Here is a 144179-nt window from a genome sequence, read left to right as displayed (position 1 = left end):
GGGGGCGGCGCAAGCGTAGCTCAACCGCGGCCATCTTGCGACGGTCACTCATAACATTATGTCTATGGTGCATATACTTTGAAATAACCATAGCGTGCTCAATTTTCATCCGATTTTCAAACGGTTTGGTGTTTTGTAAACACCAAAGACGTAGTTATGATATTGCATACTTATAATTATAATCATGTTTTTTTTTTTAATACAATAATATCATAACTACATCTTTGGTGTTTACAAAACACCAAACCGTTTGAAAATCGGATGAAAACTGAGCACGCTATGGTTATTTCAAAGTATATGCACCATAGACATAATGTTATGAATGACCGTCCCAAGATGGCCGCCATGTGGCGACGTCGTACTCCATTGGCCAGCAGCGCGGGTGAGTCATCTAGCCTTTATATATATCTATGGCTGCTACAGTCACGGGTTGACTTGTCTGTTTATATCACTATTAGCTGCAGCAAACGTGTGTAATTTCTTTTGCACTTGGTAGCCTCTGCCTCTGGATATTTTCTTTTCTTTTCTCTCAACTTTAGTGCACCCCCTTTGTGCTTTTTTGTCACCATCTCCATTTTTTTAATGATCAGGACCTTTTCCTTTATCTTATTCTCTCATCACCGATCCAATGTTGTAATCTCTCTCTGCTCTGTGGGCTGGTGCTATGCTAGGATTGGCCAGTTCAGATGACAGACAAAGCAGTGGGCCAATTACATGATATCTCTCTCCTCTGTGGGCCAGTAGTTAGCCAAAGAGGGGGGGGGGGGTAATTATAACACAAATATTAAAAAAGAATAATAGCAGGCCGGCCCACTGTGCATTTGACCAAATGCCCAACGGTCAGTCCGACTCTATATAACTGTATAAAGATGTATTTGACGTACGGTTTTCTGACTGAATTACCCAGTTTTCTATTTTCTTTTCATTCAAACTTTCAGATGATAAACTTACTTTACTATGATTGGAATTCAAACATGAAGTGGTCATGTTTGAATTCCATTCGTAAAACAAAATATAATCTAGGGACAATTTCTGGTAGATTTTCAAATCAATCCACACTTTCAACTGCATTTCCACACAATGATAACTTACCTTTAACAACAACACAAATAAAGGTTCACTGTTGAGAGCTTGTACATCTGCTATTTTTCTTTTCTTTTTTGTGTGTGAAAATGTTTGTAATGACATGCCCAAAATAGGGACGCCAGGTTGAAAGTGGTTAAAGGAGTAGTTCACCCAAACAATTACTTATTTTCTATATAACGGAGACTCAAACAGTCTCCTAAGAGTCTCCTACCGGAGACTCCTCCGGTCATCAAATTATTGGCTCAGGAATGCGACGAAAACAAAACAAAATCTCCATAAATTCAAGGCTTCATGGGGTGATAGAAAATAAGTAATTTTTTGTTACTCCTTTAAGGATTGTGTGTGTTTTACTCTGTCCCATAACCCCAGGGGGCAGAATGTCAGCGTTCCTAGCAAGGAACTGGGAACAAATAAACCAACTGACAACACGGTCTTGTTATATTTGAAACACAGGCAATGTAATGCTGTTTAATTCGATGGGTCAACACAGGGCTGGACAAAACCATTGATTGTTCTGGGCAGACCTCTTAATATTGCTCGGTATACATGTAGAACACAAATTGTCACGCACGGACGGCAAACAGAACAGGCAGCACAGACGAAAGGAAAGAAAGGGAGGAAGACGGTGGTGTCGTAAACACAGTGGAGTCTCCTCTTCCACATCTGCAAGAGGAGAGAGCTGGAGGGGGAGGGGGAGAGAGGGAGGGGAACGAGAGGAGGGAATCCTCTGGAGAGAAGTGTTATTCGTGTTTGTTCCCCACATCTCCGCCCGCATGCAAAAACACTGATCAACCCGCTACATCAAGCTGAGAAGTCAGTAAAACAGCAGTTTGTTACATGGAATCCAGTCCACTCCCTCCTCTCCATTGGACGCCCCCCCCCCCCCCCCCCTTAAATGCACAATGCAATCTAGGACTTAATGCCAGAGACGACCAACATCGTAACGCCTGATTTGTACATAGACATACAACGTTGTCCCATGCCGAAAAAGACCGATCTACAAGCTAGAGCCTGTAGATTTGCTATTTCCAGCGAGCAACACCATCGTAGGAGGGATTATAAATTAGGCATAGTAGAGGAAGGAGCCTCCTCACAGTCATGTCACACTTTGTGTACAAATACTGTAACAACCAAGAACACAAACAAACATATCCTTCACCTGATGACAGATTACCCATCATCCCTTACACGTCATAGACCAACATAACCTTCATTCTGCATGACTAATAAGATGTGACGTACTGTATTGTAACGTCTCTATCATGCAATGCATTTCAACCCGGGATTTTCTCCCCCCCCCCCCTTTTTTTTTCTTCAAAAAGGCCCATTTTTTTATATTCTTGCTGCATTTGTCAAAAGTTGTCAGCACCTTAAGAGGCTCCGCAGTCCAGGTAGTTTGGTTTAAATTGATTGCACAGTGAAATAAGTCCCTCCCGTATCCTTCCACCTCTCAGACGTGGATCTGCTCACTATGTCCTGGAAGTTTGCAGACGCTTTGGCAATGAAAGACAATATTTCTGCCATTACTGTCAACCCACAGTGCAAAAGTAAACAGACTGGCAAATTGCTCCACTCAACTATGACAGTATGTGGTCTGTGTATTGTTCCCACGCTTCACAAAAATATATATTTATATATTATGTGACTGTTACGTCAATCCAATGACTGACCGAAACTCCTCTTAGTCAGTATATATCCAAATCCCATGGAAGACTGAAATACAGGCTTGATTTTAGTTTGGTTCCACTTTCATCTCCTTGCTGAGGACAAAATAAATCAAATCAGAACGTTACTGGGTTTGACTTTCGCAGACGAACATCAGAAGAAGTTATGTTAGGATCCAAATTAATAGCAAATACTCCTGGGTGTGCAACGTTATCATTAACCACGACGATCCCTCTGTTTGACAAGATCGAGAGCCTGAAATCCTTTGAGGACACTTCACTGGAACGGTCCCGACCCAAAGCTTTTATCCCACTGAGAACATTGCTGCTCCATCTGGTCCAGCAGTTTGTCCACTGAGTCCTCCTTGTTCTCCAGCTTCAGGTATCTCCTTGCATAACCCAGCTCGAGCTGAGGCCAGCTACAATATGTCTGCTCCTCCACAGAGCTCAGCTCCAAGGGCTCCGTAGCTTGACCAGGCACATTTACACATACCTGTGAACCAGGGTCTTTCCTCGTGGTGTTGCATCCCACCGTTTGACCCTCCGTACTAGGTCCCCCAGACTCCAGACTTTGGATTCTGTGAGGGTTAGTCCTGTAGCTCAAGCTGTGACAGCGTCTGGGCTGGATGGCAGGGACCTCCCAGTCGTCTCCACCCAGTGTAGACATGGAGCTGGCCGACACCAGGCAGTTGTTGAGCTTGAAGAGATGGGCGGGCCGGGGTTCGAGGCTGGGACTCCCCCCGGGCTCGGCTCCAGAACGGATGTTAAAGTCTGTCTTGCTGGAGTTGCAGGAGTTGGAGTGAGATGAGTGGACAGACTTGGGTGAGACCGACTCCTGGTGGTGCAGCGCCTCCGTTCGTAGGATGGCCTGCTGGTAGGTCCCATCTGACCGCTCCTCCTGGTCTCTGGTCCGAAGCGAGGGCTCCGAACTGGCGCTGGTCATCTGTTGCAGACAGAGGATGTTGAGGTGGGCAGCAGGTAAGCTGCTCACCCACTGGTAGTGTCTGGCCATGGAGTTGGCCACTGCTATTTCAGTGAGGTCTGCACCGGGCACGGCGGCTGACACAGAGCAGATGACGCTGCGCATCTGGGCCAGCAGCATTTGAGTCTCCCTGTCGCGGTTCTCGTACAGAACCGTGTTGGCGCAGATGAGGATGAACAGCCCCACCCCCATTATGACCGGACCCAGGAGCTTCATGCGTTCACTGTGGATGAGGCTGGCTGTGGACAGGAGGCCCTTAGCTCCAATACTCCACCCAGATGCCTGGGAGTCTGACATTCCTCCACCATCTGTGGGTCCTAGTATGGTCGACCGCGTCGTCCTGTAAGGCCAGTATCCCGCCACAGCCAGAGCGGTGCCAACCACCACCACAACGACACCCAGCACTAGAAAGGCACCCGGCATGGATCGGATGCGCAGTCTGCCTTGAATCACCCCGTCCTTCTTCTTTCTGCTACGCAAGCTGAACCGGGACTTCCGTGTGTGGGAGGGCGATTTCTCGGTCTTCATGGTGCCGGTCGGTCTAATGCCTTTGCCCCAGGTCACAGCCTTATCTGAGCACTAGGGGGGCAGGGCAAATGGTAAGAGTTAATGATAAGGACATAACAGCTAAAGATGATTTTATTAAATTCTTGAAATGTATGAATAATTTAGAAATGACATAACAGAATACCATTTGGCTTCTTTGACTCAAACTATCTGCTTCATATTTGTTCTTTTAATTTTGTATTTACCATTTAAACAAATGCTTGCAATGTATACTTTTAATATAAAACACGAAGGAATCCTAGTGGGTTTCTTATAAAACCTTTCTCTATGGGGGTTGTTTTGCAACTATCTGCTTTTTAACTGTCAGTCATTACTGCAAATAGTTAAGCAAGAGCACTATCAAACAAACTGCTCCCAGCTCTTTCATGTCTGTGGAGAGCTTGTAAACCCCAAAATATACAAACAAAAGAAGAGAAGCATACACATTATGCACCATAAAGTCCTCTGTGTTCATTTACCCATATAGGTCCATTTGCACCCAATGTTACATTCAGAATTAAGTTGATACCAACAATTTTACAGTGTGTGCCATTATAGTCTCATGAATTTCAATAGACAAGGTGCAATGAAATGGAAAATAACTGCCTCAAACATTCTGACTGTAATTAGTGAAAAGTCCTGGAAATTAAAATGACTTCATGTCCCTCCTGCTCTTCTCTGTGAAGAGCATCTGACTGATTCTGACAGGAGACATATAACATCTGTTGGATTGTTATTTTTGCTCTGACAAGATCTCTGGAAGGACACATGGCAAAGTCATGTCTCTTTAATAGTTATGTAAATGTTCATGTACAGATGGGATCTGGCTACGTCTTCCACTCATCAAAGCTCTTTTGATATGGTTTTGGTTCTTTGAACCATGAACCACATGAGCAACAGGCCTGAATCATAAATGTACACCCAAACTGCTTTTTGATGTTCATGAGTGCGTATGCATTTTCAGGGTGCACAATTGAGTGAGTGTTGTTGATTTCTATAACCTGTTCAACAAAACACACACACAAAAAAAGCAAAAACAAAATGATGGGTCCATTATATGTGAATGTGTCCAGAGCAGGACTTGTTGCCAGTGGTAAACTCCTGGAAAGCCTGCAAGGTCAATTTAAGGCACTCAACTGCTGAAATGGAATACAGCTTTCAGCATAAAACTATTCACACAACTGTTAGCCAATGTGCCATTCAAACGCCTTTACTTTTGGAAACGCAGTGAGGAATAAACTAACATAACGTCCACTGCAAGAGAAATGACCACATGTGGCCGATTCAGAATGTTCTAAAATAACAAACAATCCTCCAGGAGAGGTTTATGTGGTGAGGATGTGATTTACAACAATCTTGATTTGGATTTTTTTATATCTCCCTGGACTCACAAAGTAAAGCAAAGCTGTCTAAGCAAATGGCTGATCCAAGGTGTTGATAACATAAGTCTCTAAAGGCTTGGTTATGTTGTACTATTTATAAAGAACAATGAATTAACCCATATATAACAAAGTATGTTGGACTGTTCTCTGCGCTAAGCAGAACATTCCCTTCATTCATCATGGTCATTGATATGGTCATCAACGGATGATGTAAACCAGACCATACCTTTCATTAACTTGTTTTTCCACTCGCTTTTAATGGGCCAAGAATGTGGAAGGTAGCCAAAAATACTCGTAGAATAAGCCACAAGTAGTGCGTCAGGATGGAATTAAATAGAGGAGGCTGTTTGGGAACAAAAGGATGCAGTTATATATACTGCCTTCAGCCTTGCAGTGAAGAAACACCCTTTGATACCCTTTGAAAGCTGGAGAACTTAACATGCATTCTCTCTCCGTGTTTTACTCCTATGTGTAAATAAATCAAATATGTTGTATTTTCATGTCAAATGTGCCAGTGCAAACTTACAGTAGTATAATAATGAACATATTTTACTGCTAGGATGCAATATCCGTTTATATATGTGTGTGTATATATATATGTGTGTGTGTGTGTGTGTGTGTGTGTGTGTGTGTGTGTGTGTGTGTGTGTGTGTGTGTGTGTGTATGTATGTGTGTGTGTATGTATGTATGTATGTATGTGTGTATATATATATATATATATATATATATATATATATATATATATATATATATATATATATATATATATATATATATATATATATATATATATATATATATTACACCAGTGGTTCTCAAATCAAGGACCCCCAAATTCGTATTTGCCTATCTGAAAATGTTAAATTCGTGTGGTTTAGAATGTTTCAAAAATATTTACATTTTTTTCACTTTTTCTCCAAGATTTATTTTGAAAATAGCAGATCTACATGCTCACAAGTGTGAGCTTGTAGATCGGCTATTTTCAAATAGCTGATGAATATGGATTTAAATTGCTCATGTGGCCAGGGTTATTTTGGCTACAAAACAGCCAAAATAATGAAGGGAAGGCGTAGCCTATTATGATAAGACAGTTATTATAAGGTAATAAACTGCAGTGATCCTCTGATTCCTCTCCTGTTTGGGGTTTGCCTGCTATATTGTTAACCATCAGCATTCATCACTGCGCAGCTTCACGATGCGACTGCAATAGGCTGTTTGACGTGCTGTTGCTGCATTCCTTTACTTAAGCTTATTATAATGTATATGCGACGGTGTCGCTTGCCGACAGGAACTGATCGAGAAGCTCACAATTCGTCACATGGCGACGCGTTGTGAGCTTGTAGATCAGTTCTTGTCCGCAACAAGCGATAGCATTGGAGTTTATATAGCCTATAGGCATCAAAAGGCAGACAGACTGTCCTGTCCTGTCACAAGTCTCTCGAGTGCCACAGTTGATGACATTTTCGAAACAACCTGTAGAAAGACCGTTGAGATCAAAGAACTGTAGATTGGTTGATGAAATAACATGGCATTAAAACAAATAATAATACATAAAATATTAATCGAAGTTATTTTTCACTTTACTGTCTTGGGAAAAGGCATTTGGATGATGTCCTTGCGTAGGATTACATTATGTCAAATAATATTGTAAGGCCATATTCTAGAAATTAAAAAATCAGTAATTATCTTTATTGAAACATTACGCACAATTTACGAATTGGCCACTTGAAAACTTGCCTGTATTTGCGGTATCCTTTTGCAGCATGTTCCTAGTCTCTGCACACATAATAATCCAAATGATTAGAGGGGGGGGCTTTGATCTTGACTGAAACAATTCTGTCAAGTTTCTGCAGTAAAAAATGCGATATATTGTGTTCCTCTGTCCATTTCGTCTTCAATTTCCAGTGCAAACGTCTGAATGAGACCACCTATCCCTCTCAGCAATGAGAAGATGATGTTCCAAACACAGCCAAAACCCATTGCATTGCTCCATACAACTAACAGAACACTGAACACCACTCCAGCTCGAGTCTTGACTACTGTTGTCAAGTTAGCGCGAATAAAAATAAGACTTCCGGTGTGAAACGCGCTATATCTTTCAAAATAAAATATATTATCATTTGGAAGCATAGACATAGAAACCTAGATACCTCATTGGCCGCTGCAGTTCATTGGAGCGCCCTGTATCGCGGCCGCCATATTCGGGAAGGCAACCGAGCCTTCTAATGCATTTATGTCCATTGAAGCAGACTATTAAAATCATCACAACTCCCTGAATTTTCAACCGATTTTCAAGCGGTTAAGTTTGTAACAAATGCCAGACATGGAGTTATGGATCCAGTAGCCATGTGGTTACATGATTAGATAAAAGTATTTAGGTGTGTGTGAAAATATGCATTTTTAGATGTAACTTACATCTAAAATGCATATTTTCCATACCAAAATACGTTTATCTAATCCAATAAATGAACAACAATTAATTCCTTTATTTATTTTATTTTTTGGACCAAAACATGTTTTTCTTTTTTCTCGTTTTTAGAAAAACAGCAAATAGGCTAAATGAAATGGTTTGAGACACTGACAGTCTCAGTAAAATCCGATTTATTTCACAAATCCGAGTGTGGAGTTTGACAAGTTCCAACTAACTAGCAAGTTGCTACGCGGCTGCCTCAGTGCCTCTTATGAGCGCCTTCCCAAAAATGGTGTCCGAGATACAGACGCCCCAGAGTCGGAGGAGGCGTCTACCTTTTTATGTTTGGAAGGGCTTCAGAGAAGCTCAAAGGACCAAAGATGAAATCATATTGTATAGCCTATAATTGCTTACTCAAACACAAATGCTACATTACGTCTACAAAGGCCAATCAATTTAAAAGAAAACCTTAAAACCTATACTTATTAGCCTACTGATTAGTCCTTTTATTGTGCCTGCCGCTGCCAGTATAAAGTGTCTGTCTCCACAAATTGTATAATAGAAGCAGACCACTTTAGGAGTGACTCCCCTCACTCTGCAAAGCTGGTTGGATCTCATTAAGACATGGGCAACAATCCCAAACAAAATAGCCCAGCATTAATTAACACAAGGAAATGATTGAACTGGCAAAGAACGTTTGATCAATGTGAGTTAATGAAGACAGAAGACACTGGGATTTCAATGTTTCTATGGAAGCTAAGGAAAAGCAATTATAGCCTGCTTAAGACAAATCTTAATGAATACTTTAGTCCCTGTTCAGTTTAGAGTAGACATTGGGTGGTCTGAAGTTTTCACTCACCAGACAATGTCTTCGTTCAATATCTCATATGACTATGACTATAGTAATTAATTCACCTATCAACACCAAGTGTAATCAGTGCTTTATAGGCTAGCCTATGCCATCACTCACGTTCAATTAAGAAGCTATCGATATAAATCCTGTGCTATGCGTGCAATAATATGTATTTATTACAAAGGTGACAAGCTTTATACTTTGAAGACTAGCCTAAAATAAAGCAGTCAAAATAATAATAATCTCCTAATCGAATCCTGGTGATTTGTCAGCTTAGGCTACTGTTGCTTTAGTTGAAACTCGGAATAGCACCTCCAACATTCATTATAGGCAGCAGCAGTGGTGTACGTAGCCTACATTAACTCAAGTACTGAGCTTGCAGATCGGCTATTTTCAAAATATTTGTATACATTTTATACTTTTTGAAAACTTTTGAAATGGGACATTCTGCATAATGAGTAGGCTACTTTCTACTTTTGGTACTTAAAGTACATTTTAATACCAATATTTTTGTACTTTACTAAAGTAGCCTACATTTTTTATTCCAGACTTTAACTTGTAACAGAGTATTTCTACATTGCAGTATTGATACTTTTACTTAAGTAAAAACTCTGAGTATACCTCTTGCACCACTGATTATAGGCTACTGTGGTCAAAGAAAGGGTCAAGGACTATGGCCATGATTGATGGCATTAGGCCTAATCCCTAATGGATGGAAAAGGTTAATTAACGTAACTGGTCACCACGAAGGTTTACACATGCCAACACAATTATTTGGCTTACAATTAAAACATAATAATAATTACAAATCATTAGGCACGCTACACACAAAAGTCATTAAACCATACAAATCGGATAAATATTATAATACGGATCGTGGTAATCAAAGCTATATCTAACTGGGAATGTGATGATGGTGGACATACAAAACAATAAACGGATAAACGTACTCCGTTTTAACAGCTAGAATATGATGATAATAATTCTTTCATTTCTTTGAACATGGTGGATATAAAAATTTACGGCCGAGTTCGGGAGGACCTTTATACTTCTTATTCACACAGTTCCTGGCAATCAGTGTTGCCAGGTGTTGCGAGAGAAACAAGCAACCAGTTCTATGAAAACAAGCCCAAAAGAAGTCCCTTGCCCTTCAAACATAGCCGATAGCGTTGTAAGCTTGTAGATCTGCTATTTTCAAGTGAACATTTTTGAATATTTTTGAAACAACACAAATCTTGTATGGGGGTCCAGCTGGCATAAATGTTTTCAGATGGGAGGTCCGCAGACAAATATATATTGATTTGGGGGTCCTTGACTTGAAAATGAAACACTGGTTTAAACAACATTAGGAAGCCAGCCCAAATAAGCAACTACACTTTAACAAGCCCGAAAAAATGCAACCCGCCTCTACCTATATTTACACACAAATTTACAGAAAAACAAGCCCAAAGTCGCTTATAATAAGTGGACATGGCAACACTGCTCGCAATGCAGTACCATGGTTTTGTTGTGTACGCTTGCCATCTACTGGTCGTAACGTGGAACTGCTAAACGTGAGTCAAGTGCGACAGTGCGTAGTACTCAAATTTTCTACTTAAGTAAAAGCATCAGACCAACCATTCTGTTCTCACCAGGAGAATCCTGTTATTTGACCCCATCTCCTGGACGTCTCCTGTTCTTCCATTTCTCCTGTTCTTATCCTGTTATCCTGTGTTCTTATCCTCTCTCTCTCTCTCTCTCTCTCTCTCTCTCTCTCTCTCTCTCTCTCTCTCTCTCTCTCTCTCTCTTTTATTCTGGGATTCTGGCACACACACCCCAAAAAAACTCTCTTTCTGAGAGAATGGGAATGTTACTCTTTTACTGTCGCTTTATGTCAGGATAAACTCCAGTCCGTTACTCTTTTACTGTCGCTTTATGTCAGGATAAACTCCAGTCCAGTGCAATTTTAAAGAGATAAGTAATTAGGCTAGTAGTGGTTATAACTTATTATTAAATATGGCTCTTGTATTGCTACTTTTAACTTTTGGATGGATAATGGATCCTCCTATGTAAGTAAAGGCTGATAAAAGTGCCAAACTCCCAAAATCCACCAGAATCCTAGAAATTACATCCCCTGGGGAAAAAAATCTCCCTCGGAGGTTGGTGTGTGTGTGTGTGTGTGTGTGTGTGTGTGTGTGTGTGTGTGTGTGTGTGTGTGTGTGTGTGTGTGTGTGTGTGTGTGTGTGTGTGTGTGTGTGTGTGTGTGTGTGTGTGTGTGTGTGTGTGCGCGCGCGCGCGTGCGTGCGTGCGTGTGTGTGAAATAGACTCCAGGTGTGGGTTTGAGCAGCTCTCCAGTGTACAAATTGTAACCAAATCTACCCTTACCGGTCTAACTCTGGTTACAATTTGTACACTCTCAGAGTTAAACTGGTAAGGGTCAATTTGGTTACATTTGGGGGGGTAACTATAATTTTCGCAATTCAAGGCAATTGCAAAGTGTGGTTGCGTCGACGCCGGTCGCGGGTCGCGGCTGCCGGGACACGAGGAGTACGTCGGGAGGAATACCGTCGGAGGCTGCGCCAATTACATTGTCACGTCACTTCTGAGATCACTTGCGTTTCATTTTGAGAGGATTGATCCCCCCCAAAATAATGTTTTTGCATCATCAAACGGTTACATTTCGCGCATTTGTGGCGCCCCCTATGGATCAAAATGGAAAAGCTTTTGGGGATTCGTTTAGTAAACCACCCTTGACATGTGATTCAAATTTGGGATTGACCGGACGTTTCGTTCGTGATTTTTGGCATTTCTTGTCAAACGGGCCCCTCCCGATAATTTTGGAAGCCATTTACGGACGAACGGTATGGATTATCAAAATTCCGCTTGGAGATGTTCATGCATGGGTCCAGAGATCATGTGTACCGATTTTGTGAAATTTGGACAAGGTATGTGGGAGGAGGAGCTAAAAGTGTGTTTTGAAGAAAATTCAAAATGGCGGAAAATCTATCCTGAAGAAAATGGGCGTGGCCTATATGGAGATTTGCGACATGACCCAAGAAATCTAGGGGAAAAGTGATTTTTATTCTACGACCTACGGTTCAAGAGTTGTAGGCCAAAACGTAAAGTGGGCTGTTATAGCGCTACCATGAGGCCGACTGGTGTAATTATTTTTAAAATAATTTTGGACTAAATCATAAACCACACCTCCAAGTCTTGTAACTGTAGCCCTTACGGTTTATGAGAAAGAAATACTTGAATGGGAGTTTTTTCATTTTCCCATTAAAGTGGATGGGGAAATTTAATGCACTAATAAATCAATATCAATTAAACTATGTAACCAATCTCTTAGCAAAATGGATGCACATGATTCCCGGTGAAGCCGGTCATTTTGACATATGGCACAAAATTGGGAAAAATAAACTGTGGGAGGAGTAGCGTGCCAAAATAAGTTTATCTAGAATAATAAAGTGTATAGAGTACTATAGTCTGGTTGCCCTGTTAGGGCAACCACACTAACTAAAGTTTTCAAATACTTATGTGGAGTCAAAGTACATTTTTTGCCTTTGAGGTGTAGTGGAATAGAAGTAAAATTATAGAAAATTGGAAATACTCCAGTAAAGTACAAAATCCAAAAAGTTTACTTAGGTACAGTACTGGAGTAAATGTACTTAGTTTTACTTTCCACCACTGGATAACACCCATTCAGAGTCTCCACCGCAGACTAAAGATATGTATTTTTATTCATTTAAGTAAAGAGACATTAGTGACTTCTAAACCTAACCAGGTATTACAGCTGGTATGTTGGGTGGGCTTATAATGTTTTCAAATATAACCCTCAAGAATGGAATCAAGTCATTTTGAGGCAGAAACTGGTGGCAGGTGGACAAATGAGTTATAGTGGCTTCTTTAAAGATATCAGGTAAATTGCACTGGGTGGGCTATAATCTATGAACTATAACCCTCAGGAATTAAATAATTAAAACAATACAATTCATGGTCATTGGTCCTTTAAAGTTATTTCAATGGGTACATTGAGTGGGCTGTAATCTTTACATTTTACATATATTTTAACGCTAACCCTATTTTAAAATATAACTTTCTTTAGGCCTCCAAAATGAAAGTAATTGAAGGCAGGGGGAAACAAACAAAACAACTTTGTCACCAGTTAGAAGCTGTATGGTTGTTGCTGAGTTTGTCCACTTGAGGGCGACAAAGACCAAAAAATAAAAATAGATGCCTCTCCATGCTGTGTGTGGAGGGGGCGGGGCGGCCATATGGTGGTCAATTATAAATGATTGAACTGCTGTTGTGTAATTTTATTTAATAAAAAACATTATCGTATGTCTTTTTTTCATTTTCCTTTTTTTTTAAATAAATGAAAAAAACACGGCCCCCTCACCTATTAGGATATACCATGTTTGATTGATTGAATACTTTATTTAGAAAGACATGGAAACAGTACATGGAAGTACAAATCACAATACAAGGTCCTCTAAACTGGATCGCTCATAAAAGCACTTGGCTTATTTAAAATGAGATCCCCGTGCACTCAAAACATGATGACATTTAAGAAGACATAAAATATACACTACTATGCAGAACGTCATACAATCAGCTTACAGGTTAGTATACTGGTATTGTGTTGAACATGATCAGTGGAGCTACCTCTGGTGTTATGATCGTGGACACACATACTGTTTAGACACTGTTTACACATTTTGACCAAAATACTATAAATACTTTTTGTTCCTAGAAAGAGGCAAAAGCACAATAAATATGTGTGTTTTGAAATGTAGTGGAGTGAAGTAAGAGACACTCACAAAATGTACTTCATTGCTGTAAGTCATCATTGAAAATAAATGTATAAATGACAAACAGACAAATAAAACTCCTGTCCTGTGCAGTTTAATGGGAATAAATAGTACCATTACAACACCCTTCTATTAATTATTATTATTATTTGATCCTGAGGGGTAAATTCACTTTTCAGCTTCACCCAGCTGATTGCTGCTCACAGTTAGGGGTTCAGTGTCTATTATACAGGGGTGATGCAACTTTGATGATGGAGAGTGCCACTATATTTCCACACTCACTCCAGAGGGCCGCAAGCATACTGTCGGGCAAAAACCTCTTGTCTCCATAATTTACATTTTTTTCGTAAATGAATGCCCCACTTCGTCATTCTATGTCACACAAAAGTAGCAAAAATTGCCGATCTACAAGCTCAAAGCGCGCCGCAGTCCAACACGCTTTGAGCTTGTAGATCTGCTATTTTTTATTGGAATCCTGAAATGTAAAATCTGTATTTCATTTCAAATGCATTTAGTTTCTTTATGAACTTCAATACAAATACATTGGACATAAAAAAGACAATATCATTTTAATAATAGTCATTAAGCTACTAATATAGACTGAAGTAATTAAAGTGGGTCATCTTTGCATGTTTGGAATTGTAACAACTGAAATCAATAATATATCAGTATTCCGGCCGCATTAAGTGAATGAGGGGATCGCATGCACTATATGGCCCCCAGGTTGGCAATTGTCAATGTTCCTAACCCATTGACATGGTGAGACATTGTCGTGGCCAGGAATCAAACCCGGGACTTTCTACTTGGTAGGGGGGCTCTCTAGCCATTCAGCTATGGTAGCCCTTTTAATCATCCCAGTGGATCTCAACTATTTACATGTCACAGACCCCGAAAATGGATACTTGGCAATCTGAAAAGCATTTTGTGACGGGAAGGCCCCACACGGAAGAGTTGTGTTTAAAACCTTCAAAAGCATTCAAAATGTGTCATTAACCCATTAAGACCGGGAATGCATCTGTGTCATTTTAAGATTTCTTTGACTATGACAACAAAAACTACACCCACCTGAACGTTTATGTTACAATTATATTCATCAACTTTTGATGTTGGTGTTGCTGCCCTCTGTGTGTGTGTGTGTGTGTGTGTGTGTGTGTGTGTGTGTGTGTGTGTGTGTGTGTGTGTGTGTGTGTGTGTGTGTGTGTGTGTGTGTGTGTGTGTGTGTGTGTGTGTGCGTGCGTGCGTGCGTGCGTGCGTGTGTGTGTGTGTGTGCGCGCGCGCGCGTGCGTGCGTGCGTGTGTCTGCTGCCCACTGTTCTTCTCTAACTAAACTTGTTTCTTCACACTTGTGATTTATTGAATATTGCTACCCATGGTTAAATATGGGAATGCAGCCAGCCCAGTAGGTGGCACTCACTAACACAGGGGTCCTTGTGGCTTGAACTTGAACTTGAACTTGAACGCTAGAACGCTAGAACGCAAGAACGCAAGAACGCACGAACGCACGAACGCACGAACACACACACACACACACACACACACACACACACACACACACACACACACACACACACACACACACACACACACACACACACACACACACAGGCTCTGATCATCATTAGTGTTGATTGAAAGCAAACTGGGATCCATTCACTCCAGACTGATGTGAGCAGTGCTTATTAGATATAAATAGAAGGCAGGTGAGAGATGCCAGGGGTGGATCACTTCAATGGAACCTGTCCCCTCTGCTGCAGGTAAATACAAACTGTTTGAATGATATGACAATTTTTGCCTGAATATTTAACATTATTGTTAAATAAAACATTATATGAATTGGGTTTGTAGCCTAAACTCTGTGTGTGTGTGTGTGTGTGTGTGTGTGTGTGTGTGTGTGTGTGTGTGTGTGTGTGTGTGTGTGTGTGTGTGTGTGTGTGTGTGTGTGTGTGTGTGTGTGTGTGTGTGTGTGTGTGTGTGTGTGTGTGTGTGTGTGTGTGTGTGTGTGTGTGTGTGTGTGTGTGTGTGTGTGTGTGTGTGTGTGTGTGTGTGTGTGTGTGTGTGTGTGTGTGTGAATATTTACAACGCAAATCTTGTACGTTGGTCCCTGGCACATGTTTTCAGATGGGGTCTGTGGCCAAATATAATTGAATTTGTGGGTCCTTGACATGTAAATGTTTGAGAACCACTAGCTGTCTTTAGTTGTGAATTTCTGATCTTGTACGTTGGTCCCTGGCACATGTTTTCAGATGGGGTCTGTGGCCAAATATAATTGAATTTGTGGGTCCTTGACATGTAAATGTTTGAGAACCACTAGCTGTCTTTAGTTGTGAATTTCTGATGTCTGAAAGACCATAAGCATGGTAGTGAAGGCTTCCAAAATGTGACCCTGTAGCCCTACACCTGTGGTTCTCAAACTTTAGGCCTACACCTGTGGTTCTCAAACGTTTTCATGTGAAGGACTCCCAAAATGATATGTATTTGGCCCCCTCATATATTTGGTTCCAGGGACCCCCAGAAGCAAAGCTTTGAGTTAAGCTGTGAGCTTGTAGATCTGCTATTTTTGAAGAGCCAAAGTATAAAAGGTTAAAGTGGTTAAAATGATATTGATGCTGTATTATGCCATTTTGCTGGGGACCCCCTGAAACCCCTTGGGGGTCCCTGGACCCTATCAGCGAAACAATGGCCTACACAACTGAACTGTTTTGTCTTTCTTTCCAGAATCTGAAGTTGACCAGAAGAAGACATCTTGAGGACATGCAGGTGGCTGGAGTGACAGGAAGATGCAGATGGAAACGGATGATCCGCTGTGACGATCTAGGTTTCTATATCTATGGCTGTTGCTGCAGCGTGTGCAGTGAAGATGGCAGAAAGGTAGGAACTATGATGCTGTTGCCTCAGCGTGTGCAGTGAAGATGGCAGAAAGGTAGGAACTATGATGCTGTTGCTGCAGCGTGTGCAGTGAAGATGGCAGAAAGGTAGGAACTATTATGCTGCTGTTGCTGCAGCGTGTGTAGTGAAGATGGCTGGAAGGTAGGAACTTTTTTGAATTCTTCGCTGCTGCTGGTTAGGGTTAGGGAGGTCACTTGTGTTGCGCCATTCACGTCATAAAATGCGCCATTCGCAAAAGAAATGCGCCAACGCAAAAAAGGAAAACAATGGCCTACACAACTGAACTGTTTTGTCTTTCTTTCCAGAATCTGAAGTTGACCAGAAGAAGACATCTTGAGGACATGCAGGTGGCTGGAGTGACAGAGGAAGACGCAGATGGAAACGAATGATCCGCTGTGACGATCTAGGTTTCTATATCTATGGCTGTTGCTGCAGCGTGTGCGGTGAAGATGGCAGAAAGGTAGGAACGATGATGCTGTTGCTGCAGCGTGTGCAGTGAAGATGGCAGAAAGGTAGGAACTATGATGCTGTTGCTGCAGCGTGTGCAGTGAAGATGGTTGGAAGGTAGGCACTTTTTAAAAATTCTTTGCTGCTGCTGGTTAGGGTGCTGCTGGTTAGGGTTAGGGAGGTCACTTGCGTTGCGCCATTCGCGTCATAAAATGCGCCATTCGTGTCATAAAAAAAAAAACGCAAAAAAAACAAAGGCGCTGGTCTGGTTCTCCTGGTTTTACTAGGACAGGGTTCGATTCCCTGTGGCGCCCTGCTCATGGTTTGCGTTGCATTTACATTTCCCTAGTTTCTTAGCACTTGATTGTTAGGGGGGGGGGCAGCAGTGTTAAAATGTGTCATAGGAGGGGGGAGGCACAGGTTAAAATTAATACATTACTGCATGCATTTAATTTTTTTTCAAATCTTCAGTTCACCAATCCTCTCCCATCACCTGCAAGAAATGCACTGCACCTTCCATCACCATGTCCTGAGACACTTGTTCAGACCTAAAGTCTACTCTGTGTTCAGAATGTTCAGTTCTTTTACATGCAATGATGGGGTCCTTTCCACGTGCAGTCATTTTATGTTAAGTACACTAGGTTAGAGGGGAGTGCCACCCCCTGTACTTTTGTCCCCATTTGCTTTTGTGACTCGGGACGCATTCATGTTATAAATGAAACTCTGAATTCACCAGTGGTGTAAAATAACTAACTACATTTTTGAGGTACTTCCAATTGTCTAAACCTTTACTTGTACTCCACTACATCTCGGAGGCAAATTATTTGAAAACTTTAGTTACTTTGCAGGTATAAAGTATGTATTACTTTATAAAACATAAAGTAACCACTTTAGCCCTATTTTTATTTGAAAATGGCAGATCTACAAGCTCGCGGCGTGTTGTGAGCTTGTAGATCTGCTATTTTCAAACATTTTAGTACTTTTACTTTTGGTACTTTAAGCACATTTTGATACCAATACTTTTGCACTTTTACTCAAGTAAACTTCTACATTGCAGTATTGATACTTTTACTTTTACTAAAACATTTGAGTACTTTTTCCACCACTGGAATTCACTTTATTGAAATGGATTTATGCCTGATTCAAACTTACTTTATACATAGTAACTAAGTTGACTAAGGCTAAAATTTTACTTTCTACAACATCAATATTTGAGTTTAATGTATTGTATAGTTCAAAGCCATCTGCAACAGTGCAACTGCATTTAAAGTCCCTTTCCCCACACCTTCTCGGAGCAAATGACACTCCGACAAATTACTGGGGTGACATTTGAACCTGTGACTTTCTGCTTACCAGGTACCCACTCTACCCATTCAGCTATGGCTGTCTCTTTAGTCTCAGGTTCAAGTCTTCATCACAAGGACCCCCAAATTGATATGTATATGGCTGTGGATGCCCATGTCAAAAGATGTAGTGCCAAGATCCACCATTAGAAAGATTTATATTTATAACTTGGAGGGAAAAAAAGAATGTTCCAAAGTTGGCAAGATGTTGGTTACACCTTGATACATTGTCAGAACCTGGACTTGAAACCTCCCGCATCATAGGCAGGTGCCATTACTCAGTGAGCCACTGAGCTTTTGTTTGATGCATATGAAAAACCTTCAAATTGAATCCATTTCACTGTATACCATTTGTATATTGTTCCTTACACCAGTAGGGATACTATAATACTAGTCCTGTGTAGTGGAAGAAAGCTGGCATCAAAAATTGATACGTCAGTTCACCAATTCTCTCCCATCACCTGCACAGGGATTAAAGTTCTCAGTCCTGGGGACTGATTTCAGTCTTGAGGATTCCATGTGCCATGCTTAAAAATCAAAAATCACATATTGGGACATGGTCTGAAAATAATTTTCAGTCTTGGGATTCTTTTTTGCTTTAACCCCTGCCTGCAAGAACTGCACTGCACCTTCTATCACCGTGTCCTGAGACACTTGTTCAGACCTAAAGTCTATTCTGTGTTCAGAATGTTCAGTTCTTTTACATGCAATGATGGGTCCTTTCCACGTGCAGTAATTGTATGCTAGTAACACTAGGTTAGAGGGGACTGCCAGCCACCCCCTGTACTTTTGTCCCTGTTGGCTTTTGTGGCTGGGGACGCATTCATGTTATGAATGAAACTCTGAATTCACCAGTAGTGTAAAATAACGAAGTACATTTTTGAGGTACTTCCAATTGTCTAAACTTTTACTTGTACTCCACTACATCTCAGAGGCAAACTACAATTATTTGAAAACTTTAGTTACTTTGCAGGTATAAAGTATTTATTATTAACCACTTTAGCCCTATTTTATACCTAGGCTATTTGAAAATGGCAGATCTACAAGCTCACAGCGCGACGCGTTGTGAGCTTGTAGATCTGCTATTTTCAAACATTTTAGTACCTTTACTTTTTGTACTTTAAGCACATTTTGATACCAATACTTTTGCACGTTTACTAAAGTACACTTCTACATTGCAGTATTGATACTTTTACTTACAGTAAGTAAAACATTTGAGTACTTTTTCCACCACTGGAATTCACTTTATTTAAATGGATTTATGCCTGATTCAAACTTACTTTATACATAGTAACTAAGTTAACTAAGGCTACTAGGTGTAAAAATGTACTTTCTACAACATCAATATGTTTGTGTTTTAATGTACTGTATAATTCAAAGCAATCTGCAACAGTGCAGCTGCCCCCCACCTATTACTGGGGTGGGACTTGAACCTGTGACTTCCTGCTTACCAGGTAGCCACTCTACCCATTCAGCTATGACTATCTCTTTAGTCACAGTGGTTCTCAAACAACTTCATGACAAGGACCTCCAAATTGATATGTATATGGCCGTGGACGCCCATGTCAAAAGATGTGGTGCCAGGACCCCCCATAAGAAAGATTTATATTTATAACTTGGAGGGAAAAAAGAGTGTTCCAAATTTTGCAAGATGTTGGGTATACCTTGATACATGGTCAGAACCTGGACTTAAACTTGCAACCTCCCATATCATAGGCAGGCGCCATTACTCAGTGAGCCACTGAGCACTGTTTAATGCTCATGAAAAACCCTCACTTTGAATCCATTTCACTGTATACCGTTTGTATATCGTTCCTTACACCAGAAGGGATACTTTAATACTAGTCCTGTGTAGTGGAAGAAAGGTGGCATCAAACATTGATAGGTATTGGCCGCAGACCTCCATCTGAAAAGATTGTGCTGGGGTGGCCATAATAAGGATTTTGTTAACGTTAAGGTTATTTGTAGGACTTGAACCCAGGACCCTTTTGGCCATGCGGAAAGAGTCTTTTCACAGTGAGCTATTGTGGTGACTGCTAGAACTACCAATTAGAATAGATTCATCACAAAAAAAGACAGAGGATTGTTTTCCATAAACATTGAAACATCTAAGCTAAACTAAATAATTTTGTATGTATTTCGTTGCAGTAATTAAGGAAGTGAAGAGACAGTGGAAGTTACAGTGGTTCGTTCTTCTTTAATCTGAAGCATGTTTTAAACACCACACTTAAAAGCACTAAAGAAACATGTGGAAATGTGTGGAGGTGCCATAGGCAAGCGAGTTCTGACGTGGATACCTAGGCGACCTTGTAAAAGGCCAAAGCAGGTTCAAGTCCCGCCTAGGCACTGAAGCACATACTCATCGATGTACTCTGTTACCCCCGGTTTACGGGGATGCAGTACAGTGGGGCCGGGGAGCGGTTTAGCTCCCCGGTGTTTCCACACAGTAAAACTAGGTGGTTATGGCAAAAGAAATCACACCTATCTGAACTCTTATGTAACCAAGGTAACAATGACAATTAGGTGAGGTCACTTCCTGAACTGCACTCCTCCCACCTCACTGTTCTCCTCCCACCTCACTGTTCTCCTCCCACCTCACTGTTTGATGTGTGTGCTGCTGCCCTGTTGACTGCTGAGCGCTGACTGCTGACTGCTGAGCGCTGAGCGCTGAGCGCTGAGCGCTGAGCTTTTCTATAACTAAGCTTGTTTATTCACATTCACATTAACATTAACATTACTAGAGCCTGATACACGGAGGCCTTGAAGAATGGGTACAGCGGTTTGTTGAAAACTAAACGGACGGTTATTGTTAAGTCAAGACTCAGAAAGGGAGCCTTGACCTAATGCTGAGAGCCTAGTGCCAATCCTCTTCCTACTGGCCCATGTATAGTCAAAACTACACCCCTGCTCTACACTACATTTCCCAAAATGCACCAGCAAAATGGCCGCTCATTACCTGATGGGAAGCACCTGAAAAGGAGTGGAGGTGCTCAATCATTATACAAACACACTTCAGAGAGAAGGAACTTAAGTTCTACCAAAGAAGTTCAGCCCAAAGATGCCAATGTTTGGTGAACTGTTTTTTTTTTACTTTGTTTTGCAATACTGCTTATGTGTTGAAAATGTGTTCATGTTTAACTGGTTAAGTTAAATTAAGGAACACATTGCAGCATTGTTGAAGGAACACATTGCAGCATTGTTGAAGGAACACATTGCAGCATTGTCCTCTTTTTGTGTTTGGAAAGAAAAGTATGAAATACGAAAGGATAATACAAAGTTAAAAAGGTTAAAATTCTGTTTATGATTTAAAACTACTAAAATGTAGAAAATTCATGAAATTACCATGTTATGGTTTATTTGAGTTAAGACTACTAAAATGTGGAATTCATGAATTTGCCATGTTTAACAAATGCTTAAAATGCTAAGTGAAAAATAGCCGATCTACAAGCTTGTGGGTCTACTATTTTTCCTAAAATGTGTCTTTATTCCATTTAAAGGACTTAAGATGGTTTATTCATTTTAAATGTTTAATTCATTTAAAATGTTTAATTCAAATGATTTACTTTAATAACTTGTTTAAGACATTGATTGGTTAAAGACACTTTTTGTTTGGTCTAAGGGCTTTAATTGTTTTAAGACATTTAATTGTTTTAAAGCATTTATTATTTGAAAACCCTAAGTTGTTTAATAAATACCCTAATTTGTTGTAAAACGGCAATGTTGTTAAACCTTGTTTTCTCTCTGTCTTTTAAGGTTTACAACCTGACTATGATTGACCAATCAATGAAAAGAAGCCAACCAAAATGAAATATAAGAGTTGGAAAAAATAAAGGAGTTGATTGAGTTTAAGACTGAGTTGTGTCCTTGTCTTGGGTTTGGAGCTGAACTGTGAAAGAACTTGACAGTTATTATTATGCTGCAGTGGTCACAGCACTAGCAGCAGCATTAGCTGCATCATCATCATCATCATCATCATCATCATCATCATCATCATCATCCTGCTCCTGCTCCTGCTCCTGCTCCTGCTCCTGCTCCTGCTCCTCCTCTTCCTCTTCCTCTTCCTCTTCGTCTTCCTCCTCCTCCTCCAGGCATGGTGGAGAGATGGAGTAGGGGTCTAAAGGTTGGACTCTCAGCACAGAGGTTCCATGTTCAAATCCCAGTCGTCACATACTTCAGTGTTGTTGTACTTTGAAATTTTCAAGGCCAAAATAGAAAAAAGCAAGTCAAAATCATGAAGAAACCTGTTTGGTATGGCGGAGAGATGGAGTATTGGTCTAAAGTTTGGGCTCTCAGCACAGAGGTTCCATGTTCAAATCCCAGTCGTCACATACTTCAGTGTTGTTGTACTTTGAAATTTTCAAGGCCAAAATAGGAAAAAGCAAGTCAAAACCACAAAGAGACCTGTTTGGTATGGCGGAGAGATGGAGTAGTGGTTTAAAGGTTGGACTCTCAGCACAGAGGTTCCATGTTCAAATCCCAGTTGTCACATATTTCAGTGTTGTTGAAATTGATATTTTCAAGGCCAAAATACAAAAAAAAAAAGTCAAAACCATGAAGAGAAACCTTCTGAGGGCCCAAAGGTGCGTTGGCGCAGTGGTCTAGGTGCTTGATCGGTTGCTTCTGCTACAGACAGTTTGCAGGTTCAAGTCCCATGCCATCAATGTAGTGGAGGACCATCGGGGGGACTGTGTCCCTCCCCTGTTTCCCGATAGTTAAAGGTGGGGGGTTATGTCTGCAAGAACTCTGTCCAGCTATAGTTTTACAGGAAAAAAATTGTTCCCCCAAAAACCTGTTAGGAGTACGTTTCAGGCAATTTAAAGTTGATTGGTAGTACTTTGTAGTGACTTTCTTTTTGGTCCCTAACATTCATCGAGCTCTGGACTTAGTCATTTTTTTTTCGTTTCGGTATTGTGTCACTACCGAAACAAAACAAAAATGGTTCCCCCAAAAACCTGTTAGGAGCACGTTTCAGGCAATTTAAAGTTGATTGGTAGTACTTTGTAGTGCCTTTTTTTTTTTTTGGTCCCTAACATTCATTGAGCTCTGGACTTAATTTTTTTTTCGTTTCGGTATTGTGTCACTACCGAAACGAAAAAAAATGTGTTCCCCCAAAAACCTGTTAGGAGTACGTTTCAGGCAATTTAAAGTTGATTGGTAGTAGTTTGTAGTGACTTTTTTTTTTTTGGTCCCTAACATTCATCGAGCTCTGGACTTAATAATTTTTTTTTCGTTTCGGTATTGTCACTACCGAAACGAAAAAAAAATTGTTCCCCCAAAAACCTGTTAGGAGTACGTTTCAGGCAATTTAAAGTTGATTGGTAGTACTTTGTAGTGACTTTTTTTTTTGTCCCTAACATTCATCGAGCTCTGGAGTTAGTCTTTTTTTTTTCGTTTCGGTATTGTGTCACTACCGAAACGAAAAAAAAATTGTTCCCCCAAAAACCTGTTAGGAGCACGTTTCAGGCAATTTAAAGTTGATTGGTAGTACTTTGTAGTGACTTTTTTTTTTTTGGTCCCTAACATTCATCGAGCTCTGGACTTAATAATTCTTTTTTCGATTCGGTATTGTGTCACTACCGAAACGAGAAAAAAAAATGGTTCCCCCAAAAACCTGTTAGGAGTACGTTTCAGGCAATTTAAAGTTGATTGGTAGTACTTTGTAGTGACTTTTTTTTTGGTCCCTAAAATTCATCGAGCTCTGGACTTAATAATTTTTTGGTAGCACTTTACAATAATGACCTGTTATAAAGCATTTATAAACGTTTATAAGTATTTTGTAGACTATTAACAAATCATTAATGTTCAACTGTTTGTTGACATTTGTAAATGATTATTAAAACCTTTATAACTACAGTTACAAATCATTTGTAAAGTATTAGTAAGTAGTGAACTATTCATGAATAAGCCATTTATATACATCAGTAAAAGATTATTAAATCATTTGTAACGACCCATTCTAAAGCATTTATAAACGTTTATAAGCAGTTTGTAGACTATTAACAAATCATTAACAACCTGTTTATTGACATTTGTAAATGATTACTAAAGCCTTTATAACTACGGTTACAAATCATCTATAAAGGTATTAGTAACTATTCATGAATAAGCCATGTATAATACATCTGTAAATGATTATTAAATCATTTGTAACTGATGTTACATAATATATACAAGCTATTGGTAGCTTGTTCATGTTTAACATATGCTTTGTTAAACATTCCTAAAGTATCTATACATCCTTAGTACATGTTATTATGTGCCCTATAGTAAAGTGAAGACAGTTCATCATTTACAACTGTCTGTTAATGTGTTTGTTCATGTTTAACATGCTTTGTAAAACATTCCTAAAATATCTATAAATCCTTTGTACATGTTATTATGTGCCCTACAGTAAAGTGAAGACAGTTCATTATTTATGACTGTCTGTTAATGTGGACTTTCTCCTTACCTGTTGCAAACTACCTGGCTTTCATGAATGCAGACACCAAACAATTACTAGAATTATCATTCATGTTAAGCAAATGATGCGTAAGACATTCGTAAAGAGTATGTAAACCATTTGCAGACGTTATCATGAGCCTGAGCCTAGTTGCTTCTTTTGGGCTTGTTTTCATAGACCTGTCCGCTTGTTTCTTTTGCAAAATCTGGCAACACACTGATTACCTGCATTACACCTGCAGTAGCCTACTAGGGAGGAAGTGAACAGTGATGCAGTTGCAGACTGGACAGAAATATGTCTAATTCATGTTTTATGTGTTTTAACTGTCTTGTTGCAGGTGATCGAGGTAACATAAAATGGCTAATCTTACACACATGAAGTAGCATTATGACTAGGGGGTATTTTGATGGTGGCTGTTTGTATCCACAATGTTTGTTTTGATGTGTAGGCTAGTAATGTCCTCCATGCTTAGCAGTTTAGCTTAGCAGCTAAAGCTAACTTGCACTGGGAGGTGGTGACTGCAGAGGCTCCAAGCTGCTACTCTGTGATTCTGTTGTGATTAATTTCTTTGTTTAAATGTCAGTGTGTGTGCTGTGGCCAAGAGTTGCTACATTTTATATCTTAATAAATTGTTGTATACTTGTATGCTATATAACGTTACTTTTGCCATTTTTTGATGTCACATGTTTTACTAATCACTGTTAAACATGAAATAATAATGCATAGTCTTCACTTTACAACAAGGCCCATGATAACGTAAGCAAATGGTCAACACACTCTTTACGAATGTCTTACGAATCATATATTAAACATGAAAGATAATTCTAGTAATTGTTTGGCATCTGCATTCATGAAAGCCAGGTAGTTTGCAACAGGTAAGGAGAAAGTCACATTAACAGACAGTTGTAAATGATGAACTGTCTTCACTTTACTATAGGGCACATAATAACATGTACTAAGGATTTATAGATATTTTACTCTACTCAGAGTCATACGTTTACAAAATGTACTAAAGTACAGTGAACGTCTGTGCGGTTTGTCTTCATCACTGAAAATAACGTACATGTAAACTGATATAAAACTGCTGTCATGTGCAGTTGGGGTGAAGAAACACAACCATTTCACTCCTAATAATACTTATTTGATGTGACATCCTGACTTGCTGCTGTAGCTGAGGCTTGAACCTATTACCTACGGCTCACTAGTCAGTGACTCTATCCATTCACCTACAGCTGTTTCCTTGGAATCTGTGGTTCTGAAACGTTTTGTTGTCAACCCCCCAAATTGACATGTATTTGGGCAGTGGACCCCAATGTGAAAGGATGTAGTGTCCGGGCCCCCCATGAAAAAGATTTATATTTATGCTGTAACACATTTTTTTTTAAGTTATTTGTCTTGTTTGTTGTTCAAGTCAAAGCACCAGGAAGGCTGTACTTGTCAGCCATCTGTTAGCTCAATGGGTTGAGACGCAGTATTCATGATCCAGAGGCCATGAGTTCAAATCCCATTGATGTCTTTCCTATGATTCTTTCCTTTGCAGACTGGCTTCCAGAAGATCAGCTGAAAACTACCAGGAAGGCTTTATTTGTCATCCAACTGTTAGCTCAATGGGTTGAGACGCAGTATTCATGATCCAGAGGCCATGAGTTCAAATCCCATTGATGTCTTTCCTTGAGTGGGTTCGATTCCCACTCCGAGTCATGTGTCCCCGGTAACTTGGGGCAACGGATAAATTGACTGATATCCTTCGTGATGCTTCCCTTTGCAGAATAACTTCTAGAAAAACAAATTAAAACCACCAGGAAACCTGTAACTCTCAGCCAACAGCATAGCTCAACTGGTAGATCGTCTGTCCAATGACTTGACTTGACTTATCGTCTGTCCAATGACTTGACTTGACTTATCGTCTGTCCAATGACTTGACTTGACTTGAGTGGGTTCGATTCCCACTCAAGTCAAGTCATTGGACAGACGATCTACCAGTTGAGCTATGCTGTTGGCTGAGAGTTACAGGTTTCCTGGTGGTTTTAACTTGTTTTTCTAGAAGTTATTCTGCAAAGGGAAGCATCACGAAGGATATCAGTCAATTTATCCGTTGCCCCAAGTTACCGGGGACACATGACTCGGAGTGGGAATCGAACCCACTCAAGGAAAGACATCAATGGGATTTGAACTCATGGCCTCTGGATCATGAATACTGCGTCTCAACCCATTGAGCTAACAGATGGCTGACAAGTACAGCCTTCCTGGTAGTTTTCAGTTGATCTTCTGGAAGCCAGTCTGCAAAGGAAAGAATCATAGGAAAGACATCAATGGGATTTGAACTCATGGCCTCTGGATCATGTATACTGCGTCTCAACCCATTGAGCTAACAGTTGGATGACAAATAAAGCCTTCCTGGTAGTTTTCAGCTGATCTTCTGGAAGCCAGTCTGCAAAGGAAAGAATCATAGGAAAGACATCAATGGGATTTGAACTCATGGCCTCTGGACTGCGTCTCAACCCATTGAGCTAACAGATGGCTGACAAGTACAGCCTTCCTGGTGCTTTGACTTGAACAACAAACAAGACAAATAACTTTAAAAAAATGTGTTACAGCATAAATATAAATCTTTTTCAAGGGGGGCCCGGACACTACATCTTTTCACATTGGGGTCCACTGCCCAAATACATGTCAATTTGGGGGGTTGACAACAAAACGTTTCAGAACCACAGATTCCAAGGAAACAGCTGTAGGTGAATGGATAGAGTCACTGACTAGTGAGCCGCAGGTAACAGGTTCAAGCCTCAGCTACAGCAACAAGTCAGGATGTCACATCAAATAGGTATTATTAGGAGTGAAATGGTTGTGTTTCTTCACCCCAACTGCACATGACAGCAGTTTTATATCAGTTTACATGTACGTTATTTTCAGTGATGAAGACAAACCGCACAGACGTTCACTGTACTTTAGTACATTTTGTAAACGTATGACTCTGAGTAGAGTAAAATATCTATAAATCCTTAGTACATGTTATTATGTGCCCTATAGTAAAGTGAAGACAGTTCATCATTTACAACTGTCTGTTAATGTGACTTTCTCCTTACCTGTTGCAAACTACCTGGCTTTCATGAATGCAGATGCCAAACAATTACTAGAATTATCTTTCATGTTTAATATATGATTCGTAAGACATTCGTAAAGAGTGTGTTGACCATTTGCTAACGTTATCATGGGCCTTGTTGTAAAGTGAAGACTATGCATTATTATTTCATGTTTAACAGTGATTAGTAAAACATGTGACATCAAAAAATGGCAAAAGTAACGTTATATAGTATACAAGTATACAACAATTTATTAAGATATAAAATGTAGCAACTCTTGGCCACAGTACACACACTGACATTTAAACAAAGAAATTAATCACAACAGAATCACAGAGTAGCAGCTTGGAGCCTCTGCAGTCACCACCTCCCAGTGCAAGTTAGCTTTAGCTGCTAAGCTAAACTGCTAAGCATGGAGGACATTACTAGCCTACACATCAAAACAAACATTGTGGATACAAACAGCCACCATCAAAATACCCCCTAGTCATAATGCTACTTCATGTGTGTAAGATTAGCCATTTTATGTTACCTCGATCACCTGCAACAAGACAGTTAAAACACATAAAACATGAATTAGACATATTTCTGTCCAGTCTGCAACTGCATCACTGTTCACTTCCTCCCTAGTAGGCTACTGCAGGTGTAATGCAGGTAATCAGTGTGTTGCCAGATTTTGGAAAAGAAACAAGCGGACAGGTCTATGAAAACAAGCCCAAAAGAAGCAACTAGGCTCAGGCTCATGATAACGTCTGCAAATGGTTTACATACTCTTTACGAATGTCTTACGCATCATTTGCTTAACATGAATGATAATTCTAGTAATTGTTTGGTGTCTGCATTCATGAAAGCCAGGTAGTTTGCAACAGGTAAGGAGAAAGTCCACATTAACAGACAGTCATAAATGATGAACTGTCTTCACTTTACTGTAGGGCACATAATAACATGTACAAAGGATTTATAGATATTTTAGGAATGTTTTACAAAGCATGTTAAACATGAACAAACACATTAACAGACAGTTGTAAATGATGAACTGTCTTCACTTTACTATAGGGCACATAATAACATGTACTAAGGATGTATAGATACTTTAGGAATGTTTAACAAAGCATATGTTAAACATGAACAAGCTACCAATAGCTTGTATATATTATGTAACATCAGTTACAAATGATTTAATAATCATTTACAGATGTATTATACATGGCTTATTCATGAATAGTTACTAATACCTTTATAGATGATTTGTAACCGTAGTTATAAAGGTTTTAGTAATCATTTACGAATGTCAATAAACAGGTTGTTAATGATTTGTTAATAGTCTACAAACTGCTTATAAACGTTTATAAATGCTTTAGAATGGGTCGTTACAAATGATTTAATAATCTTTTACAGATGTATATAAATGGCTTATTCATGAATAGTTCACTACTTACTAATACTTTACAAATGATTTGTAACTGTAGTTATAAAGGTTTTAATAATCATTTACAAATGTCAACAAACAGTTGAACATTAATGATTTGTTAATAGTCTACAAAATACTTATAAACGTTTATAAATGCTTTATAACGGGTCATTATTGTAAAATGCTACCAAAAAATGACTAAGTGCAGAGCTCGATGAATGTTAGGGACCAAAAAAAAAGTCACTACAAAATACTACCAATCAACTTTAAATTGCCTGAAACGTACTCCTAACAGGTTTTTGGGGGAACCATTTTTTTTTTCCGTTTCGGTAGTGACACAATACCGAAACGAAAAAAAAATTATTAAGTCCAGAGCTCGATGAATGTTAGGGACCAAAAGAAAAGTCACTACAAAGTACTACCAATCAACTTTAAATTGCCTGAAACGTACTCCTAACAGGTTTTTGGGGGAACAATTTTTTTTTCTCGTTTCGGTAGTGACACAATACCGAATCGAAAAAAGAATTATTAAGTCCAGAGCTCGATGAATGTTAGGGACCAAAAAAAAAAAAGTCACTACAAAGTACTACCAATCAACTTTAAATTGCCTGAAACGTACTCCTAACAGGTTTTAGGGGGAACAATTGTTTTTTCGTTTCGGTAGTGACAATACCGAAACGAAAAAAAAATTATTAAGTCCAGAGCTCGATGAATGTTAGGGACCAAAAAAAAAAAAGTCACTACAAACTACTACCAATCAACTTTAAATTGCCTGAAACGTACTCCTAACAGGTTTTTGGGGGAACAATTTTTTTTTCGTTTCGGTAGTGACACAATACCGAAACGAAAAAAAAATTAAGTCCAGAGCTCGATGAATGTTAGGGACCAAAAAAAAAAAGGCACTACAAAGTACTACCAATCAACTTTAAATTGCCTGAAACGTACTCCTAACAGGTTTTTGGGGGAATAATTTTTTTCCTGTAAAACTATAGCTGGACAGAGTTCTTTCAGACATAACCCCCCACCTTTAACTATCGGGAAACAGGGGAGGGACAGTCCCCCCGATGATCCTCCACTACATTGATGGCATGGGACTTGAACCTGCAAACTGTCTGTAGCAGAAGCAACCGATCAAGCACCTAGACCACTGCGCCAACGCGCCAACGCACCTTTGGGCCCTCAGAAGGTTTCTCTTCATGGTTTTGACTTTTTTTTTTGTATTTTGGCCTTAAAAACATCAATTTCAACAACACTGAAATATGTGACAACTGGGATTTGAACATGGAACCTCTGTGCTGAGAGTCCAACCTTTAAACCACTACTCCATCTCTCCGCCATACCAAACAGGTCTCTTTGTGGTTTTGACTTGCTTTTTCCTATTTTGGCCTTGAAAATTTCAAAGTACAACAACACTGAAGTATGTGACGACTGGGATTTGAACATGGAACCTCTGTGCTGAGAGTCCAAACTTTAGACCAGTACTCCATCTCTCCGCCATACCAAACAGGTCTCTTCGTGATTTTGACTTGCTTTTTTCTATTTTGGCCTTGAAAATTTCAAAGTACAACAACACTGAAGTATGTGACGACTGGGATTTGAACATGGAACCTCTGTGCTGAGAGTCCAACCTTTAAACCCCTACTCCATCTCTCCGCCATGCCTGGACGAGGAGGACGAGGACGAGGACGAGGACGACGACGACGACGATGACGATGATGATGATGATGATGATGATGCAGCAGCTAATGCTGCTGCTAGTGCTGTGACCACTGCAGCATAATAATAACTGTCAAGTTCTTTCACAGTTCAGCTCCAAACCCAAGACAAGGACACAACTCAGTCTTAAACTCAATCAACTCCTTTATTTTTTCCAACTCTTATATTTCATTTTGGTTGGCTTCTTTTCATTGATTGGTCAATCATAGTCAGGTTGTAAACCTTAAAAGACAGAGAGAAAACAAGGTTTAACAACATTGCCGTTTTACAACAAATTAGGGTATTAATTAAACAACTTAGGGTTTTCAAATAATAAATGCTTTAAAACAATTAAATGTCTTAAAACAATTAAAGCCCTTAGACCAAACAAAAAGTGTCTTTAACCAATCAATGTCTTAAACAAGTTATTAAAGTAAATCATTTGAATTAAACATTTTAAATGAATTAAACATTTAAAATGAATAAACCATCTTAAGTCCTTTAAATGGAATAAAGACACATTTTAGGAAAAATAGTAGACCCACAAGCTTGTAGATCGGCTATTTTTCACTTAGCATTTTAAGCATTTGTTAAACATGGCAAATTCATGAATTCCACATTTTAGTAGTCTTAACTCAAATAAACCATAACATGGTAATTTCATGAATTTTCTACATTTTAGTAGTTTTAAATCATAAACAGAATTTTAACCTTTTTAACTTTGTATTATCCTTTCGTATTTCATACTTTTCTTTCCAAACACAAAAAGAGGACAATGCTGCAATGTGTTCCTTCCACAATGCTGCAATGTGTTCCTTCAACAATGCTGCAATGTGTTCCTTAATTTAACTTAACCAGTTAAACATGAACACATTTTCAACACATAAGCAGTATTGCAAAACAAAGTAAAAAAAAAACAGTTCACCAACCATTGGCATCTTTGGGCTGAACTTCTTTGGTAGAACTTGGAGTTCCTTCTCTCTGAAGTGTGTTTGTATAATGATTGAGCACCTCCACTCCTTTTCAGGTGCTTCCCATCAGGTAATGAGCGGCCATTTTGCTGGTGCATTTGGGAAATGTAGTGTAGAGCAGGGGTGTAGTTTTGACTATACATGGGCCAGAAGGAAGAGGATTGGCACTAGGCTCTCAGCATTAAGTCAAGGCTCCCTTTCTGAGTCTTGACTTAACAATAACCGTCCGTTTTAGTTTTCAACAAACCGCTGTACCCATTCTTCAAGGCCTCCGTGTAACAGGCTCTAGTAATGTGAATGTGAATAAACAAGCTTAGTTATAGAAAAACTCAGCAGTCAGCAGGGCAGCAGCACACACATCAAACAGTGAGGTGGGAGGAGAACAGTGAGGTGGGAGGAGTGCAGTTCAGGAAGTGACCTCACCTAATTGTCATTGTTACCTTGGTTACATAAAAGTTCAGATAGGTGTGATTTCTTTTGCCATAACCACCTAGTTTTACTGTGTGGAAACACCGGGGAGCTAAACCGCTCCCCGGCCCCACTGTACTGCATCCCCGTAAACCGGGGGTAACAGAGTACATCGATGAGTATGTGCTTCAGTGCCTAGGCGGGACTTGAACCTGCTTTGGCCTTGTTCACAAGGTCGCCTAGGTATCCACGCCAGAACTCGCTTGCCTATGGCACCTCCACACATTTCCACCTGTTTCTTTCGTGGTTTTAACTGTGGTGTTGAAAATATACTTCAGATTAAAGAAGAACCACTGTAACTCCCACTGTCCCTTCACTTCCTTAATTACTGCTACAAAATACATATCAAAATATGCAGTTAAAATGATTTAGTTTTTGTATCCTCTGTCTTTTTTGTGATGAATCTATTACATATATTTGGCTGTTCTAGCAGTCATCACAATAGCTCACTGTGAAAAGATGCTCTCTGCATATCCTAAAGGTCCTGGATTCAAGTCTCACAAATAATTGTTCAACATTTTGAAGACTCTTTCTTGACGTTTTAAACAAATCCTTATTATGGCCACCTCAGCACAATCTTTTCAGATGGAGGTCTGCGGCCAATACGTATCAATTTTAGTAATAGTTTTCACTTTTAATGCCAGATTTCTTCCACTACACAGGACTAGTATAGTATCCCTACTGGTGTAAGGGACAATAACATGGTATACAGTGAAATGGATTCAAACTGAGTTATTTTTGTTACATGTCAAATAAAAGCTCAGTGGCTCACTGAATAATGGTGCCTGCCTGTGAAACGAGACGCTGCAAGTTCAATTCCCTGTTTCTGACAATGTGTCCCCAATATCTTGCCAAATACACATGGGTACATGCTCTTTGGGAGCTTTGAACCCAGAACCTTTGGATTATAAACCCCTGATTTATCATTTGAGCCACACAGACATAGGAGAAGCAATCAGGAATGTAATAGTTACATTCAACTACACCTGTTTTCAGTGCGTGGGGATCTCATTTTAAATAAGCCGTTGTGCTTTTATGAGCGATCCAGTTTAGAGGACCTTGTACTTCCGAATTTCACTTCCATGTACTGTTTCTATGTCTTTCTAAATACAGTACTTCCATCAAATCAAACCTCTAAATAACACATTTCTAGTAGCCCTATGACTCAGGGTTACACACAGACTAACATACACATAGCAATGATTACTCCCCATACCACTTAGATTCTGGCACACTCATTGATTGATTAATTTATTTGACTACTTTATTTAGAAGAACCCACATGAAAGTACAGTTGAAATAATACACGGTCAACAAAAAAAAGCCCAAGAAAGCCATTGGCTTGTTTCAATTGGGGTCCTTTTGTACTCAATTCATAGTGACTCAAACTCCCAGAATCCAACAGCATACTGTATTGTATAAGTACAATATTTGCCTTTGAGATGTAGTGGAGTATAAGTAAAAGTACAGAAAATTGGAAATACTCCAGTAAGGTAAAAAATACCTTGAGTAAATGTATTTAGGTACTTTACACCACTGGATCTGGACCTTACTATTTGCAAGTGTGTATGACTGTATGTGTGTATGAATGCTCAGCTCAGGCAAAGTGGTCTATACATATAAAGCATGTTTTATAATCTAAACAGTAGCCTATATAAATATAAAAATGTTTAAAAAGAAAGCGTATTTTAATACAAAATGAGGCTACCTTGAAGTAACCTGCAAATAATGATCAAATATAACACATTAAATGGTGAAATGATTTAACTTTAATTTCATGCATGACTGAGTCTGGTGCATGTGTCAGAATCATGCATGCGTCAGAATCATGCATGCCCTGCAGGCTGGAACGGCATTTGATCCTGCCCGACTAGCCTATAATGGAAGGAAAAATATGGATCTGTGGTGTCAATTCACACTAGCCCGGTTGCAGCCACTACTGCGTTAAGTTTAATCCTTCATAATAAAAAAAACTCTACAACTTTACAGAAATCAATTTGGTCTGTGTATATCGACAAATGCACCAAAAAATAAATAGGCCTACAAACAATAAAATGTTTATTTCTTAGACTAATTCAAATCATTCTTTAATAGACAGACAGATCAACATTCATTCTAAAGATGCTTTCTGCTTAGTATTTTCTACTTTTAGTTCAATGTCCTACTAAGTATGGTATTACTTCCAGTGTCACAACTGATATGAAAAAAAAAGAAACGGGATAAGTAAACAAAGTAAAATTTTAATAAAATTTTATATTACATAATTGTGGAACAGACGCTGCATTTTCCAAGCATACAAGTGTCATGGACATGTTTCAGTAGGTGATGTAATAATACTGAAGACATTATGCAGCTTTGAGTGGCAAAGCTTTGACATTTGACGACCCAACATAAACCAGTGATTAGCAGGATTAATGATCACAGTATAATAAACAAGACCAGGACTGAATACAATAATATCTACCTTCAACAACTGATATCACAAAACAAACAGTAGAGTTCTCTCTGTGATTCACTAAACATTCCAAGCAAAAGCATATTAGAAAGCTGATTTAGATCCCATTTCAATGTGATTTCTATTACTTTCACAGGGACAAACATTAAATGACAATGGGAAGAAAAAAAATGTAACCAACACCTCAGCTTGTTATTTTTATTTCCCATGTGTTTTTCCATCAACCCAGACAAATCCTTGATTTGTAGACATAGTGTGGTTAGCTAATCTTGCCAAAGATTAGCAGACATTGAGAGGGAACGGCATGTTAGCTGCAGGGGTGCATACAGAGGGTCAAACCCTCACAACATTACACGGCACAAATCATTCTGTACATTTGATAAAGTGTCCCCCCCACCCCAACAGAGTGACTGGTAACCTTGGAGCCGCGGGAAGTGTTGTTCATGAAACATTGTGAAAGAAGGGAGAACCCTGCATTGTTCAAGAACTGTATGGGTCTCCGGTCGCCCTGAAAACAAAACGGACCACTGTCTTGGCACAACCCCTACATACTCACAAGAATAATAGACTGGATGGGTGGAAGCAGTGTGGCGAAAAGGCAGCCGGGCCTCTTTAAACCACTTAAGCCCTATTGCATACTTGATCGTACGGCGGTGTCGCGTGGCAAAAATATCAGATCTACAAGCTCACAACGCAGAGCATTATAAGCTTGTAGATCTGCTATGTTTGAAAAATGATGCCTATAATGACATGCCCTTAATAGGCATGCCAGGTTGAAAGTGGTTAACAGCTAAATTAAACTAAATATGGTGCTGCTTGCATCCATCAAATACCGTCAGACTTTAGACCAGTACAGAGTTCATGCAGAGCCTTGCAGGGCTCGGTTCGGCATCCAGGATGGTACTCCAGTGATTGCAGACATTTTATGCCTCCACTCCCTCCAGCTCCGGGGGTAGAGGAGACTTGGGGTGCTTGCTCTCAAAGTGTTGCTTGAAGGTTTTGGGGTCAGGCATCTGGGACTGCAACATACAACATGAGAAAATACAATCATCAAACAATACATTAACATTACAGCTTGTTTTAGTTCTTAATGATAGCATTTTTAGCGGAAGGAGAATAACACTGACTCAGCTCTCTAGGAAAGGAAGAAATCAAACCCATGTACTGCATAAAATAAAAATGGTTCCAAAACGACCATCATTGAAACATGATGGTTCACCCAAACAATTACTTATTTTCTATGAATTACACACCCAATGAAGCCTTGTTTTTGTCGCATTCCTGAGCCAATAATTTGATTACTGGCGGAGACTCAAAGAGTCTCCTTTGTGTCTCCTACCAGATACATATGCATATTTATTATCATCAAATTATTGGCTTAGAACTGCGACAAAAACAAAAGCATCTCCATGAATTCAATGCTTCATGGGGTGTGTAATTGATTGAAATAAGTCATTTTTGGGTGAACTACTCCTTTAAGACATGCAGAAATTATGTCTTGGTTCCTGTGTAATTGTCATTACAGGATGTGTCAGTATTAGGTGTGAATAGATTTTGATCGAACATGTAGTTGGGCCGACAGCTCTGTCACCACTGACAGTTACTGTATCAGTCCTGGTTAACAGGCTGAAAAACTGATATATATTTTGTGGATTCTATCCATTCTCTGAAGACATATTTGCCAGATTGTATCCATTATTGTCAAAATTACATGAAAGCGTCATACAGGTAATTCAATTGTCATAATATCAATTGTATTCCAAGTTTCTACTCGTTTCCAGGCAGACATTCTCATCCACTTTATGTTATATAATCAAGGTCACATAGTAGGGGACAAACCGGAAGGGACTCTTCCAGTTAAAAATAATTCTTATATTTTCTTAAGCTATGTACAGAGTGTAGGTGGGGAAACTGTGTGGACCGGTTAGAGTAGAAAATAATTGAACTGCAAAGAACCTGTAAGAGCATGTTATGAAAATTAAAAAAGCCTAATGAACCCGTTTCTCTTTCTTGAACACTTTCACGGAAAAAGGCTCATTTGACCCAAATCGTATAAGCTTTGTGACACAATAAATACTAAATAGTACATTTAGTTCTCTAGTGGTGGTCTGATGCTTGATACTTACCCTACAGACAAGACAGGTATACACTAATGCCGCCTTGGCTGCAGTTTTCTGGTCATGCCCCTTGGCCTTCTTCGCATCTGCTGCTTTCTTAGCATTCTTCTGTTGTGACTGAATCTTCTGGTGCCCACGTGCCATGCTAGCTGATAATACAACTGCAAACAATGATATTAAAGTGAACCAATATGAGTTAATGTATACAAGCAATCCAGTTAAAGCCTGTTACCAGAGCTTTCACTTGCTATGATGTTTCACCGTTTTGCCCGAGGTGAAACAGCCTAGTATGTGTATAGAGAATTTGGCTGTGAAGATGTTGTGAGAGCTCCATCAAATTACCAGCAAGAGGTAACTTTTTGTTATCATTAAACCTGATATTGTCATGATGACTATCTAAGAATGTAAACATTAGTCAATACGACTTTTAACACCAGCATGTGTATAATATCTAAATGAGTGGGTGAAGATCTCTGATCGTCTGGCTAAACGAGCCTGCAGTATATTGTGAATTCTTCTATAGTCATGTTTTCAATTCCACTGTCAAGTTCTAGCACTGCATTAATGTGGAACAAACTATTTATTTTGTGATACTGTTAACATCATAAAACAGGCCAATACTGACACTGGGCCGGCGGGCAAGGAGTAGGCAAGTAGCCTACTCCTGCACCTACTCCTGCACAGGCAGTATAACTAGTTTCTGAAGAGGAGGCCTTTAGAGAGCAAGATAAGAATGGCAACACCTGATTGAAGCTGTACAGTTTAGACAAGGTAATGTAAATACAATAAACATTCAATCTCGCTTGAAATGAACCGCTTTTGACTTCGGGCAAGGCTATTCAAGGCGGTGCCATCATTTAGAGAGAGAGAGAGAGAGAGAGGGAGGGAGTTTCGTTTCATGTCATTAAAGGCTCAATCCGGATGTGTTTGAACATGCATTAGTATTTTTATTCACATAACATTATGTAAGCGTTATGATTGGCAGATGGAAGCTGTTGTATGTGGAACTTCCCTACTCCACCATTAATTAAAAATACCAATCTCCACTGCTGTCTTTGTTGGTGATGGGGTTACCCATGTGTTTACATTCTGATTCTGACTGATTTCACGTTTTTTATTGACTGAAATACATATACAGACATACGTGTCCATATCTGTGAAAGGTATAAAACTTAAGGATTCCACATTGATGTGATTCTAGTGGTCACCATCACCATCCACACAGCCCAGATATAGCGGCTCTCTGGACAAGGTCCTAAACTACAGCCCAATTGATACTTCGTCGTACGACGGTGTCGCTCGCCGAAAATAAGCCAATCTACAAGCTCACAACGCCTCGCATCGGCAAGGCGTTGTGAGCTTGAAGATCTGCTGTTTTGGAAATAACACGTGGTTTAATGAAACGCTGCTTTGCGGTATGGATACGATATAAATAGATGGTGGCGCCGTTATTAGCCGGCAGGCTAAAATGCTAACGAGGAGGATATTGGTCCAGTGGCACAGGAATTTAACGTTTTGTTTTGCTTTCAAATTCAACCACGTCGGGTTGACGTTAATTGGGACGTCTACTGGAACTATTCCCCCTGAGAACAGACCATCAAACAAGAGAACGTTAACGAGAATTTAACTCTAGATTCTCGCTATGGCCAGCTGTTAACAACAGGGCTCCATGTTATTTACAGTGTTGCCATGTCCGTTTATAATAAGCGACGTGGGCTTTTTCTGTAAAGTCGCTTGTAAATATTGGTAGTTGCGGGTTGCGTTTTTTTGGGGCGTGTTTCTACAGTGTAGTTGCTTATTTGGGCTTGTTTCCTATGTTGTTTAAACCAGTCACTCAAATATTTTCATGCCAAGGACCCCAAAATGAATATGTATTCGTCCCTAACCCCCATCTGAAAGTGTTTCTGCCAGGGAGCCTCGTACCAGATGTGTTGTAAGAGAATGTTTGAGAAATCTTCTATATTCCACATTAACAACAGATCTATAAGCTGCTCTCGCCTTTACTGGAGTGTATTTGCTACTTTTTGGCTTGGTTTCATAGACCTGGTTGCTTATGTCTCTCGCAAAATCTGGCAACACTGGTTATTTAGCTTTAGCTTGTTAGCTCACCCTGCTAGCTAACCATATGGCAGAGACTTCTTCTTCTATTGGGCTGGCTTCTTCAGCCTGTTAAGATATACACGTCTTACCTATACCATAGCTAGAGGGGGACACATAATAATGAAATCGTGTCGTAAAATAACTAAGAATTATAAGAACATACCTTGTAAAACTACCAGTGTGTCGTTTGCTTGAAGATCTCACACAAAGTGTGGCAGCGGCCGGAAATCCCACTCACACAAGGGAACAGAGAGGTGCGTTCAAGGGCTCAACAGAACCTGGGGAATTTCAGTGGTGGAAAAAGTTCTCACATTTTTTACTTAAGTAAAAGTATCAATTCAATACAATGTAGAAATACTGTTACAAGTAAAAGTACGGAATTCGAAATGTACTTGAGAAAAAGTACAAAGGTATTGGCATCAAAATGTACAGTAAATGTACTTTGTTACTTGTGTAACCTCATTTCAACTCATTGGGTGAGTGCTGTAGCCACTACAACTGATGAATGAATTGATGAATTCAAGTATGTTAATGATTTATGGTAACAGTTTGACAACAAAACCCATATTCATCAAACAACGCCATTGCTTCATTTTAATATTTACAAATCCTAAACATCTTAAAACATCAATAGTAAATTGTGATTGTAACACATGGACACATTATAAAATATATATTTGAATTTACGCCCATAAAATAATGACAACATGATGTATTAATGATGTAATTAACACATAATTAACACATTAACTTATGTGATAATGATAAATATACCAGTTTACGGCTACAAGGATTTTTCAAATGCAGCATTAACTCGCCACCGCCAAAGTGCACACATGACACGGACAATATCGCCCCCACGCGGCGGTGTGCTGGTAATGCATACATACATCTCACATGATACTACAGTGATGGCAGAAAAGTAAATGGAAGAAGAAAGCATAACACCACACAGTTAAAGTCCTTGGTGTATTTTATGTTTATTCAGTTTTGTGAAGTTGCAACCACCTGTAGTAAAACAATGCTTAAGAATAACTACATTTATCAGCAAAAAAGGATAAATAAAAGTAATGAACGATTTTATGACTTTGGGTTCAGGTATGGGTATTGATTTGACGCCTAGCATTTCTCCTGCTGTATAATAATAATAATAATAATAATAATAATAATAATAATAATAATAATAATACTTTTTATTTTTTATTATAATCATTTTTATTATTAATGTTGTTATATATAAATGCTGTTATTTTCAGATGTCTGAAAACAACACTAGGGGGCATTTCTAAAGAGAATGGGACTTGTGAGAGAGAGCAGTAACCCCATGTCACCTGGTTTCCATTCCATTTTTAACCAGTGCCATCCGGTTTAGAGCCCGCCTACTCCAAAACTGTATCTGGTAATATACACACACACACACACACACACACACACACACACACACACACACACACACACACACACACACACACACACACACACACACACACACACACACACACACACACACACACAGAGACAGACAGACAGACAGACAGACAGACAGACAGACAGACAGACAGACAGACAGACAGACAGACAGAGCAGATCTACAAGCTTACAATGCGCCACCTTGCGAGTTGCGACGCGTTTTGAGCTTGTAGACAGGCTATTTTTGGTGTAGACAGTTTACTAAGTCTAGAGCGTTTAAAAAGGCTGAACTAGACTAAAGTGTCTAGTCACAGGTCTCCGCCAGGTCAGGTAGGTTATTGTGGCCAACTGGTGGCACTATATTTGGCCAATGTAAAGAGGCCTAAAGGGAATGTGCATGCAAAGTTTCACAGCAATCGCACGCTGCGTACATGATATGAGGCATTTTGTTCAAAACTGACTAATCCTGCAAACTTTGGAAGCCAATCTTAGTCAATTAGGATGGCATATGAAACATCGGATAGATCCGTCTTGATCACATGACTATAGAGATACTACTGATGTGCGTTATGTTTGGACAAAATCTGTAGAAATAATATTATTATTTTTTGTGCAAAAATCGGCCTCCAAGTGGTGCTATAACAAGCCGATCTGAAAATATTTTATATCGGGCCAACAGTGCCGGAGATTAGCTGCTCGCAGACAGACGGACACACGGACACTCGGCCATGCCTTCGGCCTGGCGGAGCCAAACAAGGCCACCGGCCTTGACAACATCCCCACCAGATTCCTCAGAGACGCAGCGGTCTCCATTGCTCCCTTAGTAGCCCATATTACAAACTTATCCATAAGTCAGTGTCATGTCCCACAAGAATTCAAGTTGGCAAGAGTAATCCCTCTATTTAAAAAAGGAAGCAAACTAGATCCTGGCAACTATAGGCCTGTTTCCATCCTTTGTTCCATCTCAAAGGTTATAGAGCGATCAATCCAAGAACAAATCAACAGCTACCTCAGCGAGCGTAAGCTGTTGTTTGAATTCCAATCGGGCTTCAGAACATCCCACTCCACTGACACATGCCTACTGTACTTGACCGATCACATCAAACGTGAGGTAGACTCGGGCAAATACTGCGGCATGGTCATGCTGGACCTCCAAAAGGCATTTGACACTGTAAACCACGAAATTCTACTTGATAAGCTGAGGGCGATTGGTTTTGATTGCACATCACTAAATTGGATGAGATCTTACTTGGAGGGTAGAGAACAAGTGGTTGACATCAACGGAACCATGTCCTCATCCCTCCCGGTGAGCTGCGGGGTTCCTCAAGGCAGCATTCTAGGGCCGTTACTGTTTCTTCTATACATTAACGACATGAATGCTGCCTGTAACTGCAAACTGTTCCTGTTCGCTGATGACTCGGCACTCCTGATTTCGGGAGAGGACAAGTTGCAAGTCGAGGAAGCTCTCAGCTCTGAACTCTCAAAAATCCGTACCTGGCTTACCGATAACAAACTGTCACTACACCTTGGGAAAACCGAATCCATCCTATTTGGGACCAAACATTCCCTCAGTAAAATGAAGGTAAATGACTTCAAGGTCAAAGTCGATGACACAATCATCACTAGCAAAGAAGAGATTACCTATTTGGGATGTATTCTTGACAAACACCTGTCAGGTGAAAGCATGGCAACAAAGGTATTCAAAGGAGTAAACCAGAGAACCAGATTTATGGGCAGTGTTTCCTCCTTTGTCAACCCTCAGGCACTCAGGACCCTCTCGGGGGCCCTGATTCAGCCCCTTTTTGACTATGCTAGCTCCTCTTGGTACTCCAACACCTCAGTGTCACTGAAGACTAAGCTTCAAACCTCCCAAAACAAACTGATTCGACTACTTCTCGGACTGGGGCCCATGACCCACCTCTCTCCCACTCACTTTGCCAGCCTAGGTTGGCTCAGGGTGGAAGACAGGGTTATACAACTAAAAATGGGACTGGTCTTCAAAATTGTAAATGCAGATCTGCCCGAAATGCCCCCTATACCCGCATATCTGTATAAGTACCTCGAAAAAGTTAGTGTCACCCACAGTCACAAAACTAGAGGGAGCGTAAACAATAATCTGGTAACACCCACCCATAAAACAAACATGGGCAAATTCTCCTTCTATAGCACTGCCACCAAGGAATGGAATAGTCTAACCCCATCCCTCAAAAAATGCAGTTCGCTGGGCTCATTCAAAACAGCCCTAAAAACTCATCTTTCTGGAGGCCTAAAGAGGAGCTAGTACCAGTTTCCCTGTAGACAGACGACCCCCCCCCCTCCCCCTTTTCTTGTACATACTTTTTATTTTATTTTCTAATGTTTTTTTTTTTTTTTTTTTTTGTATATATATTTTTTTGTACATAATGGTATTTCTTTCCCCCTCTGTATTCTTATGTTGATTATTGAACTGTTTGGTTGCTACTATATATGTCTATGAAATTAATTCAAGGACCCCAATGGAAACAAGCCCGCAAGGACTTTTTTGGCCGGACCTTTTAGACAAAAGTATTATAAATGTAACTGTGTTGTTTTACATTCTTTTTGCCTAATAAAAATTTCAATCAATCAATCAAACCGTCTCAGTTCTAGAGGTCCCGACTGCAAGCTGGATAATGTGTGGCCATGTCCACATGAAGCATTGTCTAGCTTGCATAAAGACTCTGAGCATCTCTCAGTGCACCTGGAGGAGCCAATAATCACTTTACACTGGAGGGCAGTTTGTCTTCTTGAGACAGGCTGTGCAGCACCCTGTCACCATCAAAGATGAACGTACCCTACCTTATCCGATCCATGACAAAAATAGCACTATTAGAACATAAACAGGTCTACACAACATTATGTATTATTATCATAACAGTGGAACTTATATAACGTTAAAGAGGGGTCTAAGTGTTGTTTTTTCTTTTGTTAAAATAAGTGAATGAAATAATCGATAATATATAATATATTGCTATAGAGTGTTTGTTCAGTAAGACAGGTCTCCCTGTCTCTCCAGCTCGTTAATAAACATAAAATACATTTTCAGGTCGGGAAAGAGATACCAATTTGATCTAATCAGGAGTCATGCAGGATATACATTGTAAGTGATGAAACAAACAAAACAAAAATTGGAACTGGAACACTAAAATTGAAGCTAATAAATTATCTTTGTGGGCTTCTCTCTCCACATTGGATAAAATTAGTATCTCGACCTGAAAATGTATTTTCTGTTTACTGCTGAAGATATTTGGCAACCCCTGTTAATGAACAAACACTCCATAGCAATGATTACAGCTGGAATATAGAGCTTTAACACAACACTACACAAGTGAAGCCAGGAGGACAGTTGATACTGGAGGCTCATGAAGGTCCTCATAGATGGTCATGTTCTTCATTATGAAAATAGCATATTCTGTTATCAGCACTATCTAAAACAGTGACGACGAATGCTGTTGGGTGTAAACAGTGGAGTTGTCAACCATCACTCCCCATTTGACTACTTTCATCTTGTATGGAAATTAACTCAATGCTCCGTTGCCGGGCCTGTTATCTACTGTAGTGATGCACACACAAGCTAACAAACCAGCCCTGTGAACCTGGAAGGACTGAAAAAGTATATAAGAAATGCAAATGCTGCATTCATTTCTCGATTCACCAGCTCCATCGGTTTACATCGCTGTTTCTCATTTCTCAACCAGTGGTCTACCGACCATGACATAATTACAGGTGGTTCATGGGGAAATATAGATGTACTTTATATACTGTATGTATATTTTACCTTTGTTAAATGTATAAAGAAACTCATATTATTATATTTCATAAGTCCGTCACATTTAAGAAAGAATGTATATTAACTGTTAAGGAACAAATTAAGGAAGAAATATGCTAGTGGTCCAGAGCTAAAAAAGATTATAAAAAAGGTTGAGAACCATTGGTTTAATTGATGAGTTTACATAAGCCACAGTCATCGATAGAGATGGCTGCTGGTAAAACTTGTGTATATTATCAAGCAATTGCTTTATCAGCAATTGGTGTGCTAAAAAGCCACAAAGTAAACAGTTAATTGCCTTTCTTACTACAACGTTGATAAGAGTTCATAACATATCGTGTAACATCCCGTTAATCATTGACTGTTGTTTTTCCTGTTTTATTTTGTGGTTGCCTAATGTTTTATTTTGTAGTACTCGCATATCTGGTCGTTCCTGCCCTCTGTATCTTCCACTCCTTTGATCATCTACACACCTGCTTCTTATTCTGCCCATGCTTTTGCCATCAGCCAACCCCATTTATACAGTATACTCCCCTGTTTTCCTTGATCCCCTGCCAGATACCCTTGTGTCTAGTTCATCCTCCTGTGTTCATCACTTTCCAGCACCTAGCTTTAACTAGTTTAAGTGTCCATTATTTCTGGTCCTTGATGTGTTCTCTGATTTAGGGATTTCTGCCATTTGTTAGGTTGATTTGGAATGCCAGAGAATCCCAGAGTCTTCCTCGCGATTTGTGCTCTGGTCTGCCCTGAATGATTGCAAACATTTACATACAGGAACTTTATACTATAATATATTTATTTTAAACGTATGGTAATTGATATTTTTTGGGTTAAAACCAAAAACGTTTTGTAAAAGGTTAAAGCTCTATATTCTGAGTAATCATTGCTGTAGAGTGTTTGTTCAGTAACAGAGGTCTTCCCTCCAACTCTTTAATAAACAGAAAATACATCTTCAGGTGGGTGATACATTTGGTTCCAGTTCAAAATGTGTCTGCTAATTTATTTGTGTCATCACTTAAAATGTCCCGTGTTTAATCAGTATCCTATGTCAGTTTTCTCTCCTGATTGGATAAATCTGGTATCCTGACCTGAAAATGCATATTCATGTTTGATAAAGTCCTGGAGAGATAGGGAGACTCCTGTTACAGAACAAACACTCTATACTGTCTATAGCAATGAATAGGCCTACTATCAGAATATAAAGCTATTTAACACTTATTTCAAAAATATCACTTACCCTACCTTTAACAACAATATGTAGAAAGCTTGTACAAAATAATTTCACCCAATCTTTATACCTGGTGTAAAATTGTGATGTAACATTCATGAAAGATCGCCCAGTCCCGTTTCATAGCACAACAAAACCGGAGTATGTTTAATTATTGTTATCGTCGAATTGGTATTCCTCTTGTGCCATGTCTCAAAGGTGTCCTGACTTTCATGAGGGAAATCTTATCATTGTGAGAAAAGCTTCCAGCCAGCGGCATGCATTATCTTACCTCCTCCCTGCCTTTCATATCAAAAGAAAAGCAAGACAATCCTTCTAGTCTTTTGTTAAAAGGGGGAAATTTCTCTCAAGAGACAAGTATGTGGTTATGCTTTCAGAAAGCAGGATAAAAACTAGAAGAGACAAAAAATGTCCTTATGACAAAGGCCACACATTAATGCTCAAGTTCCCCTGCCCTGGAGGTTGTTGTGCAGTGACTTGCTAGCTAGGCTAGGCTGGGGTGGGGTTGTCCACCCTTAGGGCCTGCGTGAAAGCAAATCTTCCAGGTGTCAGCTTTTCAATAGTGGTGGAGAATATTATCCGGCTTTCCATTGTGTGTGTGTGAAAAAACAAGGGTTTGCCACAGACAGCCTGAGATTTTCCCATTTGGATCCTTTTCTCTCCTCCCCATGAGGGCTTTCGGACTCACTTTCAGCGGAACCCACCCAGTGTTTATCAAGGACCCTTGTTTTCTTTCTCCATAAATTGTTGTGTGCAGCTTTGCATCAACGTATTACAATTTACAGTGTACAGTAACAGTAACAGTCGAGGTTTAATCACATTTTCTATTTTTTTTAAATAACTTATGAAAGTAGCTTGAACATCTTTTAATTAACCAATTAAGCCTCATACTTTGTTGTATGTCAAATTGCAAAAATAGCCGATTCACAAGCTGCACGCTGCAATGTTACGTGTTGTGAGCCTGTAGATCTGATATTTTCACTATTTAAAAAGACAATGTAAATGTTTAAAACGTTTTTGAAAATATACCTAAAATAGTGACACCAGTGTTAATGTGGTTAGAGATGCATTTCACTAGGTTAGTAAGTCATGGTTTACTCTTGCGAGGAGAGGTAGATTCCAGTCCTGGACTGGATGCTAGAACCTGTCTGGCAGGTGTTGGCTGTAGGACTGCAAACGTTGAGAGGGGAAAGATGGAGAGGCGGAGTTGACCTCATCTCTTTTCTCTAGTCTAAAGACTGTTGAGGGAAGAGGAAGTTACAATTTATGTTCCCTCTTGGTTACTTCCTTTCACACTATTGCCCCCCCCCCCCCCCCCCTCTTTACTATATCCCTATTTTCCGAACCAACAGGTTTGTATTCTCTATACTATACCACCATGACATGCCACAATGTTGCAAGACCAGTTGAGGCGTACATGATCCGTGACAGAGTCAAAACACACACACACACACACGCGCGCGCACGCATACTGGTAGATGTCACCGCATTATGTCACATGGGCCGTGCTTGATGCACTGCCTCATGCACATGGAGACACACACACACATGCATCTCAAGGTGAATTGAAGGTTGGGGTCAAATGGGCTTTAGGTCACCATTAGCCGGTCAGAGACAGAGGCTGATTGTGAGGGTGCTGACAGCCTCTCACAGGACACAGTACTGTAGTGCTGCAAGGGCTGGCTAATATATCAAGTTCTCCAATATGACAGATATAATGAAATGAAACATTCAGTATCAAGATATTGAAAATATTCTTAAATTAAATCAAATTCGACTTTATTTCTGTTTGTTGCAATTCTGTTATTCTATCAATACCTGCTTTTCATTTTTGAACTTTCATTTAATGTACAACAACAACATACCGTAAGCATGGTTGGTACATTTTTGCATTGTGTAATTAAGGAAGTTTAGAAAAAAAACATCAATACGGAAACATATAGAACGTTTGGACCATAAATATTGTGGTTTCACTTCTTGATGAGTGCGTCAGCTCTGACGCTTGGGCCTTTGAACCACTTAAGCCGATATAAATACTTCATCGTATGCCAATAGCGATTTTGACTTGCTATTTATCTTTAAATGGTGTTGATTTCCTGAAATTCTTTGTTTTATCTTTGCATATGACGACATGCCCAAAATAGGGACACCAGGTTGAAAGTGGTTAACAGAAACAATATTGATGTAAAGTCATTGAAATGCTTGATTAAAGAACAACAACATTCTGAATCACGGGATGGCTCACCAAGTAAGAGCGCATACCACATAAATAGCGCTAGGCTATAGTCCTTCCCACAGCTGGCAGCGTTTCCAATCCAACCTGAGGCTCTTACTGCATGTCATCGCCCCTCTCTCCTGTCCTTGCAGTCTCTCTGTTCACTGTCCTAACAAAATGAAGCAGAAATGCCCCAAAAATGTACATTAAACTAAAATAAAAACATTCTGTGTACGATGCAGAGTGACCGGAAAGAGTAGAGACTGAAAGGGGAAGACTCTTGTGCCCTTTGTTATAGCACTTATATAGAGCAGAGTCACAACGTGTTTAACAATCAACAGATAGAATATAAATAAAGTGGCAGAAGAACACACATAATTAGAGACAGGATACAAAAACAGACGTAGTCATATGCCATTCTAAACAGAGTGGTCTTTAGAGGTAATTTAGGTATTTTTTTAATTGTCAACAGCATCCACAGACATTTACTCCAAAGGGAGGGGCTTCCAGAGTTTGGGGGCAACTATTTCAAGTGCTCCATAACCTTTGTTTTTGGTGTAGAGAATCTAGAAGACCAACAACCTTTGGGAGGAGGACCTAACCTAAGCATAGTGGTGGAATTAATCACTAATGCTGGTTCCCGACCATGCACAGCTCTATAACTGATCTGATCACAACAATATTAAAGCCAACATTGAATTTGATGGGAACCAAAAAGCCTGTCTCCTTTAGCTTTGCTGTCTGTGTCCATAATAATAGTAGTAATAATAATACGGCCCTTTTAAAACACCATGAAAATAAATAAATAATTAAATAAAATGACCCACTTCACAGCCATATCCTGCCCCCTGCGCGCACGCGGGCGCACACACACACTCTCTCTCTCTCTCTCTCTCTCTCTCTCTCTCTCTCTCTCTCTCTCTCTCTCTCTCTCTCTCTCTCTCTCTCTCTCTCTCTCTCTCTCTCTCTCTCTCTCTCTCTCTCTCTCTCTCTCTCTCTCTCTCTCTCTCTCTCTCTCTCTCTCTCTCTCTCTCTCTCTCTCTCTCTCTCTCTCTCTCTCTCTCTCTCTCTCTCTCTCTCTCTCTCTCTCTCTCTCTCTCTCTCTCTCTCTCTCTCTCTCTCTCTCTCTCTCTCTCTCACACTTTCTCTAATCTCCCTCACCTTTTGCCACCCACTGTACTGCTGTCCACACCTTCCATGCTGGAGAAATGCTTTGTTTCTCTCACTTTTTCTTGTTCTTTCTCATTTTCTCCCCCCCCCTCCACTCTACTCTCTCTCTCCCCAGCAGTTGGGCTCAGATGCGTGTGTCTGTGCCTGCTAGTGGTCTGCGCTGGTTAGCTGCCAAACAGGTAGACACACCACTGACACCCTATCTCAGGTCAAGTCCAGACAAGCTGCTTCTTCCAGGGGGAAAAAAACGCCCGGAATGTGGGATCCACCGTTTACCTCTCTCACAGTCACACACACACACACACACACACACACACACACACACACACACACACACACACACACACACACACACACACACACACACACACACACACACACACACACACACACACACACACACACACACACACACACACAGGTAAAGGAATTCTGTTTCCACACACACTCCCGGGCCCTGAATTAGCAGTCTTGCCCATGCCTGCCTGTGTGTGTTTCAGCTGTCACCGCTCCACATGGCAGACATTCCAACAGGTACGAGTCATGTAGTAAAATCCTCCATGCTCATTGAACTCTGAGACAAATATACATAAATGTAACCAAATACACAAATATAACCAAATGGACCCTTACAGGTCCACTTGGTTACATTTTTAGTTAGTTGTACATGCTCTAGTTACTAATGGACACATTAACATGTGGCCTTTTACTGTGTAGAGTTTCACTACAGCGTTGGATAAAAGAGACTTTTATAAGAGAAGAACTGAACAATGCTGCATTCTCACCATTATTTCCACAACTGCACTTTTCTATTAATATTCTCTCTATTTCTCCCTCCCTCCCTCCCTCCCTCCCCCTCTCTCTCTCTTTCTTCTCTATGGTGTAGTGACAGTCTGTAGAGAAAAGGACCCCACCTGTATTTATCTAGGAGCTCCATTTACACACACATAGAGCTCAGAGAAGGCCCAGGTGCACTAAAACAAATTAGGCAAGGGAGGATAGCAATCATTAGCGACATACATACACTTCAAATTCGTGTGTGTGTGTGTGTGTGTGTGTGTGTGTGTGTGTGTGTGTGTGTGTGTGTGTGTGTGTGTGTGTGTGTGTGTGTGTGTGTGTGTGTGTGTGTGTGTGTTGTGTGTGTGTGTGTGAGACAACAATGCTATAGAGACACTGGTGGTGGTTCAACTGAATTTTGAGGCATATTGTTATATTTCCATACAAGAGTGCCCCAAGGCATTCATAAGCAAAAGCACGCATCTTGTCATGCAAACGTAGTCACAAAACATCAAACGGTCAAATGACATCCCAATGCATTCTCAACCCCTCTGATAATTATATGTTTTGTTTATTTATGTTTTACGTTCTATGTGTTATGAAGAAAACTGCGTTGTAACTTTAACTTGCAACTTACCTGTTTTATTGTCTCCTCAATAAATCTTTACATCATTGATGATTTAAATTATCAACTATTATCATGGTAACAACTTTGACTGCATTTGCTCTTTTAACCAATTCTTGACCAATTGCAATCTGTGTGCCAAAATAAAAGAGAAATAAAATTAAACTGCATAAGCACGAACGCACGCGCTCACACACACACAAACACACACACACACACACACACACACACACACACACACACACACACACACACACACACACACACACACACACACACACACACACACACACACACACACATAGTTTACTTAAGTGGGGTATTCCCAAATACCCAGTACAATGGCTTCAATGGAGACAATGGTATTGTGCCACTAATGACAGGACTCCTCCCTGACCTCTGTCTGCAATCTGAAACAGAGAGGCACACACACACACACACACACACACACACACACACACACACACACACACACACACACACACACACACACACACACACACACACACACACACACACACACACACACACACACAGGAGAGAGAGAGACACAGACAAGGGTAGTCTGTTAAAAACAATAGCCTACATAGTCTATTACAGCAGAGGTCATTAATGTGAATTAACCATCCCCTGTGTGTGTGTGTGTGTGTGTGTGTGTGTGTGTGTGTGTGTGTGTGTGTGTGTGTGTGTGTGTGTGTGTGTGTGTGTGTGTGTGTGTGTGTGTGTGTGTGTGTGTGTGTGTGTGTGTGTGTGCACGTGCACGCGCGCGCGTGTCTGAGTGCCCGAGGCCTGATGCCTATCAGCGGTTGGTCAGAGTAAGGACATCTGTGAAGCTGTTCAGTCATGCAAGAAAGCCATGGCATTCTCCTGACTGCATCATTCACCATTACAGTTACCTCTAATACCCACAGGTTTCCCGGGATCTTTTTCATATGTCTGAAAAAAGAACAAAAGATTTACATTTACAGTTTAATCCAAAATGTTTGGGTATTATTACACATGCTCTCATATTGTACTCCAATGAAGTGCCTCATTGTGTACCTTGGCTTGTGCATTGGTTTGCCTACAGGGTGGGTCTTACCTGACCGTGCAGCCAATCACCGACGCACGTCCACGGCCAACGGGCCAATCAGCGTCCGGAGTGACTCGCCCTCTCAAACTAAATTCTTTACAGTGAAAGAATTCCAACCCAAAGTTGACCCTTTGCCATTTAACAAAGCCAAGGCAAATATATGCCTCATGACGTGTTGTTTACCCTTCTAATAATTTACTTATGAAACCTTAAACGAGGTAATTAATTCAATTGGTGAGAGGAGGGAGAGGTGAAGTGTGCCTACCTACTACCTGCAACTGTGAGGTGGAGGGGTGAGAGAGAGAGAAAGAGAGAGAGAGCAGTGGTGTAAAGTAACGAAGTACATGTACTCAAGTACAATTTTGAAGTACTTTTTTACTGGAATATTTCCAATTTTCTGTACTTTTACTTCTACTCCACTACATCTTAGAGGCAAATATTGTACTTTTACTCCACTACAATTATTTGAAAACTTTAGTAGCCTAACTAGTTACTTTGCAGATATGAATTATTATATCATAAAACTTACATTAACCACCTTAGCCCTATTTTATACATGGGTGGTTTGAAAATAGCCGATCTACATACAATCTGACAATGCATGGCATCACGAGTCGTGATACATTGTGAGCTTGTAGATCTGCTATTTTCAAACATTTTAGTACTTGATGCTGATATTTTTGGACTTTTACTCAAGAAACATTTTTTGAACACAGGCCTTTTACTTATATTGTGGTGGTATTGCTACTTTTGCTTAAGTAAAATATCTGAGTACTTCTTCCAACACTGAGAGAGAGAGAGAAGAGAGAGAGAGAGAGAGAGAGAGAGAGAGAGAGAGAGAGAGAGAGAGAGAGAGAGAGAGAGAGAGAGAGAGAGAGAGAGAGTGCTGTGTGTGTGTGTGTGTGTGTGTGTGTGTGTGTGTGTGTGTGTGTGTGTGTGTGTGTGTGTGTGTGTGTGTGTGTGTGTGTGTGTGTGTGTGTGTGTGTGTGTGTGTGTGTGTGTGTGTGTGTGTGTGTGTGTGTGTGTGTGTGTGTGTGTGTGTGTGTGTGTGTGTGAGTGAGCGCGCGCGCGTGTGCGTGTGTGTGTGTGTGTGTGGTGGGGGAGAAAAAAAAGAAAAAGAAGCGGGGCAGGAAAAAAAGTCGACTTACCTGTAGACCAACTTTGGCAACTCACTCACTGTTACCTGTTACCTTTACCTGCTCCGACTTGAAAGTCCAGTTTCACCAGGAAGAATCTGTAGAGGAAGCAAAAATATGTCACAGGAGACATCAGACAAGTAAGTGATCAAGCCAGCGGAAAGGATCTTTGATGAACTGAACTTGCGTGGAATACTAACTTTTCAAGTCTTTTTTTTTCCCGTGTAAAAATAACTGTTTAAGGTTGCCTATTTTGATCTTGTAATTTGTCCATAAGAAGCTAAGAACTGTTGATGATTCACGCTTGTTTGGAGGATTTTGACATGTTCAGTAATTGTATTAAGACTGGTTTAATAGTTAGCGCTGTGGATTCATTCCGTCTGAGCAGAATTCGCCATTTTTGACTGATGGAATTGGCTAGTTTATAAAGTAGCCCACAGATTGGATGTCTTTATAGATATTATTCCGTTTTAGAACGTAAATTAGGTTTTTATTCCCACTTCCACGGCATGCCATTTCTCCCTTTAGACATGATTTACCTACTTGACTTGTTGTAAATGCATTGTTTGGATAGTTTAGTGGCCTATTCTGTTCAAACGCTGTGCCAGTGAACGACTAAGTTTGGTTTATTGAAACCAGGCTTATGTTTTAATTAATTTGGGACTATACGGTTTTCACAGGAAGGCCTAACGTTATCATTGGCATGTTTATTTTCACTGTCTAATAGGATTATTTCTCAGAACAAGCATTGTCTGCTTTGGTTTATCATCTTCAGTAGGCTATTACAGGCTACTGCTGGATTGAAGTTGTATAATCTGAGAGCAGAAAATTACTTTTTGATGACAACTGTAATTACTCTCAATTGTCAGACGTGTCAAACCTTATTACCCCAAAATAACCCCATGATCTCTCATATTATAGTGACAATAATGATAATATTGATGATATAATGATGATAATACTAATAAAAATAAGATTACTAACAATAATAATATGACTTAGCACATCACACCATAATGGTGAAATGACAGTTATGTTATTGATTATAAACCACCCAGTCTGATCATATTAAAAGTAAAATCTATATTGTGACACATGTATGATGTTGACTCAGTGCCCAGAGGAGCACAACAGGTGCACATCCACTCCCTATACCACTATTATGGTAAACAATGGCAATATTTAGTTAAATCCCAAGGACTGATGTTTTGTTCAAACAAATATATTCTGTGTGACTTCATCTGTGGTATGTATGTGCATGTCTGTCATATCCATACCCACTTCCCTGATGTGTAATTGCATGTATATTGTCATGGCTTACCAGTTGGTCCAAATCTTCATGTTGACCCATCTTGGATTTGAAGTCAGACTTTTGGGAGTGGACACATGTACATTGCTGGTGGGGCTGAGAGGGGAGGGGGTGGATGTGTGCAGGAGAGAGCTTGCCATAATAGCGAATAGAAACTAGTTCAAATGGGATGCCATGCCTCCATATTGAACAGTTCACTTGTGATATTCTAATGGTGTAGTGATAGGGCCGTCACACAATCTTGACGTTTTAGTTGACAAATAATTGTCATACAAGTAATTCTGTTTAATAATTTAATTGTGTTTCCAAAGCACTTTACTCACATTCACACATGCACTGATGGCAGTCCTTCATTTCTGTGAAACTATGAAAATATGGCAATACAGATGTAATGATTTTTTTTTTAAATTACATCAACATGATATCACAGATTAGAATCATGACAAAAACCTTCTCTCATCTCTGGATAGGGGAGACATAAAAAAAAAAAAATTTGACAAAATATTTACACATTGAGATTTTTTCATCAATAATTCCTGTATAATTACATTATAATTAAAGTAGATGATTGTAACACAATCGTTAAATCGTTAATCGCGATTATTTGAGACAATTAATCGTCAAGTTAAATGTCATAATCGTGACAGCCCTAGTATTCATAAAACTGTAGGCTAGTACATTGGTTTAAGGTTGATTTAGGCAACAGGTGAAGGGAAGCTGAGTGGGGCATATTAATCTTGTACACCGTAACAGTTGATTTGAAAGACCAAACAGAATTTGTATGGAATATGAACTTGTTTGTGTGTGTGTGTGTGTGTGTGTGTGTGTGTGTGTGTGCGTGTGACAAGCAACTTTGCCTTTCTGCTCTCTCTAGGCTCACTTAAGTCCAGATCATAGGCCAGTTTAACACACACTGTTGTCACAACAACACTTAGTTTGAACACACAGCCCCAAAGAAAAGGCCTGACTGTGTCAACTCCTAGCAAAGAAATACACACACACACACACACACACACACACACACACACACACACACACACACACACACACACACACACACACACACACACACACACACACACACACACACACACACACACACACACACACACACACACACACACACACACACACAGGCATGAATATGCACAACCATGCACACTGCACATATTTTAGTTGCCTTGGCCATGGCAGATGAATCTCTCTTGTTGAGTTGGTGTTTATCATGAATGTATCATAATGTTTGTTTAGTTAGTTTCCATTTAGCACAGATGAATTTCTTCTTTTATTCTTCTTCTGAATATGCTATAAGTAGTCAGCAAAAGTATTTATTTGTGTCAGGGGTGCGTGTGTGCATATGTGTGTACATGTATATGTTCATGTGTGTATTTATGTGTAAGCGTGCATCTATGTTTCAGTAGACGTCTGGTGGTGGTGGTTCCAAATGAAAACTCATACCCTGCAGTGCGGCGAGCCGCGTACACCAGTGAGGATGAGGCCTGGAGGTCGTACCTGGAGAACCCACTGACCGCTGCCACCAAGGCCATGATGAGCATCAACGGTGACGAGGACAGTGCCAACGCCCTGGGCTTGCTCTATGAGTACTATAAGGTCAGGAGAGGAAATAATGCTCCCCTGTCAATTCATTTATTCATGTTTTCAATTTGTGACATTAACTTTGTTGATCGATGCGTTTTGGCTGCGTGAAATACTGACTGAGAAAATGCAATTGTTTGGTCCCATTAACATGGTGCTTTGCTGTCTGATCCCTAGGCATGTCACAATTATTACATTATCGCCTGATCACAATTATTTGAGACAATTATTATCGGTCATAAATTCATCTGTTAGATGAAGTTTTCATACATTTTCAAACAAAAAAATAACAACGCATCGCATATCATTATATCTATATCAGTATTGTATATCAATATTGTTTTATGAGACTTGTCTGGTGTTTTGGATATAGGTATAAGAGTAGTTCTTTTTACTTAAGTGATGTAATTTATTCAACTTGCCTGATTGTTCTAGCTGTTCTATTATTTGCATTTACCCAGTTAGTTATTATATAGGCATAACTGAAAACATATTTGTTAGAAATCTTATTGTGTAAATATTTGGTGATCATCATCCCCACAATTTGTATATTGAGGTAACCGCATGTGGTTCAAAAATATTGTGGTATTAGGTTTTGTGTGTCTCTATATACAATATTAACGGACACCTGACAACCAATCAGGAACAGGTATTTTCCCTATAAATCAGTTGATCTCAACCTTTACTGAGCTCTGGACCACTACCACATTTCAAACAATTATCACCCCACCCCACCTCCCCACAACAATTTATACATAATTTTGTATAAGAAGGCATAGCACAGTAATTTCTATATGTTTTTGTTTTACATGAATGATCTGAAAACTGGAATTGTAATGCTGCGATGCATTGTAGATCTATTCTATTTTTGGTGTGCGACACCATGCACAACGAAGTTCTGTATATTAAACCCTTAACAGTCAAGATTTGATTTCAAGCTTTTTTCCCCACAGTATGGCTATTAGTTCAAACATTATCAGAAATCTGATGGACTTGCACCATCCCATGCACCACCTGTAATTATGCCATGGACCACACACTGGTTGAGAAACAGTGGAATAAATAAGAATAAGTTACTCTGTGTCATCACTGTTACCATGGTAGACAGCTATTCCCACAGGTCACAGGAAATGACACTTGGATTGTGTTACGTTTTGGTATGATGTATTCTATTGTTATAGTTGCAGTGTGTTGTGCCCTTTTCACTTTCGGTTGATGTCATTTCATGTTTCTAACATAACATTTCTGCATTACTTCATTTCAGGTTCCTAAAGAAAAGAGATTGTTACCGGTTGCCAAAGTGGTTGAAATTACAGAGGAGACGGAAAAAAGGTTGGTATGTTCAAAGGCTGACGTGCAATATCAACAGTAACAGATGGGATTCAAGGATATATTTGATTCTAACCAATGTGCTTGTGTATGGCCATGGGCTGAAACAGAGTGCATGACATCAATATATGAGAACGCATTATCATCTGTTTAGCATCATCAGATTAATATCAGATTAAGAGCGGGAATTAGGATCTATGATGCTGGGAGAATGTACAAGTGCATTATGTGTTGCATTATGGGTAACAAATCCGGACGGGCGGACAGTCCATCCGTCAGACAGATAGACGGTCAGACCAAATCTTCCCCTATGGGGAAATTCTATGTAGTAGCACAGCAGCAAGCACTGTATTGTAGTCCACAACCGAACATTGCAAAGAACTGCCCAAAGGTTTTAAGATGTTGGGGAACATAATAAGATGTTGCAGTACACAAGACAGCAACATGAGAAGTGCTGGTGTGGTGTACAAGCAAGTACTGTTCCAATTCAAGCACTGTTTTTGAGAATATGAAGATAACATCAGCTGGATTGGATTCTTTGGAATTATTGGCACAGTGTCATGCCACCTGAGCCATACAGAGTTACAAAAGAGGCTGGTAATAATCTATGTCATACGGTATAACTATGTTCGGATGAAAACCTGATATCTCAAAAGTGGCAGCCTCTCAGGAATAAAAAAAAAGAATCATATTCTCTTTTATGGTGTTAATGCATTTGTGAATTCATATAATGGTTTAATAACCACATCTACTGGTTTGTTCACCGTGTGCTTAAAAGACAGTATAAACGTTATCCACTTGTAACCAGGCATCCCTATTTTGGGCATGTCAAAAGAATAGGACTATTTGTAGTACAAGGAATTATATAGGGCTTAAGTGGTTAATTCAGAGCAACATTAAACATTCAAAACACCAGAAACCGTAGAAACTGTTGCTTTCTTGTCACATACTGTACTGTATGTCATATTTAGTCTTATAACTTTTGTCTTTGCATAGATCTCCACTGGCAACGAACCCCAGCAGCCAAAGTGATATAAGTGAGACGGTGGACAATCGTGTCCAGGTCCTCAAGTCCGTCCCCGTCAACCTGTCACTCAACACGGAGCAAGCGGAAGCCAAACGCGAGACGTTCAGCTCAGCGGGGCCCGCCGGATCAGGGGGAGACGGAGGGCCGGCGGCCGTGGCCGTGGTGAAAGCGGAGGTGTACGCACCTGTGTTCATGGGGGGCGGGCTTCACTACAGGGTAGAAGCGGAGGAGCCGGCACGGGTGGTCTACGAGCCGGGTCCATATGAGGTGACCACCGTCAGTCATACTGGCTACGTGGAGGAGGACCAGCAAAGTCCGCCTGACAGCCCCTATGAAGAGGAGAGCGATGGGGTGAGAAAGGCCATAGGTCACTGTGGTGTGACCCTGAAGTGTTTGCTTCAGTGATCGTAGTCTAACACCTATGACAAGCCAAAAAATAAACAAGACAGGGTCTAATAGCGTGGTTTCTTGTGGAACTCAGACGTATTTATGACATATGTCTCCATTATTTGGGCAAGGGTTCAACTCTATCTGACCGCCATTCACTAATTTAAAGTTGAGTATTAAAAAATATGTGAAAACACACAGACACACATTTGTAGATGGCTCGCCTCCTACAGAGCCATCTACATGTAGGGTTTAGTTTTGGTTTGCTAGCAATCTACAAATTAGTCCAGAGAGGACTAATCATGTCATTCCTAAAATTCTGGTGTGTGGCATTGTTGACTCGGACTAAATTAATTTCTTACCTGTTAATCATTTCCTCTTCCTTCACAGCGGAAGTATCATACACCTTCCTCTCTGGCCACGGATGGCTTCTTATTCCACCAGGAAGGACTGTAAGTGAAACTTCTGATTTATATGTTGTCCGTCTGAAAATAGCCGATCTACAAGCTAACAATGCTAGCTTGCAGATCAGTTATTTTACAGAATTAAGAATTACACCCAAAGCCTATAACCAGGCCAAATTAATTCTACATAGTTTAGTTTAGTTTTTCTTAATTCTAAACTGTGTCTAATTACAGAGAAAATAAATGCATTGCAACTGCGTAAGGAAATAAAATTCCATTCCAAATATCTGTCGGGTGGAAACCTTACTTTCTTACTTTTCAGGATTTAAATGCAAAAATATCAAAAGTAGCAGATCTGCAAGCTCAAAATGCGTTGCTGCGCTCCACATTTCGAGCTTGTGGATCTGCTACTTTTGATAATTTTGTGTGATGCTGTAGAGTGATCAAGTAAAGCATTAATTAACGAAAAACCACAAACACATTTTGAATATCTTATATTAACTTGTGTTTGTGTGTGGGTTCACGTGCATGTTGTACGAGTACTATGTGTTTGTGTCTTTAACTTCAGCATATCTTTGTGCATGTGTGTGTGTGTGTGTGTGTGTGTGTGTGTGTGTGTGTGTGTGTGTGTGTGTGTGTGTGTGTGTGTGTGTGTGTGTGTGTGTGTGTAAACAGTGACAGTTTCCAGTATACACTTGATGCCACTCGCTCGCTGCGTCAGAAGCAGGGTGAGGGACCAATGACCTACCTAAACAAAGGTCAGTTTTACGCTGTGACACTCAACGAGCTGAGCGCCAACAAACGCCTGCGTCACCCCATCAGCAAAGTTCGGGTGAGTGTGGAAGGAGTGCTCTATTTTATGTCAATATAATTGTATCTTAAATGTTATGTAAATCACTTTGTAACTTTTTAAATAATAATAATAATAATTATAATGTATATGATCTGTGACCTAACTGAAGCAGGGTCTTGTGGGTTTGGATCTCTAGTCAGGCAGGATTAAAGTTTATATTGTCAGGGGTGTTTATGAGTACTAAACTTAACTAAACATTTAAGTTTAAAGCTTGTCAATTGGATGCCGCATTTTACATAGGCTGGCAGAGCTTCACCAGCTCACAAGACAGTGACACAGAACGCATTGCTACGCGTTATGCCTGGCAGTGGTTCATGCTTGCTTTATACTTTGTTGTATGACGATATTGCGTGCCGAAAATAGCTGATCTACAAGCTATTTTTGGTGTGCGACATTGTCCTATGACGACCTATAAATCAGGCTTCACACATGTGCTCTTCATAGCGAAACGATAGATCCAGGTTAAAAGCTCTCTGGTCTTTGGTTTATTGGCCCATGGTCACATTTAAAGTGTCTTGATTTGCTCTTTCCTTGACCAGAGTGTGATCATGGTGGTGTTCAGTGAAGATAAGAACCGAGATGAACAGCTGAAGTACTGGAAGTACTGGCACTCGCGACAGCACACAGCCAAACAGAGGGTTCTAGACATCGGTAAGAGTACCACTGCACCTTTTCTTGTTGGGAATACATAAATACCTCACATGATGTACTGCTCCTTCCTTTTATTAACAAGACGGGGTCTAATAATGGCTTGCATGTGGATCTCAGACTTCATGTTCAAGGTTCAAGGTTTATATTTTGACATGGTGTTTTATTTAAAACATATTATATTATAAAACTTTGTGAAAAATATTGTGTGGAGGTATTTACTTGGCCTACTGGGAGCCTGCACGAAACAATTGGCACTGAACAGTCCAGTGGTTTGCAAGATTAGCCTGGACAGACAGACAGACAACTAGACCCATTTGTAGACATCTTGCGTCATACACAGCCATGCCGTAAAATGCTTCCTATACTCTACACTACAGCAGGGCTGGGCAATATATCAATATTTATTGTTTATCTTCTATCATTGTAATCGTGTCCTTTTCTTTTCTTCAATACTGAATTAAAACTACAAAGCAATTACTAACAAATACTTTGCTGTACTGTACTGTACTGTACTGTATCTTTTATGTTGTTCTGTATCTACTACTCTACTCTCAGGCCCAGACCATGGCATTGAGTAATCATTGAAGCAAAGCAGGAGAGCCCAAAGACAACATAAATAAATCTGTAGTTTGCCAATTAAACAGTGATGAGCTGAGCTTATAACATGGCATGACTAAACTATGCATTCACCCAAATTATTCTTAATCTACATTCAGCAAACAGCAGCGCCCATCATCCTCAGGGCAGACAGGAGATTGGTTTCCTTTACGCACGCACGCACGCACGCACGCACGCACGCACGCACGCACGCACGCACGCACGCACGCACGCACGCACGCACGCACGCACGCACGTACGCACGCACGCACGTACGCACGTACGCACGCAAACACACACGCAAGACGCAGATAATAACACAGTGTTGTTTGCACACACAACATAAATCCCTTAATCTCATTGACACTGCCTTCGAGATTGTGTAAAATATCTCCAAATCTTTAAATTGATGTTTTGAAGTGTTACACTTTAGTGCTACTGGTGCAAGAAAACCTCCAGGTTTGCATTTTTTTCATGCTTTTTTTTGTTGTTGCTTAAACTACAAACCATCCCCTTTTGACCTCGAACGTTAAACGAGTTTAACTTTTACTGAACTAGGAGAACCACAAAACTGTACTGCACTTTGCAGAAGTAAAGTATTACCTGTTAATCAATTTAATCAATATGTAGCTCTTTTGTAAATCTCAGTTTCTTTATCACGTAACAACAGTGTGTGATTACTCTCTGAAGCGTCTCCCTCAGGTGTAGGTTTTCCATTCCACAGAGTCAAATATTCTACATCACGTTTGTGTTTCAAAGCTTGGGGTCCTTTGTTTTCCAACGTTTTCAGTCGTTGTAATTTAACCCATTCAATCCGAACGCATACTGTGTCATTTTAGATTTTTAGCTATAACCATTATTTTATACTTTGGGCTATTCAAAGCAGATCTACAAGCTCATAGCGCGGCACTGAGTGCCACGCTACAGACTTGTAGATCTGCTAGATCTACAAGTCTTTGAATATGTAAACATTTTTAAGTTATCATTTTTGCTATAATATCAGTGGTTCTCAAACCTTTTTCATGTCAAGGACCACACAAAATGATATATTTGTTCGCGGACCCCCCCATCTCAAAATATTTTGTTCCAGGGAACCCCAGAAGCAAAGATCTGAGTTAAAAATGTATATATATTATTCAAAAATGTTCACGATTATTATTACCAAAATAGCAGATCTACAAGCTCATAGCGCGGTACTCGGTGCCGCGCTATGAGCTTGTATATCTGCTATTTTTCAATAGCCAAAGAAAACCCGGATTGAATGGGTTCATTTGAATGGAGCCGTTCCTCTGCCTCGCTGAGTGAGTGTGTAGGGAGTTTGTACACGACAAGCTGGGGCCTGCTCACCAGGCAGCGCCTCGGTGGTATGTGGGAGACTTGGGGTGGATGGTTAGACGCACACAGACACACACAGACACATATACACACACACGGCTTGTCGGGACAGAGAAAGGAATGCTCGCCACACCGTTCCTTGGTTGGTCATGGTCTGTTTGATGTAATTCTGACCCATACAGTACGATTTTTATATCGTTGCTGTCAGGTGGAAACCTTGTATGTCCTCTAAATTATTTATTCACACGGTTCAATGTGTATAAAACCAACAGAAAGACTTAACCACTTTCTCTTTCAAACATTTTCACAATGCGTCACAATGTGACACACTTGTACACTTGTAGCGGGGCATTAACTTACAAAAAGAAAAAAAGAAAAATGGAGATACAAGTTTTCTGCTCGACAACAACGATATGCATCTCCATCGTGTATCTTGCATCTGCACCACGCCACTCCTTGTGTTTCTCATGAAGGAGAAAATACACAATAGAGTGTGTATTTAAGTGGAATATTCCAGGGATATATCAGTTGCTGTATCTTGGGTTATCTTGGGTTATCTTGGTCAGTTCGGCTTCCAAGATTTGTGTGCGCGCATGTGTGGGCCTGCATGCGTGTGATACAGGCCGCATTTGGTAACAAATGTTGGACCTGAAACCAGTTGATTGGGGTCGGCATGTCAAATTGGGGACAAAATTGGTTTTCTCTATTAGATTTTACTGACGTTTCATAAGGCTATAGGATTTGTGGGTGTGTGTGTGTCTGTCCAAATTCCCTCTCTCCCCCATGCCAGAGTAGCCAGTACCTGGATGCAGTCTGTAACCTGACACTGCCCAGAAAGGGATTTGAATAGCAGTAGAGGGTGGGGGTGATGGCCTGGGGCCATGTCACAGAATGGGATCATTTGAATGGCCTTATTTAACGGGGAAACAAACTAACAGACATGCATGTGGCTGCTGCGTCTGACAAAACCAGGAACTATCTGGGTGGGAATGGCGGTTGGATTGATGGGGGATGTTGTTGAGGGTGAAATGCTCTTAACCACTGCCAGCCAAATATTTTGGAGGCAACATTTACTTGTGTGTGATTAAGATACACCGATTAAATGTTGTTAAAAATGCTAAAAAGATTTACTTTCATTGAAAAAAATATTTTAAGCCTTAGAATATTGCTATGCAACCTTTTAACCCTGCACTAAACAAGGAAGCAACTCTGTGTCTCATCGTCATTAAATCTACATATTGTTCCGGACGTTACCTTTCAGAAAAGGAAAAAAGGAACCTTTTGTGTTCCATTGGATACAAAGTAGTTAATATTTAGTCACAGGCTCTTGTCACTTAGTGTTAATACCACAGACACACTTAACCACTTTCACTTTCTCTTTAAAAAGTTTCAAAAATAGAAAGCTTGCGACACGTTGTGAGCTTGTTAGATCGGCTATTTTTGCTACTTTTGTGTGGTGTGACAAAGAAGGGCATTCATTTACAAAAGAAAATAGAACGTTGAAATATGGAGATACAAGGTGTCTGCCCGACAGTAACGATATGAATATTCTGTTAGATGAACATCTCTAGACAAATGTGTTTAAACTTACAAGAAGCTTCATGACCTGGTGGTATGGCTGCTCGATTATTTTGGTCGACATTGAGATTTCCATTTTCTTGGCTCAAGCTGGAGCTGCACGATTATGGCTACAATTATAATCATAATTAAATATTAAGTTAACTGTGGCAGTTAATATAATGTCTGAGCATGTTTATTTTAATGATCAATCAATCAACACTGCATAGTCCCAAGCTGGGAAAGGGCCCTTGAGAGTCTAAAGGAGCCTGCATACTGTAGTTCAGTCGGTAGAGCTATTATAGGTTGAAATGTCTCATTTGTCTTAAAACATTCTTTAGTATATAATTTTCTATTTTTCAGTGCATTGGCCTAGGAGTTGCAAAATAAATTGCCTTGCCTTTAATTTACCCGTATTCTTCCCCCTTAACAATTAATTTATTTGTATGTGAGAACATTCTCAAAATGCACCTGAAATCCCATCACATTACAATTATGTACCTGGTTCCATTCTCTGTGTACGATGTAGGTCAACAATAGCCGGTGTCTGAGCTCACCTATCTGCCTTTTAATATGGCTGCACTCGCAGTCAGATCGACTGCGAGTTTCCTCCTGTTGCCTTTGAAGCTCACAGGTCTGTTTATCCAAGTAGATAAGGTCTGATCTAATAAAACTGAAGTGTGCCATTTGATTGCTTATCAGGCTGGACGATAGCTACCTGCTCCAGCAAAGAGTTGTGCCATTTGACTCTGCCTTGTCATTTATCTGTTTCTGGGGTTTTCTTATGCCATGCCTCTTAGGGGCCAGGCCGTCTTGGAGAGGTCTGTCTGTGTCTGTTCGTGGCTAGTCTTGCAAACCACTACACCGATATACATTTAGTGTGCATACTGCCAGTAGGCCAATGAAGTCAATCCCCGAATATCTTTTGTTGTGAGCTTGTAGATTGGATATTTTCAAATAGGAAATGTATTTAGGGTTAAAGTGATCAAACAGATTTTGATGCTATATTAACAAATGTTGCCTGGGACCCCTGGCACACCCTGGGGGTTCCTGACCCCACTTTGAGAATCAGTCACCAACATGACGTCAGAGATCCACATGAACGCCCTGCCGTGTTATTTTAAAAAAAGGAGTTATTTCAAAAGCAGTATTAACAGTATAATGCATTTGACAGATGTGTGTGTTTTCTTAAACTGCACCTGCTTATTGTATTGTGTGTGTGTGTGTGTGTGTGTGTGTGTGTGTGTGTGTGTGTGTGTGTGTGTGTGTGTGTGTGTGTGTGTGTGTGTGTGTTACAGCTGATTACAAAGAGAGCTTCAACACCATCAGCAACATTGAGGAGATTGCTTACAACGCCATCTCCTTCACATGGGATGTCAATGAAGAGGCTAAGGTAACGACACATTTTAAATTAGCTAATATTCCCGCACACCATACCTCTGTGTTTAATTGCATGTGATGGCATGTGCGTGCTGAGCTGGAACTATCAATCGGAAAGGGTCATTTGACATCTGAAAGAGCCCGGATAGCTCAGTCGGTAGAGCATCAGACTTTTAATCTGAGGGTCCAGGGTTCAAGTCCCTGTTCGGGCGATAGTGTTTTCTTTCATGGACACAGCTGAAGCTGAGTGGGTAGAAAGGCCATCTTAGAATTGGAAGGTCACTGGTTTGCCCTGGCTCACCCAGTCTGTGGCTTAGTGACGTGTACCTTCGACACTTACTCCCGGAATCCTAAATCCGCAACTGCTCCCCAACCTACAATGTACCATATCTACATTAATGTTTATTAATGGCATCCACTGCTCCTAATAGTTAGGATGAGTAAATGCAGAGGACAAATTCTACATGCAGTATGCAAATCTACTGTAGCAAATACCCCAACAACTAAAGAGGAAAAACATGCCCTTCTAGCGGCACCTAGAGGCCGTGCTGCTTCTTACACTGACTGACAACCATCCTTAGAGCACCCCACTAGTGAGGTCAAAAACTTTACGTGCTTTTTTCTGATTGTGTCATGAGCCAAACCAAGACACTACATGCTTGTTACAGTTTAACATGCACCTGTTGTTCCAGACTCAAGATTACACACAGCATCACTCCTGGCTTGACACTCACAGCAATAATTCTAGACATTGTTCAATTTGACCTCACCTCAATTTTGATATCTTAATGTAATGCACCACCAGGAGCTTACCAAGTTCTCTTTTGACTTGCATTACTTTTATTATGGGAGTCCCATATTACAATGTGAATGAGTCACTTGAAGAAGAAAAAGAAGACACAACTTTTATATGTCTGGTATATGTCGTTTAGCAGTTATGTCCATTACACAGAGCTGACAGTCAGTCTTTTGAAACCACTGATGTACTTTTACACTGTTTGTGCTTCATGTCCGCTGTGAAGCACACTCCTTTGTGGCCACTCCTTAAACGGAGCCCCTGTCGCTGTTTAGTCTCTATAGAGGCCCCCCAGGGGCCAACACAAACCAATCCTCATCCACACCCTCTGTTGTTTGTTTTGCCCTCATTTCTGTGTGTGTGTGTGTGTGTGTGTGTGTGTGTGTGTGTGTGTGTGTGTGTGTGTGTGTGTGTGTGTGTGTGTGTGTGTTCCTTATTTGACTCTTTCATTTGTATTAGTGTCCTGGAGACAAAGAGGCTGCTGGAGAAAACCCAAGCACAGTTCTCCAGGCTAATATTGACTCTACCCCCCCCCCCTCTCTCTCTCTCTCTCTCTATGTATTGGGTCATAAAGCCAGCCTATTCTAGATGGCCCATTGAGCGTGAATACACCTGTTGTTCTCTATGGATTTATTTTAGATGGTGATATAGCTGCAGGCGTATCACAGAGGTTGTGCATTCTTTTGTGGTACACACTGCTCCTGCAATTATGTCTGAAAAGCCAAGCTAATGTTGTTTCATCAGCCACCATGACCTTTAAAGCTCCTGTTTATTTATAATTGGTTTTCTAATTTGTATTAAGGGACAACAGAAGTGCAGCTGGCATTGTATGTTAAAATGAAGTTATTGTTTTTTGTTGTCAGGTAATACTGGGAATGTAAACAGTGACGGCCCAACTTATTCACTTACAATGCATGGGGTTTCCCAGGCAAGTGCACTTAGCTTGGTCCAAGTACATAATGATAAGCTCGGTCTTTGTGTTAAGCACTGTACTGACATGTTCTTTATGAAGGGGTCTGTTATGCTGGTGAGTGGGCAGGGGCAGATTTAATTACTTTGAGGCCCTTTTGAGAAAAAGGCTGTGTGAGGCCCAAATCTATGGCCCTCCACAACCACACTTAACACCATGAAAGATACCATGCAGAACTACAGGTCCCTGCCTCCTTAAGTGCATAAGTAAAGGAAAATGGTATTCCAAAGTGTTTTGGTGCTGTTTATATCCGATCCATCTTCACAATGAGGTCAAATAGTGATGGGGAAAACTTTAAAGGGTCTACACCATGAATTTTAACTTTTTCTTCATTTTTGTGTGTTTTTGGTCTCCCCCACCTCTCTTCTGTTCCAACAAATACCCGACTTCGAGCATGCAGGCTTTCATAGGCTATCTGTGGTTTTCATGTAAATTGGTCTGAAAACAGTCCGTCAGATTTGTTCCCCCACCCTACGTCACGTCTGGGAACAATTCATCCCGTTTTTCAGTTCTAACCAAAAAAAAAAAATCAAAAAAAAAAAAAATTATAATAAAAAATATATAATTTTAATTTTTATTTTTTTTTTAATTTTTTCTTATTTTTTTTTTTTACTTTTTCCACACAGAACCAGGACATGACATGCATACAAACTGGCTCACTAGCGCCCCGTGCCAAACAGGACAATGTGGTATTGCAGGTGAAAGTGCTTTATAAGCCAGAGAGAAGTTAGTTGGAATGAGTATATCTGAGGCTTGATTTAGGCTCAAACCTTTTGAAAAACGTTTGAGGGACATAAACAATATGATATCAAATATTATTATTATTTTTTAAATTCATGGTGTAGCTCCTTTAAATTGAACAGAAAGTGGTTTTCTTGTGTGTTCTCCACTTGACTGAAGATGCACAGGTTGTTTGTTAAAGACACCTCAACTTAAAGGTGTGTTTTGAAATCCAATGTCCCAGAGGAAAGTTTGAGAACCTATTGGAGAACAGGAAGAAGTTGTACCCATTTGATTGAAAGGAAAGGCTAACGCTATGTGTTTACTCTCATTTCAAGAGTACTTTTTGAATTCCAGTGTCATAGGACGGTGGTTCTCAAACCTTTTCATGTCAAGGAAACCCAAATTAATTTGTATTTGGTCGCGGACCCCCAACTGCAAACATTTTGTCTCAGTGACCCCCATACAAGATTTGTGTTGTTAAAATGTTTGAGAAAAATATTCACATTTTTTTCAACACTTTTTGAAAATACTAGATGTACAAGCTCACAACATGTTGTTTAAAATGTTTATGACGCTTATTTCATGATGTAGCGATAAACAGTCTACTGTTGTACATGAACAGCAAATAGCGGGTGAAGTATCTTTCGTGGCTAATAGGGCCCCAAATCCACGGTTTGGTTCACACCTCGATTCTTTACGTACCTCAGTTCATACCTCAGTTTTTTTTTTCTAATTCACCCACCATTGGTCCTGCATACATTAGTTAACCATTTACTGGTTAGTATTTGAGACCTTTTTGATGAGAGTTGATCATTGTTAATGACCGTGAACATTCAGCTTTCTCACCCGACAAGTAGGGGATTGCCTGGGTATCACCCTTTTCTTTTTTTGTATCTTTATATGTGGTCAAGAAGTTGTTTTGATCAAATGGCTTTCATAATTTTGTTTTTGTTGATTGATAATTTGGTTGGGTTGGACTGGAATGTACTGATTATTAGTAGCAAAAGTAGCAGATCTACAAGCTCAAAACACGTTGCTTCGCGTCATGTTTCGAGCTTGTGGATCTGCTACTTTTAATGCTTTTGTGTGACACTGTAGTATGATCAAGTAAAAAATCAAAGAAATCAAGAAAAACAAGTTAGAATATGGAGATAAGAGGTTTCTGCCTGACGGCAACGATATATAGCTAAAATCTAAAATGACACAGACTCTTTCCCGGTTTTAATGGATTAAAGGGCTCAGAGTATTTAAGTTTCAGGCACCTCAACTGTGGAACCATCTCCCAGTTTTGGTCTCTATGTTTAAGACATTAAAAAACCTTTCTTTATGACAAAGACTATTTGTTAAGCTTTCACTCTCCATCTCAATTCTACAAGGTTAAGTATTTCGTTCTCCCCTGCATCTGCCATGTGGCATAAGAGCTATGTCAGTGGCTTGGAAAAACAAAGGTTGGGGGTTCAAGACCACCATTTGGCAGATTTTCACTCCCCATCTAAATTGTTCAAGGTTAAGAATTGCGTTCTCACTGGCATCTTCCACGCTTCTGCGGCACGATAGCTATGTCAGTGTTTTGTAAATCAAAGGCTTCCATTTGGCAGATTTTCACTCCCCATCTAAATTGTACAAGGTTAAGTATTTAATTCTCACTTGCATCTTTCCTGCCAACGTGGCTCAAGAAATAAGGTCAGGGATTTATAAACTGAGGGTTCTAGTTTTGAAACTATTTTAGCTATGTATTTCCATGTGTTATTAATGTTTGTCTGTTTTACACCAAGGAACACTTTGGAAATAAGTCTTTTAATAAAGATGAGTGCTATCCTCACGATTTTGCCTGTTTGAATCCTAATAAGATCTGTTAATCAATTACTAGGGTGCAGAAAGGCATGGTTAGCTTATTGAACAGTATTGTGAGCTTAAATCCCACATGCATCATGTTAAAATAACAGATTTATTTTACCACATGCTTGTTGGAGCTCATTTGAAATCATCAAGGAAAGTATTCTGTACTTGCAGTCACTGTTCCTTTGAAAAAGAAAGCCAGTTTCCCAACAAGATGAGTGGTGGGCTGGAGAACCCAGTACCCCTGTCGGTAGCAGGGTCCTGAAGCACACTATCCAAAACACCACATAACTATTAAACGTCCTATACTAACTATACTACTAGCTATACTACTAGCTACTAACTATAAATATCCATGTCATTACAGTTCTCAGTATACTCAGAAACTTGTTGAAAGTCTCACACTCTCAGATTATTAATTTGAATTCATTCACTTAAACATCACTGTTTTCACCTGTTTCTCACTCAAGTTTGTACCTGGCTTTCATTGAAGAGCATGACAAAAGACAATTGACAAAATAAAAAACACAGTGGTGCAGTGTAAACAGTGTATAGTGAGTAGGATACCCTTGGATGAGGTTTTCCCCTCTGCTACAGCAAATGTTTTTTTTTGTATGGCTGACGTTAATGATCAACCAACTACTGCCAATTGCAATGTCATGGATTGTGTAATAAGAATACATTAATATTCCACAACAAAGCCAGAGGGTGAAATCGGTTCAGAAATAGACACCAGGGTCTACATTTCTCAATGGGCGAGTATGGAGCCCACCTCCTTATATTATATTAGCATACTACCAAACATTTTGGTTAAAAGAACAATGTGTTCATTAAAAGTTCCATATTGCAGCCTGAAACTAACTGTCAGGATGTATCAGTGTCGAATGGATACTGTGATGTGTTGCGACTTATTGTAAATAGGTGTATAGTAAACATCTTCCCAACCCTTTCCCTTGTTGCCTCCCCCTCTCTCTGCCGGTCAGATCTTCATTACAGTAAACTGTCTGAGTACAGACTTCTCGTCTCAGAAGGGAGTGAAGGGTCTTCCTCTGATGATTCAGATTGACACCTACAGCTACAACAACCGCAGCAACAAGCCACTCCACAGGGCCTACTCACAGATCAAGGTCTTCTGTGACAAGGTGAGCACAATGCTGGAAATTAACCAACCAGAATTAATTGTATACGTTGAGTGACACGTAAAAGAAACGTGCAAATAGCCGATCTACAAGCTCACAACGCACTGCAAGCTTGTAGATCAGCTATTTATTTATTTTTATCCAGAACATTTAAAAAAAAAAAATACATTATCCAAAATAGGGACGCCGGGTTGAAGTAATGTATTAGGATAAGGATAAGGATAATTCCTTTTAACAGGTCGTTCATGAAAGTCCTTGCGGTCTTGTTTCCAATGAGAACCTGTGAGCAATTAGGGGTTAAGAGTCTTGCTCAGGGACAAATTTCATTTCATCGACACATATGCTGATCTGGCCTGGAATCGAACCTGGGGCAATCAGGGCCTCTGGCTCCCTAGGCGGGCTCCCTAACCATTCAGCTATGGCCGGTATTAGTCCCCTCGGTTCTGAGAACTATTTATTTACACATCATATCTTATATGATGTGTATGTTTATCATACACATCAATGTAAATGTGCCAGCGTTAGATAATGAGCTTATTTTCAATGAGCTCTGTGTTGCCTGTAAGCAGCTAATTTACAAAATGTTAGTAGCTGTAAAAAAATAAGAAAAATAAACAATTGGTAGAAGTGAGTGGGTTAACATTTATAAAACATTGTGCATTCAGTCTACTAAATGGGATGGTAAAAGACTCTGTGTAAACATTAAATACTACAGCTACAGCTGAGGTCTTGAATCTTTTCCTGGCAGTCTTTCCCCCTCTAGTGGTTTTACCTGTGCAATGTACCCCAAACACACACACACACACACACACACACACACACATGCTTGTTCTCTTGTTTCTTCATGTACCGATGTGCTCACTGTTAAGTTTAGGGCTGCAACCATCGATTATTTTCTTAGCAATGACGTTTTATTACAATAACTTTTTTGATTTGTACAATAATTGAAAAGCATTTTTGGTTGTCTTTTTTATATTCATGAATCAACACAACTTTTTAAAAATAATCTGAAATACTTCAAGTCAGTATAATGTCAGTATCATGGTCAGTATCATTTCAGTATCATGGTTAGTATCATGGTTAGTATCAGTACCATGTCAGTATCATGGTTAGTATCATGGTCAGTATCATGTCAGTATCATGGTTATTATCATGTCAGTATCATGGTCAGTATCATGTCAGTATCATGGTTAGTGTCATGGTCAGTATCATGGTTAATATCATGGTTAGTAGTATCAGGCCAGTATTATGGTCAGTCTCATGTCAGTATCATACCATGTATTGTAACTGACTACATGTATTAGTCTGATTAACCACTTAAGCACTGTTTTATAGATAATAAAACGGTATAGCACAAACATAGGGAAATATTCTATTAAATTCGTTTTTATAATCAATTACATTGATTAGATCAACTGTTGCACTCCTACGTTGTTTTATTTAAAAGCTGGGTCTTCATGGCTTTGTCAATACAATTTATTTATAAACTGACTTATTTCACTTTGTGTCCTTCTCAGGGAGCAGAGAGGAAGATTCGAGACGAGGAAAGGAAACAATTCCGTAAGAAGACGAAAGGTTGGCGCAAAGTGCATGTGTGAGATTTAGACTGAGGATCTTACTCAGTGATTACACTTTTGTACACTTTCGGTACAAATGGGATTCTACTGTAAACTCTCTTGTCTGTGTCTTATAGGGAAGGACGGCAGTGTGGCTGTGATAACAGCTCCCAAGAAGCCGGACACGACCTACTTTAAGACCATGAGCGACCTGGAGGCACAGCCAGTTCTGTTCATCCCTGACGTCCATTTTGGCAACCTGCAGAGGGCGGGACAGGTAGGACCACACAACCTGTTGTGCTGACCCTTAACCAATTATAACCGGGAAAGCATCCGTGTCATTTTAGATAGCTAAAAAGCTTTATTTTATACTTTGGCTATTCAAAAATAGCAGATTTACAAGCTCATAGTGTGTCACTTTGTGCCACACTATGAGCTAGTACTTACTCTTACTCTGCTATTTTTTTTAAATCGTGGCAATTTGTGCAAATCTTTCAATATATACTTTTAAAGCGAACATTTTTAACTCCAATCTTTGCCTCTGGGAGTCTATGGAACAAAATATTTGAGATGGGGGGTTGGCGGCCAAATACATATAATTTTGGGGGTCCTTGACATGAAACAGTTTTTCCAACATTATCTTAATATACAGTAATTGGCCCGGCCCCTCACCATTTCTGTCTACTCGCTCTGTGTCGGAGTCGAGCTTTGGACAGAAACCTGCTTCTGCCTACAAATGACATAGGGATTCCAAGCTAATGGAAACTACAGCCTCTCTCTTCCTGGAAAGTTAGCGCTCTTAAATAGAAGCCATTGTTGCATTAATTAAAAGACATTTTGAAATCATGTTTGAAATGACCAACAATGATGCCATTGGTAGGCAATGCGTGTAAAGCAGGGGTTTTCAACAGGTGGTCTGTGGACCACTGGTGGTCCGTGAAGGTATTGCATGTATTTATTTTTTATTTTCTTCCACGAAATAGTGCACTAAATGACCTGGTGACACGTCAATGTTGTTGGTTACTGGGAAGTCGGAGGTCAAGAAATTTCACAGAAAAGGGAATTAGAATCTCAAGAAGGGGAAGTGCACCAGATTGCCGATTAAGTCATCATTATTAGTGAAAGGATATAAAACTGCATCACCTTCTGTTTTCTACCTTACCTATTTTATTGTGTTTGTGCTTCTGTCATTTTAAATGTGAGATTTGAGTTGAGTTGAAATGTGACCATATAATCGCATGTGCCTGCTCACTCATAGGCCTACATAAGATACAAATCAATATATCAGTTAACATGAGTTTAATGGAAGGATGGATAAAGTAAGAGAATGGAACCTTTTTTTTGTTGCTCTGGACCACTAGCATATTTCTGTTAAATAATGCCTGGGCTTGATATAATTTGTTGCACGTAGTTTCGTGCAACAAATTAAATCAAGCCCTTAACATTCATTATTTCATTTCAAGCTTTTTACATTTTTTCTACACCTATTAATTCAAATATTTCTTACATTTGATGGACCTTTATTTTGATGGATATTATTTTAACATATTTTAATACATTTAACAAAAGGTATTTTATTGATGTATTTACATTTTAAAACATTTTCCCATGGATCACCTGCAGGCCTAATTATGCCATGGACCACTAGTAGTCCGTGGACTATTGGTTGAGAAACAGTGGGATGCATAGACATGGGATGCTTAGCAAGTGTTACCAAAGCACTACAATTAGCCTATATCCCTACCCAACACAACAGTGGTCCCCAGGTTGATTCTTAGTCAGGGTGGTGGTCCCTGGTTCACAATCAGTTGAAAGCCCCTGGTGTAGAGAAATGGTACTGTCCTATAGTGAGTGTTGGTGACGATCCATATTATGGAGATGACTTGAAAACAGGTGAAATGTTCCTTTAGGTGCAAAGATGAAACCAAATGTACCCGTACACTCTGAGTTACTGTACCTGCAGTCAGTCCACATTTCATTTGTACTAATTGTTTGATTGCTAATTTTAAATAGTTTCTTCAAGTTCCCTGCTAGTTTAAATTCCAGCTTTAAAAAAAGAAGCTAAAGCCACAATTATGTTTTCCTATTTAGAATTGTGGTACAAACAAACAGTAATATACAATATAGTAATGCTTACCGTACTATAATGTATGTTTCAGGTGTTTGCCTTCAACACAGAAGAGATCGAGCGAGAAGGGTGAGTGTACCTTACCTGCAAATAAGCAAATGAACAGAATAAACAAAAAAAGCATTTACATCAATTCATGCAAATATGATACATGAAGTATGGAAATTAATGGAAACAGACACATCATCCTCATCACGAGAGTGGAATGCAAATAAAGCATTATGGTGTGTGTGTGTGTGTGTGTGTGTGTGTGTGTGTGTGTGTGTGTGTGTGTGTGTGTGTGTGTGTGTGTGTGTGTGTGTGTGTGTGTGTGTGTGTGTGTGTGTTCTCTCAGGAGTGTGCTGGTTAAAAGAATGTTCCGGCCGGCGGATGAAGATCATTGCCCCTCCCCTCATAAACAAATCAAAGAGGAGACCCATAAGAGAGGTAGCTTCACAATTGCAAAACACACGCACGCATGTGCGTGTGCATGCACGCACACACGCGCACACACACTCTCCAGCAAATGAGTGCCAAATCAGTCACATCCCACCAGGTTTGGACTATGAATGTCAAGTTCTGCTACAGCAGAGAGCCATGTTGTTATCTGCAGCAACCGGTTCTCTGTTAATTTGAACCTAGACTTCCTATTCTGCGGGGCGAACATTCTATGGAAATAGCTCTACACAAAAAGATATTTGGTGTAGAGTGAAAAGGAGCGGGCCTAGTATAGACCCCTGAGGGACTCTGGTCAACAAAGTATACAGTATAGGGTTTAAGACGTTAGGAAAGAACAGGGGAGACACAGGGGATTATTTAGATGATGTATGATGTAAAAAGCGTCAGGGGTGTGTCCACACCAGTTTTGCTAGTTAGACAGCGCGTTACCTGGTCGTAAAGCCCGGCGCACAGCTCTAAGGGGTTGTATTAAGCCTCTGAATTAGTTATGGGTGTGAGTCTTATATGTGATATCTTGACATATCAACTTAATATGCTCGTGCTGCTTTTCAGTGAGGTTATTTTAAACAATTCCAGGAGGCTATGGATTCACAAACATTCTTACATGAAGAGAGGTATTTGAACATATTTCTCTGAAATAAACGCATAAACTCTTTTTCTCTACCTTTCTCTCCTCACCACTCAAGAAGAATCAAGTGCTTGAAAAATAACTTTATCTGCCGTTTCAGCACAAAAGCGATTTACGTTTTTTGTGGTATATGATAGGCTACCATATCACTTGTCACTTAAAATAAACCAAAGTAGTGAAAATAGCCGATCTACAAGCTCACAACACGTTGCATATCACAACGCATTGTGAGCTTGTAGATCTGCTATTTTCACAACTTCTTATAAGTTTCATTTTTCTAATTTATGGAACAAATGGCAACAAATGTCATTTGTTAATTTATCCATGACCTTTTTTTGAAAAATGTTTTAATTTGTTTTACTTCCTTATTTATTTTAGGCAGTGATCTATTCTAGTCAAGGGGGGCGCCACGCATAATAATGTCAACTGCATTGGTTGGAAGATAGCGATGACAATTGCTATCCCGCTGCCCGTTAGCACCGCCTTGTGCCAAGCGGAAGATAGGTCCCTCAGAAACATCAAATTAGAACTGAATATTCTGAAGGGTAAAAAATTAAGCAAATGTTTTTATTCTTCTGGGAAATTGTTGCTCATTCAAATGTAAATAACAAATTAGTTGAAAAGGTGGAAATATATCAACCACAAAAACAATACTAACTACATGTAGGCTACATTTAACAAAACTTAAAACTCCCATAAAATGGGGCAGGCAAAACAAGGACTCAATATACAGATGGCATTCAGCCTAAGTACAGCACATAACACACTAACACTAAATGGATCAAAATACAGAAAGGCTTGTAACCAACACACAACGTAACTCACTTGACAATAAATGATGACCTGACAATGAACAGAACAAACAGGGGAATATATATAGACACAGGGTTAACTGGACACAGGTGAACACAAGACAAATCAGCACAGGGATTGGCTGGGGCACAACAGGACACAGGTGGAGAACAATTACAATACATACTGGTGAGACAAGACAGGAAGCGATAACAAGGCAGACAGGAAACAATACTACAAAGTAAAGGTACAACATCAGGGCAAAAGGCAACAGAGTAACAACCAATACAAATATACAAATAGAACGTGAAGTATGCAGAAACATACATTATGCACTTTAGGCCTAACCGGCCTAAAGTGTCCACGACCATAAAAGGGCATTGAAGGTCTAAATAATAAAGTCGGCCTAACCGGCCGAAAGTGTCCATGACCAAATAAGGGCATTCAAGCTCTAAATAATAAAGTCAAAGTCCACGGCCTGAGGAGCGGACCGTGACAATGCTCTTATCCATAAATGACTTTCAAAAAAAGAAAGAGCTAATGTCAGACAAGTTGTAACACATATTCATTCATGCACAACTGGGGAATGCTAATCAAAGGAATGTGAGCCAGACAGAAAAGGTCAATGTTTTTTCTATCCAGGCATAGGCCTCTCTTCAGTTTTGACCTAATATTGGCATAAACATGGCACTGAATGTTCTTTCTTTCTCTCTCTCTCACCCCCCCCCCCCCCCCCCTCTCTCTCTCTTCCTCTGTCCAGTGCTGCTGTACGTGAGGAAAGAGACAGACGAAGTGTTTGATGCCCTGATGCTCAAGTCTCCCACACTCAGAGGCCTGATTGACGCAGTGAGTAGTCAGCACAAGTATTTCTGTGTGTCAGGGGGTGAATTCAAGTCCACAAGTGAACCAGTGTACTACAGTATCCATATACTATGGGGATGCTTAAGCAACGTTGAGCTTGCTAAAAACGTTCGTCTAGCTTGTGACAAATAAAGCCTTCTTCATTGTATTCTCAAACCAATTTCACTTGTTTCTCACAGATATCAGAGAAATACGGCGTCCCCACAGAGAGAATAGCCAAAGTGTACAAGAAGAGTAAAAAAGGGTAAGTGAAGAATAGTTTGTTTTTCCCCTCAGAATTTCTTTTTGGTGCACAGCAACATTCTGTGGGTTAATATAACACCTGAGAGTGTCCATTTTTACACTCAAAAGTGCAGCATTTTGCCTTTGTTTTCACAACATAAGATGTTCAGGACATCATATATCTTATAGTTCTCATCTTATTTTATTCAGGCAAACGAGAAGGTTGTGTAAAGGGCTATAATGATAACTATAGATAGCATTTTAAGAATTGTTCTACAGTAACTGAATACATCACAACTATAACTACAACGACAGTGTCAGAAGATATTGTTGGCATCACTTTAGAGCCATTTCATGAATGATGGAAACACTGTTGTTATAGTTCTATAGTTATCATATAGTCATCATTCTTGATTGGATGTTGTGTGACTATGGTTAATGACTTTGGTACTGACTATGGTGCTGACTATGGTACTGACTATGGTGCTGACTATGGTTAATGACTTTGGTACTGACTATGGTGCTGACTATGGTACTGACTATGGTGCTGACTATGGTTAATGACTTTGGTACTGACTATGGTGCTGACTATGGTACTGCTGACTATGGTACTGACTATGGTGCTGACTATGTTTATGGCCAGTATCATGGCAGTATCATGGCAGTATCATGGTCAGAACATGTCAGATTATTACAATGTAACACTTTTCTCAACAATATAAGCCGTTATTGCATTATGGATTGTTATTACATTATGAGCGGCTACGTAAGGTTCTTAATGTAACACATTATTAAATTATTACATTATGCAAAAATCCATTTATTACATTATTAGCTTATTATTACATTATTAGCTTTTTTTTCATTTAGATGATTACATTATGAACCGTTATTACATTAGGAGCCGTTATTACATTATGGTCAACTAAGTATAGGGTTTAAGTGATTTGTTTAAAAAAAATATTGCATAATATAAAGTTTAAGTTTATCATTATCATCATTATGTCACCGGTCTTACTCACCATCTCTGTCGTCATGTCAGGATCCTGGTGAACATGGATGACAACATCATTGAGCACTACTCCAACGAAGACACGTTTATCCTCAACATCGAGAGCTATGCAGACGCCTACAAGGCCACTCTTACAGAGATCTGACTGCTCATTGGCTGACCGTAAAGGACAGTTTTGCCATTTTTCAACCTACCCTGTTAAGATCCGTTCGAATGGACACATACTTCCAAAGGGAACTACCTGTATGTCTGGTCTGCTTGTTCCGTTTCACTTTTGGACTGTGTGCAAGTTCCAAGGCTTGTCGGCTCCATCTAAGTATGGAAATGGCGGTTTCCTTGCAAAGATTTGGTTGTATTTTAATAATCTTTGCTTCTACAAATCAAGCCAGGTGACATTCTAAATTGAAATAACCTCCACAAGAGAAGACTGTGAAATCTGGCTGATATCAAGGAGACTGCTAACGATTGGCCGATGAGCTGAGTGACATTTATCCTGGCGTTCCTGTGTGGCTCCTACTGTAACAAAGCTATGGATATGTTCTAAAAAAAACTGTTACAATATTGGCATGCTCTGTCCAGCATCTTATGTTATTATTACTGAATATTGGACTGTAGCAGAGAGAAATTATAAGACATAGGAAGGGGAAATTGCAATTGCAGAGTTGGATCAACAGTCAAACCCTCATGAACTAATCCTAAATACTCACATACTGTATGCCTTCTGTTCTGTGCCTTTTTTCAATTTAGTTGATCATGTGTCATTTAATGAGACAAAGAGCATGCAGATTTCCATTGCAACCAAACACTGCTCAGCTAATTTCACAAATTATGTTGGTTGGTGTAATAATTAGTTAAATGAAAATCAGCTGGTGTAGTATTGGGTTGGAATGGAAACCTACATGCTCCCTGTTCTCCATGGTATTGTACGTGATTTGGCACAACTGTTCTATATTATATAGCAAAACAATGGAGAACAGATTCATTGTATTTCCACCTACGGTACCAGGCATTTATATTTGTATTGTATAAAGTAATTGTCTTTTTCTTTTTTTTTTCTTTTTGTACAGATTTTTTTGTGTTTGCCAAATAAGTCATAATTAGCTTTATTAAATGCTATGTGATGTACATAATAGTCACATTTTGACTTAGTTTGAATATATTAAGTGGTCCTTATTTTCAATAACTTAGCAGCTATAGCTGCATTACAAAAAAGGATAATCAAGTTTTCCATTTTGTTTTTATTTGATAACAAAAATGGACATTCCTACACTGAACACAAGTTGCAAGTAACAATACAAAATCTACAAAATGGTACAGTTTTGTTCGACAGATAATTGTACAGTATAATTGGATACAATACTGTGTTTTTTATTTATTTGTCTATATTTGGCACTTGACCACAAAATGCTACTGAATGAAATATGGGACTGAAGTACTTTCATCGTCGAGTTGAAATGGCGGAGGAGACTCGAGAAGTTTTGGGAATAAAGATGCACTTTTCCTTCCCAGTTACAGTATATTCCTTTTTAGAATTTTGTTGAGTTCCTGCATTTGCATTCAGGTGTGAAGCATACCCAATGTACCCACATTTTGTCAACGTTTTTTAAACATACACAGTAGCCCTTCTACAAGCTCACAGCACGTTGCAATGCAACGCCTTTGAGCTTGAACCTGTAGATTTAGCTTTTTTTTTTAAACTATCCAATAGCGAGGCTGTCTACATATTATGGTATTTGGGGTTCCTTGGCATGGAAAAGTTTGGGAACCCTTGTACTAGAGAATGTACTCTCTCCAAGTTAAATTAACTAGTTCAGTAGTCTCTTGAAATCTTTATTAAAAATAAATAAATGCTGACTACTTTCTGAATGTAGGGATTTATTTTTTTTCCACTCAAGTGGTGTTCTAAATCCCTTTAGATTTCTTATCTGTAATCCTGTCATCATCCTACTAAGAGTAGCAACCAGGCGATGATGCAAACACAAACGTTATCTGTAACATCAGCGCTCACTCACACACTGGGAAAGAAAAGTGCACATGATGTTGTCGACATCAGCTTAAACTTTCAAGTGACATTTGCTCTAGAGCTTAAAGATCTGTTGATAGTTCTTTTTCTTTGCATTTTGACAACGCATACACCATTGCCACGAGCAGACACAGAAGCACTTGTGCAATGTAGTATAAATATTAGAGCCCAAGCGATGCCAGATTTGTGGTCTTAGACCACCGATTACCGTTGTTTTGACCGATATGTGCAAAACAACGGTGCAAAATCTAATCAATTTGAAAAACGTATACAATCTCACAATGCGCCTTGCCTCAGGTTGTGAGCTTGTAGAGCTGCTCTTAAAAATAAATAAAAAAGTAAACGTCTAAAATCTTTTGAACATTTTCACCTCTGATGATAACCAAAATAGGGACACCAGGTTGAAGGTGGTTATAAATCGGGACACATCAGCTGCATAATTGCCTAAAGGTCAAATCATGGGCGATGTCGGTCTGGCTCTAATAAATATACCTGCTACCATTTCCTGCCGATATGCTGTCAGCGAATGTTATACATGATCTATCTGGGTGTAGCTCGTGGTGCAATTGCAATAACTGAAGCTATTTTCTTACAGCCAAATGTAAAGTTACTACTAAATTATGTACACTATTATGTAGCAATGAATGTTCAAAGCTTTATGCATAGCAAAATATGTGGTCCCTCCCTCCCCAGCCCCATGCCCTTACAATTTCTACCATAAATATGAATGAATATACTGTACAATTTCATCTCTTCATCAAGAAAATAAAATCACATTTGAATAATTTAAATGTCAAAACCTTAAAAGTGAATTTCTTTCATCGTGGCAAATTCCCACACTAACCCGAGTTATAAGAATATAATGTACTGAATATATTATTCCCTTTCATCCATCTCTTTTTGATTATACATTCCTTGAAGAAAGACGATTACACCTCCTGTGTCTTTATAAGTCGTTTGTCAACTTCATGTACTGTATATTTGCCAGAAGGTTTGCATTTGTGCCAGTTTATATTCTTATAGAGACCATGTTCAACCATGTTCAAACATTCAACTTGCCATTAAATGTCATTTGCAATAAACAGGTGGTGTAATCCATGTCCAGGATGTTCCCCCTTTTGAGGTTCAAATATGAGTCGATTCTGATTTGTTGTCACATTATGTTTTAAACACATTTTGAAACGGGAAAAACAAGATCGTCTAGGTGTTAAAAACTACATTTCCCATACATTCGTTGTACATATCCATACTGTAAGTCATGAACATTTGTAGTCCCACGCTGGTACAGTGCACTGCATCCAGTGTTCACATGGAGTCAGAGAGTAGAACAACAATGAAGCTCAGTCAATACTTTCTAATGACCTGCAGACCGTCATATACAACTTGAGAGCAATGTTTTAAAAAATACAAACAAAATAAAAACAAATGCCACAGATAAAAGGTAATAAAATAACAGAGAACTTGGATTGGGCTCAAACGCTGAGGATGTTTTAAATACCTCATGTCTCTGTTGGACCATCTAAACTACAATTCACAACAACCACACATATGACAGCATGGATTCTGTGTTCAAAACTAAAACAAAGTCTTTGATGGTATCAGGGTCCTCATCTATCACAGATGTTGTGGGACCCGTCTTGTTGGAACTTGAGCGTTTCACCGAGCGAGGGAGAGGGAGGCATGCGCATGTATGAGGGTGTCTGTGAAAGATTGAATATTCTATGTTCCATAAAGCACGGGACAGCATTAAACTGTGTACAGACATTACCTTTCTTTACCATGTTGTATTATCACCTTTGGTATTTGTAGCACGTACAATAACTTGTTGCATGTACGTTGCACTTGTTGCTGTGTGTGCGTGTGTGTAGTCCCTTACATGTGCCTCACTCTGCACAAAATGTCTTCGTCAGCTCAAGGCCAAAGTGATGTGATGTCAGGAATCACTGTTGGGTCAAGTGATTTTTGGAAATGTGTTGAATTAAATCAAACCACAGTGGGAAAGGTTCATTTGGTGTCTACTGTGCACTGCTGGGGTCACACTGAAGCAGCCGCACGATGGATGGGTCACTCTTAGCTCCCTCCACAAACTCCTCTAGGGACAGTTTACCTGAGAGGGAGAGAGATAGAAAGACAAGATTATTTATCATATTATCGACTAAAATCAAGATAATCAGACATCTTTCTGGGAAAACTGTACAGTATAGCAAAGTTCAATATTGCAAGAATAGTTTATTTCAATTGTTATCATGATTATTGTTATTATTATTATCCTTCTTTCTCCTCACCCTGGCCCTCATTTATCAGCGTAAAAAACGGCTTATATTTTTCCATTTTGCCGTACAACAACGTCAAAGTCACATTTATCAACGAATGCTATACAGCCAATCCTAGCGTACATCAGGTCGGAGCTTTGATAAATCTCACGTCTGAAAAAGAGCGCCATTTAAATAACACGCCCTTAAATATTCTCGAAACACCCCGATTTTACGACATGAAGAACCAGAATACGACCAAACAAAGCATGGGAAAAAGACACACACACACACACACACACACACACACACACGCCCAACTGTGTCTTTCATGTAATCCGTTACGGTACAATCTTTGTCACGTAGGCTTGTAGCCTACCGAGCAGTGCGCGTTCGAGTTACACTAAAATAAAGCAGTCATGTAGGCTATTCCGCATGAGACTCGGGCGGGCTGCAGTGATCCCGTGCCGCCACGTTAATAAGAGATTGGAGCGTCGGGTTTATATCCTTAAAAGCGCTCGTATATTTTGAAAATAGCAGATCTACAAGCTCACAACGCGTCGCAATACGATGCTTGTGAGCTTGTAGATCTGCTATTTTCAATCCAGCCAGATCTGCAATCTTATCTGAATGACTGTTAAAAGCAGTTTGTTTAAATTACTTTATAAAATGTTATATTTTCAGAGGGATTATTTATTAGTGTATATATACATTTTGGATTTGGATTATGTGTCCAGATGCCTGTCAGACAGTTAGACAATGCTGCTCCGCAGGTCTAGAATGGAATAAACGGGCGCAGCCAACGTCAACACAGACGTAAGATCTCAGCGTACAGTAGGCTGAAACCAACGTCAGGATATATTGATAAATGGCGAAAGTTGCGGTGATCTCGCCGTGCGCCCATTATTTGGTCTGCACCGCGTTGATAAATGAGGGCCCCTGTGTCTCCTAATGTGAAGAAATAAAAGTAGTTGTTTTTTGGTGTTTAAACTGAAAACTTGAATAAAGTTTAAATAAAAATAACAATAAAAAAAGAATAATCTTTATCCACTTAATGAATGAAAAACAAAAAGCCAGGGTTTAAGTGGGGAAGTCTTACCATCTCGGTTTGTGTCCATCTGCCTGAAGATCTTGTCTGTGCGTTTCTCAGGTGTGGATTCATCCTCAGGCATCTTCATTACTGATGACACCATCTTGTAGATGGCCTGAAGACAGGTAAAAAGAAACACACATTTGCATTTAGTGGATTGACTAAAGCAAACACTTCGTCATGTCAATTACCCCCATGTATTTGGTCACGGACACGCCATATGAAAAGATTGTGTGTCAGGGAACCCCATAAAAGAATTCTGTTAAAATGTTTAAAATTGATTACCCTATCTATCCTGGCTGCGACCTTTACCACCTACGATCAACCAATGGCATAAGAGGATATAGAAAATGTATACTATGGAAAAGATTACTGCTAAGCTCCAGATGAAGTACGAGGTGTTTCTAAAAGATTGGGCCCCGTAATAGGGTACTTTAATCTCCCTATATGAAAGCACGTGTCTGTGTTTTTGAGTAAGTGTATGTGCCATTATAGTTTTGTGTTATACTTAGGTATATTTCGTCTCCATGTGAATTTCCTGATATTTAATCTGAATTAATCTGTTGCTTAGTATGTCTGCCGAATTGTCCTGTTTGTTTTTCTTTTCTATTTGTTTTTCTGTTTTGTTTTTTCTTGCGTGCTTTTATTTTAGTTTATTTGCTGGAAGAAAAAAAATGTATACACTGTGAAATTTCTCTGCAGAAAAGCAAATAAACGTCTTTGTTCAAAAAAATGTTTAAAAAGTATTCCAAATGTTTTCAAGTAAAAACTTTTGTATATAGGGTTATAGTGGTTGATTTTAATGCTATATTAACTCATTACGCTGGAAACCCCTGTAACCTGTACATGTGAAGATGTAAGAAAGTACATTAGGGCAGTGGTTTTACAACATTTTGTGCCCATGGCACACCAATGGGCAAGTCAAAATCTCAAGGCACACCTGAAAAGAGCAAATCTTTTAAAATTGTGGAGAAAAAAATAAATATATGAATACATTTTAAATGTTTGCCTGTTCGCCTGTGTAAAGGCACGCCAGGTTAAAAGTGGTTCAAAAATATATTTTTCGGGTATAGAATTTGCCTCCGTATTAGGAAATTTGTTTTTTTCATTGATTGAATACTTTATTAGTCAAAAATGCATAGCATAGAGGTGTCACAAAATACCAAGGCACACCTGGACTTCTTTCACACTAGTGTTTCTCGGCATACCATTTGGGATCCATTGTGTTAGGCCACCTCACTGTTCTGTGTATAAGGTACGAAGACGAAATGGGTGGTGTTTTCGAGAGATGGTTAAATTGCCGAATGGACACCTGCCAGGCAGCTGTCTGTGTAGAGCACACAGCGGAAAAACGGTACAGGCCTGTGAAGTCCAAGGTCCACACACTTTTCTGCCTTGAACCACTCCCTGCTTCTCTTCAATACTTCTCCTCAAATGTACAGGTATGTGTGATTGCACAAACATCTTATCCCCGTCACACACACACACACACACACACACACACACACACACACACACACACACACACACACACACACACACACACACACACACACACACACACACACACACACACACACACACACACACACACACACACACACACACACACACACACACACACACACACACACACACACACACACACAAAGATTAAAGGAGCTGCAAGTGATTTGTTTGTTTGTTTTTAAAATAAGTGTTAAATAGCTCTATATTCCCATAGCAATCATTGCTATAGGCTAGACTAGTGTTTGTTCGTGGTCTCCTCGTCTGTCCAGCTCTTTTGCAAACAGTAAATACATTTTAAGGTCAGTATACCAATTGCATCAAACCAGAAGAGAACCCATACAGGATACAGGACAAACAATTGAAACTGGAGGTGATGAAACAAACAAATAAATAGGTAAACAAAGTTGGAACTGGAACACAAGCTGATAAATTATCTTTGTGGGGTTCCCTCAGGAGGAAATGTGTAACCCACGTGAAAATGTATTTTGTGTTCTGGAGAGATGGGGAGACCCCTGTTACTATACAAACATTATAGCAAAGATTATTATTGGAAAATAGAGTATATAGTATTTAACATTATAACAATAATCTTTTTTGTTTTAACCAAAAATATAACTTCCAGCACATTTTATTAATTTACATGCCAATATTAAGTGGCTAGAGAGAAGCAGAATGCCTTTTTACGATGTCCAGGGCTTAACGTTGTGCTGAATACGAGTTTCTCCATCTTAAAGCAACACTAGAGCTGTTAAGTACACAAGGGAAAACGCTTCCTAGAATTGCATAGTTGCTCGTTGTCGTGCTGAGTCAAAGGAAGATCCGAGGATGTGAGGAGGAGTTGTTCTACAAATACACCATGGATAAGTGCAGTGCAGACGACCCGAGAGAAAAACTGCTATTTTCTCTCAAATTACACAGTGGACGTTTTTCTGCTGTGGGAACTGAAATGGGGCAGAACAGATGGACATATATTCCATTTATACAGTATATATCTGTGTAGAAGCTGATAGCTGCGTAGATGAGCAAAACATTGCAAAAGATTCATCAGCCACATGGTAAGGTACGAAGACAGGTAGGCAGAAAGACACACAGACAGACAAAATTAGGAAAAAATAATCGAAAAAAGAGAAAAAAATAAAAAATGAAATAAGAAAAATTTACAAAAAACTAAGAAAAAGAAAGACAGACAAAGACAGAAACAAACAAACAAACAGACAAGAATGAAAGGACAAAAAAAGACTGAAGGAAAAACAAACGAACAAACAAAGGAAGTTGATGTCAGGACATTGACATAACCCCTACACACACACAAACACACACACACGCACATACCGTTACAATCTCTAGCATCTCAGCTTTGCTGATGTATCCATTTCCGTCCAGGTCGTACATGCTAAAGGCCCACTTCAGCTTCTGGTCCAGGCGTCCGCGGGACGTCACACTCAGAGCAATGATGAACTCCCTGAAGTCGATGGTTCCGTCCCCGTTGGCGTCAAACGTGCGGAAGACATGCTCAGCAAACTTGGAGGCGTCGCCGTAGGGGAAGAAGTTGCCATAGATCTTCTTGAACTCGTCCATGGACAGTGCGCCGCTGGGACAGTCCCGCAGGAAGCCCTTGTACCACTCGGTGATCTCATGCTCGGTAAAGTCGGTGTTGTCCACCAGATCCTGCATGATCTCAGGACGGAGCTTGCTGTTCTGTTTGCCCATTGTGACTGATGCTGCAGCTGCTGTGCGTGTTGATGAGAGGTTGATGGAGCCTTACACTGTGACAGAGTGGAAGGAGAGAGAGAGAGAGAGAGAGAGAGAGAGAGAGAGAGAGAGAGAGAGAGAGAGAGAGAGAGAGAGAGAGAGAGAGAGAGAGAGAGGTCATTAGGAAGCATTTAAATGAACTTGAGTATGGAAGATAAGGTGAGGGAGGAGGAGGAGAGAGGGATGGAGAGATGGCAAGGCACAGAAAGAGACAAGAGAAAAACATTATGTGTCAATAAAGCCACTCTCACTCACTGTAATAAACAGAGCAGCGACCAGAGGCAGAGCAACAACCTCAATATACGGTTTGATACACACGCACCGTTTCTGAATCAGGATGAGTCACACCACATACACACACGCATGCACAAGACCACCAGACGGCAGACACTACAAGCTGCACAACCACACCCCGTTTGAAACACTTCTGATAACTCAAATGTCTAAACTGCTACAGGGCATGCAGCTCAGTCACGTGTGCACCCTGCTGTGACTGTATATTGTATGTGTGTGTATGTATTTGCAGATGCCACTTCCACTTCCTGTAATAAACTCGCATAAGCACAGTCAGAACCACTGCATTTGTTTGTTGACCTAGTTTGTGTTTACATTTTGATTATGCATTCGGCATGATCTCCCACTTGTAAACAGCACCAAAGAGAAAAAGAAAATACATAATTTCTTCCAACTAATTCTCAAGAGTCAAATAAATTCAACATTTATACACAATATTTATACACACACTGGCTCAATCTATGGGTCAGCCAGAAAATGGAACTAGTCCTAATCCTCCCATATGTCGATGTTGTGCAATGTAAAAGATAATCACTCCTCTGAAATGATTAATGAATGGCTTGGGAGAAAAAGCAAAATAAAAGCATAAATGGAGTTTATAAACCCTAACCTTAATGTTCTCAGCGCTTCTCCATGCGGGACAGCTGGCTACTAGCTGCTAAACAGCTCATAAGGCCGAAGACAGATTATTTAAGATAATATACACTTTTATTTATCCCCATGGGGAAACACAGGATACAGTAGGTATATAGGTAAGAATAGAGAGGTATGAATATGCTGCATTCAGCAGTATCTGGATAATATGTTCATGTACATGTACATCAGTACATCTATTGCCAGTGGATATATGAATGGATATACAGTTCAGACTATCAATTATGAATATGAGACCGATATATGCACAGTGTCAACAGGCCTTCAGCAGTATATACAGTATCAACATAATGAGTATGTACAACTGTACAGTCTATCAACAATGAATTTAATGAGTGAATATAAATAAACCTTACAACAGTTATCCTAAGTACTGCAAGGCAGGCATCTGTCACGGTTCTGTAGTGTACATCGCAGTAGTCCATGTGCAAGTGTGCCTGAGTCAAGCAGGAGTCATTAATCCCAGAGAACGGAACAGACAGTGCAGGTCTTAAGTTCTCATGTGGCAGTTAGGCTTGGTTGTGGAGCCTGACGGCTACTGGCACAAACCCCAACCCTAACCCTGTGGCTCAATGTGCTTCTCATCCCCGCTTGCACATAGATAGAGGGATGAGAGGAGTAGAGCCTGTTCTAAGCTTAGCAGGGGATAATGACAGATAGCATCAGCAATGTCGGGTCAGGCTGCTGCAAAGTACATGACAGACAGATCACTCCAAAATGGAACATCTGATCTGTCACCTGTCTATTTGCAGCCATGTTGGTGACTTTTCTTACAGTAGGTTTAGATTTCAAACCATAATAATTAGGCCTATACACGTTTCTTAAATTGATAGCTTGAAAGAAAAAACACAGAAAATCCATCATTTTAGAAATATGACTTTGGATTGCTGCAGGAGAACTACCCAAAGCACTATTCTGTAACATTTTGTAGATTGTGATCCATTCATTTCTTAAATGTTTTATCCCACGATTTTGTAAACCCATTTTTTGTTCACACCCAGTGCCAATTGTCTATGTAATCCTGGGCACTACACTCCCTCTGCCAACCTAGGGAGGCCAGGGCCGAGCTCATGCCTCCTTCAATGCATGAGAGCCAACTGAGCTTCTTATCACCTGACAGGGGAGAGTTTCCATGGTTGGACGTAGTGCGTGGATGGAACACGTTATTCCCTCCATCAGCTGCCCCGGCTGGCCAGGGGGAGGCAGTATAGTGACCAGGATTACTGCCTGTTTTTGTGAGGGTTTACCTAGGGGACACGGGAAGAACATGCAAACTCTACACAGAAAGGCCCTTTCGCCAACCCCACCTAGGGTATGGGCACTGATGACACGGAGGAGAGAACACGCCCCCAGCGCCCACAGCGTCCCCTGCGGGAATCGAACCCAGGACCTTCTAGACATTTTGCGCATGGAGCAGTGTTATTTATGTTCCTTCTGCTGTGTGAGATAATGAGTGTAAAAAGTTTGCCATGAGACATGCGTATCATGTCTACCTATCTCTCAGTCAAACTCACATGATGAGCCCCCCAACCACCACCATACCACGCACACTACAAACTGCTATAATAATTAACTCTAAGTAACCAATGGGTTCTGGCAAAGTGACACTGACAACAGATTCTAATGATCTCCCTGCAGTTATCTAAGGCTACTTCTGCAAGCTAGTGTGATGGACGCTGCAGATTAGTAGATTAAACACCTGTTTACAGTCTTAGAACAATGTGCATCAGAAGCTGCACGGCAGGGCTTTAACCTGGCCAGGGGTGGCTGAAGCACAAGCTAAATAGAGGTCTACCTTTGCATGAAAAAGAGGCAGTAGTCAAAGCCAGCGATGAGCCACGGACTAGATACAAGCAGGGGATGGTAGATGCAAACTTGGTTGTCACTAACTATGAGATGAGTGTGAAATGATCACGAAAAATTAATTGTCATGTATTCATACATACCGCACACGCGCACACACACACACACACACACACACACACACACACACACACACACACACACACACACACACACACACACACACACACACACACACACACACACACACACACACACACACACACACACACACACACACACACACACACACACACACACACACCCCTCCTTAAATGTTAATACAATTCCTGGTGTATTTTAAATCATATGTGTTCCACAATCCTTCAGCACCAGGTTTAACTTCCTGGTCCCTTGGCAAACGCCCCAAGATAAGTGATTTTCTGGTATTCAACTTCAGCTGGGATTCAATGGATCAAAATAAATGTTGCTTAGCAGTTCTGGGGACAATCTGGGAAGTTTTCAGGGTGGACTCATAGCCCGGACCTCAAACCACTACCTTTGACCTTGATGGCTGACTCTAAAATCCAACTAATCCATTTTGCATCCATTTTATTTAATTCATAAACTCTGTCTGATGAGTGGATCCATTTTATTTCATTCATAAACTCTGTCTGATGGCACACAAAAAACACAGTAGGACTGACTGCAGTGTTGTCTGCACTGTGGATTTTTACTGCCTGGCCAATTGCATTACAGTTGAGGCTGTGTGTTACCATGGTGACAAGTCATACTGGAAAAAATAAGTCACTCCCGTTTATGGTAGCAAATGGGAAAAGACGTTAAATTAAAAACAAAAACATCCTATCTATTATTGTCACTTTTAATTAAAGGTTATTTACCAAAATATGACTTTACACACAGAATTTCAATTTGGGTAATAGATGGTCGTCATCAATAAAATAAGTAACTCTAGTACATCTGGCACTGTCTGTTCTTTTGGATTACTATTGACTCGAGTTTTGAGTCGGGTGAACTGCACATAGACTACGTTCATCTTCTCCGAAAGGGACACGTGGACCAACACAACCCCAGCTTCACCCCCAGTGTACAACCATAACACACCTTGCACCTCTTTGGTTTTATTTTAAAAGAACAAGTGATGGGAGGGACGAGAGATCAAAGTGCACCTGAACATCTCTAGGACAATGCAGCCTAAGGACTCAGCTATTTCTGGGACCTGAAGGATCTGAGACCACAGCCAACTACAATTAACCTTTAAGGCTCTTATGCCTGAGGATACTAGAAAGCCAATGATGACGGCACTGTTGCATAAACAGTGGTACGGCCGGCAGGAGGCAAGCCACGTGGTCAAACCCAGGCCAGAACTCCTAATGCCACTGGTCATGGCCTTATGGTCAGGACTGGAGAGAGAGCAAAGAAGACGGCTCTAGTTGAACTTTCTGATCATGTCTGAGAAGGTCAAAGGCTGTGATAGAGAAAGTCTTTGACCTCAACCTGTAGGCGTATTAGCCAGACAGGAACAGACAGTCCCTCTCACAATACACATGTTCATCATAGAAAGCCTGTCTGACAGAGGACACGGTCACCCTGGAAATATATGTTCTATATATTTTGGACTCTCAAAATATATTTTCCTTACATATTTGTTGCCCAAAATAGCCTACAGCTTATTTTCTGCATATATTGATAAAATGTGCTTTTCTTTTTCTTTTATTTTTATGTGACTGTGCATGAATGTAACTTCTCCTTTATTTTCAAGCTCACATCAGACATGCAGTTATGCAGTAAGTGTCAAGCAGCGATAACTCAGACACAATTAGTCATATGTTGAATACAGCCACTTAAGGTGACTAATTAAAAAAACACTGCTTTTATTTTCCATACACTGTTAAGTGTGTTCAATAGCAGTTTCATTAAAACCCTGCATCAGTTGCACCAGAGCCATAATCAGGAAGCTTTTATCGATGTTTTTATGCTGTAGACAGAGAATACCAGTCTAATCAAGAAACTTTCATATTTGCTAGCCATATTAATAACCTGACAGTACTGTGGATTAATTCTGGATCAATCAGGATGTTGAGACAAAAGTGACATAACAATAGGGCTGGGGAATATGTCGATATTATATCGATATCGTAATGAGAGATCATCTGGGATTTTGTATTCTAATAGTGATATGGCAAAAGTATTGTCTGTTCCTAGTTTCAACAATTGATAACAAATGCCAGAAATAGGCCCCAAATAGCAGATCTACAAGATCAAAATGTGTTACATACGTTGTGAGCTTGCTAGTATTTTGTGTTACCATTTTTGGAATTTTTCGCCCAGCTCTACAACAATAACATTGTTGTATTAATGGATTATTGTGACTTAAACCATGGTGAACAATGGAAAGTTATTCCAATCTGTGCATTGATATAATTTAGCAGAACTCAGTACTCAGGCTGTATGGACACAACCAGTCCACTGAGCATGAACTTAAAATGACCCAACAGAGACAATATTTATGGTGCTCATCATTATGCCGTAACGCAATAGGGACTGCAAATTAATCATTCTTGGCAGACCAAATTGAAGGGATTCCTCCCAGGTCATCTAGAGGCACACTTACATAACAGGCAGAAGTCTCCATTTATAACCTGTAGGTAGGCTAAAGCTTAGATCAAGAGCCCCTCAAATAATCCAAGAGCCAAGAGGCAAGAATAAAGAACGCAAACAAGAGAAGAAAAAGCAGACGACATTAAAGGACAGAGCCAAAGTGAAGGAGGACAGAGGCCCGATTGTGGACAGAAAGTTTCCGTTTGACACCCATGAATGACACATTCATGATGAAATATGATCCACCTCTGACCAGGTTGCAGGGATGAGGTCATTCAGTCACCACCTGATAGACAAGCAATTACTAGACTTTCAAGTTCTGCAACCTGATATCAATGGACATAGAGTGGAATAACCACTTTCCATTGGTCACTGTGGTTCAATCAATAATGCATTGATATGACAACGTTATTGTTATGCAACTTTAACTTCACATAAATGCTTGAGTGTCCCATCTGGCCCCAGCTTGACAATACACTGGTGTGGAAGTGATTTTTCATTCACACACTCTCTGTCACACACAGAGTTCAACTCTCAATGTTCAGTTTCACTTTCCTTCACATCTCTGTTTATCCTAGAGCCTGACCGATATATTGGTTTGGACGATATATTGGCTCTGTGGAAAACCACAATGATGACATGACAGAGGCATTATTTTTACTTTATAAGATCTGTATCTGCAATTATGCAGCGGATTTTAACCTATTTTTAAATAACTTATCTACCAGCTTGTGATGTGCCACGTTGTTGTGAGATTGTAGACAGTTCAGTTTACTGTATGTGTGTCTACCTACCTACTTATAAGAAATCAGTCAAAAAACATACATTTTCTGTGGACTAGGACTCTCCAAAATCAGGACTGGACCCAGAAATCTGGCATAGGTCGGGCTCTAGTTTGTACAATCCTTGTACTGTGAGCTGACGGTAATCAACAACATAAGTTGTGAAGTGTGTTCAACAGAATTATTTATAAAAGCACAATGAGGCCTGAAAGTGAATGTTCCCAAAAATACATCATCTTTGTTGTGCACTCTGTTTGAGGTAACAATAGCTTTCCTGTTTACATTTAAATTCTCTGTGGAGGCAAACATTTAAATTATCTGTGGAGGCAGATTTCACTAACTATTTTGTGGGCAGAAGATGGAATAGTAAAGAGACTTTATACCAGAAAGGGAAGCAAACATTGGCACTAATGCAATGTTTCCACAAGAAACTCTCACATCCCATATATCAATGCGTCTTCTTACCACTTTTAGACTGGTAATCGGGCAACAACATTTTGTAAAGTTATTCCTCAAATGTAATAATTTGTCAGAATTACTACAATCCCTGTTTTCACAGACACAAAATGGTTCACCGGACGAAACTCCTGTAGCCACTACCAGACAGAATATTTCATATAATATTTCTCTAATTGCCTGATTTGTCCCTAAACGTGTTTGCTAGATTTTGATGCATTTGTGAAACCTACTGTTACACATTCCAATCCAAACCATTGGCAAATACTCCGGTGCCGTGACGTTAACTTCTATAGAGCAAGGAGGACTCACATTGCAAGTATCACGATTCACGACTAAGGCTGCTCGCTGAAGCATTTCTTACTGTCACTGTGAATATGTGACTGTAACGCTATCTCATCTGTCATTTTGTAAGGTCAGAGCTTGGCTGCTGCCTGGGCAACAACCTGCCCCCACCACCACCCACCCACACACACACCCCCACACACACACACACACCCCCCCACACACACACACACACACACACACACACACACACACACACACACACACACACACACACACACACACACACACACACACACACACACACACACACACACACACACACACACACACACCTGACATCTTCACCCTAACATTTTATTATGTTTCTAGTAAACCAGCATTCTGGACAGTAAAGCAATAACTATAAGCCCCTGGATTCACTGTAGTGCTCTACCCAGGCCGGTGTTATATTCACATTGTACTCTTGATAAGCACCAACATCTGTGCGTGTGTGTGTGTCTGCAGCATCTATACAGTAAACAAGTTTGAGTACCATGATATGCCCAGAATAGGGACGCTAGGGTTCAAGTGGTTAATTGAAGTCAAATCACACACACACGGATTGTTAAATTCACATATTCTGCCTCTATATCATGATGACACACATTTCATTGTCACTCAGTGAGTTTTCATGTTTAAGCTCTGTGTAATAATGATGACATGACGGAGAGGCCATGAGAGAGCACACCAGAACAGTCTAAGAGCCTTAACAAGAAGGCTGGACACACACACACACACACACACACACACACACACACACACACACACACACACACACACACACACACACACACACACACACACACACACACACACACACACACACACACAGCTTGTTTACTCTGGATTAGATGCCTCTACATGCTTACACACAGACATGCCAGAGTCTCTGCTGTAAAAACAAAAGCTATAGGTTCATATGGAAACGTCAATCTGCTTACTGAACTGAACCCTAGGCTCCTACTCATCTGTGAGTGACTGTGAAATCTGCCATGACCTCATTCTGGAAATGCTGCACCTATTACCATGTGGCTTTCTATGCAAAACATTCATATCGTCTCAGAATAGTCAATATGGTTCCTTCTTTACTTCTCTTTGGTATTTGTTTCCACTCACTTTTGTTTGTTCAATTATTTTGCGTTCTCAGGTATTGTTTTTCCCAAATCTCTTTTTTCCATAATCATCATGCCTGTTCTGTCAACCACTCTCCTTCGTCATTCTGTTTCTTTCTCTGAGGGCCGAGTTCAATTCAAAAGCGACACAGACAGCGCAGACGAGACTAACTACAGGGAACGCTGCCACCACTGTGACCAGTCTGGCCCAAGACAAGCACACAAAAACACCCACGCGGCCCAAAATAGAAGGTTCAAATTTAGAGTACATTCAGCATCCTAAAAAGTATTGGAGGGACGATTCAACCACACTAAGGGGGCTATTATCTCTAGACTCCACCCTTGTATGACCACCACCTCCACCTCCACAGGTCTTGGTGGAGACGGACAGTCCATGCAGCCTTTCTCCTACCTTCTAACATCTAGCAGCCTATAAAAGGAGTTCATTCTCAATCCCCCCCTGTCTCTCTCGCAGACTGTGAATGTCTGTCTTCTCTTTTTTCACCCCTGTCATTCTCAAGTTCTCTTTGCCCCCTCCTCCCTCTCTCCATTTCAATGAGCTTCCTCAGAAGCTGTTCTCCGTTGCCGTGTCGTAGCATTTGGGGAAATGTCAGTCTCTCCCAGTGTGTTTCGTCATTCGTCTCCAGTCATCATGCATGTGGTCCATCCCGCCAGTTCCCTCACATCCTAATAATGGTGCTTCTGATCACCTGTGTGTTGAGTTGGGCACTATTTCAATTAATCGAGATGCACATTTTTTATATTTTTTGTTTTTTATATGTATATCAAGGAATTGATTAACCACTCAAATCCTATTTAATACGTCATCACACAACGATTATCAACGATTTTTTATAATCGATTAAATTGATGAGTTTGATTAACTTTTGCACCCCTAGTGTTGAGGTTCCCAAGCTCCCACCAGATTGATACCAACTGCGTCAGGCCTCGTCTAAATCCCAAAAGGTTCTCTCTAGAAGCACCATTAAACTTAAAGACACTCAATATCAGAGTAGAGCACATCTTATTCTTATCTCATCTTGTTTATATCTTGGATGTTGTCAGAATAGGAGGATTTCTATCGAGTCTTGAAATTAACAGTAGCCACTGGCCAAAAGATTGGATTAGATGAAATTGTACTTTGTTAATCCCAGAGGGACCTTGTGTTACATACGTGAGATGTGTCCTTCATTGATTTTAATTAGCTTTATTCAGATAAAGATTGTTGAGAAATATTTTATAGTAGCACTAGCAGGTAAGAACCCCGAAATACCCAAATAATTATCCTAAATGGCTTGTGTCAAGCAGGCATACAGTATGATGCTCAATGTCATTCCACAAGTTTTCTGTGGCCAAATCAAAGATCAACCATAACATATTTGCCCTCTTGAGCTCAGTAAAAAAAACACTACAATAAAATAAAACAGTTTTTTTTCACCCACTTGCCCTGCGCCTCGATTGCATTTCCTAAATCTACCTACTTGTTTCTTCATTGCATCAATTTAAAGGCTGATTGGATATACTTGTGAGTATAAAAGTGCCTGAATAAACACTCCATTCCACCACATCCCCATCTCAGACCCCCCCCCCCCCCCCCCGCCGTGTGTAAGCAAGGTTTTATTTTCACTTCCTGTTCTTATAGTTAATTCTACAATAAGGAAAATAAAGATCGAAGAGAAACACACGTTATAATTATAAAGCACTTCTAACTGTCAATAACCTTGATGAAGCAACGCCATCCTTATAGTCAGCAGACAGACAACGCTTCTATGTATCTGAATGTACATCCTGCAGTCAAATCAAGTCAATGTATCCGTTTGTGACTCTCTGCGAATGTACAAATGGTCCATTATGGTTAGTTATGCCATGGTCCATTATTTGTAACCTTTTCGCATAGTTAAATAATCTCAATAGCAGTAGTGGAAAGTAACTAAGAACGTGTTCACAAGTACTGTACTTAAGTACAATTTTGAGGTAGGCTACCTTACTTTACTGGAGTGGAGTATTTTAAATATCTATACTTTTACTCCACTACATCTCAGAGACAAATATTGTACTTTTATTCCACTACAATTGTTTGCAAACTTCAGTTACTATTATAGATTATTATTAACAAAACATACATTAACCACTTCAGCCCTATTTAAACTTTGGCTGTTTGAAAATAGCCAATCTAAAAGCTCATAATAATGCCTTGACGCAGTGAGCTTGATTGGCTATTTTCAAAATATGTGTAGACATTGGATACATTTGAAAACTTTTGAAACGGGACCGTCTGCATAATGAGTACTCTCTCCTTTTGGTACTTTAAGTACATTTTGATACCAATTCTTTCGTACTTTTACTCAAGTCAATTTTGAATTCAGGATTTTTACTTGTAACAGAGTATTTCTACATTGCAGTATTTATACTTTTACTTAGGTAAAAAAAAATGTGAGTACTTTTCCCACCATTGGTCTTATCACCAAACACACAACATGCAAGCACCATGAGAAGAGAAACGCCATATACAAACTTGAACTTGAAACACGTTGAGCAGTATCGTCGAACTTCATGGCTACCCATTCTCACACATATACTGTTCCCTGCAGCAAGACTGCATTATTGGTGTTCATATTCGTGCAAGAAAGACCTGCATAATAAATAACAGCTCACCTGTCTGAGCTGCAGAGCAGCGAACAGGAAGCAGATCACTCATAACCACCTACCTCGCTTTGCAAGTTGTTGTGCCTCGTTGGAAATGATGTAGACCTGGAAGTTGGTTAATAATAGTCCATTGAGCTTCTTCTTCTTCCCCCGGTGACAGACAGTGGCTTCTGTAGGTGGATAAACAGAAGTTTGAAGCAACAGGTTGGCTGGTGGAGATCCTCCCGTTCTGCCTCAAGTCCAACAGTGTATCCAACAAGCGGCAGGTTCTGCAGCTCTGCAAACCCTCGACTAAGCCCCATAATGACGTCAGCTTGGCCACGTGGTCCCCCTGAAGCCAATGGGAGACTGGCTGCGTTGGCCTGGCAACAACGGCCCAAGCGCCCAGAATGATGGGGTTGGTTGACACAGTCAGACCTCCAAGTGTGAGAATTCACAATGAGCTGTCATTTGAATAGGTAAACTCAATACATAATAGTGGGTTACGTGTATAAATGGCTGACAAAAACTGAATGAATGAATGACAAAATAACTGCCTTCATTATAGAAAGGTGATGGCATTCACTGCCTACAGTTTTTTTCTTCTACCCTCTTCATGTAGTGTTTTATGTGTTGATGATATTGTATTTTGGTGTTATTTTTATGCTATGTTGATGAATTGGATACATGGATACAGGACCACAATGGAAACAAGTCCTCAGGACTTTTTCGTGTTATCCTTTTAGCTCCAATGTCTGACTGTACCTTGTGCTGTTTACATTACTGTCTAATAAAGTATTCAATCAATCAAAAATATCTAGAGATGGAGCAGGCACTCATAATACATTTTAGTAGTCTTGTACGTGATGGGTTTTGTATGTGACTTCTTGCTACTCCTACTGCATTGCTGTTTATGTAGTAGTTTCATTGGAAGATCAATAGACAATACTTAAAACTATTTAAGTGAGGCGTGACAAGAAAATGCATTATAATGACAATTAAAAACAAAAGACAGTTGCCAGGTTAGGACCAGGTTAGCCTCGGAAACCCATGGCTTTTTTTTTGTTTGGACCAGGTTTGCTCAAGAAGGCAGCACATTGGAAGACATGCTTTGCCTAAGGGGATTAGTGGAGGTCAAAGCTACAGGGCTTATTCAGCTTGTGTCCAAGGGACGATTTCTTAATGGCCTCATACAGTACATTGTGAACCCAGAGTGCACATTGAGTCAGCAAAAAAATCTTTCCATGCTGCCAACTCTTAACATAACATTACAATGCACAATGCTTATTCCTTGCACCTCATTGCAATCATCAAACATAATTATAGTTTTAAAAGCTTGAAATAGATTATTGATACTTGTATGACAATACATCATAAACAATGAATGTGAGTATAATAAGGATTGTGAAATATGTTCTACCTAGGATGTGTAGTTCTTGCCATTACAATTTACAATTTAGGCATTTTAGTAGACGCTCTTATCCAGAGTTACTTACAATACACAAGGCAATTAATCACATAAATAGAAGGCAGAGAGAACAGTGTAGTGCCTCAATAAACTAGGATATCAGGTAAACAATTAACCTAGCATCTGTCAAAAGAACAAGCTATATAATTAACATTCTGTTCAATGAAACTATAAGATACCAGGTAAACAATGAACCTAGCATCTGTCTAAATAACATGGTAATGTATCTAAATCACACTCTTAACATTTGTGGTAAAAACAGAAAAAAACAGATCTATATAGAAGAAAAGACATGCGAACGAGTGACCAAGATACAGCATGTCTGCATAGTAGCTATACTGTATCTTGGTCAATCGCTAGCATCAAATGAAAGAGAAGGTGGTAAGAATGGGTATATGGAGAGTGAAGGGGTGAGGTGGAGTTTGAAGAGGTGAGTCTTAAGATTAAGGTGGAAAATTGAGAGTGAGTCGGCAGTTCTGACTACAATGGGGAGTTTATTCCACACTTTGGGAGCCAGGAGGGAGAAGAGTCTAGGACGTGTGGAGCGTTGTCCAGGGTGTTTTAGGTTAGGCTCGGACAGCATTCCTGTGTTAGCTGATCTAAGTGAGCGGGAGGGGTTGCCTGTTTTTCCAGGCTTGCACAAAACATCTCTTTTATTCCATACCCTGCAGATGAGATTTTCTTCTGTATTCTCCTAAAAATAAATGCACATTGAGAAGAGAAATATCAGCCAAGCAAAGAATAGATTTGTTACCTGTAGCCTATTATTTTTCAAAATAATTCAGAAAAAGAAAAAATATATAAAATGTTTTGTCTATTCCTCGATTACGGTACGTAGGGCTTAAGACATCACAACAGCGTGATGGCAGAACCCATACTACACTACTGTATGCTAGTGTGTGAGCAATTACTGTAAAAGCCAGGTGGTGCAGGGGTCAAGTTCATGCACCGTGGAGATTGGGTTTTATTCCTCCAAGGTGCCTCCGGCTTGATTGGGTGCTCTGTGTTCACGTGTTGGAAGCCACCATGGGGGAGAGTGCGATCTCTGTAGCTGTACCAGCGACTCCTGTAGGATTTTCAGGCGCCTGCTCAGCAGGGAGCGGAACAACGAGAGATAGCATGTTCCTCCACACGCGTTACACCATCCCAGTGAAACTGTACAGTGTACTGTCAAGCGAAATAAATCAGCTGGCAAATCCATGTGTAGAGGATTTTAAACCCAAGAAAGCCTATGGCTTGTTTCCATTGGGGTTTTGTACTCAATTCATCGAAACATCTAATGGCAGACAGATATACAATACTATGCAAAACATCATATAAATAGTTAGAAATCAAAAAGAAAAATATGTACAGTAAACAGTTTGGGGGGATAGGCTTTGAATTTTACAGGAGCCAGTTTCGAATTGCAGCCAAATGTAAGTGCTCTTTTAGAGCAAATTTGAAGGAGAGTAGGGATTTACACTCCTTTACGACTGTTGGCAGGGCGTTCCACATTTTTGTGGCATAGCAGGAGAACGAATTGAACCCCTTGTTTGAGCCAAATCTGGGTTGAACGTGATTAGTGGAGCTCCCTCTGATGTTGTGATTGTGGACGTCATTGATGTTTGTGAAGTAGTTTGAAAGGTACATGGGTGTCTTTGTGGTGTAGCGTATCTTTAGAACCAGGCCTATTGCAAATTGCAGTACTCCGTCCTCTACCCTGAGCCATCCGACACTAGCAAAATTAGCAGGAGTTAAATGAGTTGTAGATGTAAGGCCAAGCAGTAACCTGACCAGTTTGTTTTGGGATGTCTGAAGCCTTGTTTTTAAGGCCTTTGTGGTGCTATGGTACCATGAGGTGCATGCATAGTCGAAGTGACTTTGGATGAGTGCTCCTGTTAAGAGTCCTCAATGTATTCTTACTAACCAGTGAGGAGATCCTGTACAAAAATCTTGTTCTTTGGTTGACTTTTTTGATTACTTTAGTTTCCATTTTATCACTGGAAAGATTTGCCACTAAAATGGAACCCAGGTAGGTAATTTCCTCTTTTCTTGTGATAACATTGTCACCCACCTTTACTGTGAAGCTGTCGCCGAGGTTAATTTTGGACCCAAAGAGAATGGATTCAGTTTTACCCAGGTGTAATGTTAGTTTGTTATCAGCGAGCCAGGTGCAGATTCTACAGAGGGGGGGGGCAGGGTTTCGTTCACCTCCACCACCTGTTCTCTCCCCTCCAGATAGGATTGCACCCAGCTCACTGATGTGCTATCAAAACTGATTGCGAGGAGACATGGTTGTCTACACCCTCCACAAACCAAACAGTAGGGATTGGCAGTGCCAGTGATAGGACTAAACACACATGTAGGGGATGGGGAAAAACAGAAAAAACTAAAACAATTACAAAAAAACACTTGATCAGAGATTCTGCAGGAACGTAAAGTTACAGACAGTAAAATATAATTGGAGTCTGTGATCAGCTGCATTGCCTAACCCAACACAGCTGTGGTTCCGTAGCCATGGTCTGTTCCCAGTAGACTATCACTCTCTACAGAAGTCATTGCCTGGAAGCTCATCAGTGTCTTACCCTATGAGAGAGTCCCAGTGTAATGTCAAACCTGTGTTACAACCTCTGACTCCATCACTGAAGAAGACCATTCCAGGTCGAACCGTTGGTTGTCATTAAATTCTTTTACATCGTGGCTATGAGTGTGCAGCCTTTTCTTCACTTTTAGACAACCTCTGACTTAATCAATTAAACCCTATATACTGTACTTGTCCCCTCTCTTTGACGAAAATAGTCGATCTACAAGCTCATACAATGCGTAACAACACAATGCGCTCTGAGCTTATAGATTTGATATTTTCTGTGAGTGCTCATCTATTTTAGTTTATTATGACATGTTATGGTAAGGTAATAGAGACGGTTAATGTGGTTAAAGGGCAAGCGATATTAATAATATTGTAAATCCTAGAAATTCAAATAATGTGAGACACGTGAGATGAGATTGCAGGCAATGACCTCTGTTGCAAAAGAATACCTTGCATTTATGATACCACTTAGCAGCATAAACGCTAAATTTGTTGTATCAATTTTGGATATCATAGTTTGAACAGCTAAATCTGCCTGCCCCAACATTCAGAAAACATCTAGTAAATTAAAAAAAACTGTCAGGAGAGTTAGAACACCCTGGTGTATTATGAAGGACAAACGCTACCCCAGTAACGGACTGGCAAGGATCTGAGGTGTCTGAAAGCCCAGGGCTCAAGGCTCAGGAACAGTTTTTCCCCGAGGCTGTCAAAGCCCTGAACAACACAGGACAAACTAGAAAAAGTGCTCCTCGGAGCACAGGTCTCCACAAGGTCAGGTAGCTTAGTGTGGGCCTCCTGTTGGCGCTATAATAGGGCAATGTTGAAAGGGTGGCATTTGTTCCTCAACGTGTGAATGTGCGTGCAAAGTTTCACCGCAATCAGACGCTGCGTTCATGATTCGCGGCATTTTGTTCAAAACAGGCCACTCCTGCAAACGTTAGATATCAATCTTAGCCAATCAGCATGGAATATGAAAAATCAAACAGATCCGTCTTGATCATATGACTATAGAGATCATGTGTACCGATTTGTGTGAAATTTGGATAAAATCTGAAGGAGTAATATCCAAAAATGTGTTCTACAGAAGTCGGCCTCCTGGTGGCGCTATTAAAGGCAGATGTGAAAAATGCAAGGCAAAGCTTTTTTCTTGGCCTCTTTGGAGTGCACATACAAAGTTTTACACAGATCGGTGCAGTTATAGGTAAAAACACGAATCGGCCTGTTATAGCGCCTCCATGAGGCTGATTTCAAAATGTTCAAGTGGCATTTCTTCCTCGGCCTAGTGGGAATGTGCGTGAGAAATTTCACGGAAATTGCACACTGTGTTCATGATTTGAGGCATTTTGTTCAAAACGGAGCACTCCTGCAAACTTTGGATGCCACTCTTAGCCAATCAGGATGGAATATGAAAAATATGAAAGACTCTTTTTGTTTAATGACTATAGAGATAATGTGTACCGATTTGCGTGATGTTTGGACAAAATCTGTAGGAGTACTGTCAAAAAATGTGTTTTGCAAAAAGTGGCCTCCTAGTGGCGCTATAACAGGCCCATTTGAAAAAATTGGGGCAGAGGTTCTGAATTGGCATCCAGGGAGTGTGTGTGCACAGTTTCGCTGCGATCATGCCAATGGTGCCGGATATTAGCTGTACACAGACAGAATGATGCACGGACGGACACACACACGGAAGGACGGACGGACAGGGTGCAAAACATACTCTCTCGTACCTTGTTGTGTTATCCTTTGAGCCCAAGTGTTACTGTACTTCTGTACTGTTTACATCTTTGACTAGTAAAGTATTCAATCAATCAATCAAGACATTAACAGGGTACATTTATAAGCCAATATTATAGCAGCTACAGTCAACTATGGGCAACTAGCAAATTCCGCTACTTGTGTTTCTTCATAACCGGACAGTTGCTTTTTCAGGACTTATGGAGAGCCTTTCTTATTTGAAGTAATTTACCCTATCATTATTGCTATATAAAGCAACTGATATTGTTGTCTAGATATGGACTAGTATGTAAATATCTGTAGTTTCCCCATATCTATTGCCTTACCTTCAAAACTTCAACAAACACACACTAAGGCCTAAACTGCTCACCCATGGAGACACTTTGAAATGGAGAGAGTCATCTCAATCAGACAGACCATGCCTCTACACGGGTTCTGCCATTAGGTAACGCGGCTTTAACGACAAGGCTAATTAGCCTTTCACTGGAGCGCCAGTGATTATCTGTTACATAAACATAGAGTCCTGGCGAACTATAGCCTTACAGTTGTCCAGGCATGGCTATTTCTGGTAAGAGGCAAAAGAGGAATGCCATATGCTGTTCTCTAGTGAATGGATTAAGTTAGTGTCCATAGATTACTCATTAGAGTACAGTAGTATTAACATGTGTGCATGTTCTCGCATGACTGTGTCTGTACTCTGTTCATATGTACATATGGACAATGGACAATATAGACAGCATGTAATGGCAGAAGAACTGACATAGACATAATAATGAGAATGACACACTATAGTGGTCATGTTGGGTTAATGTATATAACACTCTATTTGGAGCCAAAATAAATAGTCTCCCGCACACCTGCAAAAAGAGCATATCCGCATGCAAATCACAGCACTCATGTCAAACCTCCCTCTATCTTTCTGTCTGTCTGGGGCATGTGATTACAACATTTTTGGGTTGTCTGTATGTGTTTTGAAATGGCATAGGGCAATGGGGAGAAGAGATGAAATAAAATAATGTTAATACATCATTATGGCCATATAGACAAATCTTTGGACGGTGAATACATCGAAAAGTAGTGTGGCATGTTGTTTTTGCATTTTCACTCCCAAGTAGTCATATATTGACACTTGGTCAACCATATCTTCTTTATATCCTATTTGCATCCCTGTTGTGTCATCAGCTCATCACAAGGACAAACATGACATTGCAATGTTATTATAGCCCATTACAGTACATTGCAATATGTTGCATGATCCTCCCAGCTCCAATGTCAGTAGATCCTGCATGTAATTCTGAACAGATTCCTGAAATTCACTGTTCTGTGTAATCTGCATAGTACGGTTGTTAATTCCTTGTCTCAATTATATTTGTATCACCAGTCAATCAAAGGTATGGGACACACAAATTAAAAGCCAAGGTGTGTTGAGGTTGATGTGGGATCACACGCTACAAATTACAATGCCACAGAGATGAATCTAAGGGATTCAGTATGTCCTGTGTGTGTGTGAGTGTGATCTCTGTTGTGTTCCCACATGATGGCAGCAGGCAGCACCTGTGGGAGGGGAAATCCTCTATCTACCCCTAACTGTGTGTGTGTGTGTGTGTGTGTGTGTGTGTGTGTGTGTGTGTGTGTGTGTGTGTGTGTGTGTGTGTGTGTGTGTGTGTGTGTGTGTGTGTGTGTGTGTGTGTGTGTGTGTGTGTGTGTGTGTGTGTGTGTGTGTGTGTGTGTGTGTGTGTGTGTGTGTGTGTGTGTGTGTGTGTGAGAGAGAGAGAGAGAGAAAGAGAGGGAGAGAGAGAGAATTCGACTTACTAGGCTCCTCCAGGTAACTACAGGGGCTCCTCCACAGAGAGTGAGGGGACCTGCTAGCCAACATCCCCTGTGACCTCAAATTGATTCAAATGAGTTGTATATAATATTATTATTCAGTGTATAATGTAGGCCTATTTGTAATTAAATGATTACGGTATATATTATTTTTCATGGTGTGTCACCATGGTGTGACTGTCATTGTGAAAATATTTATGTAATTATTTTCAATCAGAGACTGGTCAGGGAACAGCACATTGACTATATCCACATTGACAGTTTAATCTGTGATGCATCAAAGATTTTGCCCAAAATAATTTCACCCTCTATACTTGGCGTAAACCTGTGATGTGGCAATTAAGTTGAAGTTTGAGAATAGATAGCAACTGAAATCTGATTCCAAAAAGCTTTATCATGCAAATAAGCTGAGTCACATTCTGAACATGGGCTACTGGACTCACGTCATCAATGTATTAAAGAAGGTTGACTTAAGGACTCAGTATGGCCTGTTACTCAATGTCCCTTGAGCTGCACCATCTGTAAATTGTCACCTGCCATTGCCCGACGGCACACATCATGTACCATCTCTCATGAGCCATAACAAGAGACTGTGGCAGAGTTTTATATAGCAGCTGTCAGGCTGCTGAACAAAACCTACAGGTGCTTAACTGATTTGTATTTTACTGACGCACTTTTAATCTGTTTAGGACTTCCATTTGGACTTCTAAGCAACATGATACTGAAATTCACTATACTGAATGCACAACATGTGATTTAGGACCTTTTTTAATTACAAGATACTGATTTTAAGAGTGATAGGGTTGGGGACAAAATCAAATATGCGAGAAGTATGTATTGTTGCCCAGCACCTGTAAATTGTACTTTTTGGATATATCCGTGCTTCCCTTTTGACTTGGACTCTATACAAAATCTAATATCACAATATTTTTGACAAAATATACCTTTATATCGATATTTTGACGATAATATCATATTATGACAACAATACAAAATTAATTTAAATTTTGTAAACATTGTCAAATACAGCAAAAATAGCTGATCTAAAAGCTCACAACACGTTGTGATTGTTGACAATTTTTGCAAGTATAAAATAAGGCTTACGTGATTAAAACGTTAAGAGTAGCCAGGATGGAGAGTGTGTGGAGAGAAGAGGAGGTTAGACGGTCTGGAAGGACAGAAAGACAGGGGACAGACAGACATGATGGGAAGATGTAATAAGAGGGAGCTACAAAGATGTAGCCTGAAGCCTGACATTTTTAGGATAGGGGTAAGATGGTCTGGACATCTGGACAAGTGAGATGTAATAGGGCAGTACACTATCCATATCTGTTGGGGTAAGATGGGGAGGGGGAGTGGTCAGAAACAGGGCGGGACAAGAAGAGGATGGGAGTAACAGACATCTTGTCCTAAGCTCATCTGCTGGGAGCAGTGTGGTCTTATGCAACAGTAGAACAACAGGTAAGCTGTTGATTTGTTACCGCACATGGCTGTCTGTGACGCTTTGGTCCTCCTGGGACATTAGTACGACAACACTCTCTCTTCCTACCTGTGGATTAGAACCCAGGGCACCCACGTGGAAAACCAAACATCTACCTATGAGCCAAAGGAAAACACCCCGTGGCCAAGGGAAATATTGGGCTTCTAGGCCAGATGCAGGGCTACTCTGCTACCCTAACTACACTGACAATTCATAGTGTGCAGACCATGAAAGTAAATGAAACAAGGAAGGAAGGAAAGTAAGGAAACAAATGCCAACAATGTATCCCCGAGAAAATAAATAAAGGTTGAATGAATGAACACACTCATGTTACAAACTTAAGTTAACACCACCCCAAATTAGCCTGAAAGAGGTAGAGACCAGACTTATTGGATCAGTTATGGACAACTCCCTATAAAACAACTCAAGTTAACCTTGAACAAAGCACCCAAGTGTTCTAATGGACCTTGTTAATTTAAAAAAGACGATATTTTGCTTCATATTTCTATTTAATTTCATAGTTACCAGACACTGGGAGATCATGATAACTAACAAAACAAGATGTAGTGCATAACTAGATCCTTGGGTCACCTGGAGCAGAGAGGTCAATATAGCACTGCCATCTAGTGGTTGTATGTATAACTGACTGAATTGAATTACCGGTATGCTAGTGCCTAGTAAATGTTTTCTTGGGTTGGAAAGATTTTCCTAAGGGCCAGTGCCACTATTAAGAGCAAGACCTCTGAAGCTTCTACATTCTGATTCAAAAGGTAAGAAAACCTTTTAAAACTTTGACAATATAGTTGCAATGTCAAAGCATTTGTGAATGCATTACTAATATGAAATTGATTATTTTCTTACTGTGCTTTTAAATAGGCTAACTCCAAATTGAATCATGTTAATGTTTAATGTGATTTTATTTTGCTGTGGCATTTTTAAAATAATTAATTTGAAACTTTAATAGCGGATGTGTCTAACCAGAATGTTCCGGTGTGCGGGGAGACTGGGTTCCAGAAGCACCCTGGATTTGTATGGTGAAATACACACAGACACTTGCCACTTGCCTATTAGAAACTAACCATGACTCAAAATATATATTTTTTTAATCACAAATAGCCGAGTTAGAATTCAAAACAAACAAGCAATTGTTAAATGTCTGACATAGCCTACTTTAAAATAAATTTAGACAAAGCACTGCAAAACAGAATGCTTGCAACACTCCAGATTAAACACAAGGTCCACAGCTCAACAATATCATGAAACTGAGTAACAGCCAGCACACAATAAACGTCCTTTTCACATACATAGTTTATTTACCTCTCCATGGACAGACAATGTTGCTCTGTCCATTTATTGTGTGCTGGCTGTTCTCTCAGTTTCATACTTTAAAATAAATGCCAACTAAGTGCCCTTTTGCTGTAGACCAGGTCTTTGTTAAAAAGTGATGTATTCAGGTTTGACTTTATGTGATGATTTACAAACATAGGCCTACACTGAACGTGTGTTAAAACACAAAGGTCATAGCCGCTCTGAAGTCTGAACTGCGTGCACTGCACGTTAAACCACAAAACCAAGCTCTGGGTAGAAGCCAACTTGATTGGTGAATGGGAACCCACTGCAAAACTGTACAAAGATCGCAGTGCGCTAGGAGCGTACTCAGCACAGCTTCCCACAGTTAGCTATAGGCGACGGATTTACTAGCCTATTGTATGACCTCCAGTACGGATGGAGCCATGCAGGGTTGACTGCACTCTGAGCCATGGATTCACAGGAGGAGAACGGGACAATGAAATATTCTTCTTACCTGCTGGAGATTCCGAGGCCTGAGGAAGTAGGAAATTAAAAAAGTCATAAATGGACTCTAATTGTTCATTTGCCATTATGGCACTATAACATGACTTGATTATCAAATGTTTTTCTGGTATGCGATAGAATGTATCTTAGCTCAGTTGGAAATAATCGTAGTCGTCACGTCACCTACTGTATGGAGCTTCTCAAAAACAAAGCTGTTGTTAAGTTCACTGCACTTATTTCTCCTTGGGTTGGAGTAAAATACCAACAGTGCTGATACTGTTCAGTTTATTACATTTTGTTGGCTTAAACAGATACATTAGCATCACAGCACAAACGTTAGTACATATGGCGCAATAGATTTCAATATGTATACATATTATTTGTATTTGTATGTAAATCTGATTAGAAATATATTTTGAAGCCTGGGCACAGATTTTGTGGAAATGTATAGGTTCTAGTGTCCTACTACCCTGGTCCCTTTGTGATCTGATTGTACCCTCTTCCCTCTAGATAACTGAAATGGCCAAACCATGGGCCTTGATCTCAGAGGTTGGGGGAGAGCAGGGTTACCTGGAAGAGCTAGCTGACCTGGTGAAACAACACTTCCGGACAATTTGCTACAGAGAACTTTTGCATGATCCCCAGCTCTATGCCCCCAAAATTGAGGCTATGTTTATTTGGAAGTTCAGCCCCGTGGCAGAGCCCATATTGCTTCAATCTCTCCCCAACTTGAAGGTGATAGCTAGCGGCGGAGTGGGCGTAGACCACCTGAACCTGCCCTTCATCGCCAGTCTTGGTGTGAAGGTGTCCAATACCCCTGGTGTGGTCAGCGCTGCCACAGCAGATATTGCCATGGCTTTGCTTCTTTCATCGGCACGAAAGATTTTAGAAGGTAAGATTGTTGCTTGACTCGCTTCAAAGAAGCTTCTCTTAAATTCAGTCACAAATCCACTCTGCCAATAACCAAAACAAGCAATAAGGCTATAGCTTTTTGAGAATCCTGTTTTCATCAAAACATTGTTGGAACACATCTTTTTGGTCCATTTTCTGGTCCATAGGTCACCAAATTGCTGTGGATCCTAGGACCACCCACATACCACACAGCCTGATGGGATTTGAAGTCACAGGATCCACTTTGGGAATTATTGGGATGGGAGAGATTGGCTACAAAATAGCTCAAAGAAGCAAGGGGTTTGAGATGAAAATCCTTTATCACAATCGAACCAGAAGGTAAATAGTCTCATTTAGCAAGACGTTTGGAGATCTCCGCCTGCCAAAACATCTGGAGCCTTCTAAATTCAACAGCGGCAAGACAAACCTTCGCCTACTGCTTTGAAAAACAATCCTGATACCATCCACATATGAAGGACGACCTAAAGACTTTGCATTGGTTCTGCAATGCGGTTTGTTTTTACATTTTTAAATAGTTTCCACCTAGTTCTAGCCCCTACATTGAATTTAGATGTCACCAGATGTTTCAGTAGGCAGCGATCTCCAGAAGGTAAAACACAAACTAAAACATAGCACACATTTGACCAGGGACGGAAAGAGTACTAGAATATCCTACTCAACTGCAAAGTGCAAGTACTCTTACTTGCATTGAAAAAAGTAAAAGGAGAAACGTACTTCTTTTGAAAACAGTTACTTTGTTATATATGGTAACAGTTAACAGTACCTGTTTTCTCTGGGTGCTCTGTTCAGAAGCGCTGAAGATGAGATGATGATGGGTGCCAGTTACTGTGAGAACCTGGATGACCTGCTGAGGAGGTCAGACTTTGTTATGGTGGCTGTCAACTTGACCCCTCACACTGTAGGTCTTATTGGACATAGAGAACTGTCCCTCATGAAGTCCACTGCAACGCTGGTGAACATTAGCAGAGGTTAGCATTACTCTTCTCCCTCAAAAGTCCAGATGTGTGATTTGAACCTTTGTGATTGAAGGATTACTAGTGATTAAGGTAAACCTAAGTAAACGTTGTCCTAATTATATATTTGAATGCTTCTCAGGTGTAGTTGTGGACCAGGATGCTTTGGTCAAGGCTCTCGAGTGTGGAACTATTCACGGAGCAGCATTGGATGTGACTCACCCTGAGCCATTACCGAGGTCTGCAATATCTATTATTGTCCTTAAAACACACACACACACACACACACACACACACACACACACACACACACACACACACACACACACACACACACACACACACACACACACACACACACACACACACACACACACACACACACACACACACACACACACACACACACACACACAGCAAAAGTAGGAGAAAATATACCACACACAGTAGAACACATTTTGGCTATTCAGTATGATATATCACTGGTGGTGGCTCAGGCAGCTAATGCATTGTCTGCATAACTGTGACATTGTGGGTCTCAATTCTGTTTCATCAAAAAAATATAATCTTAAATACTGTATTAGTCACTTAATCAGTGACTGACCGTCTACACACAATAAAGTCCTCAGTGTTCATTTATGTAATTGTACACTCTCTGAGTTAAACAAACATTCACGATTTTATTGTATAGCACAAAAAAGAAATCCTCCTCGCTTATGTTTTAAAAGCCTGCTTTCTTTGACACAGGGACCATCCACTCCTTGGCCTCCCAAATGTCCTAATAACCCCTCACATTGGGATCAATACCTATCAGACTGCTAGGAAGATGGTGCAGAAGATGGTGGTGAATGCTCTGGCTGCAGTAAATGGTCTGCCCATGCCAAATGAAGTGAAACTCAACTGAGGGGGAAAACTGTCATTGTATCAGTTTATACACACAGTGCAAGAGCTACCTCAGGTTTTGTGTCTACTTAAAGCAGCTTTAGTTCCTGACTTTATTAAATAGCATTTGTTATGCTACATTTTGTGTGTTGTTATTTCTTATACTATCTTTACTAGACTGGTGCTCTCCTTATTAGGGGACCATACACACCTGGAACCCCATCCCACAGGTTGGGAATTGCTGCTCTAGAGATGTTCAGTGTGATCGTGGCCCTTTATAGATTTATAAATTACCTTAATATATTTATATAGGCCTATGCCCTTTATAGATTTATTATTTACCACATTTCTCACATCGGCCTGTTATAGCACCACCAGGAGGTGGAAAGTGTGAAATTCATTTTACATGTGTAATTCGCGACAGCTCCGTAAGCTTATTCTTCCTTCACTGGACTGTAATTATTGGCATTGTCTGGTGGAGGTTTACATTTTTGAAATCTTTTTTTTATATTAATGTTATATTGTTAAAATACGTGGTACACTGACTGTTTCAGCACCATGGACAGCACCAGAACCACTGTCCTTGGAGCTCAAACTAGAAACACACATGCTGGAATTTTTTAAAACATTTAAATCACTTTATAACCACAATAAACCTATACACATTGACTATTTGAAATTAGTGGATGCGCCGTTGTTAGCTTAGTTTATGTGCTATTCCTTAAAAATCTAGGAAAAAATGAAACAAGTGAAATACACACAACTTGGCGGTCATTGACATGAAAAGTTAGAGGTGGGGCTGGAATCCCAGGGAGCCCTGGCCTATCCTACCCCCCTCCCCACTCTTATCCCCCTCTCCACTATACGGATTTGAAAAGCTCAAGACTTGGGGACTAAGCTGGGCCATCAGGTGTATGGGGAACATGGGCTCCGTGGGGATATAGAGAGGGTCAGGTGAGATTACGCTACAGATGTATTGCTGTTGTTAGTTTAGACTCTCTCCTGTGACCAAACCGGTCACAGGAGAGAGCCAACAGTACATAAAGCAGGGCAGGACGTTCACAGTTCATTCCTTCTTTCTTGTCACAGAGAAAGAACAGAACCGAACCTGCAGAGAAGACGACTCATCCATTATTATGGCTGTAGTTTCACTGTTGTGGTCAGACTTGGTGGAGATGGAGGAGTGCAGGGAGGAGGAGTGGAGGATGAAGGAGGATGAAGGAGGATGAGTTGGAGGCCATTGAGGCAGAGAAGGAGAAGAGGATGGAGGAATGGGAGTCTCTTGCGGCAGACTTACTTTCTCTCCGGAAGGTGGAATAGAAGGAGACTCTGCAAGAGTGGGAGAAGGAGGCGAGCCGCGAGGGTATTTTGGGTCGACCAGTTTGGTATTCAATTCTGTCACTCCTCCTGCCTGCAATCTGCTCTGCCTCCTACTGAGGTCACTGTTGCTCCATCAAATCCTGAACCAGTTGAGTTGATTTCCATCTCTGATCATTATCACCACCTGTGTCAGATGTTGTTTTCTCTAAACTTTTATGATTCAAATGTCATCTATTACTATTAGCAGATGAGACTGACAAGCTGGTCAGCAAGTAATGATTTTGACTGAACATTAAATTTGTGTTGAGTTATTATTTGTATGTATTTATTATTTCAATATAACATGTCCAAATTGCTCCAAATAGTTGTTAGGTTAATATTCTGCTTTCTGGCTATGTTACATACGTATTTCTGTAGATTATAGGCCTATTTATTTATATTTGGTCATATTTGACATATTTGGTTAATTTGATAACTATTTGATACAATGCTATTTGTTGCGTGGTTAATACATAGGTCTGGAAGATACATTACCTTTAATCTTCTCAGGGCCATTTAGGTATTTTGTTAGCCACCTCGGGCTCTGCCCCAGGACCATCCACGCTGACAACTTGCGGATGCACACTATAGTTTTGGAGTTGCACATCTCTATTATGTTAAACATCTTTGTAAAACTGCAAGCTGTACTTTCTCTCTTTTTTTTCTTTTTTAAATATAAAATCTCAAAGTATAATGTGGGCATAATAGACGTTATACAGCCAAATATGGCATTACAATAATAAGTGTTATTGTAATTGCGTAGTGTTATTTGAATTCATTCAGGCACCTAACATGAGTACTAAAAGATGTTGTGTCATCAACAGTGGACCGCTATGTGAGTTTTCTAAAGCCCAGGCTGGAAATCTGAAATCCTGAAATCTGCAGAGTCAGAATAGATGCTCAGAAGAATCTGTAAATAAAAAACACCAACCCGGTTTAATAGGATCATGTTTATCACTGCAGAAAATAACCCCCCCTCCTTTAAAGGTTTCACCCTTGTCATGGTAAGTGACAGCTTTTAGTTATAGCCTATTGTAAGCGAAATGGACGCCTTCATTTAGCCGAGGAAGCTTGCCAGCAAAGAAATGCATGAAGGACTGTTTTCACTGTGTTAATTTAGATGATAAGCCATTGGGCTCTTCAGACCATATGACATTCTGTGTACAGATTCAGTTTGTTTAGGCACATTTTGGCAGTGGTGCAAAGTAACTAAGTACATTTACTCAAGTACTATTGTGAGGCATTTTTACTTTGCTGGAGCATTTCCAATTTTCAATACTTTTACTTCTACTCCACTACACCTCAGAGGCAAATATTGTACTTTTACTCCTCTAGAATCATTCGAAAACTTTAGTTACTTTGTAGATTTTGATTATTATTACAAAACATACATTAACCACTCCAGCCCTTTATACACACTTTGGCTATTTGAAAATATCAGATCTACAAACTCACTAGTGAGCTTATAGATCTGCTATTTTCAAAAGATTGTTAAAAAGATTGAAAAGAGCAGACCAAGTAGACATTTTCTATTGATTTTATTGGTTTAAGAGGTTAACTGTCTGAACATACACATTAACATGAATGCAGCACAACGCTACACAAGTCTATGAAGCTATCTATGAAATCTATGAAAAAGTAGTGGGGGTCCCTGCTTCATCTCTCTCTCTGCTAAGGGGTCCTTGGCCTGAAAACGTTGAAGACCCCTGTACTATAGCATTATCATTCAGTCATTATCATGCATCTCTCTCAACATCTCCTATAATTCATGTGTTTTTTCAGCCGGCTGTTGCTGTTGGTAACGTGGGTCAGTTGGCGGTGGACCTCATGGTATCAACTCTGAAGATGAAAAGAGTGGGTTACATGCATACAGACTGCATCGTCCCCTTAGTAGGGAACAACCCCTACGCCACATCCGCAGAGGATGCTGAGGAACTCCATACTGCTGCGGAAGGTATACTGTACAGTCTAATTTCCAGTGGTGTAAAGTAACTAAGTACATGTATTCAAGTACTGTACTTAAGTACAGTTTTGAGATATTTCTTATTTTACCGGAGTATTTCCAATTTTCAGTACTTTTACTTCTACTCCACTACAGCTCAGAGGCAAATATTGTATTTTCAATCCACTACAATTATTTGAGAACCTTAGTCACTAGTTACTTTGCAGATATACATGATTACATTATACAACATACATTAACCACTTTAGCCCTATTTTATACCTAGGCTGTTTGAAAATAGCAGATCTACAAGCTCACAATGCATCGCGTTGTGAGCTTGTAGATCTGCTATTTTCAAACATTTTAGACTTTTACTTTTGGTACTTTAAGTAAATTTTGATACCAATACTTTTGTACTTTTACTCAAGTAAATTTTGAATTCCGGACTTTTACTTGTAACAGAGTACTTCTACATTGCAGTATTGATACTTTTACTTAAGTAAAACATTTGAGTACTTTTTCAACACTGCTAATTTCAAAGAAGAAATGCTGAAATAACGTCATCTGTTGTTGACTGTGTCTAACCCTCTTGTCATTAATCCACAGTGTACACAGCGGCAGAGATGAAGTTAGCGGTTCTTCAGATTAGGACGCCAATTATCAAAGTAATATTTTTTTCTTCTTTATACTTTAGTGAGATTTATTATTTTGTTTTATTGTTGCCACTTCTTGACCTTGTGCTGACTTGAAAATAGATGAGAAAACAATTTATGTTGTTGCTGTGAGTGTGCTTCCATTTCTAAAGATGCAGTCGAAGAGAGAGATTGCATAATACAGTATATAAATGATATGCACATATTGTTCCTGTGAAATAAGAGGATGTGTTGATGTATTCTAAGTCCTGTCCTCTCTTCCATGGCAGACAAAAAGAAAAAAGTTCCGTCAGTTGATTGTGTCTTGGATCAAAGCCAGTGGGTTTTCCAGAACAGTAGTTCTGTCCAGCAGCCACGCCTACCAGAGAGATGACCAACAGCTTCATGGGTATATATTCGTATTCGACTCAACATTCATCTCCTTAATCTTGTCATTTCATATCCGGGCAGTATGTCGGCCTCATCAACAAGTCAGGTTGCATCTAAGAATGTTGTTTCCTTGCTGAGGTGCAGATACTATATTGAACAAACGCTACGATTGAACCTCATAGAAATTGAGTCAGTCAGTTGTTTTCCACGTCAAATGTTTTGCTGCCACGTTTGTATTTTTTGGTTGTATTTTCCAGGAAGTCTAATGAATGGTTGGGCGAAACACACTCTTAGTTCATGAACTAAGTAGTCTGGTCAAAATGTACACAGAGGAAGTAAAACTTGCCATAGTATGGTTTCTGTTGGCTGCTGACATGGTGATAATACAGGTGTCTGCAATTAATCAGATATAGTGCTGCTTCCCGCTCACTTAACTACTTATAGTTATAATTATAATTTATCTCCAACCATTAGACTTTGGTAGTATGCAGATGATATATCAAATAAATACACAAGGGAAGAAACACAAGGAAAGCTGATCGTTAAAACAGTATGCTTTATATAAAATAAAGATGAATCAAGTAATAGAGCTATCTTTATGTTTAACTGAGTCACAAGAATTTCACTGGACCAATTATGCCTCACTGCTCTTTGTTGTGAGTGGATGGGAATGATATTATTATTAATTACATTTCAATTCTGTCAATGTCAACATACCAGCTCTCCACTGAGGTACCTGATCACACCGGCCTTGCAGAAGGTGTCTGGAGATGCCCTGAAGGAGCTGGGGTGGAGAGAGATGGAGAGAGTGTCCGCCTTCTCTGGCCTGACAGATGCCAACACAGAGCCACGCCTCTGCATACCTGGAGGAGGAATCACCAAGCAACTCTTCACTGACAGGTAGAGGTGAAACCATTCATCGCATGATCGATTGACAGGAAATTGTTCACATTCAATTTCAGTAATCGGATAATTGGTTTAGTAATGTAAAACATTTCTAATGTGTGCTGTTTATTACTTCACCTAAATGTGAATGTTTGACCTTATTCTATAAAAAAAAAAAGTTATGTTTTTGACTGCTGGGTAAACATATTATAGTAATAGTAATATATAGTAATCATATATAGAGTCATTTCAAGATACATGTTCAAATAACGTGTTACGAGCATTTATAATCATTTTGTACTTTATTACCTTATTTTACTGTTCATTGTACTATGATATTGAAGAAGTTCTAAGATGTAAGACTGCCAGCAGCTGTTGCTGTTTTAAGAGTTATTGGAGCTATTGTTACAGATTGTTGATGTTGGGACAGTGCTTCTGACTATATGTTCTGTGTACGTGGCATGAAGCTGTGCTGAGGAGCTGCCATTGGCAGTGGTGCTGATCTTCTGTTCTGAGGGAGACAACATCCCTGATGCTGTCACACTAATCAACTACCTTAATGACTGGCTCCACCTGGTGGAAAAATCTGTAAGTGATTCTCCAGGCTGACCGCCAGCCTTCCATAGACTTTTCAAAGTTTTTGTGCCCAAGGCACTTAAATGGTCAAAATTCCAAGGCACACCTGTATTCATATCTATGCAAAATAACCTCTACTAAGTGTTACCACTCATCCATCTGTAAACGCTTTATTGTATTTACTAATGCCAAATAACGTTTAACCACTTAAGACCTATTTTATACTTTCACAAATTTTCCAAAATAACGAAAATACAAGCTCACAACGCGGCATCATGCAACATGTTGTGAGTTTGTAGATGAAAAGGATTAAAATATTTGTATAGGATAGAATTTGCCTCCATATTGGTACATTTATGTGCGCGAAGTATTGGTACGTAGTATAGTAAAGAAAGAATACGATTTTTGCATAGTGTCAGAGTGAGCAAGTCAGATCTGACATCCCAGCTGATGTCATCAGCGGCTAGATTTTCGAGCTATCCACAGGCCGCCTGTGAGAGGCTAACCAGAGCAAATAGACAGAAATGTTACCATCCTATAATAACCTGTAGGACCTTCTATTTAATAAAGTTGAAGTTGTATGTCTGTTTGTCTTTCAATCATGTCCACCCACATCCTGGGTCTTATTGGGCAGAGACTTTTCCATAGTCGTGTGGACTAGCCACCTTTTCAAATGTTTTATTCTAAAATAAAAAATGTACACTGGAAGTCAAAAGGACAGGCGGCTTGGACTGAAACTTTGCCCAAATATGGACATGACTGATGCTATAGGCCTCCAAATACTTTGTGCCTTATTCACCCACGCAATAACCCGGGCAACACTGTGGGTTCCCTGTATGGTCTAAAAAACATGAAAATGTGTTCCTATAAGATTCACTTTATCAACACAATGTTTAAATGATATGACTTAATGTAATAATTCATAAATAATATGAATTATGTAGTAAGTGTTGGTTATGGCTTTCTTTCCAGAACCAAGGGGCGAATAAGTGGAGGAGCCCAAGTTCCTGGAAGCTTCTGTTTGGTAGTGGCATCCCACCGACAATTTTCTAACACGCACACACACACAGGCTGCAGTTGGCTACAAGGACAGCTGCAGAGTCACAGCTCTGGGAACATGAAAAACCACTTTGTATAGAAAATCCTTTGGGCTCTAGCCTGGTGACGCTTATTTTATCCAGTCAGCAACATCCTTGGGCATCTCATGGCTGTGGAAACCAGCATGCCTTTCAAATGTGGTTGCAGAATTTAACATCTCCCCTTGGTGGGTTTGAGGCCTGAGCTGGGTTGGGGGATGGGTTTGTTAATTGTTATTGTGAATTGTTCTTTTTGTAAAATTAAAGAGTTTGGGGGTGGTGGTTGCAGAATCTCTCATTAATCCTCAATTGAGATCATAATCTGGTTAGAGACAAGAGTGAAACGCTGACACTGGGGAAATGTTCTAGTGGGGATGCTCCCCCCCCCCCCCTGTTGCTCAGCTAACCTTATGGACTACTGGACCCAAACAATGATTGTAGATGCAACCCATACCACAGTAAACCACCATCTGTTATAATACATTATAATTCAGATATGTACTCACTGCCCTGTTTATACTGTGTTACTGATCATAATTTGTTTCCTTTGTAGTGAGTGACGAAATGTTAACAGCACTTATGCAGTTATTTCTTTTTTTAAATAAAAGATGATTGAATTATGAGACTCCAGACTCGATATATTCCGGACAAACATAAAAAAAAAACTGTCTTGATTGCGTTAGACCAGCAATCCCCCCTGCCTCCTTCAGTTAACTGAAAGTGGCTGGCCGGTTGCCACATTGTGTTCCTGGCAGTCCTGCCTCTGCAACATTGTAATTTGATTCCATCCTGAAACATGTTGGAACCAGTTATAGATTCAGTTGTTGTTCTTATGATGGAGAGGAAGTATTCGGATGCTGTCATTGACCGCATCTTGCATACCAGCTAACCTTGAGGTTTCTTCACTCTTGATAGCATTTGTTTTGGCTGGGTTGCTGTGGAGACGGCATATACTTTCTTTTTTTACTTAATGTATGCTGTATGCAGTGGGTGATAACTAAGATAAATACTGTACGTTCACCTTAATAAGAAATCCAACAATTGTATATTTTATACTCTTAGGTATTGTGCAGAATATTATTTAATGTATAAAATAACTAGATTTATGGGGGATGCAGCATTTCTTTGTTAGGAATCAAAAAGTTTCTTCAAATGAACATTTGAACAATGAACACTAGTTTGATTTTAAATCAAGGTCACTGAAGTGGTCTGAAATGAATTTCTGCAGGACCAATGTGGTGGTGCAGTATTCAAGGCAGTATACACACGAATAAACCCTGGTGGGCTGGGTCGCAGTTCCTCACTGATCATTTATTCTGCACTCGATTGTACTGTATATCTTTAAGTGTTCGGTTATCTAAAGCTGGATTTATACCACAAAGTTGCTGCCATTGTAAATTAAAGTGGATGGTTTGGTTACGTTCACTAAAGGAAAAACATCTACGAGACACCATAGTTATGCAAACTAGATAATACCAGTTTTATTTGTAGATTTACCCTCTAGGAGATAGGGGAACATAAAGCCAATTTAATGCGTCGTCATACAACCACGTCGCTTGCCGGAAATAACTGATTTTCGGCGATCAACATGGCCGTACAACTATGTATAAATTAAGCTTAAGACTTTTAGAAAAGGAGAATAAGTCATGAAATATGCTTTCTTCTGTGTTCAAAACAAATACATCGTTTTCTGTCTTTTTTACAAGCAAAAATATTTCTTTTTACACAACGTTTTAAAAAGAACACTATGTACATCTTGGAAACACATTACATGCCACTGAATCTCTCTGGTGGAGGGAGGGGGGGTGCTTTCATTTAGCCCTCCCAGCACACTGGAAAACTTCAAGTAATTACTTATAAAAAATAGAACATTTTATTTCTGCCTCTGAAAAAGGTCCTCAAAAAAATACAGGTACTGTATATTAACATTACAAATTGGCAATGCATAGCCCCTATTTTTCAGTTCACTTTGTTGAGCCTTAACCTTAATTGAATAAAATGCAAAGACTGCAAAAAAAAATAAAACCTGAACAAATGACATACGTTAAATGGTAAAAAATGACCAGTAAAGCAAATAAAATAATAACAAAGGATGCATTTTCTGTGAGGCCACAAGCAGCAGCGCCAACAGGGAGATTGAGCTGGTGTCTTTGTCTTTTAAAAAAATAATGTCCTTCCTTCAGAAGAATGTTGAAGTGTTTGCAGTAAACAGTGAAGAGATGGTGCATAAAAGCAGCTGAGGAACAAATGAAAGACTGCAGGGTACTTGGGACTGAGCAGGGGGAGTGACCTGTCCATAGAGATGTTTGATGTGGGGATTAAGGAGGGATAGAGCTCAGCGTGGAGGAGATTGAAGCCTGATTTATACTTCATACAACGGTGTCACGCGGTGAAAACAGCCGATCTACAAGATCACATCATGCCTGTAAAGTGTTGTGCTCTAGGGCTGGGCAATTTGGTCAAACTAAAATCTCACAATATTTTAACAAATACCTCTATTGATATTGTGACAATATAATATTTTAGCCAATCTATAAGCTCACAACACATTGCAACGCATTGTCGTGAGCTTGTAGATTGGCTTTTTGAAGTAATTAAAACCAGGAAAAGCCCACAAACATGTTTGGGGTCATTTTAACATCTACTCAGACTTTTGGTGTGCACCTCAGACAGTTTCAAAAGTTATTTGATTCAGTGAGGAAAAAAGAACAGGGCACTAAGAAGTAAAAAAAAAAGAGGATTAGCCAACATGTTTCAACCTCAGAAGGTCTTCATCAGGTCATTTTCGCCCTGATGAAGAGCTTCGGAGGTCGAAACATGTTTTTAATAAATAAAGGCTATTCCTCCTTTTTACTCCTGAGTGCCCGGATCATCGGTAGTTTTTTCTCATGTTGATCCCGTTTGATCTGCACCTGGTTATTGTTTTTTCTCTTGTTTGATTCAGTATTTAGATATTGGATTTTTATTTTATCAGTCACGTCCCCTTCCTATATAAACCCATTATAACTTCAAACTTGTTAGATTAATTGAAAACTCACGTTCTTGGTTCTGGTGACTGATATTGTCTTTCTAATGCATGAGGGGGTAGCGTTTTTGCTTCTGGTCATACTTGTTCTTGCACTTCTTGTCGATGCCATGTGAGCCCAGGATGCGAGCACAGAATATTAACCACATCTGGACAGCCAAACATGTAGGCAAAACCGAGAAGCGTCTCAAAGCAAGCCTCATCAGTGACACTGTCGTATGACAGAGCATAATTATGCATGAGTGATGGGGTGGGTAGGCATGATGGAAAAAGGCTTCAGCAGAAACTGAATGAATTTGGATAGTTGCCACTGTGCCAGGCAACCAAAAAGACAAGCAGGCTACATAACAGGAGTTTAGGTGTTGGGGGTGGCTTTGGATTGGATGAGAAGGAAATTGGTAAAGAGCCGGAGGTCCCTGCCGAGGTTGGCTTTGCTGCCGGAGCTGTGGTCTTGACGTGTTAGGTGTCGCTGGTTTTTGCCCTGTTACGAGACAAAAAAAAACAACAGGGTCCAACAGGGTTGAATTCAGAAACGGATACAAACGACAACTGTTGAGACTTTGAGTGCAGGGCAAAGTGATCCAAGGAATTTATGTGTGCCAGAAATTAGACATGTTTGGTCACTGTCATGGCCACCTGAAGTTGACGTTCTACACTTTAGATGGTGTAAATTGATACAGCCTGGTCCATTATGTGTGTACAATGTACACACAAAGTAAAATCCTCAGCATCTTTGGATCACTTTGATCATCACAGCATTCACTCATTTTACATTGTGGCAATAGCAGCAATCATTTTAATAAGCATCATCATGTCATGCTGTGTTCAGATGCTCTTGGTAATCTTCTTGACTAAAGTTAAGATCTATGTCGCCAGCGGCAAACCTCCAACAGAAATACTGGACATTTTGCAAAAACAAATATGAACTGAATTGTAGGAGCATTGGAACACATCATTAAGTTTGAATGTTTGCCACCTATGCCCTTGGCAGGTAACAGAAGTTGGATTGCACTTCACTGGAAGGTTTTTCAAAGATGTCATCAGGAGTGAAAAGCGCTTGGAAACAGGTGACCCTGCAGCCAAAGTTTAATGTCCTTTTCATTACAAGGCAGGAGTCAAATAAAATAAAATAAAGGCGTTAGTATGAAGGTTAAATTAGCTGAAAGCGTGGTGCTTAAAGCTAGGTCCAGCTGCACAGGGTTTTCTATAGAATCCTTACTTCTAACATATTTTGGAGAGTCAGAGGATAATTATATGCCAACGATTTCAGCAAACTGCATATCGAGGGAGATTGTCCTGGCGGTAAAATGACGCCCTCATGACTTACTGTAAGACTGTGCCAGAGGACAACATGACACACCTCATTCAGCCACTGTAATCAATACTAGCATTGTCCGAATTGACCATAATCTCTCAATCAAATTGCACCCCGTTTCCCAGTTATATCTTAAACAGTCATAAAGTCATAAATCCATCCAAAAATACTATACCTGCTGCCATTTAAACCCCACAATCTACTTACTAACATAGCCTTGCTTTGATTCTGAAAGGAACTTGGAGATCCCATGAAATGAAAACCAACTTCACCTGTTGGGCAATATAATTAGCCACAATGTATGAAGAAATATATACATTAAAAAAATAGACAAAGATAAAGGTTCCCAAATAAAGGATTTGTTACTCTATTGGCGTCGCCTTAGTGTGTTACAACCTTAAGCAAGCCATCCCATATTGATGTTCATCGCTCAGCAGGTGCTACCAAATAGGGTAATTTGCAATTTTCAAAGTTCTGCTGGTTAGACATTTTAGTGCACCACTGAGAGCCTTGATTTGCATTCAACAGGTCCTTGAATACAGCTAAGCAACCAGCTTGCCTAATTTGTAAACTATTTACACCTAAACTCGACAATTTACCATTTAAACTCAACCTAAAAAGCATTAACGTTGCCGCTATCCATGTCTTTGACCAACTGCTGTCAACCAGAAATCTTGTTCAACCAGCAGCACCATTTCAGGGCTTAAAATCTACTGCTTTCCTAAGATACATCACTGGCACCCAGTAAAATAGCCCCACCAGAAAGCACCAAAAAAATAAATGTAGGAGCACAGTCTGAGCTTTAAGGATCACCAAATGTTTTGGAATAGTCATTTAGTAAGCTTTTGCCAGAATTACAAGTGTTGGTTGTTGAATTCGTAGTGCCTAATTCGGTCGACAGAAAAAGGATTCCTGGTAGATATTGCGCAACCTGGTTGAAGAGGGGTGTAATCCACACATCTTCTATTTCCCTCTTTCTAAAAATTGTCTTTGACTGATAATTAACCCCGACCCAGAGAGGCAGTAGGTGAAGTTTAACCTCCGATTTTGAGCTGAGCTGGATGACTAAAAGGTACTGTATACTGTAACATTCAAGTACCTGTGAGTGAGTGGCTAGTGTCGTTTACGGTCATATTACAGTGTTTATTATAGCCACATTCTAAACTGTCTTAACTTCCAGTCTTTGCAAAAATAAATATTTAGATTACCACTAAGATCAACACTGTAGTTATTGTCTTTTGAAGTACTATCCAGTATTGAGGTACAGTATGCAAAATATTTGATTGGTTAGAGAACAGGACAAATAAACACATCACAGTAGAAAATGTGCCACCAAATGCATCAGTGCTCCCAAATTGAATTTCCCAGTTGCAGTTTTAACTTTGTATACTATCACTAAATGGTCCCACTTTAGAGACTGCACCTTAACCTGAGGCCAGTAACTACAAACACACACACATACACACACACCATGCCACAGTGCAGCCTTACGTGAACACAACTACAGACCACCAGAGCCAAGCAAGACAAAGAATGAACACAACCCCGACAGAAATCAAAAGCACCGCAGACACAAAGGACACACACACACACACACAGACACACACACTCCTTGACGTACAAGTCTTGGTTTTCTTTTTAAAAGCTGCGGGTAAACCTCCTCTAAAAGTCTTCTTCATGGGTGTTGCTGTCACAGAGGGGAGCAAAGTTACACTGCACCCCCCTGGACAGGCCAGCTCTGGTCATGTACAGCAAATGCAGCCCAAACTGTCCGAGAAGAACCACAGTAACAGATTAAAACCTTGCCAGATATGGTGCACTTTGGCTTTGTTCATGTGGAACCCAGGAAGAATAGCTGCCATCTTCGCAGCAACTGATGGGAATCAGAATAAAGTAATTACTGGGAAAAAAGTAAAACACTTCTCTGAAATGACCTGCCCTGTTATTATGTGCACTGTCAATCAACATGATTGATCTGTCAGTTATACTTTAACTGGCTTGCCTTTTTTAACCCCTTAAACCCTATATAATTCGGTGACCGGGGTCCACCAGGGGTCTGAATGTTCACCCCATTAAGTTTTCATGTGGTTAAGAACCTCACCGACTAGACCTAACTAAGCGAGTCATATGACTGACTGATGCTGTTGGGACAGAGCTGTCAGGGAGAGAGGGGGAGGAATGTAAATATAGAGAAAGGCCTTTAACTTGTGTCATGAGGTGGCTGAGTCATGCACTGGGGGCTCGTGGGGAGTATGATTTCCCCTCTATAAGTCAACACTGCTTTGTTCTCTTACTGATAGTGGAGTCATGTGTGGTGAAGATGGTCATTCTTATTTCCCTTCCTGCACTAAATATTAAGAGGTCATGGGTTGAAATCATGCCAGAGAGGAACTTAAAAGGGCAGGATGGCTGCAGTTTATGTGGATTTTTACGGATGGAATGACTTTCAGTGAGCGTTGCACCAACACCAGTATGCTGTGGTATATCTGGCTCGGACACTGATGAATTACACCAAAACTGAGCTTATTTAGTTTGCTTAAAGTAGTGGATTCAATCAATCAATCAATCAATCAATCAATAGCTGAAACTGACCATGAAAGCTAGCATTGGTGCAACCCTGCAGTCACTTTAACAGAAAATCACAGTGATACAAAAGATGCATGAATTAGAGCAGGGGTGGGCAACCTTTTCGGGCAAACAATCACAGTTTTCCAGGGCATGATCACCCAATGCCCAGACATTGAAAATCACCATTACTTTTACGTCTTATTATAGCCTGCTAATTAGAATAATACAAGCATAGCAGTCAATAATTGAACCGCTTTCAACCTGGCATCCCTAGATGAAAATTATCAAAATAAATTGATTACCTCAAAATCCCAGGCTGATCACTGATCACAAAAACGAGGTAGTTGCTCACCCCTGAATTAGAGTGTGACACACAAAGTCCGAACTATATGCTTGGTATATAGCATAAGGGAGTTTTTAGGACAGGAATAATCACCTCTTCCTCTTCTTTTCTGTGTCGTTGATTCTGGGTTTGTTTTGCTGGGGTGTCTTGGCTGTGGTCGTCTTGGAGAAGTTGTCTTCTCTGCGTCTCTTTCTGTGTAGAAAAACAAAGCACTGTGCTAATCAAACTGGTCAAATTATAAAGCAGATTTACATTTACTGTGATATTTTCAAATGAAAAATATAATAACTTAATTTATATTCTGATAGCAATCATTGTTATAGAGTGTTTAGTAACAGGGGACTCCTCGTCTCTCCAACTCTTTAGTGAATTCTTTTCAATCAGGGGGGAGATCTCATGCAGGATATAAGATAAACAAGGGAAATTGGAAGTGACTAAACAAACAAAAATGAGCAGACAAATTGGAACACTTTTAAACTGAATCTTTATGGAGTTCCCTCTCTTGATTGGATAAAATGTGTAGTGTCTTGATTGCGGTGCGTGCAGAGTGCATTGCAGACAGAATGTATACTAACTGCGTTGTGCTTGCGTCCACCTCCTGCTCTTTGCAGGGGGGCGGAGTAGAGGTTCTGTCGTCCTGTGTGCAGTCTCCGTCCGCCTCTGGCTGGGGTTCGTCCCGCTGGCTGATGCCGTTGCACCTCTCTGGGGGACACTTGGACTCGGGCTGGGCCGGCGGAGGAGAGTCAGACACTGGGTCCTGGTCCTCCTTAGAGAGCTCTCGCCACCGCTTCTAGAAGAAGAAATGAGAAACACAGGCAGACAAGTCATTCAATAATATCTAACAATCTACAACTTGATGCAATATAGCCAAATATGCAAATTATTCATGCAATATTTCAATATAATTTGAATTTAAATACTTTGTTGCAAATAGAGAAAATAACCGATCTACAAGCTCACAATGTGTTATGTTGCAACGAGTTGTGAGCTTGTATATTTTACAAAATGTGTCAAAATAGACATTTTAATGTATTTGCCCATAATAGGGTTGCCAGGGTTAATGTGCTTTAACTATTTTACAGTATACAGCAAAAAATATAACATATGGAGACAAATATTGCAATATCCAACACCACAACAAAACAAGAGGGAGGTGGACCACTGACTGGACCTTCAAACACCTTATTCTTAAATCATTTTTTATTCAACATTTTCTACTCAAAATGTGCCCCAGCGTTCAAGACTACCCTCTCTCACTCCTTATATGAAGATTCCCACTTTCCCACTTAGATGAATGTCCGGAATCTAATCCAGCCCTACAGCATCAATCTCAGTAGGGAGCCGTTTCCTGGACCCACTTCATCTGTCTGTTAAAAAAAACGCACCTCCGTAAAGGAGAGATGAAAAACGGAGGCTAGATGGTGTTCTGGGAACCAAGCCAGAGGAACTGATTCACTCCACTCAAGGTGTGTGTGTGTGTGTGTGTGTGTGTGTGTGTGTGTGTGTGTGTGTGTGTGTGTGTGTGTGTGTGTGTGTGTACAAGAGAGAGACTCGCAGACAAAGAATAAAAGGGAAATCAAAGAGGAACAAAAGTTAACTTAACACTAGTCCATACACAGGGATGTGCGCAGTCAAAAGTATTTGCAGACTTTGGTTTATATACAGTTATTCCTCTGACTCGATCTGTAGCCTACTCTCTGCCTAGCGCAACACACACACACACACACACAAAGGTTTTTGTCCCGGCCAGCTCGTGTCGTCTCTCAACGTGAAAATACTTGAAATAATGTACACATGGTGAGATCGCACATAATAAGCGCTGCGTCCGTTGTGTCAATGCCAGAGTTAACAATCAACACGCTCATCGCTCACGCTATTGGCACCGAGAGCTGCAGCCTGTAGCCAGTCTACCCAGGGACTGGCCACTGGTTGGGACCGTGATAACAGAGTACATCCCATAGCCTGGGGGAGCGTAACCGGGACAACAGACCCCGTGGCCGATAACGCGGTTAGCACCAAGAGCTAACAGAGTACATCCCATAGACTGGGGGACTGTGGCCATGACAACAAACCCTGTGGCCGTGCATGCATGCGCACGTGGCCGAGCATGCTCAGTAACGGCGAAAACTGCAGTTGAACAGTTACAGTTTCCAGAAAAATGCTAATTGTAAAACAGCTTCAATTGTGGCGAAGTGAAAAACGGGCTTCCTCACGGTGTGCATAATGCTAATGGTCAATGGCTGTGTGCAAGTTCTGAGCAATTGCTTAAGCCACTGAGGAGAACCAAGCAAGACAGACAGAGAGTGTGTGTGTGACTGACTGACCTCCTTAAAATTATATGTAGGATTGTGTGTGTGTGTGTGTGTGTGTGTGTGTGTGTGTGTGTGTGTGTGTGTGTGTGTGTGTCAGTACCTGTACAGAGGAGTCTCCCATAATAGATTTGGCTCCTTCCAAAACAGCCATGTAAGAGAAGCGCAGCTGGTCTGGGGTCTGTATGAGGCCCATGCGGTACTTCCTCATGTCCAGCAGGATGCTTTTGATGTCCACAGATGACGGCTCTTTCCTCTTGTCCATCTGTCCGGGATCATAGATACACGCTCAGTTCAGAGAGACTGAAGCCTGATTAATACTGCCAAAGATTGCCGATCTATAAGGTCACAATGCAATACAGTGTGAGCTTATGGTCTATTTTCGAGTATGAATTAAACATAAGTATCAATCAACGGCATGAACAAATGACAGATTTCACTATTTTTACTGTGTACTTTTATTAACCGCTGTTTTATTGAAAACGCTGGGCCGGTGTGTTTCTTATCATTCCGGGCTTATTTATAGGGTAGTAATATCTGTTTCCGAGCTTATTCTGCTTATTCAGTTGTGCTGCTCATCCCACACATGCATGTTCCTTACACATGGGGTACTATTTAAAAAGGAAATGAACAGGCTTTCCAACGGTGCAAAAGGTATTAGAGACTTAATCTACCAAACACACATTTCCAAACTTCTTTCCTCCAATGTTTATATTTGGGTTCATTCTGAGACTTTGGCAGTCCGCCACAATGAATTTAATTAAATACTATATACAGTGTATTGTTGTGGGGAGGTGGGGTCCTTGAGAATTGTTCAAAATATGGTCCAGAGTGCAAAAAAGGTTGAGAACCAGGATAAGAACCAGAGGCTTACCAAGACCAGACAAGTGTCCACTAGTGAGAACGTCCCTGAGCGTCCGATCCCTGCGCTACAGTGCACGACCGCTGGCCCATGATCCGAGTCCAGAGAACCAGACTCCCGAACCTTGAACAGGAAGTTGAGGAAGGACGCTGGGGATTCTGGGACACCAAAGTCAGGCCACGTGGTGTAATGAAAGTGGTAGATTTTTCTCTTCTCCCCTGTCTGAAATGTTAATGGAGAAAAAAGGAAAACAGTGTTAACCACTTAAGCCCCATCTCATAAACATCGAAAATAGCCGATCTACAAGCTGACAATCAGAAGCATTGACTATTTTCACAATTTTGGGAAATGTTTGAAAATGTTTGCTTATAATGACGTGCCCAAAACAGGGATGCCAGGTTGAAAGTGATTAAAGGTCCAGTGCAATAAGAATTGCACATCTCATTTCAAGTGGCTAATTTCATTAATGACGTCAAGGACGTTAATGTAAAGTCACCCAAAATCATCACAGCTTTGAAAAACTCTCTCTGGCTGTCAACAGAATAAAACTGATTAAGGAATCCTTCTATTTTGTAAATTATATCTCAATTGTTGCAGGGTCACTGGATGTTTTTTGAGTAAAGATAGGAATATTGGAATGCAGTTCTAGAGAAGGTTGACATTGTTATCATCATCAGTATGACTGAATGCTTGTGCTTCTTACGTTAGCATTCTGCAGCTCTAGCACTCTGGTGGTGTAATAGGACTTGACGTCCTCCGATAGCAGCGTAACCACAAATCGTGTGTCTCGGAAGGCCATCTCCCGCTCTTCCGCCGTGGGCCAATACTGAGCACACTTTTCCTGAGAAATAGAGAGAGGTTTTGTGACATCAAAACATTAACATGCTTGCAGCAAAAACACTTTGACATGCTCTCTTAAGGTTAAGGTCCTAGTGCCACATAATGATCCATGGTTATTACTGTTATATATCCGGATTATTATGATTTATTATTAATTACAATAATTATTAATATTAATATTATCTCCGCCAGGCTGCAACAGCCAGGGCGGGGATTCTTTTTTCCACATCATTAAATTAAGTGTACACCATAGAACTGCTGTTTTTCTAACAGGTTTTCCAGGCTAAACAAGCAGATTAGATGTAAATTACACATACTGTAGCTAGTTAAACATGGTCTGATATCATCTGTTTATCAGTCTAATCATTTCAATAAATCATGGTAATGTTTACAGCCACTACATTCAAATATGACCTTGATTTATGATCTTGGCTGGATTAACAACATGAACACTAGTGTCCCTATTCTGGGAATGTCATGATAGTCAACAACAGGCAAAAACTTGGCAAAAAAGCAGATCTACAAACTCACAACTTTTTTGACCAGCTATTTACCTATTTGATGTACAGCAAAGTACATAGGATTTAAGTGGTTAATAAATCCTGCTCGACTTTGGCACATGGATTACTGGGACATACACTACAGAACTGACACAGATGCCTGTTGTAAGCTGCTGTAAACGATTCATTATATTGTCGAAGGTCTGTACAAATACAGGATATATCAATTTCTAGGTGATAGATGAATGTTTACTGGAGGTAGATTGTACATTTATACTTATAATTATTGATAGAATATACATTATATTAACCCCGTCAGTCGGACCAAGGGCAGATAGATGGCTTTAGTCAGACTGTAAATCCACTTATTTTATTTTTGTTCAATTTGTATTTTATACGCATCTCTCTACTCTTACCTGTACCTATCCCGTTTAATGCTTACTGCTGTTGCTGTGACACCCACATAAACCACAGTCTCATACACCATTTTCTCTTATCAAGCATACAGTACATATCCATCACTGTTTCAGGTCTATGCAGGTCTATTATCTTTCCCTGCAATGGAAAATGTTTTGCCTTGTTAGGTAAATATTTCTAGACTAAGACATTCAATCTCTTTCTGAGAAAAGAAAGGTAGATAGAGAATGTCACTACCATCTCAAAACACTGAATTCCAAATGTCATGACCACTCATAGGAGGGAGCGCTTACTATTTTGTGTGTGTGTGTGTTACTGTAGAATATTTTGGTCTAAGTGTGTCTGTTTGTGTGTACTGTGTTTCTGTGATATGTCCAGTGTTTGGGTGTTTCCGCCATCTGGTTTATCTACTATGGTGTGTGTGTGTGTGTGTGTGTGTGCATATGTGTGTCTGATGATTAGACATTATGTATGTATGATGTATGATGTATTTAAATCTTACCGAGCCTTTCTCTATGACTCTGTTGAGCATGATGACAGCTTTGGTGTTCTGCTCCCAGATCATCAGCCAGAAGTGTCCACATGTGTTCCTGAGTGGGCCCTGTGGACAACACACACACACACACACACACACACACACACACACACACGCAAACAGTGCATATACACACACAAAAACGGACAGGGATAACCATGCACATACAGTACACATGTATACACACACACACACACACACACACACACACACACACAGTCACACACACACACCTCTCCATTAATTCTACTATAGGAGCAACAGAGTTCATTAGGATAATGGGAGAGGTCAGTATATGTTTTACTTTCGTGTTATCTTGATATAAAGTTATGACAATTAAACAGACTAACAAATTAAGAAAGAAAACAGTGCTGCCCTACAGACAGGGCTGCCCTACAGACATTAACAGAAGGAAGCACAAATCAATATTGCACAATACATAGCATTCCAAATAATTATTTTTGATTTGTTTTGTACTTCCTGGTTCTCTCTCTCAAGGTCTGTTTTTATGTTGTCGTGACTGCTGACAGGTGCCACCCCAGCCCATAGGATTACATGCAGTGACATCACCCTACCCACCCGGCTTCCCTTCCCAGAACACTGGCCAATGGACCCTTCGCTAAACCCCACTTCAAAAGCGATTGTCCAATGCCAGCTTAGCAACCGTTGTTAGCCTGGCATAGGTCTGACAAGCTTTCGTCACCTGCCATAGCTGTCAATGTTATTTTGCCGCCCGCACACACACACAATCATTTGCAACATAATAGCAAGAATAGGAATACCACGATAACGCAATGGTGACTATGAACCACTTACCCAAACCCGTTGGCTGCTTTTCCCAAGCTGAAATCTGCACTTAAAAGGAGGAGTTCACCCAAAAAATTACTTTGTGTCTCCTACCGGATACATTAGACGGTAGGAGACGGGAATCAAATTATTAGCTTAGGAATGCGACAAAAACAAAAAAGAATCCATGGATTCAAGGCTTCATAGGGTGTGCAATTGATAGAAAATAAGTAATTTTGTGGGTGAACTCCTCCTTTAAACATCAAGGCTGCATGGCTGTGTTGTTGAACACATACACAGTTAATCAGGAAATCAGGAAAGTTACACGACTCACTCGCCCAGGTGGTGTCAATAATAGGCTACTAATCACCGTAATCGTAACAAAATTCAGAATCACAGCGCTGCCTGTTTCAGATTCTGCACGTTAAAGTATATTAATTCATTTGTTCGTCTATTTATTAACTGCTACTGCAGTCTTACCCTGCGGTACATGAAAACTGGTGTTTGCACTTTCTCCATTTACGGCCCGTACATCTGTATAAACGTTCAGATTAGTACTCGTATATTCTGTATTGTTCAATAAAAAGCATTTTAATCTGATCAGTGGTAATTTTCTCATAATGTATCAGAGTGCAATACACCTACCAACCGATAGGGTCGCAAAGTTGAAAGCATATGGAGAAAATGGCCAACGATCAGATTAAAATGCTTTTTATTGAACAATACAGATGATACGGGTACTTCTGAGAGCCCGTACATAAATGTAACATCCGTGGCCATGGGATAAGCACTTTATATTTGAAATATGAACGTTTATGTAGATGCACGGGCCATGAATGGAGAAAAAGCAAACACCAGGTTGAAGTTCATCCATGACGGTCGTGACAGTCGACCGTCATGTATCCATGGCTATTACTCTCTAACATCTCCCATGTTTTTAGTTTATTGAAATAATGTCATGCACATTTGTCCACTGCATAGCCTACTGCAGGCCTTGTTGACTAGATTTATAAGAGATTTTGAAGCTCTTGCTCCTGAAATGATCGATTATTTTTAAGGGGAAAAGCCATCATTTAACATGCAAGTCAATGGGTGAGAAGCAGAGCTTGCCAGGCGCTGCCAGGCCTGGGTGTGACTAACTTCGCACCACCAGTCACAGAGTGGAGTGGGTGGGGCTTAGCGAAGGGTCCATTGTGTTCGTATCAGACACTCGACAAAGCCGGATGCACCACGGTGGATTCAGTGCTTAATTTGTAAATGATTAGGTGCCGGAGCTCATGAACCCGCTAAGTCTTGCCAGTTTCCTTACAAGTGGCTAAATGAAACTACAGACGTTGTTGTGGACATTACACGCAATCTCTGCCAAACACACAAGCATTCGTGGTGCTTATGTTCAAGACATGCAACCATGGAGTCGTTCGTTCATAGTGTAACGTTAGTGTTTCACTTCTAGAAATTGCATTTAAGCTTCATAAAACCTAAACTTTTATTTCCCACAGCTTATTTTTGGCAAGAATAACAAATCCAATGCAAAAATTCCATTGACCTTTGTCGAGAGAACCAGGAAGGTGCTAACTTCCTGCTTCCGACCACAGAAATACGTAATCTCTGGACTGGAATTTCGGGAGAGGTCAGTTTCAGTGGAAATGTGAGGTCTCTACTGGGCACAAATAATACAACAGATACAATACATCAGCTGAGTAACACACTGAGGTTATGTCTTCATCAATGTGATCAGCAACGCAGTAAGCAAAAGTGAAAATGAAAGTTCACATAGAAGTCACTAGTGATAAAAACATATGTTTAACTCATCAGCAGCACATACAACGCTTGGCACAAAACACAGAGCAAAGGGTTGGGCTGTTGACATTAAATCTTAAAAATTATGTTGTGAATTCATGTTTTATAGTTTCCACAGTTCCACCTGAACTTCAAGTCAGTGATAAAGAACGGTTAACCACTTAAACTCTATTTGTATTTATTATTCCTGAAAATGGCCAATCTATAAGCTCACAATGCATCAAATCACGATACTGTACATTGTGATCGTTTATTTCAAAAATATCTTTGCTAATTTTCACCTAATACACACGCCATGGTTAGAGTGGTTAACAGAAGCCATGTTGGTCCAATTTCACTCTTAATGTCACTAAATTTCCATTTCCACAGCAAATCGTGTTTGCTCTGGAATTCATGTATTCCTTTAGAGTGAAAGGAATACATTGTATTTTTGGAAAATAAACTCAATGAATTTGCGGTTATATGGCAAAGGCTGTCTCACCTCTCTTTCTGTGTAGACTGTTTATCTAGTTTGCCCGGGTGGCAGTAAAATGTTGTAGTACTGTAGATCTTCTATGAACGGGATGGACTAGATTTGCATAATCTCAAAAGCACCAAGGTATAATCAAACATTATCAGAAAACAAATGTCCCCGGTGTATAAGAACCTTGTCACAGTATTGTCATGACGATGGAGCTGTGGATGAGTCTGAATTACTGAGTAAATAAACACTTCACAGACTAATTTATGTAGCTGGCTATGATAACGATCTACTTTGAGGGGGTCCTATCTGCAGTAGAAAACAACGTAAAGCGAGTAGTGTCTGTCAAGTCGACACCATGCAGTGAAAAATTGCCAAAAGCAAAAAACTCAGCATCTACTGTCCCTGTCTGTGAGACACCTACTGTGAAGATGCCATCTATTCTGGGTGGTTTCTGTGCCTAGTAAGTTTCCTTCAAACAATGAGATGATTTTTTTGGGGGCAGTGATGATAATACTATCGCATGACTTATACCTTATACAGAAATGTTCATCCTTGGGATGTTCCTTTTGTCATCCAAAAGCGACACATTGTGAGCTTGTAGATTAGTGCGCTATTTTTTAAAGATTTGGAAAAGTCTTGAAGGTTTTTGAACATAGTTCCCTAATGACATGCTCAAAATAGGGACACCAGAGTTAATGTGGTTAATCACTTATCCTTCTGCCACAATCTCAAGTGAGCCGTCTTGAACTTGCCTGAGTCAATATGTAACTTCTCTGGGCTTCCTCCATCACTACCAGACTGGCGTTGATGTAGTCGTTTTCTGTACTCTCTAGCTTCACCCGACTGTGATCAACTAGAATAAAGGGGAGAGGAGAATTGTTTAGGGATTAGTTGTGACTATTGTGACTAGACTAAGGCAATTTGAGGCTTCAAGAAATATGTCAGATGAATGGTGTGGAGTCACTCACATGGGCTGACATCTCTGTATCTGTTACGATTGCGATTCTCTGGACACTTGGCGACTTTGTAGGAGCATTCATGGGACTGATTCCTGATTTCCTAATGTCAGTTCAAAGAAAAGTTTTAAAACAAGTTTACAAGTGCCTGTCTCCTATTTTGGGAACAAAAAACACAAAATGATCGTACAGTTTATTTCAAATACAAGTCAGGTTAGATCCAAATAACAGTCATGCCTATCTTAAATGAGCAGTGCACACATCTATGGTGATGTCAGATCATTTAAAATAATCAATTAATGAAGAAATTAAAATAAATAGACAGATAAAATGTTAATACAATGTAAATAAAAATATTGTTTGATCTGGGTGTTTAGGCTCTGCTATATATTATTCCCTGCTCAGCACATTAGAAGACAACCATTTAAGATCAGGGAGATACATATACAATCCCCCCAGGGGAAAACAGAACACTTATGGAAAGCAGAGCCCACTGTGGTGCAGAACAATGAATAAGGCAAGCTTAAATAGACCGCCAAATTGGTCAGCTGCTTGACGTGTCACATATACAGGTACATCGCCCACATAGTGGTGCACATGTGTGTAACTCCCTGAACTAGCTTGCAGGCTATGCATCATTTGCGTCCCTGATGCACTCTTCTTCATGCGTACAGTCTGACAACTAATAAGCCTGAAAATATTGTGCTGTAATGATGCTGTGTAGGACAAAGTAAATTTTGTTTACATAATTCAAGATTATTAATTAACTGTGTTTCAACCACATGCATTACACAGACATGCATCTGACACAGAAGCTCAGGCCAATATTTTCAGTTAGTAGCAGTTGCTGATGCCTTATGGACAAAATAGGCAAGAGTCAAAGCTAGGATCATGATTAGTTAATTTTGATCATCTTCACCAGTATCAAAAAAATCACATACATCAACATAAGAAGAACGTTTCATAGTTAAAGGTGATCAAAAAGGAAGTGACACATCTAAAATAAATAACCTACATCCTGCAATAGGACAGATATACCAGGCAGTTGACATTGGCGCATTTCCAGAGGTGGAAAGAGTTCTGTGCTTGTTTTGTGCTAGTGTACCTGTGTTTGCTTAGGAGAACATGTCAACTTTAAGTTGGATTAATTGTATTTTGAGTAATACTGGTTGTACAAGTGTATGTATTATTGTATGCCAATATTACTGTAATGATTCCCTATCCCACCCCCCACACATGCACAACTCTCTCTCTCTCTCTCTCTCTCTCTCTCTCTCTCTCTCTCTCTCTCTCTCTCTCTCTCTCTCTCTCTCTCTCTCTCTCTCTCTCTCTCTCTCTCTCTCACACACACACACACACATTTTGACAAGCATGCACAAAGATATGACAAACAATGCCTATGTTGTATTCTGAGTCATATTTTATTTTGTCAATAGAACATAGATGCTACTAATGACCAATGTTTCTTTACGAGAAATCTTTCTCAAAACAAAAGACTTGGTTCAAAGCAAGGCAAGCTTCAATGGCATCTCCTCCTGACTGTCACCATAACAGCACAACCAAAGACTACTCTAATGTTAAGTGGCAGAGAAATCTACTCATTACATTAATTAGTACTGGTTATAGAATACTCTAAATCGTACACGTACATAAAATAAATGCTCAATAAAAGTTAAGAAATTACTTTACACCCCTGGGTCTTGACACACATGTAAAAGAACGGGATCTTTCCACAGGACAGGTGAAGTATTGAGATATACCGGGTTAGAAATATACCAACAGTCTCATGTAGCATTATTAGCCAGCTAGCGAAATGCGCGTTTGCCTGACTGTCAAGCCAGCAGCGCTGTTAGCCACATGCTAAGCTAACACACCACTTACTATGTATAGGTTTTGCCACCGGCCCTCTGAATCCATGTCTTCAAATTCTTGGTCCATTTTCAACGTGACAATTAATATAATTATGATAATTAAGATATTTAACTCGTTCGGCGATTTAACTCATTACTGTCTCCGGAGTTAAGGGAGCTATAAATGCAAAGAAATCAACAGCTTATTTATGCTAGCGAATTTAGCCTGTGTGTTGTGTTTGTCCGTTATCTCTAGTGGTTGAGTTGACATCTAAAGTGAAGCTTGGTTATACTTTAGTTGCGCGCCTGCGTCGCTGCTGGCCGAAAATAGCAGATCTACAAGCTCACTGTGCGTCGCTTGTCTGAATGTCTTAACTTGTAGGTCGGCTATTTTCGCGTGCGGGACTGGTGCGCAACTAATCAGGTTTTAAGGGCGAGATGTGCGCCTGCGCTGACGAGGGGTCCTTCTTCGAGAGCTGTCAGATCTACATCCCATCACCCGGAGGGATGATGATCCGTCGTGCTGTGAATGGCTAGCCGGTTGCGAGGAGACAACATTCTCTTGACATTAAAGTGCCATAAATATATCAATGTTAAAGTATTTATAAATGACTGTGGCGAGCAGAGGTAGTTTTGACAAGATTGATAAATAAGATGGGCAATAAGTAGCTCTTAACACCTGTTAATTAATTGTCGGTAGTTTGATAAATATATGTATCTTAAGTTTTTTCCTGACAACCCAGGAAGGTAAATTTACTGCACTTGACAACCAACCACAGCGCCATCGGCCCTCTGGGCTGTGGGAAATATATCTATGGTGGGATCATAGACTGTATAAATGAGAGGGTGGGATCCATCTTCGTCCAAGATCTTCGAATGACAAACGAGATCTCAAGCTGTCTTCGGCTTATAAACCCTTGTGTATGGAAGTCCATAGGTCCAAAAATTAAATAATAAATATCACAATGAAATAAATAATACACACAATGATATAAATATAAAATACAATTAAATAAATAAAAAATACAATGAAATAAATATATTTATTTATTTATTGTGTATTTTGTTTTATATCATTGGGTTTTCTATTTATTTCTTTGTGGTTCTTATTTATTTCATTGTAACTTTTAATGTCAACCTATAGATATTACATGATGCCACTTTTAGCTATTTAATCAAGTCCATAGGTCCAAAAATTAAAAAATAAATGTCGCAATGAAATGAATAAAATCCACAATGAATTAGATAAAAAACACAATGATATAAATAAAAATACAATTAAATAAATAAAAAATACAATTAAATACATAAATGTATTTATTTATTGTGTAATGTTTTCTATTTTATTGCGTTTTATATTTATTTCATTGTGACTTTTAATGTCAACCTATATATATTACATGTTGCCACTTTTAGCTATTTCATAAGGTACATTGGTCCAAAAATGTTATAACAAATACCACAATGAAATATATAAAAAACATAATGATATAAATAAAAAATGCAAATAAATAAATAAATACATTTATTTATTTTTTAGTGTTTTTCATTTAATTGTGCTTTTTATTTATTTATTTTGTTATTTATTTAATGGTTCTTTTATTTCATGCTGTCTTTTCAAAAGAATGGCTTCCATTTACAGGATAATGGTTTGACATCGCCGTCTGTCAATCAACAGGAACAGGGCGGGACCATAGGGCGGGACCTATTTGCTGATTGGGTAATCCCTGGCTCTGGATTACTTTGGTCTGTCTGTAAACATAGGAGACTGAAGCCAGCTCCGCCATTTTTAAATCCCACTGAATATCACTAGTGTTTTTATCTGTAGGTAAAGTAGGCCTATTATAATCAATTTTGAAGTAAAAGTTATGGCATATTTGAATGAGAATGACTTGAGGGATGTGATGTTTACTTTAGATTAGATAGTTGTTGTTTTTTTCGCGGACCCCCCCCCCCCCCCGCGATTTCCTCCCTTACAAAAATGATAGCCTACTTACTTGTTAATGTTTTTAGCGGCGCTAGCCGCTCTATACCTTTAGGTATAGAGCGGCTATTAGCCCTCTATGCCTGGCTTTTGCGTCAACGTTCTGATTGGTCAGGTGCGCCAACGTTCTGATTGGTCAGGTGCGTCAACGTTCTGATTGGTCAGGTGCGTCAACGTTCTGATTGGTCAGGTGTGCCAAAGTTGTGATTGGTCACTATTCATGACATCACTATGATGTCATGAATATAGAATTCGATGTCTATATAAACGATGACAATGACTTCATCTTATTATTCATTTGGCTAAAGTCTCCGTCTAGGTAAGTTATTTAAAGGCATTGTAGGGAGTTCAGACATAATCAAAGAAAAAAACTGTTGTCAAACACTGCCCCTCCAGCAGTTCTTTTCCCCGACCACCAGGGGGTGACGCAGGGCGGACTTTTTAAATGAGTCATGCCCAAAATAGGTTGCCTTATGCGGATACAATTCGCGGAAATGCCCAACCCTACGGTTCTCTGAATTTATATTTTTAAATAGGCTCTTTCATGATAAATTGACCACATATATGAAGCTAAACAACTAAATTCTATCCAAACGATTTTTTAAAAGTAAATTATGTGCCTCAAAAAAGAAGTTTGAGAGCGTTTTAAAACCGAAAGTAAAAAGTTGATACGGGCACGGACGCGCACGGACACGCACATGCGTGCGTTAATTTACGACCCGGACATAAACAACATGAACATAAACAGAAGGGAAAATACGGATTTCAGACAGAGGACTGTGTTTCAATGAAGGAAAACACCCCAGCATCATTATATAGTGGCTGATAGAGGGGAGAAAATGCAAAAAAAATATATATACATATTTTTTAAATTTAGGCTTAATGTTCCCTACAATGCCTTTAAAGTTAATATGACGAATAGAAAGAGAAAGATACAAGAACAGATGAAGGGTGAATGTATAGAAAGTCTGAGTTCGGGACCCAGTCATCCGTTATGACAGAATGGTTTGATAGAGACGATCGAGAATCCAAGAGTCCGTTAAGGTTCTGATTGGTCAGGCCCGTCAAGGTTCTGATTGGTCAGGCCCGTCAAGGTTGTGATTTGTCAGGCAAGGGGACTATTCATGACATCACTATGATGTCAAGGTTTATTTTTTATTTCCTCATGTTTTTTTTTGTATATATTTTTATTTGGCTAAAGTCTCCTTCTAGGTAAGTTATTTAAAGTTAGATCCTCAATTTAACTTTATCTGTCGTCGACGCTCTGATTGGTCAGACCCGTCAACAAAGTGATTGGTCAAGCTTCACATGACACATGGCTATAAACACATTATAAACACATATCGATGACATAATGTATTCAAAGGCGCCGCTACCTTCACACAGGGTGTGATTTTTTCTTCACACATTTGGTGAGAGAGAGAGAGAGAGAGAGAGAGAGAGAGAGAGAGAGAGAGAGAGAGAGAGAGAGAGAGAGAGAGAGAGAGAGAGCGCCACAATAAGGTGTCAACGAGGTGGTCAGCAGTGTAAATGGCTCTTACAATAAGGCTATGACCAGTTACAGATACACTTCATCCACCTGAAAGGTGCGCCACAATAAGGTGTCAACGAGGTGGTCAGCAGTGTAAATGGCTCTTACAATAAGGCTATGACCAGTTACAGATACACTTCATCCACCTGAAAGGTGCGAATAGTTGCTACTATACTTTTTGGGAGGGATGTTCAGCAATAAAAATGACCCAAAAAATGACAGTATCAGTATGCTCAGGTTTAAAAACGTGACAGTGCTTACAGACAAATTATATGCTTGGCTTGATTAATAAGCTAAATTGAAAAAAGAAAGAAAAAAACAGATTACAGGACAACAATATCAGATATCCCCATCATGCAAGAATAAAGACAGTAAACTCAAATAGCATTCAATGTGGGTTAATAATGAAAAAATATGTAATCAGTTACTTCAACTTGATTATATGCAAGTATAAAGACCGTAAAACTATATATACATTGGGGGTGGTTAATAATGAATAATACAAATTAATATTTGATGGGGCGCTGGGTCCGCGGAAGTTTACAAAATTGTGGAGGGGGGTCCTTTGGTCCTAAAAGGATGGGGACCCCTGAGATAGAGAATGCCAGTGTTAAACATTACTTACAGCGGCCCTGAAGGTTAAATCTGTACTCCAGGTTGAACACCTGTATATCGGTATCAGAGAATGAACATTTTAAATTGAATGTTCAATAAGGAGGTTCAAGCATGTTTGTTTTTACTTTCTTTTCTTTTTTCCCCAGTTTTTTTTCCATAAGCAGAATTAGAGGGTATCCAACAACATAATTATGATTTGTTTTGGTTTTCATTTCATTTAATTGTATTATTTAAATATTGTGTTATATATACATCGTGGGTTTTCCTTTCCTTTAATGCCTATGCGAACCCGGGGTCTGGAGAAGGGGGTAAGAAGCGGCCTGGGATGTCACATGACCACCAGATCAGAGGATGAGAATGTCCCTATTTCTAGCAGGCAAACTATAGAGTACATTAATGATCACTGACTGATCTATGTACTGAAAAGATATGCTTTTTTATGCTAGTGTGTGATGTTGTGTGAACTGTTTGTCCATACATAGTGATGTGATGTAATGTCTCTCCCCTCTGAAAAGCTTTTTAAAAAAAAAATACAAAGTTGGTAACCAAAAAAAATAAGCAGGTTCAGAGGGTATCCAGATATATATGTTTTTTTTTTGTCTTTATTTTATGTTTTAAAATGTTTTGTTATACATAATTGTTTTCTTTTCTGAGGGTAAATTAGTAATGTCTGTGAGAACCCTGGGGTCTAGTGTGGTTTGTTTTGCAACCACAGGACAGCTATGTCGAAGAGATATTTATTATTGTTGTAAGCAAGCAAACAGCCGAATACATTAATATATATCACTGATAGACAATCTGTACACTGGAAAAAGAGGCACCTCTTTCATTTGCAGTGGGAATTTGTGTGAACTGTTTGTCTCTGCTTACATGACATTATATCTTATCTCAGGTACGTGATATAGGTATGTGTAAATATGTAGATAATTTGTTTACTTGATTGATCTCCTTTCCCCCTTGCACCCCCACACCCTTCTTTTTCTTCCCTTTCTTTTTTTCTATGGAAATAATATGATGGGAACTATGCACAAAAACAAATTTCACCCACTTTTTTACTTCTGTAAACCTGTGATGTGACAATAAAGCTGATTCTGAAGGGACCGGGCCGAGTTCGTTGTCAAAGAGGGCAGAGAGCTCCATTCTTTTCTTGCTCCCCTGATGAGGCAATCCACCCTAGGTATAGCCTGTGGGGTGCTCTCTCGCTTTCTCCAGGAATACCATTATCTACTCATGAGTCTTTTCTCCCTCAGAAGTCTTGAAGAAGAACAGACACTACCATGCAGAAGGCACATCCTTGGGCCAGGCCTTTCCATTAAAGATGGACTCCAAATGACACACCTACTAGCTCCTCCACCTCCACAGCTGTTGAATCAATCTGTTATCGGGTTAAGCCGACAAAAGACATTAGAGTGTGCATCATCCCAGGTCTGAGCACCACTGATGACCATCGCTGTGGATCACTCCACTAGATCAGGCAAGCGACCATACAGCTGCATGTCAAACGTTATATGACTGTAGCTCATGCTGAGTGATGTATCTTAAGTAGGCAGTGGTACTGAGCACTGTATCAGGATGGGCAAGTCAAGCAGCGGACAAAGACACTTATTGTTTTCAGCTTCATCACCATTGTGATGTTGCACAACATTATAGGCCAACCAGCCCAGGGGAAGAGTGGAGCTGACAGAGCCAAGCAGTGTCCTCCTTCTGTGCTCTTGAAACACTGTGGTTGATGGCATCTTGGATAGCATCAGTTCTTGGTACTTGTTTTAGAGCTGGTATATAGAGACATCTTATTGGGGCCTGTATAACGCTCAATCTCTTTTATCAGCTAGACAAAGTTTCCCCGCTTCGAGGTACGAGGACGGGGGTTGTTTTAGTGATATGACCCCAGTACCAGGAGTGGCTCCTCCAGTGAAGAGGATATCTGCTAGATTCTGCACAAACTGACTGGCTATGGCATGATTTGTGTGGTGACCATTGGCTGTGAAGACCACAAGATCAGCATTATTCAACTGTGTATAGTCCAGTTTCAGAGACAGTTCCATACAGGTTCTGAACCAGATCTGAGATACCATGCTTATAAGCAAGCCTTGCCGAGCCCTGAGGCCCATAGGGCAGGAGCCTGTTTCCTTAGCGTAAGGCAGCTTGATGTACAAGCACAGGGGTTCTCCTTCCATTCCGACATCTCGCCACTCCGACTAGTGGCTTCCGCGTGCGGTTAGGGTTAGGGTTAGGGTTAGGTATAGGGTTCGTCAACGTCGGAAAGGCAACATGTCGGAAAGGCGAAATGCATCCACAAGCACATCCCCTGGACATGACGCTAGTATGTCGCAGGGACTTACCCCAATCCAACCATCGATGCTGTGCCAATCAGGGAGGCACTTTGCCTGCTAGAAATAGGGACATTCTCTTCCTCTGATCTGGTGGTCATGTGATTGTAAAACAACCCAGGCCGCTTCTTACCCCCTTCACCAGACCCCCGGGTTCGCATAGGCATTAAAGGAAAGGAAAACCCACGATGTATATATAACACAATATTTAAATAATACAATTGAATGAAATGAAAACCAAAACAAATCATAATTATGTTGTTGGATACCCTCTAATTCTGCTTATGGAAAAAAAACTGGGGAAAAAAGAAAAGAAAGTAAAAACAAACATGCTTGAACCTCCTGATACCGATATACAGGTGTTCAACCTGGAGTACAGATTTAACCTTCAGGGCCGCTGTAAGTAATGTTTAACACTGGCATTCTCTATCTCAGGGGTCCCCATCCTTTTAGGACCAAAGGACCCCCTCCACAATTTTGTAAACTTCCGCGGACCCAGCGCCCCATCAAATATTCATTTGTATTATTCATTATTAACCACCCCCAATGTATTTATAGTTTTACGGTCTTTATACTTGCATATAATCAAGTTGAAGTAACTGATTACATATTTTTTTCATTATTAACCCACATTAAATGCTATTTGAGTTTACTGTCTTTATTCTTGCATGATGGGGATATCTGATATTTTTGTCCTGTAATCTGTTTTTTTCTTTCTTTTTTCAATTTAGCTTATTAATCAAGCCAAGCATATAATTTGTCTGTAAGCCCTGTCGCGTTTTTAAACCTGAGCATACTGATACTGTCATTTTTTGGGTCATTTTCATTGCTGAACATCCCTCCCAAAAAGTATAGTAGCAACTATTTGCACCTTTCAGGTGGATGAAGTGTATCTGTAACTGGCCATTGTAGCCTTATTTAAATTATAAGAGCCATTTACACTGCTGACCACCTTGTTGACACCTTATTGTGGCAACCTCTCTCTCTCTCTCTCTCTCTCTCTCTCTCTCTCTCTCTCTCTCTCTCTCTCTCTCTCTCTCTCTCTGATCTATTTACCAAATGTGTGAAGAAAAAAAAAACATTAACAAGTAAGTAGGCTATCATTTTTGTGAGGGAGGAAATCGCGGGGGGGTCCGCGGGGGGTCCGCGAAAAAAACAACAACTATCTTATATAATCTAAAGTAAACATCACATCCCTCAAGTCATTCTCATTCAAATATGCCATAACGTTTCCTTCAAAATCGATTATAATAGGCCTACTTTACCTACAGATAAAAACACTAGTGATATTCAGTGGGATTTAAAAATGGCGGAG

At 40.0% G+C, this 144179-nt stretch overlaps 7 protein-coding genes across 9 annotated transcripts; 3 read left to right on the top strand and 4 right to left on the bottom strand.

The window, feature by feature from the left end:
* Positions 1–1567: 1567 nt before the first annotated feature.
* On the bottom strand, positions 1568–7645 carry tmem200b (transmembrane protein 200B). Its single transcript, XM_084079835.1, has 2 exons — positions 7398–7645; positions 1568–4311 (listed from the first exon to the last, which is right to left on the bottom strand). Exon 2 carries the CDS (start codon positions 4258–4260, stop codon positions 3028–3030), a length of 1233 nt encoding a protein of 410 aa, XP_083935961.1. The 5' UTR covers positions 4261–4311; positions 7398–7645; the 3' UTR covers positions 1568–3027.
* Positions 7646–34675: 27030 nt separating this feature from the next.
* On the bottom strand, positions 34676–39406 carry znf706 (zinc finger protein 706). Its single transcript, XM_084080925.1, has 3 exons — positions 39291–39406; positions 37037–37188; positions 34676–35929 (listed from the first exon to the last, which is right to left on the bottom strand). The coding sequence occupies exons 2-3, from the start codon at positions 37169–37171 to the stop codon at positions 35834–35836; spliced, it is 231 nt and encodes a 76-aa protein (XP_083937051.1). The 5' UTR covers positions 37172–37188; positions 39291–39406; the 3' UTR covers positions 34676–35833.
* A 13141-nt stretch (positions 39407–52547) lies between these two features.
* grhl2b (grainyhead-like transcription factor 2b) lies at positions 52548–79009 on the top strand. 2 transcript variants are annotated; one of them, XM_084079660.1, is made up of 16 exons: positions 52548–52687; positions 55275–55467; positions 56717–56784; positions 57778–58159; positions 58586–58647; positions 59275–59431; positions 59992–60103; positions 64891–64985; positions 70284–70442; positions 71957–72014; positions 72133–72272; positions 74155–74192; positions 74458–74549; positions 76742–76827; positions 77022–77086; positions 78107–79009. In XM_084079660.1, the coding sequence occupies exons 1-16, from the start codon at positions 52665–52667 to the stop codon at positions 78219–78221; spliced, it is 1845 nt and encodes a 614-aa protein (XP_083935786.1). In that variant the 5' UTR covers positions 52548–52664; the 3' UTR covers positions 78222–79009. The 2 variants fall into 2 exon arrangements, with proteins under 2 accessions (XP_083935786.1, XP_083935787.1); XM_084079661.1 differs by having other exon boundaries at positions 52563–52687; positions 55278–55467.
* Positions 79010–81298: 2289 nt separating this feature from the next.
* LOC311061121 (neurocalcin-delta B) lies at positions 81299–97651 on the bottom strand. Its single transcript, XM_084079662.1, has 4 exons — positions 97440–97651; positions 86283–86716; positions 83451–83556; positions 81299–82206 (listed from the first exon to the last, which is right to left on the bottom strand). The coding sequence occupies exons 2-4, from the start codon at positions 86658–86660 to the stop codon at positions 82115–82117; spliced, it is 576 nt and encodes a 191-aa protein (XP_083935788.1). The 5' UTR covers positions 86661–86716; positions 97440–97651; the 3' UTR covers positions 81299–82114.
* Positions 97652–108193: 10542 nt separating this feature from the next.
* On the top strand, positions 108194–110997 carry LOC311061717 (putative 2-ketogluconate reductase; the record flags this gene model as incomplete). Its single annotated transcript, XM_084080406.1, has 6 exons — positions 108194–108265; positions 108739–109120; positions 109287–109458; positions 109930–110108; positions 110236–110332; positions 110841–110997. The coding sequence occupies 6 exons, from the start codon at positions 108194–108196 to the stop codon at positions 110995–110997; spliced, it is 1059 nt and encodes a 352-aa protein (XP_083936532.1).
* A 2199-nt stretch (positions 110998–113196) lies between these two features.
* On the top strand, positions 113197–118453 carry psmg2 (proteasome (prosome, macropain) assembly chaperone 2). The gene is made up of 7 exons (XM_084080822.1): positions 113197–113338; positions 114117–114288; positions 114883–114941; positions 115199–115317; positions 116019–116198; positions 116651–116771; positions 117732–118453. Exons 1-7 carry the CDS (start codon positions 113282–113284, stop codon positions 117810–117812), a joined length of 789 nt encoding a protein of 262 aa, XP_083936948.1. The 5' UTR covers positions 113197–113281; the 3' UTR covers positions 117813–118453.
* An 837-nt stretch (positions 118454–119290) lies between these two features.
* On the bottom strand, positions 119291–136713 carry LOC311061054 (tyrosine-protein phosphatase non-receptor type 2-like). 2 transcript variants are annotated; one of them, XR_014602350.1, is made up of 11 exons: positions 136436–136713; positions 134567–134657; positions 134351–134451; positions 130517–130615; positions 128961–129098; positions 128270–128479; positions 127499–127660; positions 125662–125876; positions 125180–125278; positions 123797–123942; positions 119291–121341 (listed from the first exon to the last, which is right to left on the bottom strand). XR_014602350.1 is itself a non-coding variant. In XM_084079547.1 (10 exons), the coding sequence occupies exons 1-10, from the start codon at positions 136490–136492 to the stop codon at positions 121320–121322; spliced, it is 1194 nt and encodes a 397-aa protein (XP_083935673.1). In that variant the 5' UTR covers positions 136493–136711; the 3' UTR covers positions 119291–121319. The 2 variants fall into 2 exon arrangements, 1 of the variants encoding a protein (XP_083935673.1); XM_084079547.1 differs by lacking the exon at positions 123797–123942 and having other exon boundaries at positions 136436–136711.
* Between the last annotated feature and the right edge of the window lie 7466 nt (positions 136714–144179).

Source organism: Gymnoscopelus microlampas (assembly GCF_963454915.1).
Source record: "Gymnoscopelus microlampas genome assembly, chromosome: 15".
Lineage (NCBI taxonomy): Eukaryota > Metazoa > Chordata > Actinopteri > Myctophiformes > Myctophidae > Gymnoscopelus > Gymnoscopelus microlampas.
This window is presented reverse-complemented; position numbering and strand designations above follow the sequence as displayed.

What these genes read in the sequence shown, in the direction of transcription:
- tmem200b (XM_084079835.1), bottom strand. Translation starts at nt 4,260, where the DNA reads ATGAAGACCGAGAAATCGCCCTCCCACACACGGAAGTCCCGGTTCAGC.
- znf706 (XM_084080925.1), bottom strand. Translation starts at nt 37,171, where the DNA reads ATGGCACGTGGGCACCAGAAGATTCAGTCACAACAGAAGAATGCTAAG. An exon ending in ATACCTGTCTTGTCTGTAGG is followed by an intron (nt 35,930 to 37,036) that starts GTAAGTATCAAG and finishes TGTATGTTGCAG; the next exon opens with TCCCAGATGCCTGACCCCAA.
- grhl2b (XM_084079660.1), top strand. Translation starts at nt 52,665, where the DNA reads ATGTCACAGGAGACATCAGACAA. An exon ending in TGCTCTATGAGTACTATAAG is followed by an intron (nt 55,468 to 56,716) that starts GTCAGGAGAGGA and finishes ACTTCATTTCAG; the next exon opens with GTTCCTAAAGAAAAGAGATT. An exon ending in ATGTCAATGAAGAGGCTAAG is followed by an intron (nt 64,986 to 70,283) that starts GTAACGACACAT and finishes TCTGCCGGTCAG; the next exon opens with ATCTTCATTACAGTAAACTG.
- LOC311061121 (XM_084079662.1), bottom strand. Translation starts at nt 86,660, where the DNA reads ATGGGCAAACAGAACAGCAAGCTCCGTCCTGAGATCATGCAGGATCTG. An exon ending in AGATGCTAGAGATTGTAACG is followed by an intron (nt 83,557 to 86,282) that starts GTATGTGCGTGT and finishes ACCTGTCTTCAG; the next exon opens with GCCATCTACAAGATGGTGTC. An exon ending in GATGGACACAAACCGAGATG is followed by an intron (nt 82,207 to 83,450) that starts GTAAGACTTCCC and finishes TCTCCCTCTCAG; the next exon opens with GTAAACTGTCCCTAGAGGAG.
- psmg2 (XM_084080822.1), top strand. Translation starts at nt 113,282, where the DNA reads ATGTTTATCACTGCAGAAAATAACCCCCCCTCCTTTAAAGGTTTCACC. An exon ending in ACTCCATACTGCTGCGGAAG is followed by an intron (nt 114,289 to 114,882) that starts GTATACTGTACA and finishes ATTAATCCACAG; the next exon opens with TGTACACAGCGGCAGAGATG. An exon ending in AAGCAACTCTTCACTGACAG is followed by an intron (nt 116,199 to 116,650) that starts GTAGAGGTGAAA and finishes CGTGGCATGAAG; the next exon opens with CTGTGCTGAGGAGCTGCCAT.
- LOC311061054 (XM_084079547.1), bottom strand. Translation starts at nt 136,492, where the DNA reads ATGGACCAAGAATTTGAAGACATGGATTCAGAGGGCCGGTGGCAAAAC. An exon ending in GAGTCATAGAGAAAGGCTCG is followed by an intron (nt 129,099 to 130,516) that starts GTAAGATTTAAA and finishes TCTATTTCTCAG; the next exon opens with GAAAAGTGTGCTCAGTATTG. An exon ending in TGGGAGACTCCTCTGTACAG is followed by an intron (nt 125,877 to 127,498) that starts GTACTGACACAC and finishes TTCTTCTTCTAG; the next exon opens with AAGCGGTGGCGAGAGCTCTC.